Source organism: Anomaloglossus baeobatrachus, chromosome 3 (assembly GCF_048569485.1).
Source record: "Anomaloglossus baeobatrachus isolate aAnoBae1 chromosome 3, aAnoBae1.hap1, whole genome shotgun sequence".
NCBI classification, from domain to species: domain Eukaryota; kingdom Metazoa; phylum Chordata; class Amphibia; order Anura; family Aromobatidae; genus Anomaloglossus; species Anomaloglossus baeobatrachus.
Genome location: NC_134355.1, coordinates 365,140,469 through 365,284,647, shown reverse-complemented (window position 1 = coordinate 365,284,647; position 144,179 = coordinate 365,140,469).

Sequence of the window (144,179 nt, the reverse complement as noted above, 5' to 3'; positions counted from 1 at the left end):
GAGATGGACTTCAAGAAATGGGTGCGGAGATGGAACGTATGCAGATAGGATTCTGTGGCCATTTTCTTGAAGTCCATCGTGTCAACCACGGGCGATTCAATGGAGCCCGCAATAAGATCAATGCACCTGCCATGAAGACACCCCATCCTGTGACTCTCCTGAGCCACTCCACCGCTCCTCCGAGTCCTCAGTATCACCGACCCTTCCTCCTATGACCCCGTCCACTACCTGTGTAAGACACACCCCCATTTTGCCTCCCCCAGTTTTTCCCCCGGGGAAAAAAGTGCATCTTATAATACGGAAAATACGGTATATTTCGTGATTGTATATACTACCTGTTAGGTGGTATTGTGCACCTGGTGATAGCTGTATTTCCAAAACGAATGACCATTATTCTTCTTCACTATTACCATTTTTGCTAAAATGTACTAAAGCAGAGGTCTCAAACATGAGGCCCGCAGGCCATATGCGACCCCTAAGGCTGCTTGTTTCAACCCGCAAACCCCCTGACTATCGCGGCCCTGTGCCGGGAGTTGGTGCCTACAGGACTTTACTACAGTTGAATCATTTGTACAGAGGAGCTGTCTGCATTATGCCAATGGCTGCCGCCCGCCAATCAGATGCAAGGAGATGATGTCGCTGTATGACATCACCTCCTTGCATCTGATTGTCCAGCAGCAGCCATTGGTATGGCGCAGACATCTCCTCTGCGTGTCACCGCAGCTGCCCATGCCCGCAATCAAGGTTCGGAGCACTGTCATCTCCTCACTGTGTTCTCCCTAGGGAGGATACATGTGAATCCACAGCAAACAATTAACATGCTTGCAGCTCTGGAAAGACGCACCACAGATTGGTTTTCACTGCGGGCTGTACACGCACAATGGGCATAGGATTTCTAGAAATCCCATCCACTCTTCTTGTACTGTACAACGCAGCTGAAGCATGCTGCATCTGTCACGCTCCCCGGGTCCTCGGCTCCCCTTCCCGGGTCCTCTGTTCCGCTCCCCGGGTCCTCAGCCCCGCTCCCCGGCTCACCTGCCACGCTCCCCGCTCTCCAGCCTCCGGTGCCCGTACTTCCCAGGCCCCCTGGTCTCCGATCCCGGCGCCCGATGGCTTCCCAGGCCCTGGCCGGCTCCCCTGCGTCCTCCTCTCAGCTTCCTTCCCTGGCTTCTGGCACCCGGGCCGCGCGCATGCGCATTAGGGCGCGCGCGCGGTCACTGACCCTTTCTTAAAGGGCCAGCGTCCATTAACAGGAAATGAGGCTAAACAGGTACAGGGTATAAAGGGGTTTATTGTCCAAGGGGGCGGGGCCTGATCTTCGTGTTTCCTAAGCTAGGAGTCAGGTCTCCTGGTGTCTCTGTGCATATACTCACCTATCTCTCTTGTAGAGCCGTGCCTGCCTCGCCATCCAGTCCTGCCGTATCCTGAACCCCGAACGCTGTCCATCTGCCATCCGGACAGTCCGCACCATCTCGGATCCCTGCGGTGACCCGTCATCTCGCTCCAAAGGTTCCGGACCCCGCCTGACATCATCTCGGCTTCCGAACCTGAGCTGCGTCACCCGGACTACCACCCTTGACTCCGTGGTCCCAGGGACTTCTCCGCTATACTCGTGTGCATGGACTGTTCTGCTGTTTATAGTGTTCCAGCTACCGGACTCTTTACTACCATCTAGGAGTTCGGCCCAGTGGATCCACCTCCTGGGTCTGCCCGTCCACCTGGCCGTGACAGTAAGATCAGGCCATGGATCCCGCTGCAGCACTAGCAGCCGTACAGGAGGAACTCCAACGCCAGCGTGAAGTCCAGACCCGCATGCTGCAATTCATGTCTTCTGTGGACGCCCGCCTGAACACGCTACAAGCGGCAGTTACGACTTCAACATCCCGGGCTTCCACTAGTCAATCCACGGATCCAGCTCCTGTGGCGACTTCTTCAGATACCACCAGACTTCGGTCGGCTTCACCACCCCGGTACGCCGGAGACCCCAAGACCTGCAGGGGATTCTTAAACCAATGCTCCCTCCATTTCACGCAGCTGCCGCATTTGTTTGCCTCCGACCAAGCCAAGGTCGCCTTCATCATGTCCCATCTAGAGGGTGAGGCACTGGCGTGGATGAACCCCTTGTGGGAGAAGGGGGATCCTGTGACCACGAACATCCAGGACTTCCTGCAGGCATTCCGTGGTACCTTTGATGAGCCCGGACGCGCCTCCGCGTCTGCTTCGTCTCTTCTCCGGTTACGTCAGGGGACTCTGACGGTGGGTCAATACGCGATCCGGTTTCGCACCCTGGCCTCAGAACTCGGGTGGAACAACGAGGCCCTAACCGCCGCCTTCTGGGAAGGACTCTCAGGGCGAATTAAAGACGAGCTGGCGGGTCGTGACGTACCGACCACCCTGGATGCCCTGATTGCCCTAGCGACTCGAGTGGACATTCGCTTTCAGGAGCGATCCAAGGAAGTGTCCCGTGAGAGACGTCCGGTACGGCATTCCTCTCCTCCGCAGAAACCCTCCGTACTTCAGTCATCGACAGCTGGGGCTCCCGTCCACGAGCCCATGCAGATCGACCGAGTGCGTCAGTCTGAACAACGTCGAGCAGAGCGGCTCGCCAAGGGTCTCTGCTTTTACTGCGGTGAGAGCACACACCTGCTACGCTCCTGTCCAGAGAGGCCGGGAAACTCCAAAGCCTAGGGTTGGTAGGAGAGGCCACCCTAGGTGCTGGGACTCTCTCTGACCCGGTTACATGGACAGTGCAAGTGACAACGGGAGAGACGCGGTTCACGGCTGATGCCTACCTCGATTCCGGGGCAGCAGGCAATTTCATCCAGCAGGCCACGGTGGACAAGTACCGGGTGCCTGTTATTCCACTCGACAAGCCCCTAGTGATTGCCTCGGTGGATGGGAGACCTCTCTCTGACACCATCTCCTGGATCACCAGGCCGGTCGAACTGCGTATCGGTGCCCTTCACACCGAGAACATCGCTTTCTACGTCCTCCCACACATGTCCCACCAGATCCTGCTGGGACTTCCATGGTTGCGGACACACGAACCATCAGTTAGCTGGGGCACTGGCGAAATCACCCGATGGGGCTCTTCGTGTCATGAGAGGTGCCTAAAGTCCATACAACCCATCCGACGACCTCCGGTTCCAGAGAACCTACCGGGGCTGCCCTCGGCCTATTGGTCCTTTGCAGATGTCTTTGATAAAAAGGAATCCGAGGTACTGCCGCCACATCGTCCATACGATTGTGCCATCGACCTGCTCCCAGGAACAACACCACCACGAGGACGGATATATCCTTTATCTCCAGCCGAAACAAGGGCCATGTCTGCTTACATCTCAGAGAGCCTGGCAAGGGGGTTCATTCGGAGATCCTCCTCTCCTGCTGGAGCAGGTTTCTTCTTTGTCAAGAAGAAAGAGGGCGACTTACGCCCATGCATAGACTACCGGGGTTTGAATCAAATCACCGTAAAAAACAAGTACCCTCTGCCGCTCATTCCCGAATTGTTTGACCGGCTTAGAGGAGCTCGTGTGTTCACCAAGCTGGATCTTCGGGGTGCTTACAATCTGGTACGCATCCGCTCTGGTGACGAATGGAAAACCGCGTTCAATACGCGCGATGGACATTATGAATACTGCGTGATGCCCTTCGGCCTGTGTAACGCTCCTGCCGTCTTTCAAGAACTGGTGAACGACGTGTTCCGGGACCTTCTCTACATCTGTGTGGTAGTGTATCTAGATGACATCCTTGTCTTCTCTCCGGACCTCCAAACCCACAGAGAAAACGTACAGCTGGTTCTACAAAGACTGAGAGAGAATCGTCTGTGCGCAAAGTATGAGAAGTGTGTCTTTGAGCAGTCTTCTCTCCCCTTTCTGGGGTACATCATCTCTGATACTGGACTGCAGATGGATCCCAAGAAGGTCTCCGCCATTCTCAACTGGCCTCCTCCTTCTGGACTGAAGGCAATCCAACGCTTCCTGGGATTCGCCAACTACTACCGCCAGTTTATCCCTCACTTCTCTGCCTTGACTGCTCCTCTCTCCGCTTTGACTAAGAAGGAGGCTAATCCAAAGGACTGGTCACCTGCGGCTGACGCCGCGTTTGGCTCTCTGAAGCGGGCTTTTGCTTCCTCTCCTGTACTCCACCGTCCGGAGTTAAACCGCCAGTTCACCTTGGAGGTGGATGCCTCCTCCTCAGGAGCCGGAGCAGTGCTCATGCAAAAGTCCTCCTCCGGGAAGATGGTGACTTGCGGATTCTTCTCCAAGGGCTTCTCAGCGCCTGAACGCAACTACACCATCGGTGACCGAGAGCTCTTGGCAGTCAAACTGGCTTTGGAGGAATGGCGCTACCTCCTGGAAGGTGCAGTGTACCCCGTGATTATTTATACGGACCACAAGAACTTGGAATACCTACGGTCCGCTCAGCGTCTGAACCCACGGCAAGCCAGGTGGTCCCTATTCTTTGCCAGGTTCGATTTCCAGCTTCACTTCCGACCCGCGGACAAGAATGTACGCGCTGATGCCTTGTCCAGATCTTTCATGCCCATGGAGCAGGAGGAAGAGACTACCCAACCCATCATTTGTCCTAGTAAAATCATTCCGGTGGCCCCTGTCACCCTGGCCCAGATACCGCCCGGGAAGACCTATGTCTCCGAGGTAGACAGGAAAAAAGTGTTACACTGGGGTCATGCCTCGAAAACAACCGGTCATGCTGGTCAGAAAAAGACATGGGGTGCGATTGTACGTCATTATTGGTGGCCATCCCTTCGCACGGACGTCGCTGCTTTTGTATCCGCCTGTTCCTCTTGTGCCAGGAACAAGACGCCCAAACACCTCCCATATGGCCGTCTTCTGCCTCTGCCGATACCCTCAGTTCCGTGGCAACACATAGCAATGGACTTTATTACGGACTTGCCATTGTCCTCCGGACACACAGTCATATGGGTCGTGGTGGACCGGTTCTCTAAAATGGCCCATTTCGTCCCTATGGCTGGACTGCCCTCTGCTCAGGAACTCGCGGACGCCTATATACAACACATCTTCCGCTTGCATGGCTTTCCATTACACATCGTATCCGACAGAGGAACTCAGTTCACCTCCCGCTTCTGGAGGGCTCTCTGTAAACATCTGGGAGTGACTCTGGACTTTTCATCTGCATACCATCCTCAGTCTAATGGCCAGGTAGAGAGGGTCAATCAAATATTGACCTCTTTCTTACGTCACTATGTCAACGCCCATCACGACGACTGGTCCACGCTTCTTCCTTGGGCTGAATTCTCCCACAACCACCACATCAGTGAGTCGTCCTCCAGCTCTCCCTTCCATGTCGTTTACGGACTTCAGCCTTCCATCCCATTGCCTGTATCCCCTTCTTCGGATGTCCCTGCTGCAGATACAGTAGCCCGTGACTTTGCAACCATTTGGGACTCTGTCAATGCGTCCCTTGGGCGTGCTTCCCTGCGGATGAAACGACACGCAGACAAGAGACGTCTGGACCCTCCGTGTTTCTCTCCTGGAGATCTCGTCTGGCTTGCTTCCCAGTACGTCCGCCTGAAGATACCATCATACAAGCTGGGTCCTCGCTACATTGGGCCGTTTAAAGTCCTCAACAAGATCAATGAGGTCTCCTACAAGCTACAGCTCCCGGCCACGATGAGGATACCCAACTCATTCCACGTCTCCCTGCTCAAGCCGGTTGTCCTTGGTCCCTTCTCCGCTGCTACCAGTCCGGCTCCTCCACCTATTGCCGATGACGACATCTATGCGGTAAGGGATATCGTGGCCATGAAGACCGTACAAGGTCGACAGTTCTTCCTGGTGGACTGGGAAGGGTATGGTCCTGAGGATAGGTCCTGGGAGCCCAGGGAGAACGTGTGCACTCCTCTGATCCGTGCCTTCATGTCCCGGTTGCGGGGAGGGGGGCGTGGGGGGGGGTACTGTCACGCTCCCCGGGTCCTCGGCTCCCCTTCCCGGGTCCTCTGTTCCGCTCCCCGGGTCCTCAGCCCCGCTCCCCGGCTCACCTGCCACGCTCCCCGCTCTCCAGCCTCCGGTGCCCGTCCTTCCCAGGCCCCCTGGTCTCCGATCCCGGCGCCCGACGGCTTCCCAGGCCCTGGCCGGCTCCCCTGCGTCCTCCTCTCAGCTTCCTTCCCTGGCTTCTGGCACCCGGGTCGCGCGCATGCGCATTAGGGCGCGCGCGCGGTCACTGACCCTTTCTTAAAGGGCCAGCGTCCATTAACAGGAAATGAGGCTAAACAGGTACAGGGTATAAAGGGGTTTATTGTTCAAGGGGGCGGGGCCTGATCTTCGTGTTTCCTAAGCTAGGAGTCAGGTCTCCTGGTGTCTCTGTGCATATACTCACCTATCTCTCTTGTAGAGCCGTGCCTGCCTCGCCATCCAGTCCTGCCGTATCCTGAACCCCGAACGCTGTCCATCTGCCATCCGGACAGTCCGCACCATCTCGGATCCCTGCGGTGACCCGTCATCTCGCTCCAAAGGTTCCGGACCCCGCCTGACATCATCTCGGCTTCCGAACCTGAGCTGCGTCACCCGGACTACCACCCTTGACTCCGTGGTCCCAGGGACTTCTCCGCTATACTCGTGTGCACGGACTGTTCTGCTGTTTATAGTGTTCCAGCTACCGGACTCTTTACTACCATCTAGGAGTTCGGCCCAGTGGATCCACCTCCTGGGTCTGCCCGTCCACCTGGCCGTGACAGCATCCAAATCTCTGCAAACACAGATCATAGGAACATAGCCTTGGACTGAGGATAGGTGAGTAGAATTATTTTTTTTTGCGTATTACTAAAGGATGGGCACAATACTACAGGGGACAAGGATGAGCACAATGCTACAGGATGGGCACAATACTACTGGGCACAAGGATGGGTACATTACTACTGGGTGCAAGGATGGGCATAATGCTACAAGGCACAAGGATGGGCACAATACTACTGGGCACAATACCACTCAAGGATGGCCACAATATTACTGGGCACAATAGCACTCAATGATGGGCACAAAACTACTGGGCACAATACTACAGGGCACAAGGATGGGCACAATACCAAAAGGATGGACACAATACTACTGGGCAAAATACTACTGAGCACAATACTACAGGGCACAAGGATGGGCACAATACCAAAAGGATGAGCACAATACTACTGGGCACAATAATACAGGGCACAAGGATGAGCACAATACCAAAAGGATGGGCACAATACTACTGGGCACAATACTACAGGGCACAAGGATGAGCACAATACTACAGGGCACAAGAATTGGCACAATACTACAAGTATGAGCACTATACAACAGGACACAAGGATGGGCACAATACCAAATCGATGGACACAATACTACTGGGCACAATACTACATGGCACAAGAATGAGCATAATACTACAGGGCACAAGGATGGGCATAATACTACAGGGCACAAGAATGGGCACAATACCAAAAGGATGGGCACAATACTACAGGGCACAATGATGGGCACAATACCACAAGAATGGGCACAATACTACAGAGCACAAAACTACAAGGATGAACACAATACTACAGGGTACCAAAATGGGAACAATACTATAGGGCATAAGGATGGACACACTACCACAAGGATGGGCACAATACTGGTACAAGAATGAGCACAATACTACAATGATTCACACGGTACTACAGTGCACAAGGATTGGCACAATACTACAGGGCACAAGGATTGGCACAATACTACAGGGCACAAGGATGAGCACAATACTACAGGGCACAAGAATGGGCACAATACCAAAAGGATGGGCACAATACTACAGGGCACAAGAATGGACACAATACTACAGAGCACAAAACTACAAGGATGAACACAATACTAAAGGGCACCAAAATGGGCACAATACTACAGGGCATAAGGATGGGCACAATACCACAAGGATGGGCACAATACTACAGGGTACCAGAATAGGCATAATACATCAGGGCACAATGATGGGCACAATACAACAGGGCACAAGGATGAGCACAATACCACAAGGATGAGCACAATAATACTGGGCACACTACTACAAGGATGAGCACCCTACAACAGGGCACACGGATGGGGGACATTACTGCAGCATGGGGACATTATTACAAGGTGTTGGCTAAGATTACTATATGATGCTGCTAATTGTAAAACAATATTACAAGAAGGGTATAAAATGTAAAAAAGATATCAAAATAAAGCATGACTTTTTTTGCTTGCCATTAAAGATGCTTTTTATATATAAACTTAACATAACAAAAAAGTACAGGATTGTTATTATAATAAACAAGCAATAAATGTTCAAAAAAGTGATCCAAAGATGTATAGAAAAAAAACATGAATTCATTAAAAATGTCACAAAAAATTGTGATTTATTAAGAAAACATTATTATAGTGACCATGTATCTAGTGGTTTTATAATTTTGTCTATAAATGAATTCCTAATGATGTTGACAGAGACGTTCAGGGATAATAGTCAATATCGGATCATTCACACAGTTAATATGTTTTTGCACCCATCTTAAAGTCACAGCACACATCTCCTTCAGCTCACTGCAAGTGGAATGTAGACTTGTATGATAAACTCTGATTCTGATGAACAATGCAAGGTCTAGGTGTTCTGTCTGTATATTCTATACTCTTTATTTAATAGTAAAACTACAGCATGCAGAAAACTCTTAAGCTCCCCAGAGCAACATTGCAGGCAACCTTTAACACTAGAATTACTGGACTCGTGACACCTATATAGAAATACATAGTACAAAGTAGTCAAAATGACTACCTCAGTAGTTCTAGTGTTAATTTATCATTAATGTTAAACTTCCAATAAAAAAAGTGTTTTTAGATCTTTCAGATGTAGAGTAACTTTGTGGAGCCTCTCTCTTAAAACCACAGCAGTTTGTGCGCCAGACTCTCCCACCTAAATCACTTACAGGAAGTTCTCTTCCATGTTACCGATATAGTATAGCTGCCACCCGGTCATGGTTGGTTGAGGTATTTATGGATTGCCCTATAAGAATGGTCACTGTAGTAAACAATAGTAGTTTTTATTTTTTCTTAAGGAGACTCAAAAAACTTGATTGATGCTGAAACATCTCATAATGTCATTGCAATTAAAAGCTGTTAAACTAAAATTTGTAGTTTGGAAGCTGTTTTTCATCAGGGCTAAGGATGACACAATAGTCCACTGGTTTATATTGAATGGGGTTGCATCTGAAATAGCAAATAGCTTTCACTTCTATTCCACTGCTGCTGTGAGTCTCTGGGAGGCTACCCCTACCATCAGCATGTAATGTCTAGGAAGTTTTCAATGGGTGGCTTAAAAAATTTCAATACCTTCAAAATAATCCTGCAAATGCTAGTCTTCTGTTGAGGATCATTATTCTATGTTCTTCCATGTATGCTATACTACAAATAAAACAACCACAATGTATGCGGGACTGCGTGAATAGAGTTTAAAGAAAAAATCAAAATCCCTTAAAATCCCATATTTATTTGTTAATAGGTTAAAAACCACCTAAGTGAACAAAAAACCATAGTAAAGAAAAGGTCAAGGGTAATTATACACAGGGACTACAAACCTATTAGGCAAGAGGTAGCAATAGGAACAGCAAATGAATATAAATGCAGGCACTTATAGTCCTTAATAAGGACTATAGATAATATTAGCCCTATTAATGCCTAGGGTTTGCCCCTACCTTGCAACAGAGGGTATGACACCCTAACTTAGCCTGGCGCCCCCGTTCCTCGGTGGCTTACCCTCAGGGCCGGCCTTAGCCTGAATGGTGCCCTGTGCAAAACTGCCCCCCCCTACTGATTTTTTACCCAGTTTCCCAGGAAACAAACGAGGACAGGAGGCCATTTTCTTTTATATCCTAATAAAATTGATCTCTTCAAATGTACAAAAAACTCCAAATTTGTGCTGGAGAATCTGCACCTCAAATCCACCACATTTGATCTCGTTCTTTTAGAGGTCTTCCAATTTCAATAATTTATGCTGTATCCCTGGATATTACATCATGGATGGTACATACGGATTTCACCTATGGGGTGCACATGTATCTGGATAATGAGGCGCTGTCGTAGAGAGATTATATAAATTCCTATACACTTAGAGCGGCACAGGTCGTGATCCCATTGGTGGGATCAGCATCTACTATACAAATCCTGAGGATAAAAGTACAGGATGATACCAGACAATGCACGATGGAGCCGGCGGCCGATGCTGCGTGTACTCTGGACCAAAAAGTCCAAAATACAAATGTTAAAAGGGAATGTATGAAATTAGAAAAAAATCTCTGCTTTCTATGTAATAAAGCGTCCTCAGGTTATATGTGTCACTGCCTCTCAGCTCCAATGACTTGAACAGACTGAGGTGCAGTACCACATACACACGAGGCAATGAGGACGGGGGGCACTGTGTATGTGTCACTGCATCTCAGCTCCACTGACCTAAACAGACGGAGCTGCAGAACCACATACACACCATGAGGGAGGGGCCCTGTGTATGGAAGAACTATGGCCTATATACTGTAATCACTTTATTAACCAGTTTGGGCTCACACCTGCTGGCAATGTGGCAAATAATTTTGTTAGAAAATTTGTAAGATTTTATATTCTGCAGAATTTCATAATACACACCTCGGCTGCTGCAGAACCTCATCATACACACCTTCTATGCTGCAGAATGTCATTATACACATTTCAGCTGCTGCAGAATCTCATAATACACCTCAGCTGCTACAGAACCCCATAATACACACCTCAGCTTCTCCAGAACCCCATAATACACATCTCAGCTGCTGCAGAACCCCATAATAAACATCTCAGCTGCTGCAGAACCCCATAATAAACATCTCAGCTGCTGCAGATCTTCATAGTACACCTCAGCTGCTGGCGATGCATTACATTGATAGACCTTCATACCTACACTAAACCATTACATGCGATGTGCAGACATCAGTGACACCATGTCACCTATGAGACTCCAATGTTATTTTGCTACAAGATAAGTTCTCTGACAGCCGATTCCTCCTGCACAACCCCCGGGTGGAAGGAATCAGACACTGGCTCCATTATTGCAGTCGTGTATATTTTACTCTGATGCTGCCGCGTTTCAGATAAAACACATTTAATATCTGGCCGGGGACGATGCCACCAGGATGACGAGCCCAGGAGGCCGGTCCGTGGCGGCTTCTCCCTGCTCTGTTTTCCTAGACTGACCAGTGTCTCCCCTGTGTGACATTCTGCACATTAGCCGAATCCCCAAAGTGTGCAATATATAGCTAGGTTTTCACTTGCCAATCTGAGTGGTCTTGTGATCGCTCACCAGCTATTTACAGACTGGGGGTCATCTGCTGAATGATGTCTCCTCCTGCTTTTCTCATTGTTATAACTTTCAATTTGAAGGAAACAGGAGAAGACGTCATTCGGTAGATGACCACATATTGTAAATCGCATGTGAGCGATCAGATGACTACCACTCGAATCAGCAAGTGAAATCCTAACAGAGCACATATTACACACCTTTAGGATATGGCAGGTCAATATTCAAAATTACATTACATTACACGTGACAGGTGCAGGGCATATGTAGGGTGTATAATAATAATATATATATATATATATATATATATATATATATATATATATATATATATATATATATATATAAATATATATATATATACAGTGCTGGCCAAAAGTATTGGCACCCCTGCAATTCTGTCAGATAATACTCAGTTTCTTCATGAAAATGATTGCAATCACAAATTCTTTGGTATTATTAACTTCATTTCATTTGTCTTCAATGAAAAAAAAACAAAAAATTGTCATAAAGCCAAATTGGATATAATTCCACACCGAACATAAAAAAGGGGGTGCACAAAAGTATTGGCACTGTTTGAAAAATCATGTGATGCTTCTCTAATTTGTGTAATTAACAGCACCTGTAACTTACCTGTGGCACCTAACAGGTGTTGGCAATAACTAAGGCCGGTTTCACACATCCGGCTTTTCGCCGGTTTGCCGGATCCGGCGCTCTCCCGTACAGACAATACAGTACAGTGACAGCGCTGTAACTTCCGGGTCACATGCGCTGGTCACATGACAGTATGTGACTGGCGCTTGTTGCGCTGTCACTGTACTGTAGTCACTGTATGGGAGAGCGCCGGATCCGGCAAACCGGCGAAAAGCCAGATGTGTGAAACCGGCCTGAATCACACTTGCAGCCAGTTGACATGGATTAAAGTTGACTCAACCTCTGTCCTCTGTCCTTGTGTGTACCACATTGAGCATGGAGAAAAGAAAGAAGACCAAAGAACTGTCTGAGGACTTGAGAATCAAAATTGTGAGGAAGCATGATCAATCTCAAGGCTACAAGTCCATCTCCAAAGACCTGAAAGTTCCTGTGTTTACGGTGCGCATTGTCATCAAGAAGTTTAAAGCACATGGCACTGTGGCTAACCTCCCTAGATGTGGAAGGAAAAGAAAAATTGACGAGAGATTTCAATGCAAGATTGTGCGGATGGTGGATAAAGAACCTTGACTAACATCCAAACAAGTTCAAGCTGCCTTGCAGTCCGAGGGTACAACAGTGTCAACCCGTACTATCCGTCGGCGTCTGAATGAAACTGTACTGTATGAGAGAATACCCAGGAAGACCCCACTTCTTACTCCGAGACATAAATAAGCCAGGCTGGAGTTTGCCAAAACTTACCTGAGAAAGCCTAAAATGTTTTAGAAGAATGTTCTCTGGTCAGATGAGACAAAAGTAGAGCTTTTTGGGAAAAGCCATCAACATAGAGTTTACAGGAAAAAAAAGAAACATTCAAAGAAAAGAACACGGTCCCTACAGTCAAACATGGTGGAGGTTCCCTGATGTTTTGGGGTTGCTTTGCTGCCTCTGGCACTGGACTGCTTGACCGTGTGCATGGCGTTATGAAGTCTGAAGTCTACCAACAAATTTTGCACCATAATGTAGGGCCCAGTGGGAGAAAGCTGGGTCTCCCTCAGAGCTCATGGGTCTTCCAGCAAGACAATGACCCAAAACACACTTCAAAAAGCACTAGAAAATGGTTTGAGAGAAAGCACTGAAGACTACAAAAGTGGCCAGCAATGAGTCCAGACCTGAATCCCATAGAACACCTGTCGAGAGATCTCAAAATGGCAGTTTAGAGAAGGCACCCTTCAAATCTCAGGGACCTGGAGCAGTTTGCCAAAGAAGAATGGTCTAAAATTCCAGGAGAGCATTGTAAGAAACTCATTGATGGTTAACGGAAGCGGTTGTTCGCAGTTATTTTGGCTAAAGGTTGTGCAACCAAGTATTAGGCTAAGGCTATGTGGCCACGCTGCGGAAAATGCGTGGATTTTGCCGCGGATTTCTCGCGGAAAAGTCGCGGATTTTCCAGAAATCTGCAGCACAGCTACTCCCCAGCCATTTCTATGGCATTTGGGAAATGCTGTGCCCATGCTGCGGATTTTTCCGCAGAGGAAATCGTGTGGATTTTCGTGCGGAAAAATCTGCAACATGTCAATTATTGTTTCGGATTTCTCCGCAGGGTCCCATATACTTACCTGCCTTGATAGAGACCCGAGTCACTTTCTCCGCCCGGTGTAGCGGCAGCGGCAGCAGCGCGGTGGATCCAGCCAGGTACAGGAAGGAAGAGGTGGGGGGGGCCTGCATGAGCTCCGGTCATGTGACAGCCGGAGCTAGTTTAGGCCCGCCCACCTCCAGCACAGTGAACCAGACTCTGCCTGACAGTGACCCGGCCGCCGGAAAGCGAGGTGCTGCATGATGGAGGTAAGTATGAGCACCCCGATCACTGCAGCACTTGTTCTGCATTGAGGATGCAGTGCTGAAGCCATGGTACTGTATCCTCAATGCAGAATGCCTGCACCATATCCGCACGACATTCCGCTGTATATCCGCAGCATTGAAGCAAAGAAAGTTCTGTTGCGGATTTCTGGGAGCACCTGCGGAATGTCTTGCGGATATATCCGCAGGACAATGTCCCCGTGGGCACATAGCCTAAGGGTGCCAATACTTTTGTCTGGCCCATTTTTGGAGTTTTGTGTGACATGATCAATGATTTGATTTTTGTTTCATTCTCTTTTGTATTTTTTCATTGAAGACAAATTAAATGAAGATAATAATACCAATTTGTGATTGCAATCATTTTCAAGAAGAAACTGAGTATTATCTGACAGAAATGCAGGGGTGCCAATATTTTTGGCCAGCACTGTAATATATATATATATATATATATATATATATATATATATATATGTATATGTATATATATATTACCCCCTACATATGCTCTGCACCCACCCACTCACTGCAGGGCCCACTGGCATCACATCATAGGCTCCCCCTGATGTCATTACACCTAACCGGGGCCCACAGCTGCAGAGCAAGGGCGAAACAGGGAGCCAGAAGCCATCTGATCCCCAATGGTGTTCAACCATGCATCCAAGGAAATACCAAATCGCCCCCATCACCCACAGGCCCAGTCATTTTGCCACTGCATAAATTACACCATATACATGACACACATACAGTAGATACCATATAAAAGATAGATGGATGCAGGGTCGGACTGGGGTGTCTGAGGTCCACAGGAGTTATATCTAGAGGCCACACTACAACTATATGCAAATACCTGCAGGAGTCCCCACACAGCCTCCTACGTGCAGCAGGAGCCCCCACAGCCTCCTACATGCAGCAGGAGCCCCCACACAGCCTCCTACATGCAGCAGGAGCCCCCACACAGCCTCCTACATGCAGCAGGAGCCCCCACAGCCTCCTACACGCAGCAGGAGCCCCCACACAGCCTCCTACACGCAGCAGGAGCCCCCACACAGCCTCCTACATGCAGCAGGAGTCCCCACACAGCCTCCTACATGCAGCAGGAGCCCCCACAGCCTCCTACACGTAGCAGGAGCCCCCACACAGCCTCCTACACGCAGCAGGAGCCCCCACACAGCCTCCTACATGCAGCAGGAGCCCCCACACAGCTTCCTACACGCAGCAGGAGCCCCCACACAGCCTCCTACATGCAGCAGGAGCCCCCACACAGCCTCCTACACGCAGCAGGAGCCCCCACACAGCCTCCTACATGCAGCAGGAGCCCCCACACAGCCTCCTACACGCAGCAGGAGCCCCCACACAGCCTCCTACATGCAGCAGGAGCCCCCACACAGCCTCCTACATGCAGCAGGAGCCCCCGCACAGCCTCCTACATGCAGCAGGAGCCCCCACACAGCCTCCTACACACAGCAGGAGCCCCCACACAGCCTCTTACAAGCAGTAGGAGCCCCTACACAACCTCCTACATGCAGCAGGAGCCCCCACACAGCCACCGCAGCCCGCACAGACAGATATCCAGACCGGAGGAGACAGGAAATTTACAACTTCTTACCTCTCTGTGGCGCCCCCCCTGAAGCATGGCCATCGGCGCGCTGTGCGACCGCACAAGTCGCACATGCCTAAAGCCGGCCATGCTACTGTGCCCTGGTGCAGCCCGATATATCTACAGTATAGTGCAGTGCACTGACAACTGTTGTAATAAATACACCAGTCACTACCTTATACACAGAGCCCTTATAGACCAATATTAATAAACAACCATACATAAAAATGGGAACAACGCATGCTGAAGTCCCCAAAGTGCAAGCAGAATTTTAGCAAATTGTGCATATTGATAATACAAACATGCTGCTTTAAGGTACACTTCCCTTATTGTTGGTGCAAATATGCACTGCCTCAACGCCTTTCCCCACCCACAACAGATCATCAGGAGGCTCAGGGGAAAAAAAGATAAGATTCAGGTATTCTCAATGGTCGTTTGTTTATTAATATTGGTCTATAAGGGCTCTGTGTATAAGGTAGTGCACTGGTGTATTTATTACAATAGTTGTCAGTGCACTGCACTATACTGTAGATATATAGGGCTGCACCAGAGCACAGTAGAGTAAGCCAACGAGGAACAGCGGCGCCAGGCTAAGTTAGGGTGTCATACCCTCCGTTGCAAGGTAGGGGCAAACCCTAGGGCATTAATAGGGCTAATATCATCTCTAGTTCTTATTAAGGATTAGTGCCTGCATTTATATTCATTTGCTGTTCCTATTGCTACCTCTTGCCTAAGGCTGGAATCACATTTATGTGTGTAAAATTGGTCCGAGTAGCAGGAAAAAAAGTCGACCGATTTTAGTTCACGTTATGATCAGTGTGCAATGCAACTGCACTGCGATCCTGAGATTTTTCTCATGATTGCAGTGCGTGTGCAATGCGTGTTTGATGCATATGGGATCCGTTTTTACTATGTGATCTGCCATTCAGCTTTGCTACATGGCCGCTGACAGCAGATACAGACAGAGCCATGTAGCAGAGCTGAATGGCCGCTGACAGCAGACACAGACAGAGCCGCACGATCAGAATGAAGTCGGATGAACTTCATCCGACTTCATTGTCAACCTGCGGCTCTGTCTGTGTGGCATGGCCCCTGATTTTCAGTCACTGGTGAAGGTGTCGCCGGTGACCGGAAATCCCCTGAGTGACAGCCGTGAGCCACGCGATCAGCGGTGCCGTCATTGAGGTTACCCGCGGCCACAGCAGAAGTCCTCTCACTGAGATCTGTGGCCGTGGGTAACCTGAGTGACGTCATCGCTGATAGCGCGACTCACTTCAGTCACTGAAGGGATCTCACAGAAAGCAGTCGTGGTCTGTGACTGCTCTCTGTCAGCTTCCGATGTAGCAGAGATGACAGCGTCGAGGGACCTCTGTGGATTACGTCGGATATGGAAGGGTATTTAGGGACTTGAATAAAGTGTTGAAAGAGGGTTGGTTTTTTTTGTTATTTATTTCAAATAAATGAATTTTTGGTGTATGTCTTAATTTTCTTAAACTTACAGGTTAATCATGGAAAGTATCTCGGGGAAACGCCTGCCATGATTAATCTAGGACTTAGTGGCAGCTATGGGCTGCTGCCATTAACTCCTTATTACCTCGATTGCCACCACACCAGGGCAATTCGGGATGGCCGGGTACAGTCCCGGGACTGTCGCATATAATGGATGTTGCTATTCCGGGCGGCTGCTGGCTCATATTGTTAGGCTGGGGGGCTCCCCATATCGTGGAGCTCCCCATCCTGAGAATACTAGCCTTCAGCCATGTGGCTTTACCCTGGTGGTATTAAAATTGGGAGGAACCGCACGCCGTTTTTTTCAATTATTTATTTATTTTACTGCATGATATAGACCCGCCCACCGGCAGCTGTGATTGGTTGCAGTGAGACAGCTGTCACTCATCGGGGGGCGTGTCTGACTGCAACCAATCATAGGCGCCGGTGGGTGGGAAAAGCAGGGAATACGAGATTGAATAATGAGCGGCCAGCTTTTTCAAAAAAGGAGAAGCCGCCGGAGCAGTGTGAACGCCGTGCAGCGCCGCGCTGGTGATCGGGGATCGGTGAGTATGAGAGGGGGGTGGGGAAGGAATAGACCGACATGGACAGAGAGAAAGAGACACCGACAGAGAGAGAGACCGACCGACAGACCGACTGATAGAGAGAGAAAAGAGACTGAAAGGGAGAGACCGACTGACAGAGAATAGAGATTTTCCGACATTGTGAGACCTCACTCATTTCCAATGTTTTGTGAAACATGCGATAAATGTATTTAGAAAAACGAATGTCACTAGGATGGTGTGAGTGCCGGTCCGTGTGACATCCGTTTATTTACCCGCTCCCATAGAGTTGCATTGGAGAGATTCGCGCGAGAAACTCTCCAAAATGCAGCATGCTGCGATTTTTTTCTCAGTCCGATTTGGAGTGAGAAAAAAATAGCAGATGGGAGCTGCCTCATTGATTAACATGTGTCCGAGTGCAATGCGAGAATTTCTCGCATTGCACTACTGCGAGAAAATCGCAAGTGAGAAGCCGGCCTAATAGGTTTGTAATCCCTGTGTATAATTACCCTTGACCTTTTCTTTGCTATGGTTTTTTGTTCACTTGGGTGGTTTTTAACCTATTAACAAATAAATATTGGATTTTAAGAGATTTTGATTTTTTCTGTAAACTCTATACTACAAATACTATATTATACTGTTAATATAAGTTAGGGTGCTTTCACATCAGCATTTTTTTAACTGCTGCACAAATGGATTTTTTGCTGCAAAGCTGGATCCTTTACAAATGTGTTGTCATTTCAATGCATTTGCAATGGAATTGCGGCAATATGCGGTCACGTGCGGTTCTGTGCAGTGCACACTGGATCCGTTGATTTGCGGTATTGTACATTTTTTCAAAAACGCTACTTGCAGCGTTTTTGTGCTCGGGCAAAATAATGCATGTCACTGGATCCAATGCATTACGGCGGTACCTGCAATGTAGTTCAATGGGCGCCGGATCCTGCTGTACTCGAAGTCGCCGGATCCTGATAGATATGATCCTGTTTTCTGTACTGTGTATGCCCAGAAAGCAGCCTGGCATGGTCAGTACAGGAATCTCTCTCTCTCTCTCTCTCTCTCTCAGACAGAAGACCAGGATTGTGGAGGGGTGAGAGGGAGTAATAAAGATGGAGCCTCTAAGTGTGTCTGTGTATTTATTTCTAATACAGTATTTTTCTCTGTGTGATATCTTTGTTATAACCCTTTATTGGAGATTCTTAATGTACGGGTCAAACTTGGCCTGACATTAAGAATCTCGGGCTTTATACCAGCTGGTAAAACAAAGCTGGTATTAACCCCTTATCACCCAGCTTGCCACCCGGCACCAGGGCCACTGGAAGAGTTGGATACAGTGCCATTTTCTGGGGCGACTGCGCACTGCAATTTGCGAAGGATGCAGCGGGACACAGAACAAGTAATTGGCCGACACTGGAGTCAGCTGATCTGAACGCAGCTGAACTCCTGACTACACAGCCCACACACGGTCACATGTGATCGGCAGCAGGCAGTGACTGCTGTTAACCTGCATCCATCGCAGCGTGTGTGGGCTGTGAGATGAGGAGTTCAGCTGACTCCCGATCAGCTGACTCCTGTGCCAACCGATAAATTCTGTGTCTCGCTGCATCCATCGCAGCAGCCATAAAAAGTAGAAGGATCTGGTGAAATAACAATTGCGGTTGCTTGCATTGCACATTTGATCCACAGGATCTGGTCATATGCGGTTTGCATTTGTTTGCCTACAGGCAAAAAAACGCTGATGTGAAAGCATCTTTAGAAAACTTTTATAACGCTCTGGGACGAACAAAATATTTTGAAGATATTATGTGAGGACCATCAAGGTCATCCACTTGCATCTTATTATTACTTAATAAGGAATTTCAACCATATAAATCATGGATACTGTAGATTGATAGGGATGAGGACATTTCTTGAACAAAATGTTTTGGACAGATGCGCTTGATTCAGCCAGTAGATTTGAATCTGACATAATAGAATCGATCTGAATCAAAAGTGCCCAAACTGCCAAGAAAAGACATTTATAATACCCTGATCTCGCTCCAGCACCCAAAGCATAATAAATGAAGAGGAAAGTGGGGATTTAAACAAAATATGTTATACTCACTTGTCGAAGGCTCGCACCTGTCCTTACACCGCCTTTGCAGCTCCTGGTCCTTCACATTGTTATTCAGTTTTCCAGCATTGAAGTCAGTGATTGATTGGTTGACAATGCATGTAATTGATAATCACTGGCCCCATGGCTTCAAGAACCAAAGACCGGAGCACAGGACTGGGAAATTGCAGCAGAGATGGAGGGGACTTAGGACAGGTGAATTTAATGTCGGTTATTCTTATACCCCTTTCCTGTTTCTCAAAAGATGCTAGGAAATTTGCCATTTTGCTGGATTCATGAAAATGTTATGCCTAAAATTTTAGATTTATCAGATTTAAAAATTTGGCTTAAATTTGTGATTTATTACAAATACTTTTGTCTACTGGTAATCCAAATATCTTCAAAGGATCTCAAGACTGCAATGTCACCATTTACTATGAAATTACAATCAATAACTCTTTCAATTAATTAGAAAATATGCACAATGCTAAATCTCGGAACACCTTGTGGTCCTTAGCCCTAATCTGCATTTTTGACAGCCAGGGAATAATTTTTCAGCAGTTCGGGTCTCCACCAACATGCATCCAGCCATACACAGAAAATTCCGGGAGAAAGTGGGCAGGGGTTTTCCATTTTTTTTTATTGGTTCACACTACATTTGATCATGCTGCTGTTACCCCCAGTGTGAACTGTGACACCCTCGACTATCCAGGTTGTCCCAGGTAGTCACCACACCACACCACACCCCCTCGCGGTTAGGTAACACTAGCCAAACTAAAACCCTTGTCACCACCCTCCAGGTTTGATGTCCACACCAGGGGGGTGGAGCCAGGTGGTTTACTCCGCCCACCGAGGAGTTCACAGGCCTGGTGGTGGGAACCTAAGTAGTCAAGTTCAAGTTGAAGTACAGAGTAGTTTCGACAGTGAAGGAGGGAGGTTGAGTCCAGAAGCAGACCTGTGCTCAGGCCTGCCAAAGACTACTCCGGTGGCTGGGTTGGAGCCCAGTCACCATTGGCAAGGAGACAGACAGTGGTGGCCGCCTGCAGGAGACCGGGAAAACGACCAGTGGAACCGTAAGGGACCGGGATAGAGTAGTGGCCCGCCGGAACCGAACCAGGGAGTCAACTGGATACCGAAGCACCAGGCAGGGTACTCAGACCCAGCACAAAGCCCTGAACCGACAGGGCTTTGGACCTACCCCACACAAGTCCCTTTAGAAGACAACAGCCCAACCATACAGGGTAAAGGCACCGCCAAGGCATAGATACCCAAAGGGCCAGCGTCTGCGGGCAAATGGGCTCCTCCGGCGGATATCAGTCGGGGAGCGGACTACCGGTGCCTAGGCACAGGAGTCAGAACATTTACACAGAGGTGCAGGAGAAAGGTGGGGACCACCAGCCAAATCTGGAAGAAGCTGCAGTCGGCTGCGGGCCCCGTTCATCACTCCGTTTGGTTTACCAGCGACTCCAGTGTCTTGTGTCAGAGTGAGTACATCAGTGCCATCAGGCACCGCACCGCACCGCATTACTTCACCCTGCACCCCGGCCTTCTCCTACCGGGCCCCGGGACCAACAACCCCTACCCACGGAGGGGTCAACACCTAGCTGCACCATTACACCGCTCCCGGGATCCCTGCACCTTCAACGCAGTGGTGGTGTCCATAATCACCACAACCCGTGGGTGGCGTCACGAACTGTCATTCCAAATCAAACACTCAAATCCCCGCGTGTAGCGCCAACTCCCTTGCAGAGCGATGTGACCCCCGGGTCCGTGAGAAGCTCGAGCCACCACCCGCAGTACGAGCATGGATCCGAGCGGCTCGGCGGTCGCAGCCTAGCCCGCGGGGCGGTACATGAACCATTCAAACACTGCAAGCGGCTCACATTGGGTTCAGGACTGAGTGCACCCGAGCATAGCAATTCTCGCGCAAGTGTCGTTCATACATACGGACTCTGAATCTGAACTTCGCTCGTCTCTATACCTCATTTCATGAAAAAAAGCAAATGTTTTTGTTTTTTAATATCCTCTTTTTCAATGATAGACAACTGCTGTTGCCTAAAGTGTAATTTTGCTTTTAGTTAGAGTGGCGCCCCTGAGGCGTCAGGTGCCACAGGGTATTGCACCCGGTAACAGGTGCGGTGGTAACCCCGGGATTCCTGGAAGACCAGTTCCGGTAAATACCATTCAAACACACACATCCATGCCTTTTTTCCCCAGACTGGGTAACAGGTTAGAGACGGATCTGATGAATGGCCACCTATTGGTCAGGACGTATCCAATCCGCTAGTCAGAAACCTGGGAGGAGGAGGGGCTAGTCAGTGCAGTGGACATGAGATGGGCATCTTGACAGAAAGTCAGTCAGATAGTCTGTGGACGGTCAGTCAGAAGTCGACGCTCAGACAGAGAGTGTAAAGTGACTTATTGGGCTAAAGGAGTACGGTCGCCCGAGAGAGTACAGTGTGAGTACTCATGGGACCGAGCACCAGAGGGGTGCAGAGCCCTAGTTCAGGATGACGCTTCAAGCTCACCTGATAAATCTGCCCAGTGAGGGAATCATCAGGGTTCCTCACCAACGTTAGTGTCCGGGGCACAGCAGCAAAGAGGGAACCCGGGAACTGGGACAGAGGTCCAACCCAATAGAAGTTCAAGCTGCCTGCCATACGGGCCATCACTGTGACAACAGGAGGGGACCCTAAAATGCTTCAGGCCACGGGGACCCACCAACTGCAGATGGGTGCATGGAAGTAAAGCTCACCAGGTCACCACACCGGCACTGTGATCAAGGGAATACCGTATTACCTGAGGCCCAGATTGGTAGAGACCAGCAGCAGCCGGGTTGCAGCTACTCAGAACCAGTGAGTAAAGAACACGTTTAAACTGCACCCCTGTGTTGGCTGAATTCTTCCTACACCTCGCATCACCAACTTTCATCATACTACAACCACCATCATTCTCCCCTGGGACTTAGCTCTACTTGCAGAGGGCCATAACATCCAAGCTGCTTAATACTACCAGTCCCAGCAGTGAGAGACTTTGCAGCGGCGGCTTTCCCCACATAGCCACATACCACAAGTGGCGTCACGAAAAACATTTTATTTATTCTTATTTCCCTTTTTATTTTTCCCCCTTTTTTAAGCGAGCGCCAGGGTCAGGAAACCGGGCACCAGCCACCCCTGTGACACGTCCCTGTGACTCACGGCCCAGGTCCGAGTACCGCAAGGACCTGGGGTGCGTCAGCTTCCTGGCGCTGTGAACAGGATTGGACTAGACCCAGTAACACCGGGTGACGTGCGCCTTGTGGATTGTGTTTGGAACTTGTGGATTTGCCCGCCATCTTCTGTGACAGAAAATTAACTGCGTAACGCAAAGAGCGGTTGTGAAAAGGGCGTGAAAGGAAACTCCACCAACAACTTTGTCAAGAACAGGCGGAAATGGTAGTGACCTGACTTTGAAGCTCCCGAAGTACTCCAGTCCAGTGAGAGAGAGTGGTAAAAGAAAACCAAGGGGGAAGCAAGATGGAGGCACAATGAGACGGGGATGAAGCGGGGCCTGGTCCGGGCATGGAAGCGGCAGCACCCATAGCGGTGGTAGCGATCATGCCGATCACCCTGCTGTATGTTCTGTGAGTGGTGTGGCTGCCCCAGTATGATGGTAAACCCGATGCCTTAATCGGGTTTAAGAAAAAAATATGTACTGTATTGGACATGTATGCAATGACTGGCAAACAAAGAGTGTCTGTTGTGCTGGGACAGTTAACAGGTGCAGCAGAGCTGGAAATAGAGACCTAGTCAGATGCAGACCGGGAATCAGTAAATTCCATTTTTGAAAAGTTGAAGATTGCTTTTGAAACCCGTACCGAGGCAGAGTTGAGAATGGGATTTTACAATTGCGGACAGAGGCCGCAGGACAGTATAAGAGACTATGCTCTAAGACTTCAAGCAGCACTGCGGACCTTGAAACATGTAGACCCCATCAGTGCCCAGGAAGGGAATAAGATGATGATTGAATAGTTCCTGCAGGGGTTGCAATCATTTGAGGACCGGAAGCAGTTGCGCCTGTGGGCTCTGGAACACCCTGATGTGCACTTTGTTGTCTTAAAGGACCGATCAATAAAAGCACTGCAACCCCCTGCAACCACAGACCCTGCTTCTCAGTCATGGCAAGTCAGTACCTTACCTTTGAGAGTGAAGCCCTCTTCCTTAACCATTATGGAGACTAATGGACAGGCTGCGACACCTGGTGCTTTTGATGATCTATGTTCCCAAGTGCAACAGCTAAGTAAGGATGTAGCCATGATCTTAAAAGTGATGCAACTCAAGCCAGAACCCAAGTCATCAGAGAAGATTCAACTGCCCTGAGGACTAGAGTTGAGCGCGGTTCGTGGTTCGTGGTTCTCCAGTTCTAGGCTCGAGTGATTTTTGGGCTGTTCGAGATCGAACTAGAACTCGAGCTTTTTGCTAAAAGCTCGATAGTTCTAGATATGTTCGAGAACGGTTCTAGCAGCAAAAAGCAGGGCTTTTTACAGCTACAGTGTGCAGGAGCCATCGCTGGCAGCCTGCCACAAGCTGGTAACCAAGATAAACATCGGGTATCCAAGCAAAGCGCTTTGGTTAGTAACCCGATGTTTATCTTAGTTACGTGCAGGAAGCCCACACTTTCCCGCTCAGCTCGCTCCACCCCCTCCTGCCCGCGGCATGTACACATACATACACAAACACACACACACACACACATCCACCCCCCCCCTCCCCTCCCCTCCTCTCCCCCCGCCCGCCCGCCCGCTCGCTCGCTCGGCTTACCTGCGGTGATGAAGTCCCGCCATCCCGACCTCAGCGCTGTCACTGTCCTCCATGGCCGCCGCTTGTCACATCACCTATCGCTTCCGACCCGAGACTGACACTGGCGGTGACGTCACGGACCTCTCGCGATACTTGCTGTGAAGGCGCCGGTCATTGACCTCAGTGACAGAGGGGCTGTCAGTGTGCTGGAGATCAGCGCAGGTAATGTACCTCGCTGACAGCAGCACTTGTCACCCCCCTGCAGTGACCTGGGCTGACCCATTGATGTTAGCTCAGGTCACTGCACTGCTCTCCCAGCCAATGGGGAACATCCTGCTCTTCATTGACTGGGACAGTGTGGATCGTCATGGCAACCCCTTGGATTACACCAGACCTGGATTTGTTTTTCAATCTAATAAATTGGTTAAAGAGGGAATGTTTTGGGGAGTGTTTTTTCAAATAAAAATGTGTTTGTCGTCTATTTTTTTTTTATTACTGACTGGGTTGGTGATGTCGGGTATCTGATAGACGCCTGACCTCACCAACCCCAGGGCTTGATGCCAGGTGACATTACACATCTGGTATTAACCCCAAATATTACCCCGTTTGCCACCGCACCAGGGCGCGGGATGAGCTGGGGCGAAGCACCAGGATTGGCGCATCTAATGGATGCGCCACTTCTGGGGCGGCTGCGGCCTGCTATTTTTAGGCTGGGGAGATTCCAATAACCATGGACCTCCCTAGTCTGAGAATATCAGGCCCCAGCTGTCTGCTTTACCTTGGCTGGTGATCCAATTTTGGGGGACCCCTACGTGGTTTTTTTTTTAATTATTTATTTAATTTAAAATAACAGCGTGGGGTGCCCTCAGTTTTGGATTACCAGCCAAGGTGAGGTTGCCAGCTGTGGTCTGCAGGCTGCAGCCGTCTGCTTTACCCTAGCTGGCTACAAAACTAGGGGGAACCCTATGTCATTTTTTTTTCATTTTTTTGGCTAAATACAAAGCTAAGCACCCCTTAGTGCCACATGAAAGGTACCAAAGGGTGTTCCACTTTTTCTCCATTTTTTTCTCCACTTTCTCTCCACTTTTTCTCCACTTTTTCTCCATTTTTTTCTCCACTTATTCTCCACTTTTTCTCCTCTTATTCTCCACTTTTTCTCCACTTTTTCTCCACTTTTTCTCCTCTTATTCTCCACTTTTTCTCCACTTTTTCTCCACTTTTTCTCCATTTTTTTCTCCACTTTCTCCACTTTTTCTCCACTTTTTTCTCCACTTTTTCTCCTCTTATGCTCCACTTTTTCTCCTCTTAATCTCCACTTTTTCTCCACTTTTTCTCCACTTTTTCTCCACTTTTTTCTCCACTTTTTCTCCTCTTATGCTCCACTTTTTCTCCACTTTTTCTCCACTTTTTCTCCACTTTTTCTCCACTTTTTCTCCACTTTTTCTCCACTTTTTCTCCTCTTAATCTCCACTTTTTCTCCTCTTATGCTCCACTTTTTCTCCACTTTTTCTCCACTTTTTCTCCACGTTTTCTCCACTTTTTTCTCCACTTTTTCTCCTCTTAATCTCCACTTTTTCTCCACTTTTTCTCCACTTTTTCTCCACTTTTTTCTCCACTTTTTCTCCTCTTATGCTCCACTTTTTCTCCACTTTTTCTCCACTTTTTCTCCACTTTTTCTCCACTTTTTCTCCTCTTAATCTCCACTTTTTCTCCTCTTATGCTCCACTTTTTCTCCACTTTTTCTCCACTTTTTCTCCACGTTTTCTCCACTTTTTTCTCCACTTTTTCTCCTCTTATGCTCCACTTTTTCTCCACTTTTTCTCCACTTTTTCTCCACGTTTTCTCCACGTTTTCTCCACTTTTTTCTCCACTTTTTCTCCTCTTATGCTCCACTTTTTCTCCACTTTTTCTCCACTTTTTCTCCACGTTTTCTCCACTTTTTTCTCCACTTTTTCTCCTCTTATGCTCCACTTTTTCTCCACTTTTTCTCCACTTTTTCTCCTCTTAATCTCCACTTTTTCTCCACTTTTTCTCCACTTTTTCTCCTCTTATTCTCCACTTTTTCTCCACTTTTTCTCCACTTTTTCTCCTCTTATTCTCCACTTTTTCTCCACTTTTTCTCCACTTTTTCTCCATTTTTTTCTCCACTTTCTCCACTTTTTCTCCACTTTTTTCTCCACTTTTTCTCCTCTTATGCTCCACTTTTTCTCCTCTTAATCTCCACTTTTTCTCCACTTTTTCTCCACTTTTTCTCCACTTTTTTCTCCACTTTTTCTCCTCTTATGCTCCACTTTTTCTCCACTTTTTCTCCACTTTTTCTCCACTTTTTCTCCTCTTAATCTCCACTTTTTCTCCTCTTATGCTCCACTTTTTCTCCACTTTTTCTCCACGTTTTCTCCACTTTTTTCTCCACTTTTTCTCCTCTTATGCTCCACTTTTTCTCCACTTTTTCTCCACTTTTTCTCCTCTTATGCTCCACTTTTTCTCCACTTTTTCTCCACTTTTTTCTCCACTTTTTCTCCTCTTATGCTCCACTTTTTCTCCACTTTTTCTCCACTTTTTCTCCACTTATGCTCCACTTTTTCTCCACTTTTTCTCCACTTTTTTCTCCACTTTTTCTCCTCTTAATCTCCACTTTTTCTCCACTTTTTCTCCACTTTTTCTCCACTTTTTCTCCACTTTTTCTCCACTTTTTTCTCCACTTTTTCTCCACTTTTTCTCCTCTTATGTTCCACTTATTCTCCACTTTTTCTCCACTTTTTCTCTACTTTTTCTATGGTCGGTCTACCCATTAGCTCTGCCATGCATAGTGTAGCTCTACACCTACTGCACATGTTACTTTATGATTGACATCTCTTTCGTACCAGAGCTGTCTAAGCCTACTCTGACCCCATATTTGTCATTACTATATTGTCCTTGTACTGTATTATGACATTTGTATCATGTGTTTCATTTCTTGCTGTGTTGCAATTTTTTTGCTGCATCCCAATTGTACCTCTACATTGTTCGAGTTTATGTTATTGTTCTCTCACTCTTATGTGATACTGATTATTGTCATTTTTCATGATTACATGCAGATAAGTCCAATCTGACGAAGGCTCAGGCCGAAACGTCATTTGTAACTTGTTTTGGACAAAAACATATATGCTTATGAAAAAAAATTTTTCTTAATACGGACCAATATAGAGTGATTTTGCATTACTATCCGTTGTGACTTACTGACTTAGTCTGGGAGATATAGAGTGCCGAGGTTACTCACTAATTTTATCTATTATTACCTCTGAGCACCTATATACCAGTGAGCAGAGCGTCCTCTACAGTAGTTCTCCTGATTAGGCATGCCCTTACCTCATGAGCAGGGCATTGCAGCTTTGGTAGCAACCATTACGACATGGACTCTGCTGCTGTGGACCCGGGGAGAGTGAGTGCAGATTCATTGCACCCACACTCCTCACATGAAGGGTCCGCACTCCTAGAAAATGGGGGATACGTTCCCTGAGTGTCTCCCCCCCATATTCTAGACGGTCCAGAGTCGTCGTGGGACCCCTTTATTTTTTTTCTTACAATAAATTGGTGAAAGAGGAAATGTTTTGGGGACTGTTTTTTCAAATAAATTTCTTTTGTCGATTTTTTGTTTTTGTTAGTACTGACAGTTTATGATGTTGGGTATCTAATAGACGCCATGACATCACAAACTGCTGGGCTTGATCTCAGGTGACTTTACAGCTAGTATCAACCCGATTTATTACCCCGTTTGCCACTGCACCAGGGCACGGGATGAGCTGGGGTGAAGCGCCAGGATTGGCGCATCTAGTGGATGCGCCACGTCTGGGGTGCCTGCGGCCTGCTATTTTTAGGCTGTGAAGGCCCAATAACTATGGACCTTCCCACCCTGAGAATACCAGACCACAGCTGTCCGCTTTACCTTGGCTGGTGATCCAATTTGGGGGGTCCCCTACTTTTATTGTGTAATTATTAATATTTATAAAATAATTATAAAAAAGAGCCTGAGGGGACCTCCACATTGGATCCCCAACCACGGTAAAGCTTCCAGCTGTGGTTTTCAGGCTACAGCCGTCTGCTTTACCCTAGCTGGCTATCAAAAATGGGGGGACCCAACGTAATTTTTTTTTTTAACTATTTTTTAAATAGAAAAAATTAATGGGCTTCCCTGTATTTTGATTGCCAACCAAGGTAACGGCAGGCAGATGGGGGTGGCAACCCATAGCTGTCTGCTTTATCTGCGCTGAGAATCAAAAATACCGCGGAGCGCTATGTCATTTTTTTAAAGATTTATTTTTACAGCACTGTGATGTCCAGCAATCAAAATACAGGGAAGCCCATTTTATTTTTAGTTATTTAAATAAATAATTAAAAAAAATATATGTTAGCTCCCACTGCATTTTTTGTATTGCTAGCTAAGGGTAATCCAAGCAGCTACTGGCTGCTAACCCCCACTGCTTGGTGTTACCTTCACTGGCAATGGAAAATCCAGGGAAGCATTTTTTTTTTTTTTTGCCAAAAAGCTACAAAAAAAGGACGTGAGCTTCGCCATATTTTTGTATGCTATCCAGGTATAGCAGGCAGGTGCTGGAAGAGTTGGATACAGCGCCAGAAGATGGCGCTTCTATGAAAATGCCATTTTCTGAGGTGGCTGCAGACTGCAATTCGCAGCAGTGGGGCCCAGAAAGCTCAGGCCAACCGGTGGTGCGGATTCCAATCCCAGCTGCCTAGTTGTACCTGGCTGGACACAAAAATGGGGCAAAGCCTACGTCATTTGTTTTCTAATTATTTCATGAAATTCATGAAATAATAAAAAAAGGGCTTCCCTTTATTTTTGGTTCCCAGCCGGGTACAAATAGGCAACTGGGGGTTGGGGGCAGCCGTACCTGCCTGCTGTAACTGGCTAGCATACAAAAATATGGCGAAGCCACATAATTTTTTCAGGGGGCAAAAAACTTCTGCATACAGTCCTGGATGGAGTATGCTGAGCCTTGTAGTTCTGCAGCTGCTGTCTGTCTGTATGGAGAAGAGCAGACAGCAGCTGCAGAACTACAAGGCTCAGCATACTCCATCCAGGACTGTATGCAGAAGTTTTTTGCCCACCAAAAAAATGACGTGGGCTTCGCCATATTTTTGTATGCTAGCCAGGTACAGCTGGCAGCCACGGGCTGCCTCCAACCCCCAGTTGCCTATTTGTACCCGGCTGGGAACCAAAAATATAGGGAAGCCCGTTTTTTTTAATTATTTCACTTATTTCATGAAATAATTAAAAAACAAATGACGTGGGCTTCGCCCTATTTTTGTGTCCAGCCGGGTACAACTAGGCAGCTGGGGATTGGAATCCGCAGCACAGGTTAGCCCGAGGTTTGTGGGCGCCTCTGCTGCGGATTTCAGTCCGCAGCCGTCCCAGAAAATGGCGCTCTCATAGAAGCGCCATCATCTGGCGCTGTATCCAACTCTTCCAACAGCCCTGGAGCCGGGTGGCTTGTTGGGTAATCATGAGTTAATACTGGCTTTGTTTTACCAGCCAGTATTAAGCCAGAGATTCTTAATGTCAGGCACGTTTGACCCGGCCATTAAGAATCTCCAATAAAGGGTTAAAAAAAGACACCACACAGAGAAAAAATACTTTAATAGAAATAAATACACAGACACATTAGAGACTCCATCTTTATTACCCCTGTCAGCCCTCCACGATCCTGCTCTTCTGTCTTCTTTCTTTCTAGTGTAGTAGTAGTGACGATTGTAGTGAGGGGCATCACTTGGGGCTGGGGAACCTCCATCCTAACTACAATGCTCACTACAATCGGGAAGCAGCGTGCAGCCTTCACTCCGTGAGTGATCACTGCTGGCTGCTAGCGGTAACGCTGACAGACGCGTTACCATAGCAACGGTGCTCCCGGAGCCGCGGTTAGCGGTGACGTCACCGCTAACTGCGTTGCTATGGCAACGGTGATCTCCGTTAATGACCGGCTGTGTCAGCCGGTCCCTAACAGAACGGGGAGTCGACCGTGTGCTAGAGCATGTCGCCGGTACACGGCGATACACATATGTGCACCGTGTACCGGAGAGATGCACTCGCAGGTCCTACATGACGTGTCATAGTCATGTGACCAGTCTGTAGCCAATGAGATAATAGCCACGTGACTGGTCACATGGCTATTTTGACGTCACGATAGGTCCTGCTTCTCTGCTGGCAGTGCAGGTCACCGGGAGGATTCAGCGATCATCGGATGGAATAGCGGCAGGAGACAGAGTGCAGAAGGGATCGCGAGGACCGGTAAGTGTTATGGCAATGTTTATTAACTGTTTGTGTACATTTATAATGCATTTTTATGTGTTTGTGATTGCCTCCCATTATAGCCTATACGTTCGAGTTCGGTTCGTCGAACGTTCGACGAACCGAACTCGAACGGGACCCCCGTTCGGCGAACCGGCCTCGAGCCGAACCGGGACCGGTTCGCTCATCTCTACTGAGGACATTTCATAGATGCAAGGAAGGAGGACCCCATCATCTCGAGGAAGAACCAATGATCGCTACGACTCATCTGGGCAACCCATCTGCCATCGTTGCAACAAGGCAGGCCATATTGCAAGAGCGTGCCCTTTAAACCAGCAATCCCTGGGGCCAAGGGCCAACCCCCAGGAATAAAATGACAAGGCTCATCTGATTGGTGTGATAAATATGTGAGAAGACGACCAGTTCTGTCCATCACGCTGGACGGAATTCCCACATCTGCATTGTTGGAAACTGGCTCGCAGGTAACAACCAACTCTTTACAAGAGATTCTGGTCCGATACTGAGCTCACCCGTCCGGACTCAGGCCTTACCATTTATGCTGTTAATGGATTACCAGTGAATCAGATAGGGTTCAGGGAGGTAACCATAAAAGTGGGGAGGGGGGAGCTAAAGGGACAAGAATTGATTGTAGTTGAAACTGATGCTAATGAGAAAAATCCACAGATGATCTTGGGTACCAATGTAACTAAAAATTGTTTAGGAGAAGTGCTGTTCTTACTCCAACAGATTTCCCGTATACTCAGAGAATTAATCTACAGTCCTGACGGCCCAGTGGGTGGTTGATGTACGCAAGGGAATAGTACCAGTATGAGTGTTAAATTGTGGGGAGGAGGAAACTAAATTGCCCAGGTACGCCACCATTGCCAAATTGTTTACTGTCACCAATGACTCCAACCAGGCAGTGGAACCCTTGACCTCATCAGAATCGGCAGAGGGTAACAGTTCTCAGGAACAGTTAGAGGATTGGTGTCAGAAACTGCATGTAGGCACTGATTCCACTCCTCCTCACCAGAAACATGGAGTTTATCGGGTGGCACAGGAGTATGAACAGGTTTTCAGTAAGCATCCATTAGATTTAGGGAGGATAAATGGGGTACATCACCATATACCCACAGGAAATCATCCACCCATTAAAGAGAGGTATAGGCCTATACCACCAGCTCACTATCACTGTGCCAAGGAAATGTTGCAGAAAATGTAAGAGGCAGGGGTTATCAGAGACAGTGTTACGGGGGGCTGTCTGAATATAAAACCTAAAGGAATGTCAGACAGTCAGGGTCCACCGTGCAAAGACTCTGCTGCAGATTATGGCAGAGGATAAGGGGTATATAAGTGTGCCACTGTAAAAAATAATAGCACAAGTGCAGAGTGCAATACCTCTGTTAAACTCACAGAGGAATATAATTAGAAAATAAAGCAATTCCTACCTTACTTGGAGGGTGTGTGGAATGTTCTCTGTTAAAGATCACAGAGACAAAAGCAGTGAGTGTGAAATGGCACCTACCTACGTCCGTTCCTCTAGTGGTGCCAGGAGACGGACAGCAGCGTAAGCCGCACAAAGCTCCTACCTGCGTTCGCTCCACTAGTGTGCGAGGACACGAACCACTAGATATGGCACCTGCCTAGGTCCGCTCTTCTAGTGGTGCAAAAGAGACGGACAGCAGCATAAGCCGCACAAAGCTCCTACCTCTGTTCGCTCCCCTAGTGTGCGAGGATACGAACAACTGCCAGACGCAGTGTAAGGAATGTTACCCTAGCGGCAACGTCCACCTACGAGTAGAATCACAAGGCCCAGCCGGACCATATGCCTCAGGCACCTGCCTATGTCCGCTCCACTAAGAGGTAAAGATACGGACTGCAGCCGAAGCTGTTAGGTATAAGAACGCTACCCTGCCGGTAGCGCTCACCTAACATAGACAGAGAGATGCCTAGAGGGACGTGCACAGGGCGTCTACCCTCATGCATGAACCAAGAGGACTGAGCGCCGTGTGGCGTGCGTCAAGGTCTTATATAGACTCTGTGCCTCATCCAAGATGGAGGACACCAGAGCCAATCCGCTGCCAGAATGATAGCAATGACGTCACGCTGGCCTATCACCGAGCAAAGCATCACAAGCACATGACCAGCGACCAATCAGCATAGAAGGTGTCAGAGACATGTGAGCACGTGTCACAAGCACATGACCAGTGGCCAATCAGCTTAGAAGGTGTCAGAGACATGTGACCTTGTGTCAGCAATGATGTCACCCGCACATGTGCAATGGCTTCAAGATAGGACTTAGTCTCCAGCGCTTGCAAATGTGCAGTAGCAAGAAATCCGTACATAGTCTCCAGAGCCACAGCAACCGTAACAGTACCTCCCCCTCAAGGGCCCCCCTCCCGGCGACGCAGGTAATCGGCAACTAAGTCGGGAACATGGACAGCCTCCTCAGGCTCCCAAGAGCGATGATCTGGGCCATAGCCCTCCCAATCTATCAAGAAGAACCTGCGCCCTCTAACCATCTTAGAACCAACTATGGCTCGTACCTCATAGCTAGAGCGAGAGGAATCAGAGGCAGGAGAGTGCACTTCACGAGCGTGAGGTAAAATAGCCGGCTTCAGCAGTGAAAGATGGAATTTGTCATGGATCCTAAGATGGACGGGTAACTTCAATTGGTAGACTACAGGATTTACCTGTCGAAGAACCTCATAAGGACCCAGGAAGCAAAGAGCAAATTTGACAGAGCTCACTCTAAGTTTCACGTGTTTTGCAGAAAGCCACACAAAATCCCCTGGAGAAAAGACAGGAGCCGGGCGATGAAACCGATCGGACACCGTCTTCATACGGTCCTTAGCTGCTTGGATTGACTCTTGAGTCCAATCCCAAACCTCTCTAGCATTAGTTGCCCAGTCGGCCACAAGAGGAGAAGGTGCAGCAGTGGGAAACGGTACCGGTACCCTAGGGTGTTGCCCATTATTGAGTACGAATGGTGTCTGCCCAGTGGCCTCAGCCAGCGAATTGTTAAGGGCAAATTCTGCCCAGGGTAGGAGGGAGGACCAGTTATCGTGGTTCTCAGCAACAAAGTGTCGAAGGTATATAATTATGGATTGATTGGTACGCTCAACCAAACCATTGGTCTCCGGATGGTATGCCGAAGAGAGATTCAACTCAATTTGCAGAAGGCTACAAAGATCTCGCCAGAAACGGGAAGCAAATTGCGGGCCTCTATCACAAATGATACGATCTGGCATCCCGTGAAGCCTAAAGACATGCTTGAGGAATAGTTTGGCTAGTACCCTGGAAGACGGAATTCTCGATAACAGTACGAGATGAACCATCCGGGAGAAATGGTCCGTAATGACCCACACAAATCTATGTCCCTGTGAACACGGAAGATCCCCCACAAAGTCCATGCCTACCACCTCCCATGGTCTATCTGGCACTGGTAAAGGATGCAAGAGCCCAGCCGGTCTCTGCCGTAATGGACGGTTGCGAGCACACGAGTAGCAGGAACCGACATATCTCTTGACGTGGCTGGCTAAGAGTGGCCACCAATACCACCTCTCCAGTAACTCTCGTGTCCGCCTACTACCAAAATGCCCACCCACCTTTGAGGTGTGGGCCCACGACAGTATATCATTTTGTCGATCAGGCGGCACAAAGGTCTTGCCTGGTGGGATTTGGTCTAACGTCACAGGGGAGAGCGTATGAAAAACCCTGGAGGGAAGGATAAGAGGAGGCTCGTCAATCTCTTCCTGGGTAGAAACCATAGAGCGAGACAGAGCGTCTGCCTTGTTATTCTTACTCCCAGACAGATAGTTGATGGAGAAGTGAAAGTGGGAGAAAAACAAGGACCAGCGGGCTTGGCGAGGATTCAGACGCTGAGCGGTTTGTAAGTACGTCAGATTCTTATGGTCTGTATAGACCTGGAAAGGATGTTTCGCTCCTTCCAGCAAGTGACGCCACTCCTCCAAGGCTAATCTCAGGGCGAGCAGTTCCCTATCCCCAATGGTATAGTTTCTCTCTGCCGGTGAAAAGGTTTTAGCAAAGAAGAAACACGGCCTTTTTCTACCTGCACCGTTCTTTTGATACAAGACCGCACCAGCACCCGCTGAAGAGGCATCAACCTCCAAGAGGAAGGGCTTATTCTCATCGGGCCTTTGAAGAACGGGAGCAGTTGAAAAGTGTCTTTTTACTGCCTCAAAAGCCTGGGATGTCTCAGTAGACCAGACTTTTGGATTAGCACCTTTCTTAGTCAAGGCCACCAAAGGGACCACCAAAGTAGAGAAATGGGGTATGAACTGCCTGTAATAATTTATGAATCCTAACAAGCGTTGCACCGCCTTCAAGGAATGAGGTTCGGACCATTCTAGGACAGCAGAGAGCTTCGCAGGATCCATAGCCAGACCCTCTTGTGAGATAATGTAGCCCAAAAAAGGCAAGGATGACTGCTCGAATACACATTTTTCGAGTTTAGCAAACATAGAGTGCGCCCTTAAACTGGAAAGGACACGAACGACATCCTGATGATGAGTCTCCAGATCAGGAGAAAAAAATCAGGATGTCGTCCAGATACACCACGACGGAGGATAACAGTAAATCCCTGAACACATCGTTTACGAAGTCCTGAAATACTACGGGTGCATTACATAAACCAAAAGGCATGACGAGGTATTCATAGTGACCGTCTCAGGTGTTAAAAGTGGTCTTCCATTCGTCACCCTCTCGAATTCGTACCAAGTTATACGCACCCCGCAGATCCAACTTCGTAAAAACCTGAGCTCCCCTCAGTCTGTCAAAGAGCTCCGAAATTAAAGGTAACGGGTATTTGTTCTTTATTGTGATTGCATTGAGACCCCTGTAATCTATGCAGGGATGCAAATCACCCTCTTTCTTCCGAACAAAGAAAAACCCAGCTCCCGCGGGAGAGACAGACTTACGAATGAACCCCTTCTCTAAACTCTCTCTTATATAGGTCGACATGGCCTCCGACTCAGGTATCGACAGGGGGTAAACCCTGCCCTTAGGTGGAACCGAACCTGGGATAAGGTCTATGGCACAGTCATACGGCCTATGGGGTGGAAGAACCTCAGCACCCTGTTTGGAGAACACGTCAGCGAAATCCAAATAGGGTGTAGGTATGGGAGAGAGATCAGTTGATGCAACCGCAACGACCTTAGGTGGTAAGGGAAGACATCAGGACTGACATTTCGAACCCCAACTAATAATGCTATCGGACTCCCAGTCAATGTGAGGAGCATGAGTCCGAAGCCATGGGAGACCCAGAAGGATGTCGTCTATACCCTCAGGCAAAACAAGAAAAGAAATCTCCTCTATGTGACCCTAAGGAAGGGAAAGGCGCAAGGGAACTGTCCTCAACGTAATGGAGTCAGACAACATAGTCCCATTAACAACACGGACAGGAATAGGCGCCTCTAACATGATAGAGGGAATATTGTGTCCCTTTACAAATCCTGAGGACACAAAAGTCCCGTCAGCTCCGGAATCCACAAAAGCCATAATAGGCCATGTATTCTCAGAGAATGAGAGCTGACCTGGGATACTACACTTAGAGGGTGCAGAAGACATCTCTAGTAACCCCCCTCTAATGGTTTCTAGGCCTGGGAGTTTCCCTGACGACTAGAACACTTGTTGGTATAGAGCCCAGCCTGACGACATACGTAACATATAGGAGGACCAGACTTGCGTAGTCTGGAGGACGTATGACCTAACTCCATAGGAGTGGGAGATGTTTCAGATGCTGAGGAAGATGGTAGTGGACCCTCAACAACTGGAATAGCCCAATGCTTAGGGCGTGAGGAAGAGACCTTGAGTCTACGTTCCCTATGGCGTACGTCGATCCTTGTTGCTATTGTGATCAAGTCCTCCAGAAAAGCAGGGACCTCACGAGTAGCAAGGGCATCCTTGACATAGCCTGCCAACCCTCTCCAGAAGATAGGAATCAACACCTTCTCTGGCCAATCTAGTTCTGCCACCAGAGTTCTAAAAGCAATGGCATAAGAACTAGTGGATAACGAACCCTGAGATAGATCTAAGAGTTTTCAGGGCCGCATCATGGGTAACCTGCGGACCCATGAATATCGCTTTAAGAGCATCAAGAAAGTCTTGATGTCTCAGAGTAACCACATCAGAGCGCTCCCATAAGGGAGTCGCCCATTCTAAGGCTTTGTCCTGAAGAAAGGAGATGATAAAGCCTACTCTGGACCTCTCCGTAGAGAAGCAAGAAGAGTTGACCTCTAGGTGTATCTGATACTGACTAATGAAACCACGACATGATCTGGCATCGCCAGAATTTCTGTTTGGCAGAGCAAGTCGAGGATCATGTGCAGATGTCACCATGGTCTGAGGTTTATCCTCTATACTCTTGAGCCGCGACTCAAGTACTTGTATGTAACGGTGTAACTGCTGATATTCTGCCATAACTGCCAAACCCTTGGCTCAGTCCTAATGTTACGGGGGGCTGTCTGAATATGAAACCTAAAGGAATGTCAGACAGTCAGGGTCCACCGTGCAAAGACTCTGCTGCAGACTATGGCAGAGGATAAGCGGTATATAAGTGTGCCACTGTAAAAAATAATAGCACAAGTGCAGAGTGCAATACCTCTGTTAAACTCACAGAGGAATATAATTAGAAAATAAAGCAATTCCTCCCTTACTTGGAGGGTGTATGGAATGGTCTCTGTTAAAAATCACAGAGACAAAAGCAGTGAGTGTGAAATGGCACCTACCTAGGTCCGTTCCTCTAGTGGTGCCAGGAGACGGACAGCAGCGTAAGCCGCACAAAGCTCCTACCTGCGTTCGCTCCACTAGTGTGCGAGGACACGAACCACTAGGTATGGTACCTGCCTAGGTCCGCTCTTCTAGTGGTGCAAAAGAGATGGACAGCAGCGTAAGCCGCACAAAGCTCCTACCTACGTTTGCTCCACTAGTGTGCTAGGACACGAACCACTAGATATGGCACCTGCCTATGTCCGCTCTCCTAGTGGTGCAAAAGAGACGGACAGCAGCATAAGCCGCACAAAGCTCCTACCTCTGTTCGCTCCCCTAGTGTGCGAGGATACGAACAACTGCCAGACGCAGTATAAGGAACGTTACCCTAGCGGCAATGTCCACCTACGAGTAGAATCACAAGGCCCGGCCGGACCATGTGCCTCAGGCACCTGCCTATGTCCGCTCCACTAAGAGGTAAGGATACGGACTGCAGACGAAGCTTTAAGGTATAAGAACGCTACCCTGCCGGTAGCGCTCACCTAACATAGACAGAGAGATGCCTAGAGGGACGTGCACAGGGCGTCTACCCTCATGCATGAACCAAGAGGACTGAGCGCCGGGCGGCGTGCGTCAGGGTCTTATATAGACTCTGTGCCTCATCCAAGATGGAGGACACCAGAGCCAATCCGCTGCCAGAATGACAGCAATGACGTCACGCTGGCCTATCACCGAGCAAAGCATCACAAGCACATGACCAGCGACCAATCAGCATAGAAGGTGTCAGAGACATGTGACCACGTGTCACAAGCACATGACCAGTGGCCAATCAGCTTAGAATGTGTCAGAGACATGTGACCTCGTGTCAGCGATGATGTCACCCGCACATGTGCAATGGCTCCAAGATAGGACTTAGTCTCCAGCGCTTGCACATGTGCAGTAGCAAGAAATCCGGACATAGTCTCCAGAGCCACAGCAACCGTAACAGACAGTTGTAGCCCCTGGGCAGCTCCACTTGTCCTGGTTAGAAAGAAGGATGGCACAATGAGGATGTGTGTAGATTACAGGCAAATAAATCTTATAGCACTTAAGGGTGCTTACCTGTTACCCCACATAGAGGAGTCACTAGCTGCACTGAAAGCTGCTAACTACTTTTCCACCCTAGATATTACTAGTGGGTATTGGCAGGTCTCCGTAGCAGAAGAAGACCGGGAGAAGACTGCATTCGCAACATCAATGGGCCAGTGTGAGTTCAATAGCATGCCGTTTGGACTCTGCAATGCACCAGTACGTTCCAGAGACTGATGGAGTGTTGCCTGGGGCATCGCAACTTTGGGACCGTTCTACTCTACCTGGATGATGTCATAGTGTATTCAAAAACCTTTGAGGAACTCCTAAAACATCTAGCTGAGGTATTCGAAGCATTGTCAAAATACGGAATGAAGCTGAAGCCGTCAAAATGCCATTTGCTAAAGCCAAAGGTCCAGTATCTCGGACTGTGGTCTGCGCAAAAGGAGTGGCACCAGACCCAGAAAAGATCACCATCATCAAGAACTGGCCCAGACCCACCACCGTCAGAGAGGTACGTCAGTTCCTGGGCCTGGTAGGGTACTATAGGAGATTCATAAAGGGTTATACGAAGATGGCAGCCCCTTTGCAAGAACTCCTGATAGGCCAAGCAAATAAGGGCAAGACTTCTGGTCCTCCATTTGAATGGGCTGAAAAAGAGGAGAACTCCTTCAGGCAGATGAGGTGGGCACTGACTGAAGAGGAGATTCTGGCCTATCCTGATTACAACTTACCATTCATGTTATATACTGATGCCAGCAACGTGGGATTGGCAGCAGTGCTATCTCAGGTGCAGAAGGGCAAAGAACACGTGATTGCTTATGCAAGCAGGAAGAATACCAGATGCGGTAGAAGATGTGGATGAGCTAGAAGAAATAGAGCTACCTGCTGTTCCATAGTGCATCCCAGTATCAACAATCTTGCACCAAATATCAAGAAGCTGTGCTGAACTTGCTACCTCACCATGGGTGGTTCACACTAGGCTGGCACCGAGTGTATCTGATCACAGCAATGCTCGCTAGAGGGGTCAGTTCAGCTCAATGGGTTCAGCCGGTCTTTAAATAAAGTTCAGTTTTGGACCTGGACTTGACCTGAACCCCAATGGAAGTCACTAATTGGGCAGTTGCGGTCTCCACCCACATGCAGCCAGCCATAAACAGAACACTTCCGTGGAAGGGAAGGGTACACACTATACCGGATAATGCTGTTGTTACCCCCATTGAGAGCCATTCAAACACTGCAAGTGGCTTGCACTGGGCTGTGAACCAAGACTATTCAAGCACAGCAATTCTCGCTCGAGGAGTTTGCATACGTAAAGCACCCAAACTCCAAACTCAAACACTGATTTTTTAGTAAAGTCCATATTCGGTACAAACACAATAGTCCTCCTTGACCATTCAGACTCCTGGAAGACACAAATACATATCACATAAAACAAAAACAACAGTCTTTACTTGCACATGATATCCTCCCTTCTCTTGGGTGGGCATGATCCCATCTCATTGGTTTAAAAACTCTAGGACAAAGTCCAAGTTCTTTAACAAGAGGGCACTTAGGCCAATATAACAGACAGCCCTTCCCGTCCCAGAGCACAGTCCAGCAGGGGCAAAGTCCAAGGTTGAATGGGGCAAAGTCCATAATGGGGTTTGGGACAAAGTCCATAATAGGGTTGGGAAAAAGTCCATGGGGTTGTGGCACAGTTTGTGATTGGGACATATGGGCAAAGTCTATTGCCAGCTGGGGAAAATCCAAAGTGAAGGGTGTAGGACCTCTCACGGTTGGAGTTCCATAGTGCAGCAAGGGAATGTGAAATGTGAAATGTGCACAACAAAGCAAAAGGAAGGGTCACACTCCAACTTCGGCCATCTGCGGCCAACAACAAAGAGGGAGTCCCAAATTTGAGGCACTCGGGTACTAAGGTTCATGAATATAGGCAGATTACACCTAGGTATACAGACATCCGCCTCCATTTTCAATCCTCCTTGGCAAATTGGTCCGATAGTTCTATCTACACTGATTCAGGGCATAGCTCCCATAAGTCCTCCAGCTCTATTGCAGGCTAAGGTAGCACTTCCTCCTCTTGCACTAGCTCAGTACACAACACTTTCAGGGTTTCCTTGGGTCTTGGGTTCTTTGGTGGATTCAGGATGTTTAACAGGGTTAATGCTTTCATTGATGGAAACCCCCTCCAGCACCTGGGCTCACAAAGCTTTTTGCTGTTCAGCCCATCTGCAGTCTAGGAGCCAAGCTGGTGTGCAAGTTTCAGATTCTGACCGAGATGCGGGCTTAGGGGACCAGGTGACCTTCTCTGCCAAGCCATCGGGACTTACCTCCTCCAACATCAAAGCCATCAGCCACTGCCATCCGTGTCGTCCTACTCCTCTACTGGCTGGCACACCATACCGCCACTTTATCATTCTCTGTGGCTTCACCCCTCGGCAGCCAGTTGAACTGCTGCTCATAGGACAGGGTGGGATTTTTCCTGGCTGCTAGTCCCATTTCTCCCAAGTCTCCGCCCATTTATTGCTGTTAAGTTGCAATGGTGGACCTTCTCTCCACTTAGATCTTGAGGAACGGACACCTCGCAGAATGGACTGACTCTTCCCAATGTGTCACTCCCTCCAGTAGGCATAGCGTTTCAAGAGCCAGACAGATTATTGCACCTTTTTGCTCCAAGATAGGCGGGATCTTCTTTAAGAGCAACACCACCATCCGCCATCTTAACTTCCAGGCTGAGTACCATTTTTGAACACACAACAGTTGTCCTTTTCACGCGGCCTACTCCTTGCCAGCAATACTCAGATCTTCCAAAAGCAAGACTTGATTATGCCGACAATGCCAAGTTTAGTGTAGTCATGGGCAAAGGATTTACTCTGAACTCACCAGCGTGCTACATGAAACACTTGGTCCTAGCTATGTGTGGGAACTTGGGCTGTGTGAGGTGTGATATTGTGCAGGCAGCATGCTGTAACTGTTCTCAGCTGGACCGGACCATGCGACAACTCTGGAGACCACCATTTCAACTTAAACAACTGTTCTATACTTAACGGTTCTGACAGTTTCTTAGTTACAACTTCACTCATGGAATATTGGGCACATAACTTTCAGTATTTTCTAATTTGTATGTTCTAACACAGCCCAACACAACAGTACAGTTTGTGATGGTCATCTTTCCTTCCAGTGGCCTGTCTAGTCTTTTTAATGGTCCTATTATGACTACAGTAAATCTGTCATGATTATGTTCTGCGGGATCCGCTTTCCTGCAGAAATGGCCCTATGTTTTTTCCTGGGTTCCGGTTGTGTCCTTTTGAGTGGTGGAGGGGACTTTCCTTTTGGTCCTCGTTTTGGGTACTGCTCCACTTTACCTGGGAGCTGTTTCCTCCAGAGCACAGCCAGTGATACCTCCTGCTAGACAGTGCTCATCTCTGGTTTCAGTGAATGTCTTCCCTTATGTTGTCCCTTTACCTTGTTTCTCCGTTCCTCTCCCGACTCCTTCCTACTGACTTCAATCCCTCATACCCTGACCTCAGCTTGCTCTCCGACTCCATCTTTGCCCACCCCTTTGTACTGATGTGACCTCTCCGTGTCTATGGCTAGCTCTCTAACTCCATCTTGGCCCATCCCCTTGTACTTACGTGACCTCTCAGTGTATTGACTCTGGCTTGCCCGCTGACTCCAACTTTGTCAGCTCCCTTGTTCTGACATGACCTCTCTGTGTACTGACTCCTGACTTGTTTGACTGTTCCTCACTAGCTTCTACTTCCCTTAATGTATTAACCCGGCAGCTGCTGTCTATTTGTGTTCTGGCGACATCTAGTGGTTTGGCGGCTAACTGCATCTGGGTTAACATCGTTATAAAAGCCTCGTGCTCCCAGATGCATGGGGACAATCTGCTCAAGCAGTCAACTATGTTCACATGTGAGTGAGGATAACCCGCTAGCTTGACAGGTAAGGGGACTGGCCATTAGTCTGTACTTTGTCTCCTTCAGTCTAGGGCCACTCATTCGAGTATCAGTCTTTAGCCCTCTCATTGTTCTCATCTGATGCTTAAAACCACACTTAAGGATCACTCACGCTATCTCCAGTTCGATCTGCTTCCTTCTTTTACCACAAGTCACCCAATGCATATGCCCTCGACATTCTGCAGAATATAAGTCTGTTCTATTACACACTAGATCTTAACTGAAATTGTAGAACAGGGTTCCCCAACTCCAGTCCTCAAGGGCCACCAACAGTGCTTGTTTTCAGGATTACCTTAGTATTGCACAGGTGATAATTTATTCATTTCCACAGGTGATGATTTCAACAGCTGTGTAATGCTAAGGAAATCCTGAAAACATGCACTGTTGGTGGCCCTTAAGGACTGGAGTTGGGAAACCCTGTTCTAGAAAGAACTGTCTCTGTCCCTATTGTGGTCTAATCCCAACACTAATTTTTTTCTGACCCTGCAGTCTGTTGCTGGGCAGAGATCTCTGACTAAACACTATAAGGCCCTGTGCCCACGGGAGTTTGCTTCTGCGGATTTTGCCGCGGAAAACCTGCGGCTTTATCTGCAGTTTCCAGATAAATCCGCATGTTTTAGCATGTACAGACACTCCCCATGTTATCCTATGGGACATGTGGAGTGTCTGTGTCCACGTTGCGGAATGTGCGACTGCAGAATTTGTTGCGGATATCCCGCAGCCACACATAACTGCATGTCAATTATTCCTGCGGACTTACCTGCGGATGGTCCCATACTTACTTGCTTTGATAGCAGACACCCGGTCACTTTCCCTCGGTGCACAGGAGGCTGGAGCGTGGTGGATCCATGAGCAGGAAGGAGGAGATGGGCGGGACCTGCACGAGCTCCGGTCATGTAACAGCCAGAGCTAGTTCAGGCCCGCCCACCTTCTCCTGTACAGTGTAGAGACGCTGACAGATGCCGGAGAGGTGCTGCGTGATGGAGGTAAGTATAAACACCCCGATCACTCAGCACTTTTTCTGCATTGAGGATGCAGTGCTGAAGCCATGGTACTGTATCCTCAATGCAGAATGCCCGCAGGATATCCGCAGGACATTCCGCAAATAAACCGCAGCATTGAAACAGACAAAGTTTTGCTGTGGTTTTCTGGGAGCACCTGCGGAATGTCCTGCGGATATAACCAGAGGACACTTTTCCCCGTGGGCACATAGCCTAAGGCTATGTACCCACGGGAGTCTGTACCTGCGGATTTTGCAAACACTCCCCATGTTATTGTGGCACCCTGGACAAGCCAGGATGTCACAGGTACTGCAACAACATACCCTACACCCCGGTTAGGAACATCAAGGTCAAACACAAATCCTTGTTGCCTTCCTCCAGGGACTGATGTCCACACCAGGTGGGGCGGAGCCAGGTGGTTGGCTCCACCCACCGAGGAGTTCACAGTCCTGGAGGCGGGGAAAGGAAGACAGAACAGTTTGAGGAGTTGTAGAGTGAGGAAGTAGTAGTGGATTAACTGACTGGCCGTGTCCGGGTACGTGGCCCGGACACCTGACAGCAAGGTTGGCAGACGGTGGTGACCGTCTGCAGGAGAGGCTGATTGACGCACAACCGTGAGGACCGGGGATGGCGGTGGCCCGCCGGTACCGAACCGGGGAGCGAAGAGAAGCCAGCACCATCCGGCAGGGCCTACGGACCCCGACCAGGCTAGGAGTCGCCGTAAAACCGGTCAAATCCGTCAGCGACAGGAACCTCCGTGGTTTCCCAGCAGTAAAGACCCGACTGAAGGCAACCGTCCAAACCGTGAGGGAGATAAAGCTACCGCCAGAGCTAGAGCTCCCAGGGCCAGAGCCTGCGGGAAAAGGAAGGGCTCCCTTAGCCAACATACCGCTAGGGAGCGGGCTATCCGTGGGAAGCCATTGGGGCCGAGAACAGAACACCGGTGCAGGGAGAGACAGTTACCGCCAACCTACCGGGAGTGACCGCTGCAGCCGTCTGTGGGACTCGTCCATCCAGCCGTTTGTTTTACCGGAGACTCCGTGTGCATTACTGGCTGAGTAAGTACCACCGTGCCGTCTGGCACCGCGCTGCCCCACGACCCTGCACCCGGCCAGGCCCCACATTCCACCTTCCTACGTCCATCACCGGGCCCCGGGACCACCCAAAAACCCCCTACCCACGGAGGGGAGAAACATCCCAGCTGCTCCCTGTCAACGCTCCCGGGATCCCCGTACAGAGCAGCGGTGGTGTCCCAACCTCACCACAAACCGTGGGTGGTGTCACGGACAATACCCCTACACCAAACCACCCCTTTCACTCACAGACGAGGAGCGCCGCTCGAGTCCCCGGGATCCGGCCCACCGCTCGAGCCACCGACTGAGCAAGCAGCAGCAGCAGCCGGACCCGAGCAGTGGGTGAGTGCAGCGTCCCCTCCTCCGCCCGCGACATTATCCTATGGGACATGGGGAGTGTCTGTGTCAATGCTGCGGTATGTGCGACTGCGGAACATGCTGCGCACATAACTGCATGTCAATTATTTCTGCGGAATTACCTGCAGAATTCCCGGCCCCAGGTAAGTCGCATGAATGTCTACAGGTTTACCGCAGCTATTTTGCTGGAATCCCGCAGCTATGTATAGCTGCGGATTCCGGGGAGCTGCTGTGGGAAACCTGCGGACGTACCTGCGGATATATCCGCAGGTGCGAGCTCCTGTGGGCACATAGCTTAAGCATCACATTCAGATGCATGAATGTCCACAGGTTTACCGCAGCTATTTTGCTGGAATCCCGCAGCTATGTATAGCTGCGGATTCCGGGGAGCTGCTGTGGGAAACCTGCGGACGTACCTGCGGATATATCCGCAGGTGCGAGCTCCTGTGGGCACATAGCTTAAGCATCACATTAAGGCTATGTGCCTATGGGAGCTCGCACCTGTGGATATATCCGCAGGTACGTCCGCAGGTTTCCCACAGCAGATCCTCGGAATCCTCAGTTATACATAGCTGTGGGATTCCAGCAAAATAGGTGCGGTAAACCTGCGGACATTCATGTGACTTACAATAGTGGAGGGCCGGGAATTCCACAGGAATAATTGACATGCAGTTATATGCGGCTGCGGGACATCCACAGCATGTTCTGCAGCCACACATACTGCAGCATTGACACAGATGTGGCGCCCTGGACAAGCCAGGGACCACAGAGAACAACACCCACACACCCCACACTCCCGGTCAGGCACATCAAAGTCAGACACAAACCCTTGTTGCCTTCCTCCAGGGGCTGATGTTCACACCAGGGGGGTGGGCCAGGCGGTTGGCCCTGCCCACCGAGGAGTTCACAGTCCTGGGGGCAGGAAAAGCAGACAGATTAGAGTTGGAAGTGAAAGTGGTAGGAGGAAAGTTGTAAAGGAGCAGACAGAAGTTGGTCCGGGTGTGTGGCCCGGACGGATCAGCAAGGTTGGCAGACGGTGGTGACCGTCTGCAGGAGTGGCCTATCGGAGTCTACCGTAACGACCGTGGATGGGCGGCGGCCCGGCGGTACCGGACCGGTACACAAAGAGAAGTCAGCACCATCTGGCAGGGGCTTACGGACCCCGGCAAGGCTAGGGGTCTCCGTGAATTTGCCAAATCCGTCAGCGAAGGGAACCTCCTGGGTTTCCCAGCAGCCAAGTCCCGACAGAAGGCAACAGTCCAACCGTGAGAGGGAAACACAGCCACCGCCAAGGCTACCGTTCCCAGGGCCAAAGCCTGCGGGCAAAAGGGGCTCCTCCGGCCCACATCCAAGCCGGGGAGCGGGTTACCGGTGGGAAACCATTGGAACCATTTACCGTACATAGGTGCAGGGAAAGGCAGTCACCATCAACCTGCCGGGAGAAACAACACCGCAGCCGTCTGTGGGACCCGTCCATCCAGCCGTGTGTTTTACCGAGAACTGTGTCCTCATCATTTCCTGAGAGAGTACCACCGTGCCATGCGGCACAGCGCTGCCCCCGCGACCCTGCACCTCACCAGGCCCCGTAACCCGCCTGCCATCCATCCCTACCCCATCACCGGGCCCTGGGACAACCAACCCCCTACCCACGGAGGGGAGAACTAATAACAAAGCTGCTCCCTGTCACCGCTCCCGGGATCACCGTCCAGAGCAGCGGTGGTGTCCCCAAGATCATCACAACCGTGGGTGGCGTCACGGACAATAACCAAATCCCCACAATCAAATCCCCCACCTTTCACTCACGGGCGAGGAGCGCCGCTCGAGTCCCCGGGATCCGGCCCACCGCTAGAGCCACCACCGAGCAGCCGCAGCAGCAGCGGCCGGACCCGAGCAGTGGGAGAGCGCAGCGTCCCCTCCTCCACCCGCGACATCTTGGCGTCACGAACAGGATCTTACTGCTCTGCCGTCTGGTAGAGGTGCGCCTTGTGACCGCCGGAGGTGTCCGGCCGAAAATTTTGAGAAGCCGCCATTTTGGGCGCAAAAAGTCTCCGCTCGAGCGTCTTCCCGAGTAGTGGAGGCGCGAAAGCCGAAACCCCGCCCCTGTAGAGGAGGAGCCGGAAAAATACTAAGGGGGACGGATGGCGTCTGTCCGCATGTAGCTGGCGACTATAAAAACAGGGACGCCAGGACCCTGCGGCCATCTTTTGGTTCCTGGAAAGCACCGCTGCACGAGATGTCCCGTCCGTCCGCCACCGCTGAAACCTCAGTGCCACGCCGCGGCCAACGCCCCGACCGACCCATTACCCCTGTCACCGGTAGCGGAGCTCGCAGCGTCTGTGAGGGAGGGCCCAGACCTGGGGTCCCCAGGCCTTATCTTTGTCACCGCCCTGCCACCGGTCCCGGCTTCAACCCCGGCCGCACCGCTGATGACGACAGCCCCGGCAGTCCGCCCGGCCGCGACGGAGATAACGACGGCTCCGGCAGTCCGCCCGGCCGCAACGGCAGCGAAGCACCCATCCCGTTAACGAATCTGGGCCCGTTCTTGGACTGGGGTCAAGGGGTGCTGCCCACTTCCTAGGGGCAGCATCAGGGCCAGGTTGTTTGGGTGGGTGACTGAAGGACCCGTTCTGTTGTTATTATTAAAAGTGTATTGTTGTTGCAACAGTTGAAGTGATATGCCTCCCGTAAGGGAAGTTGTATGAAAAAAAATTGCATGTGTGAAAATGTTTAAAAACGTTTTATTCTTTTTCAGTTCATGAAAAATAAAACCGGTGATGGACGTGTGGCGCCCCTGACCTGGTCAGGCACCACTGAGTACTGCACCCATGCTGGGGACAGTACAACACAGGTAATCCAGAAGGCTGACCGGGGTGTGGAACACAGGCGCATAGTGACCAGGTCTCACACATGTACCCATGAGAGGACCCCTGGGGATCCCAGGAGGGGGCAAGCCTTCACCTTCACTGGAATAGTGGAGGGGGTAGAGCCTCCATCTCCTCTCAAGGGGTGTGGTGGAGAGTCTGGTTGCTAGGTGGCGTAGGCAAGAACAGGAGAGGAGGAGCAGTGAGCCAGTGCAGTGTAGAGTCCAGGGAGCTCAAGTGAGGAGCAGATCCCTGGAGCTGTGCAATCTGACAGCGTCCGCGCAGTGGCTACAGACGGGGGAGAACGGTCAACTAGGAGTGCTACCTGAAAGCCAGCTTCAGCTAGGGAGTGCACGGAGTGGGAAGTAAGGAGACTGCTAGAGAGCACCAGGCCCAACCGGGCGGCAGATCCCGAAGCGAGGATAGATCCACCTTTCCCTGCTAAACCTGCCGGCGTGGGGCTCTCAAAGCCCACACCACAACACCACAAAAGCCGCAGCCACGTAACCACAGTGAGGGCCCATAGGTCACAGGAGGCAAGCAGCTGGAGTGGCCTGGTCCGGGGAACAAGCACACGGCAAACAACAAGGGGAGAGAGGCTGCAGCATCTTCCCTGGGTGACCCCCATAGGGACTCAAAGTCGGGGTCACCCCAAACCACCAAGGGCTAAGGAAGGCGAGTCAGTAGTCACCCTCATAAAGTCAGCCTGAAGGATACCTGGTTCCCACCTGGTTCACCCCAGCTACGCCCGGGTTACTCACCCTGCCATCGAATGTGAGTAAAAACCCTGAAAGACATCCTGCCTGTGTGGTCATTCTGCGACTTGTGGTACTACAAACCTACACAGGGCCCTGGGGCTTGCCTCACTCTCAGGAGGCTCCTACATCTAACTGCACACACCATCAGCCCCAGGCGACCCTCAACCTGCAGTGGCGGTCCCTACTGGCCGCAATACTGAGAGTGGCGTCACGATCAAAAACAGAAGATTTCCTACCAGTGACGGAGATCCAGCAACGTGGAGTCCCTGAAGGTAACGCACCGACACCGACACAACACCTGTGGGGCTTCACATCTGGCGTCACGAACAGGATAAGGACTAGACCTGTTCAGACAGGTGACCATGTGCCTGGGCGGTCCGCTTGAAAAATTGGAAGCGTCGCCATATTGCCACCATGAAAAGCGCGCTGAAAAACAACAGCAGCCCGCGCTGGAAGAAGTTACCGCCCACGAAGAGGTGTGGCTACCCAGAGATCCCCTGCAGAGTCCTGACCTCGCTGATGAAGAAAGCGGAAGCGTCCAGAGACGGCGGAGCAGAGAAGAAGCCAGTAGCGTGCTAGAGGAAATGGAGTCCAGACGCGGATACCCAGAGCCAGGCTCTGCTGCCTGGTGGTGCCGGGAGCTTGCTATTTTCTGCGACCAGCTGGAGGCCAGGATTGTGCGACAGCTCAGGGAAGAACGCACGGAGCTCCTGGAGATGGCTGCGGCGGTGCGGACCTACGAGGAGGGAGCCGCGCGACGCATGTCAGACCGAGCGGCGACGACGCAGACCCCGATGCTGCCACAGATGGGTGAGTCGAGTGATGCCCCGGCCAGCGCAAGTGCCCCGACCCCTGCTGCCACGCCCGCGGTCCCGGAAGAGGCGCCCGGCGCGGCGCCACCGAACCAGGCCGCAGCCACGCTAGATGCGGCCCGCCAAATCCAGGCCGCCGCAGCCATGCCCCGCCTGGCCCGCAAAGGTCCGACTACCACTGCGATACTGATCCGTGCCGCAGGTGTGACACTGACCCAGGCTGCCACCCTGCTGAGCCCAGTCCGCCAAGACCCCACCGCAGCAGCGACACTCGTCCGCGCCGCAAGTGAGATGCTGAACCAGGCCGCAGCCCCGCCGGGTGCGGCCCGCCAAGCTCCGATCGCTGCAGCGACGTCCAGCCCAGCCTGCACAGAGCCCCCTGCAACAGCGACACAGATCCAGGCCGCCGCCATGCCGGGCGCGGCCCGCCAAGACCAGGCCGCCGCCATGCCGGGCGCGGCCCGCCAAGACCAGGCCGCCGCCATCCAGGGCGCGGCCAGCCAAGACCAGGCCGCCGCCATCCAGGGCGCGGCCCGCCAAGACCAGGACGCCGCCATGCCAGGCGCGGCCCGCCAAGAAGAGATTACCTCACTATTTTCCCCGGCCTGCAAGGCCAGAGCAGACACCGCTCCCCAGTCCAGAGAGGTCCCTGCTAGGAAGACCCTGATAGGAGAGGACCCTGAATACTGGAAGCTGAAGGCTGACCTAGAGGCCCAGTTCCCACAGGAGATGGTGGATCGGTATCTGCTCCCTCCGCATACCCCCAAGGAGATTCCGGCAACCCCTGCAGCCGCGCCAGAGAGTCCACCGCCCAGACCAGCTGAAGAAAGCCCATCCCCAGCACTGCCACCAAAGGAGTGCCAAGAAGAACTAAGGGGGAGAGGAGGCCAGGAAGCTGAGGAGCTGACTCCGGAGCCACCAGCAGTGGATCCATACCCAGAGCCAGAGATGCTGCCCTATTCTCGCTGGGATGAGGAAGACCTGACACCGTCCGCTGACGAAGAACTGCCCAAAAGTCTCACCTGGGAGTTTGCAAGCTGTACCACGCAGAGTTCAGGCCGCAAGACACAGCGCCGCAGTAGAACCCAGTTTTCCCCTGCACCGCCATCCCCAGAGCAGAGAGAGGTCACAGCCAGAGACCTGCGGGAGAAAAGGTTACTGAGAAAGTCCAGAGCCCAGGTCAGAGGACCCCTTTGCAGAGGAGTAGTGGAGGACTTCAATTTGAAAAGCGGATACGGCTTTATTGTAGCAAGAGGAATAAAAGAGGGCATATTTGTGAATCGGAGAGATGTTCAAGCCCACCTGCCCAGAGGACATTCAGGCAGAAATTTGAAAATTGGAGATGCAGTACAGTTCACCTTGCATCAAGGAGAAAGGGGCTACTATGCCTTAGACGTAGCACCATGTCCCAAAGAAGAAAGAAAAGACAGAGATAAAGAAACAGATGCAGAAAAAGAAACAGATGAAGATCAAGAAAGAAAAGACAAAGAGCCTACAGATGAAACTACCTCAGAGGATGACAAGGAGCAAGAAAACAGCAGGTGCCGTAGCCCAATAGGCCAAAGCCCTGGTACCGAGGAGTAAAGTAAAGAAAGAAGTACCGAAAGTTTGACCAGTTTGACAAGTTGAAAGGTTTGCAACGTTATTGTTTAAGCATGTGCCCACAAAAACTATTGTGAGAAATAAACTTTAAGGCTATGAACTTGCTATAGCCACAAACTCTCGCAGTGTAAATAGTTACACCAGTGGCACCGCCACCAGAGCCAGCCTGTTTAGGGGCTTGGCTCGTCTGCAACCAGGAGGAGTCCGTCCGTATATAGGGCCTTGGCTCACTTGCGACCAGAGAGCACGCCTGTTTATGGGGCCTTGGCTCACCACCACAAAGAGGGTACCTGGTCAGCACCAACTGTGGAGGCCGCCTCTACATCCTGCCAGAAGAGGCTGACGGCGCGGATCCACCAGGCCAGGTATACCCTGAAACCACCAGCCCATGAAAGCCGCCTCTACATCCTGCCAGAAGTGGCTGAAGTCGCGGCCAACGGGAGAGGAAGATTGGAGGAAAGGTCTGGGGAAACGGATGGCCCAGACCTGGTTACCAACAGGACCGGTGACCTGCCTCCTGAGAGGGTTTTGGGTGGGTTAACGGACTTGTGGGTGGAGGGTGGTGATGTCTGATACCTGGTGGTTTTAAAAATGTTTTACATGTTTTAATGTTTTATGCATTTTAAAATGTTGTCTTGCAGCCCGAGGACGTGCTGGTGATAACTAAGGGGGAATGTGGCGCCCCTGACCTGGTCAGGCACCACTGAGTACTGCACCCATGCTGGGGACAGTACAACACAGGTAATCCAGAAGGCTGACCGGGGTGTGGAACACAGGCGCATAGTGACCAGGTCTCACACATGTACCCATGAGAGGACCCCTGGGGATCCCAGGAGGGGGCAAGCCTTCACCTTCACTGGAATAGTGGAGGGGGTAGAGCCTCCATCTCCTCTCAAGGGGTGTGGTGGAGAGTCTGGTTGCTAGGTGGCGTAGGCAAGAACAGGAGAGGAGGAGCAGTGAGCCAGTGCAGTGTAGAGTCCAGGGAGCTCAAGTGAGGAGCAGATCCCTGGAGCTGTGCAATCTGACAGCGTCCGCGCAGTGGCTACAGACGGGGGAGAACGGTCAACTAGGAGTGCTACCTGAAAGCCAGCTTCAGCTAGGGAGTGCACGGAGTGGGAAGTAAGGAGACTGCTAGAGAGCACCAGGCCCAACCGGGCGGCAGATCCCGAAGCGAGGATAGATCCACCTTTCCCTGCTAAACCTGCCGGCGTGGGGCTCTCAAAGCCCACACCACAACACCACAAAAGCCGCAGCCACGTAACCACAGTGAGGGCCCATAGGTCACAGGAGGCAAGCAGCTGGAGTGGCCTGGTCCGGGGAACAAGCACACGGCAAACAACAAGGGGAGAGAGGCTGCAGCATCTTCCCTGGGTGACCCCCATAGGGACTCAAAGTCGGGGTCACCCCAAACCACCAAGGGCTAAGGAAGGCGAGTCAGTAGTCACCCTCATAAAGTCAGCCTGAAGGATACCTGGTTCCCACCTGGTTCACCCCAGCTACGCCCGGGTTACTCACCCTGCCATCGAATGTGAGTAAAAACCCTGAAAGACATCCTGCCTGTGTGGTCATTCTGCGACTTGTGGTACTACAAACCTACACAGGGCCCTGGGGCTCGCCTCACTCTCAGGAGGCTCCTACATCTAACTGCACACACCATCAGCCCCAGGCGACCCTCAACCTGCAGTGGCGGTCCCTACTGGCCGCAATACTGAGAGTGGCGTCACGATCAAAAACAGAAGATTTCCTACCAGTGACGGAGATCCAGCAACGTGGAGTCCCTGAAGGTAACGCACCGACACAACACCTGTGGGGCTTCACAGACGGGCAGCCCGCGGACGGTCTGCATTTTACTAGGGGGGAATGTGGCGCCCTGGACAAGCCAGGGGCCACAGGTAACAACACACACACCCCCTCACCCCCAGCAGTTCACAGCAGTCATCCCCAGTGAGACCTGATTTCTTCCCTTGGGTTCAGACAGACACACCAGGTGGGCGGAGTCAGGCAGATGGGCACGCCCACCGTGGAGTCTAGCTGGCCTGAGGCAAAAACCAGCTCAGACAAGTCCAGGCAGAGGAAGAGAGAGGAGGTCTGCAGAGAGGCAGACGCAGACTGGGGCCTAGGTTGGAGCCTAGGTCCCTCGTGTAGCCAGTGAGGCAGATGGTAGTGGCCGTCTGTGGGAGCTGGGAAGACAGTCTTGGTGGAACCGTAGGTAGCCGGGGCTGGGCAGTGGCCCACCGGTACCGAACCGGGGAGCCAGCTGGAAACCGGAGCGCAGGAGGAGCGTACACGAAGGGGCAGGAAAGGACTTACACTACTAAACTGGTTCAGGGGAGAAACACCGCAGCCGCCTGTGGGACCCGTCCATCCAGCCGTTTGTTTGACCAGAGACTCCGTGTAAATTACTGGCTGAGTGAGTACCATCGTGCCATGCGGCCCCACGCTGCCCCCGCGACCCTGCACCTCACCAGGCCCTGTAACCCGCCTGTCATCCCTAACCCTCACCGGGGCCCCGGGACAACCAACCCCCCTACCCACGGAGGGGAGAAACAACATCCAAGCTGCTCCCTGTCATCGCTCCCGGGATCCCCGTCCAGAGCAGCGGTGGTGTCACAACTTCACCACAACTGTGGGTGGCGTCACGGACAATAAATCCCCAAAATCAAACCCCTTTTCACTCACGGGCGAGGAGCGCCGCTCGAGTCCCCGGGATCAGGCCCACCGCTCGAGCCACCACCGAACAGCAGCAGTAGCAGCCGGACCCGAGCAGTGGGTGAGCGCAGCGTCCCCTCCTCCGCCTGTGACACAGACACTCCCCATGTCCCATAGGATAACATGGGGAGTGTCTATACTTGCTTAAACAGGCGGATTTATCGAGAGAATCCAGATAAATCCGCAGGTTTTCCGCTGCAAAATCCGCGGGTACAGACTCCCGTAGGCACATAGCCTTACACTTCTATACATTACACCTTATACTCTGCATATCATTACTAACGCTATCACACTCTACATCATAACACAATACAATTCATATGACACAATATTTACAAAAGACACAGGACATTTTTCACATTACAATGCAACAATGCGGATTTGTTGCCTTCAGGGGTAGGAACATGGCAGCAATTGTCCACCACCCTTATGCTTGAATGAGGAATAACACAATTTTTGATCATTATACAGTATATGATCTCTGCTCTACATTTTTTAGCAGTTTTCTCTCTGCACAGAAAGTCTCAGTAGCTTTATTTTGTGATTTTCAGTTTTCCCTCCAGCTTCTTTCCCCTTTTCTTCTCCATAAACTTTTATAGGTAGAAGATGTAATTTGATAGCTCGCTGAAGACAGATCTGCAGTTTTCAGAAGTTCTTGAAAGTGAATGATCAGTTTAGAAGACGAGAAGTGACTGATAAGTGGAAGTAGGGGCATTTTTTTTTTATTGAGATGAAAAAAATGGAGAGAAAAAAAGCTGTGCAGTTAGTATTTAAATACAGTCTGTAATACATAAAAAATGCTTTTAGAATGATATGTTTTGACATATTTTGCTGTATTACATATTATTTACAGGAACAGGATCTGAACTATTGGATTCTAAACTTTAAAAGTCAGGTTCTATAATATTTAAAGTAAGTAATACTATGTGTTTTCCATTCACATAGCTGTGCAAACAGAGATAAGAATTCTCATGAGCTCTAGCACCATTATTCATCCTAGGTCCTAGCTGGTAGATAATATCAGGCATAGCATATAGCTTCTTCTTCCTTGCAGTAGCAGTCACAAGAGAATTGGCCTCTGTCACAAGGTTAGGTCCCGATAAAGCTTCTTGGCAGAAAATCCATGCACGTACAGTAAGCTTCTGAAAAAGGCTTCTAAGCACTTTACTGATGCATTATTTGACTGGAAGAACATTATTGGTAAGTAAATGTAATGCAAATTATTCATCACAGTTTAATTATACAGTGTTACAGTGCAACACCGAGCATATGAAAAATTAGTCAAACACAATACCTAATGGCCTACTTATAGATACCTACGTTATTATATATGGATTTCTAACACTAAAGCCTTCTAGATTATTTGCAGCATCCAGATAATTATTGGTGGGAGGCAATTTAATCTTGTTCCTGCAGATCGTTAAGGTCTTTAATATGAATTCAGAGACCAACTTAAGGGTGCTTTACACGCTGCGACATCGCTAACGATATATTGTCGGGGTCACGTCGTTAGTGATGCACATCCGGCGCCGTTAGTGACATCGCAGCGTGTGACACCAAGGAGCGATGATCAACGATCGCAAAAACATCAAAAATCGTTGATCGTTGACACGTCGCTCCTTTCCTTAATATCGTTGCTGCTGCAGGTACGATGTCGTTCGTCGTTCCTGCGGTAGCACACATCGCTATGTGTGACACCACAGGAACGACGAACATCTCCTACCTGCGTCCACCGGAAAAGAAGGAGGTGGACGGGATCTTCCGCCCTTTCATCTCCGCCCCTCCTCTTCTATTGGACGGCTGCCGTGTGGCATCGCTGTGACGCCTCATGAACCGCCCCCTTAGAAAGGAGGCGGTTTGCCGGCCAGAGCGACGTCGCAGGGAAGGTAAGTCCGTGTGACGGGTGTAAGCGATGTTGTGCGCCACGGTCAGCGATTTGCCCGTGTTGCACAACCGACGGGGTCGGGTACGCTCGCTAGCGATATCAGTACCGATATTGCAGCGTGTAAAGTACCCTATAGCCGTAAGACATGTATTGAGTCCACTTGTAAGATATCAAGCTGTATTGACTTTGAGAACTTGTACTGTACCTACGTATCATCCAATATATCTAAGGATACAAGCAGGGTTGTTCATGGAAATCTTGGAAGCCCACTTGCTTTCATTACACAATCTATCAGGTTCCCATGATTGCATTGTATGGTCCCAAGAGGTGTGGTAGAAGGTTTCCCATATTTAACCACATAGATGCTATGGTTGCTGTTCACCTCAGAATCTAAGAGGTTTAAACAGCTAAGATTAAAAGGGTATTTCCATCTCCAAAATCCTATCCTAATATATAGTAGGTGTAATAATAATATTAGTAAATTCCTCAAATTAGAAATGTAGTATAGTTCTTCTGATTAGCAATGTTTCTTGCCTCATGAACAGGGCATTGGTACTTAGATATCCATGGTTATCACCACAAGCAACTAATTGTCCCCTGAGTGGCTGTAACCATGGATACCTAAGCTGAAATGCCCTGCACGAGTTAAGTGATATAGCTAATCAGAAGAACTATACTACATTTCTATTTGCTAATATTACTGTATTTTTCTAAAAATAACACCTCCTTCAAAAATAAGCCCTTGCACGGATTTTCAGCATTTTCGGAGCAATGCTTAAATATAAGCCCTACCCCAAAAATAAGCCCTAGTCGTGGTTCAATAATGAAGTGTCCATACAAGTAAAGAAAGTTAAAGTATACTGCAGGACACTTCATTATAGAAATCAGACACCCCGCAATAATTATCACCAGACGCCGAGCAGGAGGCCCTGCAGTAATTGCACATCCACACACATCAGATCACACACCCGCACACATCAGATCACACACACACAATTACCCATCAGATCACACACACACTCACCACATCCAGCGATACCAATTTCTTTTGGCTGGCAGAATCCTGAGACACAGTGCGGTGGAACGCAAGGACCTGCGGCTGCAGATGGAATGCTTACAGGACCTGCAATGCGTAACTTCCTCCCATTTTTCCCTGCAGCCAGAGGCATTCTGTACTGCTGGATGAGGTGAGTGACTAGTGACTGTGTATGTGTGATCTGATTGGTGATTGTGAGTGTGTGTGTGTATGTCTATGAGTGTGTGTGCACAATCTGATTTATGTGTGTCGGCCAGAAGAGGGGGAGGACAACGTGCAGCATTCCTATTGAGAGGGCCCACCGGAAATCACATGGACGACTTGGGAGCCACACAGACGCCCGGGGTCTGGTAAGTATGAGTCTCCTGGTAAGGTGGGTCTGCTTTTTTGGGGGAGTAAACTTACCCCCAGCCATGTTTCTCCAAGAATAAGACCTACTCCAAAAGTAAACCCTAGCACTTTTTTGGGGGCAAGAAAAAGTGTAATGTCTTATTTTTGGAAAAACATGGTATTATTACATCTACTACATATTGAGATAGGATATTGGAGATGGGAATAACTCTTTAAAACTAGCTCAAATCAGGCAGTTACTGGTGGATGTCTGCTATGTTAAACAGCCAACACCTACCAAGCAGAAAGCACAGCTTGTGATCTCACTCCACTCAAATACTTCTTAATTCTGCATTACATATGTGGCAGATGACAGGAAAAATGAGTTTGCGGGTGGCAGGGTGTGTGGCTGTTACCAAGCCCCCTCAGATCACGTCCCCATTGCAGCCTTGTGACCAATGGCATGTCACTGGGTTAGATGCAAGCATAATAGTTTAACTAAAATTCCAGTGTTTAGCTTATTCAGTACAACTCTTAAAGGTGAGCACCATAATTACCGTATACTGTATGTACCAGCCTCCACTGTCTTACAGTACTGTCTCAACAAGATGCAGAGGTTTCTTTAGTATGCTCCACACAAGCCTATCACATTGAAAATACAATTTAATCTCTAGACCACTTAATAAAGAGCAAGTGGTTCAGAGCAAACTTTTTCTTTTAAAATATCCAGTATAACTTGTGTTTTATGTGTATACTAACTGTATTACCCAGCGCTGCTTGGGAGAGTAACTTTTCTTAGCTTTAACAAAATAGAATGGGTCAACAAAAAAAAATTTTGCATACAAAAGTCACAAACTAAATTGACAGAAATTTTATTATTAAAAATCAAAAATTAAAGTAATAGGAGCATTTCAGATCACATATTCAACACCACAGATATGCAACAAAAACTAACTGTATGGTTACCAAAATAATGTGAACTACTTTTTCTGCAACTCCATACTCAAGAACCTTTTGGGAAACGACAGTCTTCATTTTTCATTCTGATGCAAAAACAAACAGATTTTTGGGAGTTCCAACTCATCAACAGGCCATGTAAAGTTGACCTTGAGAAAAGCATGCAGATTGCAAATCGATTCTTGCTACTATCAAGGACTGTCCCAGAGCCTTGTTAATGGACATTGCAAATGCCAGTCGAACTGAAAACTGGAGGCGTTTAAAAACAAAAGGCAAATCAGATGGAATGAGTGGAATTTTTCGACTGAAAACGTCCTCTTCTTTGGCACATACTGTCAAAATCGTTGCTTCAGTTACATGTGGAAACAGTTTCTTACTCTCTTACCGACCTTGCACGTACTGGGTACATCCCAGCTGATGTAGTTATATTCACCATCGACTTCTGCGGTGAGTTGGCAGTGAGTCCAACAAATGCCTGCTGATTTGTACAGCAGACATGTGCGGCTATCAGGCTCGGGTAGATCCACGATCCACCTCGCCTGTTATCTCTTAGATCGCGCTGTCAAAATGTGAAAGCGCAGTGTAAATGGCCGCTGTGGGGCACACGCCTTTCCCCGCCACAATCGGAGGCCTTCTGATGCGATTACAGGGAGCCGATGGTTGCCATGGTAGCACAGGGTTATGTGATGACTCCTGTCACTACCATGACATAGTGCATATTACAGCCGGCAGAGCAACAGCTGTAACAAGAACACAGCATTTCTCCTGATCAGAGTGATGAAATGAAGAGCGTAGAAATGAATCAGCGATAAGACTGCTGATCCTTATAGCCCCCTAGGGGGACTAGTAAAATAAATAAAAAAAGTAAAAAAAGTTTTAAAACATTAAAAAAAAAAAAAACTAAAAGTTCAAATCACCCCTCATTCGCCCCATTGAAAATTAAATGGTTAAAAACATATGCACACATTTGGTATCGCCACATTCTGAAATGTCCGATCTATGAAAATATAAAATCAATTAATCTGATTGATAAACAGCGTAGCGGCAAAAAAAATTCCAAACGACAAAATTACATTTTTTGATTGTCGCAAACTTTGCGCAAAATGCAATAGCAGGCGATCCAAAAGTAGCATCTGTGCAAAAATGATACTATTAAAAATGTCAGCTTGAGATGCAAAAAATAAGCTATCACTGAGATCCATATCCCAAAAAATGAGAGCACTATGGGTCATTGAAAATAGCACAAAAAGTGAACCACTTTTTTTGGACAAACTTCTGAAATTTTTTTAACCCCTTAGATAAACGTAAACCTATATATGTTTGGTGTCTATGAACTCATACCGACCTGAGGTGTCCCACCAACACATCCATTTTACCATATAGTGAACATGGTGAAAAAAATACTCCAAAAACAATCATGCAATTGCATTTTTGTGCAATTAATTTTTATATTTATTAGTTAATGTTTATATATTTTTCACTAAAACCCCAAAAATTCAGTGTATCCAGTTTATAGTGTAAATGTATTTTAATACAGATAAAACTTCCTCCATGAATTATTTTACTTTAAAAGTCAAAACAAGTCAGTGCTTATCTCAGAATTGACTTTGAACGTTCTTCAGTAAGTCTCCGCAGACTCTCAAGTGAGCAAGTGACTTGGGGAATCAAGCAGAGTGCAAGTAGTTCAGACTTAAGGTTTGATAATATGAAAGAGGAGAAGGTCACTAATTGTCAGAGCTGTCAGTGTCACGTCAGTTAAAGGACTACTACAGCCGAGGTTTCAGTGCTGCAAAATCAGGTTTCTAAATGACACTTTCACAACAAAGCATAAGTATAAATTAGAGAAATACTGTCACAGAAATATCTTAAAGACAATGCAAATATACTGTAATAACTGCAGAGGTAGTAGTCAAAGGAATATCCTGGTGGAACTTAAATGATAGGTCTATCTATGCTGGTAAGCTCTAGTCAATCTGAATTGTATATAACACTATGTCATATTGACCTGGCTTGGGCACTTTAAAAGCCACAGAATTCTCAAAGTTTTATAATCAGGTAATCACCGCAATATGTATATTTCTCCAGGCATCGCAGAATTGTTGTTGTTTATTTCTGCCATTACAGATGCCATGTTGATGCTTTGGTCACAAATCCTTCCCTTTGCTTCCTATGCTTATGAGGTCAGCCCATTACTTCTGCAGCCAATCATTGCCTTCAGCTTTGACAGGTGCATTGGGCAGGAGCATTCACAGAAATCAGGTTACCCCATAGCTAAAGTGTTAATTGGGCCCCTCTCTCAAAATAAAAATATTCAGTGGAATTGGCAGGGTCTAGACACATAGGTATAATTATTGCCCCTTAGTGGTCTCACATATTATGACAACCCCTTCATAACCCCTATATAGTATGATGCCAATGAAAATGCCCCCGAACACAGTATAATAATCCTACAGAGAATTCCTACACATGCACAATATGATGACTTAATAATAACTAACAGTATCCAAAAGAATCTTGGGTAAAGCAAATGTGTTATGAAATTTTGAAGAATAAGGACACATACTATGTTGGAAGGAGACCCTAGAAACTGTTTCAGGGAACAAATAACTAAGTTGTTAATGGAGGCACTTTATGTGAGACTTATCTAATAATCAATTTAATTTTATGGTACCAACCAATCCAATGATTCCCACTTTCTATGTGTTAACTAAGATTTATAAGGGACTTAACCCACTGAAGGTTCACCGCATTGTGTACGGTGTGAATTCCATGAGCTAGAAAATTAGCCTTTACTTGGATAATATTCTGAACCCCTTTGTCCTTACACGCCAGTCTTATATTAGGAAAACGTCCAATTTATTGATGAAAGCTGAGGATATTACCCTGGGTAGAAATACCTCTTTAGCTTCTAAACTAAAGATGTAGCATCCCTGTACAGTAGTGTGGCGTCCCTGACCTGGTCAGGCCCCCAACATGGGTGCAGTACAACACAGAAGGCTGACCGAGGTGTGGTTACACAGGCGCATAGTAATCAGGTCTCCCACATTGACCTTTGAAGGGACCCCTGGGGAATCCAGGAGGGGACGTGGCCTCCATCTCCACTCAAGGGGTGTGGTCAAGGGGTGTGGTCAAGAGCCTGGTTGCTAAGTTGCGTAGGCAGGCACAGAGGGGTGGAAGTAGTGAGCCAGCCTGAAGTGAAGCTCAGTCGCAAGGAGGAAACTTGGAGGCTGTCACTAGTCAGACACCGCAGGTGCAGTGGTTACTGACGGAGGAGAACGGTCACCTGGTAGTGCCGCCCGAAATCCACCTAAGACTGGAGTGCAGAGGTGGCTGAGTATGGGGATTGCCAGGAGAGGACCAGGCTACACGGGGTTACAGATCCCCAGTGCACTGTCCCATTCAGTTGGCCTGCCAAACCTGCAGGTGGGGGTACTTCATACCCTCCACCATAATACCACAGACTCTGGAGCCACGTAGCAACGAGAGGGCCCATAGTTCACAAGAGGCAAGCAGCCGGAGTGACCTAGTCCAGGCTACAAGCAGACGGGCCGAAAAAGGGGAGAACAGGCAGAAGCAACTTCCCTGGGTTACCCCATAGGACTACAAGTCTGGGTCACCACAAAAATACAAGGGGTAGGAAGGTGAGTCAGTGGCCACCCTCACAAGTCAGCCTGAAAGAATTCCTGGTTCCACCTGGTTATCACAGCTTCGCCCGGGTTACTCACCCCTGCCATCTGAAATTGAGTAAAAACCCTGAAAGACATTCTTGCTGTGCGTGTGAGTCGTTCTGTGACCTGTGGTTCCACACACCCAAACTGGACCCTGGGGCCAGCCTCACTCTCGGGAGGCTACTACATCTAACTGCATTCAACATCAGCCCCAGGCGTCCCCTAATCTGCAGTGGCGGTCGCCCTGACCGCAATACCGAGAGTGGCGTCATGAATCCTATAGAAGTCAACTTACCTGTGACCAGAAGAATCCAGGATGCGCCGTCCCTGAAGACCCAGAGACGACGTGAAGGTAACGGGGCCACAGGGCGACACAGTAGCATACCACATGACAAGGGGAGTGAAGATGTTAGGGTGAAGACATAGAAATGTTCACTAGTTGCCTGCTCCTTTGATAATGGATATGGATCAAGTGCATGCATGAAAGAATTGGTTCATGAGGTCATCGCTGGGTGAATCCATGAGGTCATCAGTGGGTTGGTCCATAAGGTCACTAGTGGGTTGGTCTATGAGGTCATCAGTGGGTTGGTCCTCTCAGTTAGCTAGTGGGTCTTCTCCATATATGGTGATCTTTCTACATCTGGACATTCCCTGTATTCTTTGATTGTATGCCAATGTGTTCCTGGGCTGGTAGGAGAAAGTAGTGCTATTTGAAGATGACAATCCTTTGTGATCCTCTATGATTTTGTTTGGGGAAAATTTATTGATGAGATCTATATCTTGTGGTCTGGAGCTATAGAGGATATTGTTCCACTGATCTGGGTCTAATATTTACCAGTGAAATACATGGTTCATAATGCCTTTTTGGACATTTTGTTCACAAAAGATGAGAGTAGGACCCTTTCCACTACCCTTTATAGAAAATCTACTTTGGCAAACAGTCTTCTCAGATGAGATTGTGTCACAATGGTTTTCCATCACTAGGAGACTTGACAGATTTGGTACCGGAGTCTCACTTTGCCTTGTGAGGCTCTGGAATTTAAATGTGTTTTCCTTTCTTTTAGTGCACCAAGGGTTAATGTCAGTTTTCTTTGCTAGCAGCTTCTTGTTGCTTCTCATGTGTAGCTGGTTTGTGACCACACTCATCACCTTTAACCCTAGAATGCGCAACCATCGAACTCTACAATAGAAAACAAGTAACCTAACAGACTTGCGAGGCCTCAGGTATGCGTACTAGGGTTAAATAGTCACATGTACAATTACATGACACCATTTATAGAGAACCCACAGTCTTATATCAGCCACGAAGGAGGAAGGTTGCTTTGACAGCCCCGGTAGCCTTGCTGAAGCTGGAACCCTTGCTGTTGGTGTAGACCAGCTAGTGGAAGCACTAAAGGCTGCAGTCTTTGTGTCTCGCTGCAGCTATGAAGTTGGTGTTTATCCTTTTTGGCTATTCTGTTTGTCTTTCTTTCCTGGTGTTTTATTACTGCAGCAGTGGGACCAGTGCTCTCGCTGGCCATTTCACTAGTGAGGGTGAGTTCAGGGCTAGCGATGGACTAGGTACGTGATCAGCAACAGGATGAAAGAACCCATATAGGGACATTTGGTAGCTTAGGGTATAGTCTCAGGTGAGTGCAGTAGGCATCCCTGCTCCCTAACACCAGGACCTAACATTGGTACAGTGTCCCCTGGTGTACTCTATTTGTGGCCGTGCTCGTCGGGGGTTCCCTGGTGTCTGGGGGAACTCCATAGTCACTCTATGACAGATAGCTTCCATCCGGTTAACCTCAAGAGAGGTATCTGGAAAGGGCAGTATTTAATAATGAAGAGAAACTGCTCCAGCAAACATGATTACAGAATACAATTAAAGGACTAAGGGCTAAATTTCTAGCCAGTGGTTATCAACACCATACCCCAAGATGGTTTTCCACAATGCAGAAAAGAACTGAACTCATTGTTTAAACTAAGGGTCAAGACTCGAGCACTAGCAATAAGAGTCCTGTTAGGGTCATATTCACATTTGATGACCAATCCAATACAGTTTTTAGTGTTTTCCTCAGACACTGGGGAATCTTTCTTGCAGATCCTAACCTTAGTTACATATTGCCTCCCCGTCCCCTGATCACCTTTAGAAACTGTGGATCCATTTGGGATCAGTTGGTTCCCACTTTTTATAGAAGACCCTTGAAACCTGGCACTTGTTTAGACAGAAAACCCCTTGGTACTTTCTGCTGTGGGAATTTTCATTTCTGCAGCTATGTAAAACCCTCAAAACTTTTTATCAGTACCAGCACTGGTAAAATTATTATGTGAGGGATTTTGCCAAGTGCAAAAGTACCAACGTTCTATATGTAGCCACCTACACTTGCGCAAACCATTATGTGGGAAAAAGTAAAAGGGAGCTAAGGAGACAGATTGGAGAGCACTTGCTGGAGATAAGACATTAGAGGGACACCCCGATTACACGACATGTATGTCATTTTTATAAGGGAAAAGAGAGATCTATTTCCTTTGTGTCATAGAAGTCATCCAAGGTCTATAAAATTTTTCACCCGTGAATAGTGACCACACAAAAAAACGGACACAAGCAAGTTGAGTATTCAATAGGTATATAGAACCATATTAGAGAAAGATAAGTCAGATATCCAATACCCTCATAATCAAGGGTTAGTGTATTTACATGAATATATCCGATCTTTTTACCTCAATTTGCCTTTTATCATCTGGCAGGAGCAGGGTCTCATATCTCACCCATCTGCTCCGACAGAAGAAAATATTACCTTAATAGGGCATGATATACATTATCTATTCAGCCCAATGGAACAGCCAGAATATGCTCAATAGCCCTCCTTGTTCTCTTCCCAACGCGTTTCCTCTTATCGATTCATCAGGGGAAATTACCATTTGGAGGCATTTGAAGGCTGTAGTATGTAAAAGGTATAATGAGCTAGTGACCAATATAAGCGGTACTCAAGCAAAGAAAAAGACACTACTGTAGGAATCCCCAGATTTAAAAGCGATATTACCTTATCAGAGGAGCATGCAATCAAAATCATCCTAGATGTGTGTTTCCATACACACCAGGTCTAGGGGCCGCGCTTCTTATGGTGTCCACATGGATTACTAGGCCGCCGGCATTTTTATCCGGTCTCAATTGGCCTCATTTTGAAAAATCGCGCCCCATGTGACCCTGGTCACATGGCCATCGGGTCATAGTATCGCGTCATCTTGGCCCGACATGTGACCATCGCGTCATGAAACCCGGTCACATGCCCAGGCCAGTTCCTGGCCAGATGCATGCTGGACCAGGATCATGTGTGTCGCGGTCACGTGATCGCTACTTGGCCCAGCCTCCAAGCCCAGCTTACAGCAAAGGCATACGGACCAATAGCGCTAGGAGAGGGCCGCGGTCATGTGACCTCCGTTCCGACCACGCCCCCAACCTTTCATTCACAGACCATAAGGGATATCTTTTGGAGATATAAAACCCAAAAGATCAAAACAATCAGCGGTTAGGCTTATTTCCTGTGGGGGATATTATATATGGAATATAGATCAATTTTTTACAGCAGTAGTAAAATGTAATGCGATTTTCCCATATGTCAAATCATAGCCATAACTCCCTTATCATGTACATCCCAAATAAGGAATTCAAGTACCAAAGAAGGGGGGATTTTATATTTAAGTATAGTCTTTTTCTTTACTTGGATTAGGTGATATTAATAAAGACGGACCCCGTCCAAAACACAGCTGATCCAAACCAATGGATTCAGAACATGGTATGGTATTTTTTGGCAAGCTCCTGAAACAACAGGACAAGAAATTACAATTAAGGAGAGAGGTTTTTTGTATATATGCATCTTCAAAGATGATACAAAGTACTTTGTTTACTAGAACAGCATTGGTCAACCCCCCAGAAAGACAGAAAAAAGGGGGGTAAAAAATTAATACCAGATGACCCTAGTAAACCGCTGTCATCTGAGATCTACCTAACTGCGGAGGTCGGCGCCCTATCCGTCACGTCATGGCGCCCCCGCTCTACGGTGGCTCACCCTATCTAACCCTACACTGTCCCTTCACAAAAAACAACTAAAGGTGAGGATCTCATTTAATCCCATAGGGACCTGGGTCCTAAGAGTGTAGATCCAAAAGGTCTCACGCTGTAAGAGGCTCTTGTCCCAGTCGCCACCCCGAAGGGGGCGAGCAACTGAGTCAATGCCCATAAACGTGAGACCCCTTGTATCCCCCCCATGTACCTGGTTGATATGCTTAGCCAAAGGGGTATCTCGTTTATTGATTATATCTCGCAAATGTTCTCCGACCCTACGCCGTAATTCTCGTCTCGTCTTTCCTACGTATTCAACCGGGCATGAGCAAGTAGCTTTGTAAATTACCCCAGATGTACGGCAATTGATCAATGATCTTATTGAGTATGTTTTACCAGTATTGTGACTCAGAAAATCCTTTCCAGTTTTTATAACCGGACAAGCAACACAACCACTACATCTGAATGAGCCCACTATTCCACGCTCCAACCATGTAGTTCTTTTTGGTGGGTTAAAATGGCTGTGGACTAGTCTGTCCTGTAGTGATCTATTGCGCCGATATGTACATTGAGGGTGCCCACCCACCAGGTCCCCAATATCTGAATCCATCTGGAGGATCGGCCAATGCTTATTCAAAATGGAAAATAGGGCTTTTGATCCATTACTATATGTAGTAATGAATCTGATTTTGTTTTCTTTAGATCGTCTTGGGGAGGTGACCAGAAGGCTTGTCCTATCCTTCCTACACGCTTCTTGATATGCTGTTTTTAAGATCTTATCTGGATATCCTCTCTCCCTAAAACGTTTTCTTAGATCTGCAGCCTGCTCTCGGAATTCATGGTCCGTAGAGCAATTGCGTCTAAGTCTAAAGTATTGCCCTTTTGGGATACCTCTCCTTTGTGGGAATGGATGACTACTTTCCCAACGCAAAAGTGAGTTGGTAGATGTGGGCTTTCTATATGTTCTTGTAGATAGATTCCCCAAGTCATCCCTCATGATCAAGACGTCCAAAAAGGGGAGCTGGGTGGTGTTGCTCTCACTTGTAAAAAAGAGACCGATGGTATTATCATTCAGGTGTGCGACAAATTTCTTGAAATCTTCAAGAGTCCCCCTCCAAATCACAAAAATATCATCCAGGTATCTTGACCAAAAAACTATTCTCTCAACACCTGGGGGGTCCCCGTCACCAAAGATCAAGGTCTCCTCCCACCAGCCCAGGAGTAAATTTGCATACGAGGGAGCACAAGGGCTCCCCATTGCAGTACCCCTGAGCTGGTGATAGATCCGCCCATCAAATAGAAAATAGTTTTTTGTAAGGCAAAATTCTAAAATTTGGAGGAGGAAGTTGTTATGTCCCTGGAATTGACGCCCACGCATTTTCAGAAAATATTCAATCGCGTGTAGCCCTACTGAGTGTATTATTGAGGAATAGAGGGCCTCGACGTCAATACTACATAGTATATCATCTGGCTCAAGAGCAACACCATCCAATTTCCTCAAGAGATCAGTCGTATCCCGAGTAAAGGACAATAAAGCCATTACAAAGGGGGTAAGGAGTTCATCCAAATAGATACCTACATTTTGACATAAGCCACTTACTCCTGACACAATAGGTCTGCCTTTCAGGGGTATTAAACCCTTATGGATTTTTGGTAGGCAGTAGAAAGTAGCAGTCATTGGATGTGATGGTAACATAAATTCATACTCATTTTTACTGATATAGTTGTTAGTAAGACCATCTGTAAGAATCATCTTTAGTTGTCCCAAAAATGACACTGTAGGGTCAGACTTTAATTTTGTATATCCCGCTGGATCATCTAGAAGTGACTGACACATATCCCTATACCTACACCAATCCATGACCACGACATTGCCTCCCTTGTCAGAGGGTTTTATGACAATGTCGTGGTCATGTTGCAGCTCATTAAGGGCTCTCATTTCTTCCTGCGTGATATTATAGTTAGTGTATTGTTGTTTTTTATCCAAATTTTCTATATCTTCACTCACCAATCGAGAAAAGACATCTATTGCAGAGACATCACTCTGAGGAGGGGGTAAGCGGGTACTCCTCTGTTTTAAATCGGTGAAGGGACCCTCACCAACCAGGTTTGGGTCTTCCTCTGAAATACCCATCAGAAGGCGGATGTCTGGTAGAAGATCTTCTGAGACACCCAATTCCCTACATTGTATCTTTTCATTATGAATGAAGTGCTTCCTCCATTTTAATTTTCTCACAAACAGGTGAAGGTCCTTAATGGTGTCAAATACATTAAGTCCCGATGTAGGCACGAAAGATAGGCCCTTGCTAAGAACACACATAGCTGCTGGGTCTAGGTTTTTTGTGGATAAATTTATTACCTGGGAAAGTCCCCCTGCGGTGGGTTGTAGGGTTGCTGACGGCTCCGAAGGTAATGTTGATGGTCTAAAAAATGGGATGTATATGGTCGGCCTCCCCTACCTCCACGATTATAGTTCTTATTCTTGTTTTTACCTCTCTTAGGTCTGGTATCGTTATCTGACACCTCTGTGTCAGTTGAAGAGGGTTCTGTTTCTGGTGGTGGTATATAAGCCTTATTAGCAGGAAAAAGATACGCCTTATGCTCCTTAAATTCCTGAAGGTCCCTTACGAAGTAGCGGTGTTTTCTCTCCTTAAGATGGTACTGGAACCTTTCAACTGAATTTTGTAGGGTAGACTCCCGGGATTTAAAGTCCACCTCTGATGAGAACTTTTTTGTTGTCTCAATTTGGTCAGTTAGTTTTTTTGAAAGAACTACTAATCTGGTTTTTTCCTCCTCTAAAAGGAGGTGCATTAGTCGCAAGGAGCTGGCTGTAATTTCTTTTTCCCACTTATCAGATAGACCCTGTATCCCTATAAAACCCTCTGACAAGGGAGGCAATGTCGTGGTCATGGATTGGTGTAGGTATAGGGATATGTGTCAGTCACTTCTAGATGATCCAGCGGGATATACAAAATTAAAGTCTGACCCTACAGTGTCATTTTTGGGACAACTAAAGATGATTCTTACAGATGGTCTTACTAACAACTATATCAGTAAAAATGAGTATGAATTTATGTTACCATCACATCCAATGACTGCTACTTTCTACTGCCTACCAAAAATCCATAAGGGTTTAATACCCCTGAAAGGCAGACCTATTGTGTCAGGAGTAAGTGGCTTATGTCAAAATGTAGGTATCTATTTGGATGAACTCCTTACCCCCTTTGTAATGGCTTTATCGTCCTTTACTCGGGATACGACTGATCTCTTGAGGAAATTGGATGGTGTTGCTCTTGAGCCAGATGATATACTATGTAGTATTGACGTCGAGGCCCTCTATTCCTCAATAATACACTCAGTAGGGCTACACGCGATTGAATATTTTCTGAAAATGCGTGGGCGTCAATTCCAGGGACATAACAACTTCCTCCTCCAAATTTTAGAATTTTGCCTTACAAAAAACTATTTTCTATTTGATGGGCGGATCTATCACCAGCTCAGGGGTACTGCAATGGGGAGCCCTTGTGCTCCCTCGTATGCACATTTACTCCTGGGCTGGTGGGAGGAGACCTTGATCTTCGGTGACGGGGACCCCCCAGGTGTTGAGAGAATAGTTTTTTGGTCAAGATACCTGGATGATATTTTTGTGATTTGGAGGGGGACTCTTGAAGATTTCAAGAAATTTGTCGCACACCTGAATGATAATACCATCGGTCTCTTTATTACAAGTGAGAGCAACACCACCCAGCTCCCCTTTTTGGACGTCTTGATCATGAGGGATGACTTGGGGAATCTATCTACAAGAACATATAGAAAGCCCACATCTACTAACTCACTTTTGCGTTGGGAAAGTAGTCATCCATTCCCACAAAGGAGAGGTATCCCAAAAGGGCAATACTTTAGACTTAGACGCAATTGCTCTACGGACCATGAATTCCGAGAGCAGGCTGCAGATCTAAGAAAACGTTTTAGGGAGAGAGGATATCCAGATAAGATCTTAAAAACAGCATATCAAGAAGCGTGTAGGAAGGATAGGACAAGCCTTCTGGTCACCTCCCCAAGACGATCTGAAGAAAACAAAATCAGATTCATTACTACATATAGTAATGGATCAAAAGCCCTATTTTCCATTTTGAATAAGCATTGGCCGATCCTCCAGATGGATTCAGATATTGGGGACCTGGTGGGTGGGCACCCTCAATGTACATATCGGCGCAATAGATCACTACAGGACAGACTAGTCCACAGCCATTTTAACCCACCAAAAAGAACTACATGGTTGGAGCGTGGAATAGTGGGCTCATTCAGATGTAGTGGTTGTGTTGCTTGTCCGGTTATAAAAACTGGAAAGGATTTTCTGAGTCACAATACTGGTAAAACATACTCAATAAGATCATTGATCAATTGCCGTACATCTGGGGTAATTTACAAAGCTACTTGCTCATGCCCGGTTGAATACGTAGGAAAGACGAGACGAGAATTACGGCGTAGGGTCGGAGAACATTTGCGAGATATAATCAATAAACGAGATACCCCTTTGGCTAAGCATATCAACCAGGTACATGGGGGGGATACAAGGGGTCTCACGTTTATGGGCATTGACTCAGTTGCTCGCCCCCTTCGGGGTGGCGACTGGGACAAGAGCCTCTTACAGCGTGAGACCTTTTGGATCTACACTCTTAGGACCCAGGTCCCTATGGGATTAAATGAGATCCTCACCTTTAGTTGTTTTTTGTGAAGGGACAGTGTAGGGTTAGATAGGGTGAGCCACCGTAGAGCGGGGGCGCCATGACGTGACGGATAGGGCGCCGACCTCCGCAGTTAGGTAGATCTCAGATGACAGCGGTTTACTAGGGTCATCTGGTATTAATTTTTTACCCCCCTTTTTTCTGTCTTTCTGGGGGGTTGACCAATGCTGTTCTAGTAAACAAAGTACTTTGTATCATCTTTGAAGATGCATATATACAAAAAACCTCTCTCCTTAATTGTAATTTCTTGTCCTGTTGTTTCAGGAGCTTGCCAAAAAATACCATACCATGTTCTGAATCCATTGGTTTGGATCAGCTGTTTTTTTGGACGGGGTCCGTCTTTATTAATATCACCTAATCCAAGTAAAGAAAAAGACTATACTTAAATATAAAATCCCCCCTTCTTTGGTACTTGAATTCCTTATTTGGGATGTACATGATAAGGGAGTTATGGCTATGATTTGACATATGGGAAAATCGCATTACATTTTACTACTGCTGTAAAAAATTGATCTATATTCCATATATAATATCCCCCTCAGGGAATAAGCCTAACCGCTGATTGTTTTGATCTTTTGGGTTTTATATCTCCAAAAGATATCCCTTATGGTCTGTGAATGAAAGGTTGGGGGCGTGGTCGGAACGGAGGTCACATGACCGCGGCCCTCTCCTAGCGCTATTGGTCCGTATGCCTTTGCTGTAAGCTGGGCTTGGAGGCTGGGCCAAGTAGCGATCACGTGACCGCGACACACATGATCCTGGTCCAGCATGCATCTGGCCAGGAACTGGCCTGGGCATGTGACCGGGTTTCATGACGCGATGGTCACATGTCGGGCCAAGATGACGCGATACTATGACCCGATGGCCATGTGACCAGGGTCACATGGGGCGCGATTTTTCAAAATGAGGCCAATTGAGACCGGATAAAAATGCCGGCGGCCTAGTAATCCATGTGGACACCATAAGAAGCGCGGCCCCTAGACCTGGTGTGTATGGAAACACACATCTAGGATGATTTTGATTGCATGTGTCACGCTCCCCGGGTCCCCTGTGCTGCCCTCCGGCTCACCTGTCACGCTCCCCGCTCTCCAGCACCCCTTGCCAGCACGTCCCCAGCGTCCTGGTCCCCGCACCCGGCGTCCGTCGGCTTCACAGCCCCATCCTGGCCCTGCTGCTTCCTCCTCGCAGCTTCCTGCTCTGGCTTCTGGCACTCGGGCAGCGCGCATGCGCATTAGGGCGCGCGCGCGGTCATTGACCCTTTCTTAAAGGGCCAGCGTCCATTAACAGGAAATGATGCAAAACAGGTACAGGGTATAAAGGGGGTTTATGTCCAAGGGGGCGGGGCCTGATCTTCGTGTTTCTTAAGCTAGGAGTCAGGTCTCCTGGTGTATATGTGTATATACTCACCTATCTCTCTTGTAGAGCCGTGCCTGCCTCGCCATCCGGTCCAGACCGAATCCCGAACCCCGAACGCAGTCCATCTGCCATCCTGACAGTCCGTACCATCTCGGATCCCTGCGGTGACCTGTCATCTCGCTCCAAAGGTTCCGGACCCCGCCTGACATCTTCTCGGCTTCCGAACCTGAGCTGCGTCACCCGGACTACCACCAGTGACTCCGTAGTCCCAGGGACTTCTCCGTTATACTCCTGTGCACGGACTGTTCTGCTGCCTATAGTGCTCCAGCTACCGGACCCCTTACCACCATCTAGGAGTTCGGCCCAGTGGATCCACCTCCTGGGTCTGCCCGTCCACCTGGCCCTGACAGTAAGATCAGGCCATGGATCCCGCTGCAGCACTAGCAGCCGTACAGGAGGAACTCCAACGCCAGCGAGAGACTCAGACCCGCATGCTGCAATTTATGTCTTCTGTGGACGCCCGCCTGAACACGCTACAAGCGGCAGTCACGGCTTCAGCATCCCGGGCCTCCACTAGTCAAGCCACGGCTCCAGCTCCCGTGGCGACTTCGTCAGATACTTCCAGACTTCGTTTGGCCTCACCACCCCGGTACGCCGGAGACCCCAAGACCTGCAGGGGATTCTTAAACCAATGCTCTCTCCATTTCACGCAGCTGCCGCATTTGTTTGCCTCTGATCAAGCCAAGGTCGCCTTCATCATGTCCCATCTAGAGGGTGAGGCACTGGCGTGGATGAACCCCTTGTGGGAGAAGGGGGATCCTGTGACCACGAACATCCAGGACTTCCTGCAGGCATTCCGTGGCACCTTTGATGAGCCCGGACGCGCCTCCGCGTCTGCTTCGTCTCTCCTCCGGTTGCGTCAGGGGACTCTGACGGTGGGCCAATACGCAATCCGGTTTCGCACCTTGGCTTCGGAACTCGGGTGGAACAACGAGGCCTTAACCGCCGCCTTCTGGGAAGGACTCTCGGGGCGAATTAAAGATGAGCTGGCGGGTCGTGACGTACCGACCACCCTGGATGCCCTGATTACCCTAGCGACTCGAGTGGACATCCGCTTTCAGGAGCGATCCAAGGAAGTGTCCCGTGAGAGACGTCCGGTACGGCATTCCTCTCCTCCGCAGAAGCCCTCCGTACTTAAGTCGTCAACAGCTGGGGCCCCCGTCCACGAGCCCATGCAGATCGACAGAGTGCGGCAGTCTGAACAACGTAGAGCTGAGCGGCTCGCCAAGGGCCTCTGCTTTTACTGCGGAGAGGACACACACCTGCTACGCTCCTGTCCTGAGAGGCCGGGAAACTCCAAAGCCTAGGGTTGGTAGGAGAGGCCACCCTAGGTGCTGGGACTCTCTCAGACCCGGTTACATGGACTGTGCAAGTGACAACGGGAGAGACGCGGTTCACGGCTGAGGCATACCTCGATTCCGGGGCAGCAGGCAATTTCATCCAGCAGGCCACGGTGGACAAGTACCAGGTGCCTGTTACTCCACTTGACAAGCCCCTCGTGATTGCCTCTGTGGATGGGAGACCCCTCTCTGACACCATCTCCTGGATCACCAAGCCGGTGGAACTGCGTATCGGTGCCCTGCACACCGAGAACATCGCTCTCTACGTCCTCCCACACATGTCCCATCAAATCCTGCTGGGACTTCCCTGGTTGCGGACACACGAACCATCAGTCAGCTGGGGCACTGGCGAAATCACCCGATGGGGCTCTTCGTGCCATGAGAAGTGCCTGAAGACCATACAACCCATCCGACGACCTCCGCTTCCAGAGAACCTACCGGGGCTGCCCTCGGCCTATTGGTCCTTTGCAGACGTCTTTGATAAAAAGGAATCCGAGGTACTTCCGCCACATCGTCCCTACGATTGTGCCATCGACCTGCTCCCTGGAACTACACCACCTCGAGGACGGATATATCCATTGTCTCCAGCCGAAACAAGGGCCATGTCTACTTACATCACAGAGAGCCTGGCAAGGGGATTCATCCGGAGATCCTCCTCTCCTGCTGGAGCAGGTTTCTTCTTTGTCAAGAAGAAAGAGGGCGACTTACGCCCATGCATAGACTACCGGGGTTTGAATCAAATCACCGTAAAAAACAAGTACCCTCTGCCGCTCATCCCTGAATTGTTTGACCGGCTTAGAGGAGCTCGTGTGTTCACCAAGCTGGATCTTCGGGGTGCTTACAATCTGGTCCGCATCCGCTCTGGGGACGAATGGAAGACCGCGTTCAACACTCGCGATGGGCACTATGAATACTGCGTGATGCCCTTCGGCCTGTGTAACGCCCCAGCCGTCTTTCAAGAACTGGTGAACGACGTCTTCCGGGACCTTCTTTACGTCTGTGTGGTAGTATATCTGGATGACATCCTTGTCTTCTCTCCGGACCTCCAGACCCACAGAGAGAACGTGCAGCTGGTTCTACAAAGACTGAGAGAGAATCGTCTGTACGCGAAGTATGAGAAGTGTGTCTTTGAGCAGTCCTCTCTCCCCTTCCTGGGGTACATCATCTCTGATACCGGACTGCAGATGGATCCAAAGAAGGTCTCCTCCATTCTCAACTGGCCTCCTCCTTCTGGACTAAAGGCAATCCAACGCTTCCTGGGATTCGCCAACTACTACCGCCAGTTCATCCCTCACTTCTCGGCTCTGACTGCTCCTCTCTCCGCTTTGACCAAGAAAGAGGCTAATCCAAAGGACTGGTCACCTGCGGCCGACGCCGCGTTTGGCTCGCTGAAGCGGGCATTTGCCTCCTCTCCTGTACTTCACCGTCCGGAGTTAAACCGCCAGTTCACCTTGGAGGTGGATGCCTCCTCCTCAGGAGCCGGAGCAGTGCTCATGCAGAAATCCTCCTCCGGGAAGATGGTTACTTGCGGATTCTTCTCCAAGAGCTTCTCAGCGCCTGAACGCAACTACACCATCGGTGACCGAGAGCTCTTGGCAGTCAAACTGGCTCTGGAGGAATGGCGCTACCTTCTGGAAGGAGCAGTGTACCCCGTTATCATTTACACGGACCACAAGAACCTGGAATACCTGCGGTCTGCTCAGCGACTGAACCCACGGCAAGCCAGGTGGTCCTTATTCTTTGCCAGGTTTGATTTTCAGCTCCATTTCCGACCCGCGGACAAGAATGTACGCGCTGATGCCTTGTCCAGGTCTTTCATGCCCATAGAGCAGGAGGAGGAGACTACCCAACCCATCATCTGTCCTAGCAAAATCGTTCCAGTGGCTCCTGTCACCCTGGCCCAGATACCGCCCGGGAAGACCTATGTCTCTGAGACAGACAGGCAAAAAGTGTTACACTGGGGTCATGCCTCGAAAACAGCCGGTCATGCTGGTCAGAAGAGAACATGGGGTGCGATTGTACGCCATTACTGGTGGCCATCTCTTCGCACGGACGTCGCTGCTTTTGTCTCTGCCTGCTCCTCTTGTGCCAGGAACAAGACGCCCAAACACCTGCCATATGGCCGTCTTCTGCCCCTGCCGATACCTTCAGTTCCGTGGCAACACATAGCGATGGACTTTATTACAGACTTGCCATTGTCCTCCGGACACACAGTCATATGGGTCGTGGTGGATCGATTCTCTAAAATGGCTCATTTCGTCCCTATGGCTGGATTGCCCTCTGCTCAGGAACTCGCGGACGCCTACATACATCACATCTTCCGCTTGCATGGCTTTCCATCTCACATCGTATCCGATAGAGGAACTCAGTTCACCTCCCGCTTCTGGAGGGCTCTCTGCAACCATCTGGGAGTGACTCTGGACTTTTCATCTGCATACCATCCTCAGTCTAATGGCCAAGTGGAGAGGGTCAATTAAATATTGACCTCTTTCTTACGTCACTATGTCAACGCCCATCATGACGATTGGTCCACGCTTCTTCCTTGGGCTGAATTCTCCCATAACCACCACATCAGTGAGTCGTCATCCAGCTCTCCCTTCCATGTCGTTTACGGACTTCAGCCCTCCGTCCCATTGCCTGTATCCCCTTCTTCGGATGTCCCTGCTGCTGATACTGTAGCCCGTGACTTTGCAACCATTTGGGACTCTGTCAAGGCGTCCCTTGGGCGTGCTTCCCTGCGGATGAAAAGACACGCAGACAAGAGACGTCTGGACCCTCCGTGTTTCTCTCCTGGAGATCTAGTCTGGCTTGCATCCAAGTACGTCCGATTGAAGATACCATCCTACAAGCTGGGTCCTCGCTACATCGGGCCGTTTAAAGTCCTCAACAAGATCAATGAGGTCTCCTACAAGCTACAGCTCCCGGCCACGATGAGGATACCCAACTCATTCCACGTCTCCCTGCTCAAGCCGGTTGTCCTGGGTCCCTTCTCCGCTGCTGCCAGTTCGGCTCCTCCACCTATTGCCGATGACGACATCTATGCGGTAAGGGATATCGTGGCCATGAAGACCGTACGGGGTCGACAGTTCTTCCTGGTGGACTGGGCAGGGTATGGTCCTGAGGATAGGTCCTGGGAGCCCCGGGAGAATGTGGGTACTCCGCTGATCCGTGCCTTCCTGTCCCGGTTGCGGGGAGGGAGGCGTGGGGGGGGGTACTGTCACGCTCCCCGGGTCCCCTGTGCTGCCCTCCGGCGCACCTGTCACGCTCCCCGCTCTCCAGCACCCCTTGCCAGCACGTCCCCAGCGTCCTGGTCCCCGCACCCGGCGTCCGTCGGCTTCACAGCCCCATCCTGGCCCTGCTGCTTCCTCCTCGCAGCTTCCTGCTCTGGCTTCTGGAACTCGGGCAGCGCGCATGCGCATTAGGGCGCGCGCGCGGTCATTGACCCTTTCTTAAAGGGCCAGCGTCCGTTAACAGGAAATGATGCAAAACAGGTACAGGGTATAAAGGGGGTTTATGTCCAAGGGGGCGGGGCCTGATCTTCGTGTTTCTTAAGCTAGGAGTCAGGTCTCCTGGTGTATATGTGTATATACTCACCTATCTCTCTTGTAGAGCCGTGCCTGCCTCGCCATCCGGTCCAGACCGAATCCCGAACCCCGAACGCAGTCCATCTGCCATCCTGACAGTCCGTACCATCTCGGATCCCTGCGGTGACCTGTCATCTCGCTCCAAAGGTTCCGGACCCCGCCTGACATCTTCTCGGCTTCCGAACCTGAGCTGCGTCACCCGGACTACCACCAGTGACTCCGTAGTCCCAGGGACTTCTCCGTTATACTCCTGTGCACGGACTGTTCTGCTGCCTATAGTGCTCCAGCTACCGGACCCCTTACCACCATCTAGGAGTTCGGCCCAGTGGATCCACCTCCTGGGTCTGCCCGTCCACCTGGCCCTGACAGCATGCTCCTCTGATAAGGTAATATCGCTTTTAAATCTGGGGATTCCTACAGTAGTGTCTTTTTCTTTGCTTGAGTACCGCTTATATTGGTCACTAGGTCATTATACCTTTTACATACTACAGCCTTCAAATGCCTCCAAATGGTAATTTCCCCTGATGAATCGATAAGAGGAAACGCGTTGGGAAGAGAACAAGGAGGGCTATTGAGCATATTCTGGCTGTTCCATTGGGCTGAATAGATAATGTATATCATGCCCTATTAAGGTAATATTTTCTTCTGTCGGAGCAGATGGGTGAGATATGAGACCCTGCTCCTGCCAGATGATAAAAGGCAACTTGAGGTAAAAAGATCGGATATATTCATGTAAATACACTAACCCTTGATTATGAGGGTATTGGATATCTGACTTATCTTTCTCTAATATGGTTCTATATACCTATTGAATTGAATACTCAACTTGCTTGTGTCCGTTTTTTTGTGTGGTCACTATTCACGGGTGAAAAATTTTTTATAGACCTTGAGTCTTTTTAAGAAATAGAATAAAAGTTAAATTTTATATATTATTACCAATTGCTGCATATCTACCCATCCCTGGTAATAACCAATTCTAGAAGTCATCCAACCAAACTCAAGAAAAGGGAACTGAAATCAAAGGATTAGAGTTGAGCGCGATTCGTGGTTCGAGATTCTCCAGTTCGCGGCTCGAGTGATTTTGGGGGCTGTTCTAGATCGAACTAGAACTCGAGCTTTTTGCTAAAGCTCGATAGTTCTAGATACGTTCGAGAACAGTTCTAGCAGCAAAAAAAACCAGCTAATTCCTAGCTGGCTTTCAGCTGTAATAGTGTAAAGGCTGCTTTACACCAGACAATCTATCGTGCGATAGATCGTCGGGGTCACGGTTTTTGTGACGCATATCCGGCATCGCTGGCGATGCCGGCCTGTGTGACACCTCCTAGCGACGCAGTATCGCTCACAAATCGTGAGTCGTGTACTGCTCGCTAGGTTCCATAATATCGTTTAATTTAGTTGTTCATCGTTTCCGGGGTAGCACACGCCGCTCCGTGTGACACCCCGGGAACGATGAACAGCAGCTCACCTGCGTCACGCGGCCGCCGCCGGCTATGTGAAGGAAGGAGGTGGGCGGGATGTTTACGTCCCGCTCATCTCCGCCCCTCCGCTTCCATTGGCCGGCGGCCGTGTGACGTCGCTGTGACGCCGTCGCTGTGACGCCGAACGTCCCTCCCACTCCAGGAAGTGGACGTTCGCCGCCCAAAGCGAGGTCGCACGAGAGGTAAGTATGTGTGACGCGGGTTACTAACTTTGTGCGACACGGGCAGCGATTTGCCCGTGACGCAAAAAGGACGGGGGTGGGTACGATCGATTGTGAAATTGCACAATCGGTCGTACCGTGTAAAGCAGCCTTAAGTAACTCTGTGACTCACACTATTATGACATTTCAGTGTATAGTGTGCGGGAACAGCGCATTCAGATCACTGCTGTATGTATAATAATAATATAATTTTTTTTTTCCTTGTCTTCCTTCCCTAAGCGCGCGCGTCTTGTGGGGCGGGCCAGTGTGTCGCCAGGGGTTAAGGGGATACCCAGAACCGGGCCAAGGGGTCGCTTCTGGAAAGGGGATCACGGTGTCGTGACCCGGTCTGTGCTCCCTGGTTCCACAATAAAAAGGGGGGTTATGTTCGTGACGCCACCCGTGGAATGTGATCAGAGATGACCACCGCTGCTGCAGAACCTCCGGGGTGATGGAAGGCAGCTTGAGATGGGACGGCTCCCCACGGGTAGAGCCTTTTCCCCGGGGCAGTATGTTAGTCTATGGGGGGAGTGCAGGACACGAGCACAATAAACAGGCAGACTCACGGTTTTGCAGTTTCTTTGTCCTTTACTGATGATGGTATTCAGCAGAGTACTGTCCACGGAGTCTGTGAGGGGTTCAGGGTTTCTCCCACCCAGCCGGGCCGTTTTGGCTTCCTTGCCTGCACTGTGTGTCTGTGGCCCTGCCGCTGTGTGAACTATGCAGCCGGCCCTGTGCTCCTAGGTACCGACATGACAGGCAACTCGAGTCCTTACTAGTATGTTCCTGAACTCTGCGCTTGTTGCTTGTGTCTGTGGTACAGGTGAAAGATCTGGAATCTTCACTTCTCTGGTGGTAACTGTGCAGTATGTAACTTGCAGTCTCGGATCCAGCATCCGTTCTGTGTGCTCCACTGGGATAATCTCAGCAATGCTCTGTCTCCCAGGAATGTTCCTTTGTGTACTCCTTCTCCTTTCCTCAGACCCTCAGCTTGGCCTGGAATTGGTCAGTGGATCCTGAGGTGAGCTCAAGCCAGCTCCAACCTGCAGAGATCCTGTCTCCTCAGTGCTCTGCACTGAACTTCCAAAATGAAACTACTTCTGACCATTTCCTCCCCCCCAGCAGAATGTACAGGGAAGCAGCTTGGTCTCCCCCTTCTGGCCAGGAGGTCTTGGTGTTGTGTGTGGGGAGTTAACCCTTTGTGTTGTTACTGTGGCAACCCTGGGGTGCCACATTCCCCCTTAGTGAAGAACAGTACTCCGGGACTGTGAAACAAACAAACAAGTTATCACAACAATTGTATATATACAGAGTCTCAAAAGGAAAAAATACAAAAACCTTAAAGTTCAAAAAGAGTCCAAAATGTTCAAGAATATATAAGTGTTCATACAGTATAGTCTCTGTAGGTACTGGGCTTTTGGTCTTAACGTTGCAATTAAATAAACATTTCAATCAACAAACACTTCTTAAAAGGTGTCTCTACTCTGGTCGTAAGTGCAGTAGACCTCACGGCCCTCGGGCCACCAACATGTGATCAAGGTGTAACTCTCCGTGCTGCCACCTTACACCACTCTTCTCTCACCTTTTCTGTACACTAAACTGTTACGGTTTTTCCCATAAACATTATAACATATGTACATTTTATATGCAATTCCACATTAGTCTTTATATCTTGCTGGTATCTGACCCTGAGTACTACGCTGTGACCTGCGTACTGCTGGTGTACTGGGTGTACTTAGCATAATGGTGTGGGTGGAAGTGTACCTATTTGGTGTTTCTGGTACTTGTGAGGATAGTGGACTGACTGTAGGACTGGCAAGCTCACTGGGACCAGGAATCTGTTCTTCCTCTACGGTTTCAACTTCCAGTTCTTCTTGTCTTGAGACTTCTTGTGGTATGGATTCTGATGTTGGTTCCACCACTTGAGGGAAGGCGATCATTGGGACTACTACTGCTCCATAGTAATTTGGCCATGTTTTTGGGAAATCTCCTAAGACTGTATGGAATACATCTTCTTCCTTCTTGACAGGTTGTACCTGTATGGGTAAGGTGACTTCTGGTGTCTTCAGGGTTTCAGGACACGGTTTGAGTTGATCTCTTGACACGACAGCTGATGTCCTTCCTTCATCCTTACTGATGAGACACACTTTGGGATTATCCATACTGGACGGTAAGACTGTATATGGGGTGGTTTCCCACTGATTATCCAATTTGTTTGTGCGCCGTTTCCTCTTGAGAACTTGGTCACCAGGTTGCAATGGGGTTGCTAGAGCATGCTGGTTGAAGGTTCTCTCTTGTCTTCCCCTAGCTTGTTGGAGACTTTTCTCTACGCACTCTTGTACTTGGCGATACTGCTGCTGACGTAGGGTATCCCAATTGGATTCTTGAACTTCCGCATCTGGCTTCAGAATTCCCATATCTAGATCAATTGGCAGTTTACCGGGCCTTGCACGCATAAGGTAAGCGGGGGTGCAGTTTGTAGAACTCACCGGGACATGATTGTACAAGTCCACCAAGTCTGGCAATTTCTCTGGCCATTGATTTCTTTCTGACTCTGGTAAGGTCTTCAACAGGTCAATCACAATATGGTTCATCTTCTCACATAAGCCATTTGTTTGGGGATGGTATGCTTTTGTGCGGATCTTTTTACAGCCATACATGTTGCAGAATTCTTGGAAAATCTGTGATTCAAAAGCTGGACCTTGATCTGCAAGGACTTGTTCTGGGTAACCATGGGGTCTGCAAAAGTACGTCTGGAATGCTTTAGCTGCTGTTCTAGCTGTAAGGTCTTTCACGGGTACCACCACTAAGAAGCGTGAGTAATGGTCCACGATGGTTAAGGCATAGACATAGCCGGACCGGCTTGGTGACAACTTGACGTGGTCTAATGCGACTAGCTCGAGTGGTTGCTTGGTTACTATGGACTGGAGTGGAGCTCTCTGGTTCTGTTGATCCTTTCTTCTGAGGTTGCACGGTCCGCATTTTCTACACCAATCTTCAATTGATTTTCTCATGCCAACCCAGTAGAATCTTTCTCTTAAGAGCACTTCCAACTTTTTCCAACCAAAATGACCAGCACCGTTGTGGTAAGCTTCCAGAACCATCTTGACATCTCTCTTGGGCACGATGATCTGCCAGACCAACTCATGTGTTTTTGGATTGGTGTGCCTTCTACAGAGCTTCCCTTGGTACAGGAACAATTTACCTCTCTCCTTCCAGAGATGTTGCGTCTCAGCTGGGGCATTCTGATTAGGGTAAGCACCTTGTTGTGTAAGCAGTTCTTTCACTAGCTTCACAGCTGGATCGCTGTCTTGTGTGTCAGCCCATCCGTGGTGTGCTAATGGGTTGAGAGTTGCCTGCTGTTGTTTTTGGTAGACACTCGGTTGATACTGTCCCACCTTAGGACGGTGAAAGGCCGGCAGCTCAATTTCTTCCAGACCCTCCGGTTCCTCTTCCACGTTCCCCGAGTGTGGCATCCGGGATAAGGCATCTGCATTCCCATTCTTGTGGCCTGCCCTGTACTTGATGACAAAGTTGTAGTTTGACAGTCGGGCTATCCATCGCTGTTCCAGCGCACCTAGTTTTGCAGAGTCCAGGTGGGTCAACGGATTGTTGTCAGTAAAGATGGTAAATTCTGCAGCTGCCAGGTAGTGTTTGAAACGCTCTGTTACAGCCCAAACTACTGCCAGTAGTTCTAACTTGAAGGAGCTGTAATTCTCTGGGTTTCTTTCTGTAGGCCGGAGCTTCCTGCTTGCACAGGCAATAACTTTCTCCTTGCCTTCCTGCCTTTGAGACAATACTGCTCCCAGTCCCACGTTGCTGGCATCCGTGTACAAAATGAAGGGTTGATGGTAATCTGGATATGCCAGGATCTCTTCTCCTGTCAGTGCCCACTTCAACTTCTTAAAGGACTCTTCTCTCTCATCACTCCACTGGAAAGGAGGATTTCGGGCTGCAGACTTCTTTGACTGTCCTACCAGGATGTCTTGTAGGGGAGCTGCTAGCTTCGTGAACCCTTTTATAAATCTTCTATAGTAGCCTACCAGTCCCAGGAATTGCCTCACCTCTTTCACGCTGGTGGGTCTCGGCCAATCTCTGATCACGGTAACTTTTTCAGGATCTGGTGCTACCCCTTCTGAGCTCACGACATGTCCCAGGTACTGTACCCTTGGCTTTAGAAGGTGACACTTGGATGGCTTGATTTTCATGCCGTATCCGGATAAGGCTTCAAACACTTCTGCCAGGTCTTGTAGATGCTGTTCATAGGTCTTGGAGTAGACTATGACGTCATCCAGGTACAGGAGGACAGTTTCAAAGTTCTTATGTCCTAGGCAGCACTCCATCATTCGTTGGAAGGTTCCAGGTGCGTTGCAGAGTCCAAACGGCATACAATTGAACTCACAGAGGCCCATCGGCGTGGTGAATGCTGTCTTCTCCTTATCAGCCTCTGCCACAGGAACTTGCCAATACCCACTAGTCAGATCTAGGGTGGAAAAGTAAGTAGCGGATTTTAATGCAGCCAATGACTCTTCTATCCTAGGTAATGGGTATGCATCCTTGTGTGTAATGCGGTTGATCTGTCGGTAGTCTACACACATCCTCATGGTCCCATTTTTTTTCTTAACTAGCACTAGTGGGGCTGCCCAGGGGCTACAACTGTCTCTTATTACCCCTGCTTCTTTCATTTCTTTGAGCATGTCTTTGGCGCATTGGTAGTGAGCTGGTGGTACTGGTCTATACCTCTCCTTTATGGGTGGATGGTTACCTGTGGGTATAGTGTGCTCTACCCCTTTGATCTGCCCAAAGTCTAAGGGGTGTTTGCTGAATATTTGTTCATATTCTTTCACTACCCTGTATACTCCATGCTTTTGATGGGAGGGTGTAGAATTGGTACCTACATGTAGCTTTTGGCACCAATCCTCCAGCTTTCCCTCTGAGCCATTGTCCTCCGCCTGATTTGACGGCTTCAAGGGCTCAACGGTGGTGATGGCGTTGTTATCAACCGTATATAGCTTAGCCATGGTAGCATACTTTGGTAGGGTGACCTCATCTTCCCCACAATTCAGAAGGCGTATTGGCACTCTTCCCCTGTGTACCTCAACTATTCCTCTGGCCGTCAATACAGTGGGCCTACTGTCTGAGTACACAGGTTCTACCAGGGCCTGATAGTCTCGCCCTCTGATGCCTATTGCGGCTCTACACCAGACCAGCATTTCTGTTTTGGGAGGAATTACAATAGGTATTGGGTCACTTACCCTTGCACTGCCAATTTCACCTCCTGACATTTCTACCTGCTGCTTCAGCATCAAGGCTTTAATTTCCTTCTGCAGGAGTCTCTGTTGCCCAGGTTTGGCAGTCTCGACGATCTGCTGCAAGACAGTAATTACCTCTGCAAAACAATTTTCAATTACATTCATTCCTAGCAGCATAGTTGGTTCACGTTCTCGTCGGTCAACATCAACAATGATAATACCCTGATTCTGCAATTCTACTCTCCCAATCTTAATGGTCATTTCTCTGAAACCAACCTGTGGTACTAATTCACCATTGCTAGCCCATATATTCAATGCAACATTAGATGGACCACTGCTAACGTCTGAATCAGCCCAGTACCTCTTATAAAGGACATGCGGAATTGATGATATTTGGGAACCAGTGTCCAGCAAGGCGTTGAGCGGAATGCCATCCAGCACGATGGGGATGACTGGACGTCCCCCCACATACTTGTCGTGCCAGGGTGAAGGACCTTGAGAGTTCATTCCTGAGGAGCGGCCCGCCTCCCCAGGGAATCCCCATTTAAAGCACATTCACGGGCAAAGTGACCTGGCTCCTTGCAACGGCGGCAAATGGGCTGTCCATCCGGCTGGTAGCGGTCGCTGGGTCGTCCTCTCGTCGCTTGGTATCTCCTAGGCCTCATCCATGGGACATCCTCCTTGCTGGTCGCCAGCTCAATCTTGGGTGCAGACTTGGATCCACGCAGCTCCTGGACGATTCTAGCCATGGAAGCAACAGTGTCTGTAAGGGCTTCAAGCTTTTGATGTAGAGCCTCATTAGTGATCGGCTCCAGGTGGTTAGCAACAGCCGCTGACATGGCCGATGTCACCGGCACTACTGGCTGCTGGGGTGCCACTGTAAGCTGTTGAACAGAGTCTATATCCTGCGGCTCCTCCACCTGCTGGAGGCGGATGGCTCTATCCTTTAGCTGGGCAAATGTTAGTCCTGGATCCTGGATCACCATCATGCTCAGTTGTCCCCGGTGGGAAGGGGATGAGAGTCCATCCAGGAATTGGTCTATCAGCAGCTTATCTGCTCCAGGGGCTAAGGCAGGTTCTGCTAATTTAAGTGCTCTGAGCGCCTCCTGTAAGTTTAAGGCAAAGTCTCTTGCGCTCTCTCTAGGTTTTTGCTTGCATCCAAAGAACCTCATTTTAGCTCGGCTGCCAGCAGTGGATTCAAAAGCTGCTTTTAGTCCAGCTATTATATGCTCTACAGTGTCCTTTGCATCGTCCGGCCAGGATGTAGCCTCCCGCTGGGCATTGCCAGTTAACTGTCCCATAAGCATACCAACACGCTGAGCTTCTGTCAGGGGGTACATGCTGTAGTAGATTTTTAGCTTTCCGATAAAGTCATTAAGTGTGTTGGGCTCACCTGAGTACTGCGGCAGCCACACTGCACCCGGGGTGTACGGCATCAGGAACGGCATGATAGGTGCCGCTGCACCGCCGGGTACAACAGCATCTCCCTGCTGCGACATCTTTGCGCCCCCTTAGTTAATTTCACCAGTCTTCTTGACAGCAAGCCTGGGACACTTTTCTGCGTTTTCGTTCGGGTCGCAGCACCGAGCGCACCTCCTCTGCAAGCGGTTGGCGGAGTCTTAGTTTAGGCGCGATGTTTTCCCGCGCATAGCAGGTAATGGCGTGATTAAAGATGGCGCCTGGAAAATGTTACCAATGATGTTTTTGGATTTTTCCAGGTATCTGTGCAAAGTTTAAAGTCCGTTCTTTGTTGCAACAATTCACAGTGCAAGTCTTTTATGCGATGCAATAAGTCTTTACAGGCGCACGTCACCCGGGTTGCAGCCGGGTCCAGTCCGCATCCTGTTCGTGACGCCAAAGTTGTGTCGCCAGGGGTTAAGGGGATACCCAGAACCGGGCCAAGGGGTCGCTTCTGGAAAGGGGATCTTGGTGTCGTGACCCGGTCTGTGCTCCCTGGTTCCACAATAAAAAGGGGGGTTATGTTCGTGACGCCACCCGTGGAATGTGATCAGAGATGACCACCGCTGCTGCAGAACCTCCGGGGTGATGGAAGGCAGCTTGAGATGGGACGGCTCCCCACGGGTAGAGCCTTTTCCCCGGGGCAGTATGTTAGTCTATGGGGGGAGTGCAGGACACGAGCACAATAAACAGGCAGACTCACGGTTTTGCAGTTTCTTTGTCCTTTACTGATGATGGTATTCAGCAGAGTACTGTCCACGGAGTCTGTGAGGGGTTCAGGGTTTCTCCCACCCAGCCGGGCCGTTTTGGCTTCCTTGCCTGCACTGTGTGTCTGTGGCCCTGCCGCTGTGTGAACTATGCAGCCGGCCCTGTGCTCCTAGGTACCGACATGACAGGCAACTCGAGTCCTTACTAGTATGTTCCTGAACTCTGCGCTTGTTGCTTGTGTCTGTGGTACAGGTGAAAGATCTGGAATCTTCACTTCTCTGGTGGTAACTGTGCAGTATGTAACTTGCAGTCTCGGATCCAGCATCCGTTCTGTGTGCTCCACTGGGATAATCTCAGCAATGCTCTGTCTCCCAGGAATGTTCCTTTGTGTACTCCTTCTCCTTTCCTCAGACCCTCAGCTTGGCCTGGAATTGGTCAGTGGATCCTGAGGTGAGCTCAAGCCAGCTCCAACCTGCAGAGATCCTGTCTCCTCAGTGCTCTGCACTGAACTTCCAAAATGAAACTACTTCTGACCATTTCCTCCCCCCCAGCAGAATGTACAGGGAAGCAGCTTGGTCTCCCCCTTCTGGCCAGGAGGTCTTGGTGTTGTGTGTGGGGAGTTAACCCTTTGTGTTGTTACTGTGGCAACCCTGGGGTGCCACACCAGCATGTCAGCCAATCCTAGACACACACACAGCTAAGTGGACTTTTAGCCAGAGAAGCAACGGCATGTGTGATAGGATGTCCATGTCACATTTCCCTGCATTATAAAACCGGACATTTTCCTCCAGCACGCCATTATCTGCCTTCTGCGTCCTTGGTGTCAGACATCACTGGCGCAGCTCCTATCGCCGATACTGCTGTATACGCTCCATACACAGCGCTGGACAGCTTAGGGATAGCACTTTCTATCAGTCCTTTTAAGGGCTCATACCGGCAGGGTCAGAGCCATAGGTGACAGGTCCGTGAAAACAGAGTTTAACAGCTACACAAGATGACAGCGTCTGTGTAGCTAAGGTCAGGTATTTCCTCGCTGCATTTCCACATTAGGAGGGATAGAAAGGCAGGCTTCCTTTCCTCTACCCAGAGACCCACAACCCTGCCACTGTACCCTCCTGCCCTTTGCACACTCCAACTCATTGTTACTAAGCCATTATACTAGCAAACACTGAGTGAACATAGTGGCATCCTAAACGTGGCTGTTGGACTGCTGTATTGCCCCAGTAGTGCAAAGATATTTGCAGCACATCTGCCTGCATTGCAAACTCAAACTCATTATAACAAAGCCAATATACAAGCAAACACTGAGTGAACTTAGTGGCATCCTAAACGTGGCTATTGGACTTCTGTATCGTCCCACTAGTGCAAAGATATTTGCAGCACCTCTGCCTGCATTGCACACTCAAACTCATTGTTACTAAGCCATTATACTAGCAAACACTGAGTGAACTTAGTGGCATCCTAAACGTGGCTGTTGGACTGCTGTATTGCCCCAGTAGTGCAAAGATATTTGCAGCACGTCTGCCTGCATTGCACACTCAAACTCATTGTTACTAAGCCATTATACTAGCAAACACTGAGTGAACTTAGTGGCATCCTAAACGTGGCTATTGGACTTCTGTATCGTCCCAGTAGTGCAAAGATATTTGCAGCACGTCTGCCTGCATTGCACACTCAAACTCATTATAACAAAGCCATTATACTAGCAAAGCAAGAAGGCCTGCGGAGACACCATCACATGTTTCTCAACGCTGGCAGGAAACTAGCCAGGTCTTTCACCGGGAAGGAACAACCACGGGAAGGGCAGTCTCCAGTCAAGGAGACTACCTATGCCAAACATGGTATCCATCCACAGACAGCCGTTTCGGGGTATTTGCCCCTCATCAGTGTGGAGTAGGAATCTGGCTAGTGGGACATTGCCTAGTAAAAGACTATGTGAGCAAGGATGGTTGACCTTAGGGAGATCAACATCCACCACTGCGGAGACACCATCACGTGTTTCTCAACGCAGTGATTCTAGAGCAATGCCCCCTGGGAAATATTCAAAGCAAGAAGGCCTGCGGAGACACCATCACATGTTTCTCAACGCTGGCAGGAAACTAGCCAGGTCTTTCACCGGGAAGGAACAACCACGGGAAGGGCAGTCTCCAGTCAAGGAGACCACCTATGCCAAACATGGCATCCATCCACAGACAGCCGTTTCGGGGTATTTGCCCCTCATCAGTGTGGAGTAGGAATCTGGCTAGTGGGACATTGCCTAGTAAAAGACTATGTGAGCAAGGATGGTTGACCTTAGGGAGATCAACATCCACCACTGCGGAGACACCATCACGTGTTTCTCAACGCAGTGATTCTAGAGCAATGCCCCCTGGGAAATATTCAAAGCAAGAAGGCCTGCGGAGACACCATCACATGTTTCTCAACGCTGGCAGGAAACTAGCCAGGTCTTTCACCGGGAAGGAACAACCACGGGAAGGGCAGTCTCCAGTCAAAGAGACCACCTATGCCAAACATGGTATCCATCCACAGACAGCCGTTTCGGGGTATTTGCCCCTCATCAGTGTGGAGTTGGAATCTGGCTAGTGGGACATTGCCTAGTAAAAGACTGTGTGAGCAAGGATGGTTGACCTTAGGGAGATCAACATCCACCACTGCGGAGACACCATCACGTGTTTCTCAACGCAGTGATTCTAGAGCAATGCCCCCTGGGAAATATTCAAAGCAAGAAGGCCTGCGGAGACACCATCACATGTTTCTCAACGCTGGCAGGAAACTAGCCAGGTCTTTCACCGGGAAGGAACAACCACGGGAAGGGCAGTCTCCAGTCAAGGAGACCACCTATGCCAAACATGGTATCCATCCACAGACAGCCGTTTCGGGGTATTTGCCCCTCATCAGTGTGGAGTAGGAATCTGGCTAGTGGGACATTGCCTAGTAAAAGACTATGTGAGCAAGGATGGTTGACCTTAGGGAGATCAACATCCACCACTGCGGAGACACCATCACGTGTTTCTCAACGCAGTGATTCTAGAGCAATGCCCCCTGGGCAATATTCAAAGCAAGAAGGCCTGCGGAGACACCATCACATGTTTCTCAACGCTGGCAGGAAACTAGCCAGGTCTTTCACCGGGAAGGAACAACCACGGGAAGGGCAGTCTCCAGTCAAGCCATTGGCATAGGTGGTCTCCTTGACTGGAGACTGCCCTTCCCGTGGTTGTTCCTTCCCGGTGAAAGACCTGGCTAGTTTCCTGCCAGCGTTGAGAAACATGTGATGGTGTCTCCGCAGGCCTTCTTGCTTTGAATATTTCCCAGGGGGCATTGCTCTAGAATCACTGCGTTGAGAAACACGTGATGGTGTCTCCGCAGTGGTGGATGTTGATCTCCCTAAGGTCAACCATCCTTGCTCACATAGTCTTTTACTAGGCAATGTCCCACTAGCCAGATTCCTACTCCACACTGATGAGGGGCAAATACCCCGAAACGGCTGTCTGTGGATGGATACCATGTTTGGCATAGGTGGTCTCCTTGACTGGAGACTGCCCTTCCCGTGGTTGTTCCTTCCCGGTGAAAGACCTGGCTAGTTTCCTGCCAGCGTTGAGAAACATGTGATGGTGTCTCCGCAGGCCTTCTTGCTTTGAATATTTCCCAGGGGGCATTGCTCTAGAATCACTGCGTTGAGAAACACGTGATGGTGTCTCCGCAGTGGTGGATGTTGATCTCCCTAAGGTCAACCATCCTTGCTCACATAGTCTTTTACTAGGCAATGTCCCACTAGCCAGATTCCTACTCCACACTGATGAGGGGCAAATACCCCGAAACGGCTGTCTGTGGATGGATACCATGTTTGGCATAGGTGGTCTCCTTGACTGGAGACTGCCCTTCCCGTGGTTGTTCCTTCCCGGTGAAAGACCTGGCTAGTTTCCTGCCAGCGTTGAGAAACATGTGATGGTGTCTCCGCAGGCCTTCTTGCTTTGAATATTTCCCAGGGGGCATTGCTCTAGAATCACTGCGTTGAGAAACACGTGATGGTGTCTCCGCAGTGGTGGATGTTGATCTCCCTAAGGTCAACCATCCTTGCTCACATTATACTAGCAAACACTGAGTGAGCTTAGTGGCATCCTAAACGTGGCTGTTCGACTTCTGTATCGTCCCACTAGTGCAAAGATATTTGCAGCACGTCTGCCTGCATTGCACACTGAAACTCATTATAACTAAGCCATTATACTAGCAAACACTGAGTGAACTTAGTGGCATCCTAATCGTGGCTATTGGACTTCTGTATCGTCCCACTAGTGCAAAGATATTTGCAGCACGTCTGCCTGCATTGCACACTCAAACTCATTGTTACTAGGCCATTATACTAGCAAACACTGAGTGAACTTAGTGGCATCCTAAACGTGGCTATTGGACTTCTGTATCGTCCCACTAGTGCAAAGATATTTTCAGCACGTCTGCCTGCATTGCACACTCAAACTCATTATAACTAAGCCATTATACTAGCAAACACTGAGTGAACTTAGTGGCATCCTAAACGCGACTATTGGACTTCTGTATCCTCCCACTAGTGCAAAGATATTTGCAGCACGTCTGCCTGCATTGCACACTCAAACTCATTATAACTAAGCCATTATACTAGCAAACACTGAGTGAACTTAAGGCTGCTTTACATGGTACGACCGATTGTGCGATTTCACAATCGATCGTACCCGCCCCCGTCCTTTTTGCGTCGCGGGCAAATCGCTGTCGCACAAAGTCAGTAACCCCCGTCACACATACTTACCTCTTGTGCGACCTCGCTGTGGGCGGCGAACGTCCACTTCCTGGAGTGGGAGGGGCGTTCGGCGTCACAGCGACGTCACACGGCCGCCGGCCAATGGAAGCGGAGGGGCGGAGATGAGCGGGATGTAAACATCCTGCCCACCTCCTTCCTTCACATAGCCAGCGGCGGCCGCGTGACGCAGGTGAGCTTCTGTTCATCGTTCCCGGGGTGTCACACGGAGCGACGTGTGCTACCCCAGAAACGATGAACAACTAAATTAAACGATATTATGGAACCTAGCGAGCAGTACACGACTCACGATTTGTGAGCGATACTGCGTCGTTAGGAGGTGTCACACAGGCCGGCATCGCCAGCGATGCCGGATGTGCGTCACAAAAACCGTGACCCCAACGATCTATCGCACGATAGATTGTCTGGTGTAAAGCAGCCTTTAGTGGCATCCTAAACGTGGCTATTGAACTTCTGTATCGTCCCATTAGTGCAAAGATATTTGCAGCACGTCTGCCTGCATTGCACACTCAAACTCATTGTTACTTACTAAGACATTATAATACCAAAAATTGAGTAAACTTAGTGGCATACAAGAAGTGGCTGTTTTACTCCATTAGTGCCCCACTGGTGCAAATCTATGTGCAGCACCTGTGCAGGACACCCTTCTGCTCTGTTTTTAATAAGCTATAATGATAGCAAAAAATACTGCCATTTAGTGGCATCATAGAACTGGATGTTGTATTTCATTATTGTCCCACTGGTGCCAAGCTATTTCTAGCACCTCTGCAGGACACCCTCATGCACATTTTGCTACGCTAATGTTATAGCAAACTCAGGGAATTCATTGCTGCATTTGATAATTCGGAGGGATAGAAAGTGAGGCTTCCTTTAGCTTTTCCTTCTGTTCATAGACAGTATCTCCAAGTCCACACCCGAAGAGCAATTTCTCCTCCACGTCTAAGTGTGGAGAGGCAGCTAGTGCGCATGCGTGTGCCGATTTACCCCAGCTCGCCTAACTAGTGTTTCGCCTAGTGAGTATGCTCAGCCTGACTGTGCCATTCCTGACGCTAAGTCTTCATTTCGGGATACAGCACATGCTCCCACACTTAGTGTGAAAAGCCTCTTTGCACAGGTACTTGCATTCCGTGCCGGGTCTAAGTCCTGTTTTGTGCCGAGACACTATGCTAAAGCTGATAGTCTTTTTTCAGAGACTCTATTTCATGCAACTGACCATGCTCAGGCACTTACTGCATCAGAAACTAGGTCCGGTAATGAACTCTTTGGCCCTGCCCCTGATGTGGGGGGGCCATATAGACCACAGGGCATCAGGTGTCCTGACGATGTGTCCAGGCTACTCCCAAATGGCTTGCAGAGGCCCGCCCCTATGACTTGTCACCTCATTATTGATGGTCAGACGATGACTGGTGAGGTGTTTGTGTCGTGGCAGCCATGAGGTCATTATTGAAGTTGCGGTTCCAAATAGGACGCTAGTTATGCCACTCATGACGTGTCACTCTGCTTTTGTCTCCAGGAGGTGCAGTGTGGTCCACCCTGGTTTGGGGCGGACCCAGGTTATAAAACGGGCTGGAGCCAACAAGGAGGTGCGCAGTCTTCTATTATGCTCCGAAAGAGCACACCTCCATGTGTTGAACCCATTGCGGCTTTAGGCCAGAGGTAGGCAGGGATAGGGCGTCGATGCAGGCCGCCACCACAGTTGGTAACGCAGAACGGTTAAGACCAGCTCCTGTCCTACAAGTCCTGCTTGTGCAGCCCAGTGGCATTAACAGGCCTGCTGCTGCTGATGCGCCTGCTGTCCACAGGTGTGGCCCCAATGCACACGGTCAGCGTACTGAATGGCCCCTGTGATGTTAACAGGGAGTTCCTGGGCTGGGTGGGCGTGTGGACCCTGTGATGCTAACAGGGCTCCCAGTCTCAAGATCCGAGTGGCGTCTAACTCGGTTCAGGCAATTATTAGTTTCATAGCCACACAGATCTGTATCCTCCACCTAACCTTCCATTTGCCAACCTCTCCTTTTCCATCTGGGAGCATGGTGGACATTGACTGCTGATGGGGATATATACCTTTCTCTTTCTTTTCTTATTAATTTTCGTTATATACCGCTAACATAGTATATACCACCTTATCCAAATCTGCCAGTCCCACCGTAACAGATGGTGTTTCTTCATCAAATGTTACTTTTGCTTAACCACCAAACCCACGGACAAAAACATTTTTCCCCTTTCCAACACACCTGTTCCCCTTTCCACCAGCATTTGTCCTTTTTCAACTCATTTGGTATATGACCAAAAGTGCAACTCTGCAGGGACACCGTACTCAATGCCATCTCAGCCCAGCAGCCAGCCCTCGGTCCCTCAGATGTGGACAAGTAAAAGCCCATTTCCTCCTATCTATGACAAAGCGTTGAGATTCACTCTGTGCAGCACTGGTGTTTACTGGAAAAACAGATCTAAGAATCCGTACCACCTTCTGCAGATACTCCTGTATACGTGCGTCCCTTTCTATGGCTGGAATTATTTCGTCAAATTTTGTCTTGTACCGGGGATCTAACAGTGTGGCAACCCAGTAGTTAGCATTACTTCGAATTCGTACAATCCGAGGGTCATGTTGTAGGTAGTGCAGCAAGAAGGCGCTCATGTGTCTTGTGCATCCAGGAGGACCAAGTCCTTGGTGTGTTGGTGGCAGAGAGGTGAGAATCGTGCCTCCTTCCTCTGCCCTCTCCCCCCAACCTCGCACAACCGAAATGTGAGCAAGCTCTAACTCATCTGCTGAGTCTTCCATGCCCATCGCCAGTTCGTCCTCCATTTCTTCATGGGCTCCTGCACCTTCCTCAACAATTTTTGCTGATACTATGCGCCCTTGTTAATCCCTCTCCCCCACCGTCCCTTGACTTCCGCCTAGGTGCCGCTCACCGTCTGGACCTTGTAGATCTTATTATCCCTTCTGCATATGACTCCTCCTGTACTTCCTCCCCTTCCTCTTGGACCAACACCTGACTCCGAATAATGCATACAGTGTGCTCCATCTTGTAGATGACCAGAATTGTCACGCTGAGAATGGCATCGCCAGTGCTAAAGATCTTCGTCGATATTTGTAAACTGTGTAGAAGGGTGCATAGGTCCTTGATCTGACACCACTCCAGCAGCGTGATCTGCACCACCTCTGGATCAAGTTAGCCCAGGGTATACGTCATACCGTATTTCAGCAGGGCTCTGCGGTGCTGCCACAGACGCTGAAACATGTGCAGATTCAAATTCCTGCGTGTCGGAACATCGCATTTCAGGCGTTTAACCGCCAGACCCTAAGACTTCAGGAGCGATGAAAGTTGTTGAGCTGCTGGGTGAAAGTGAGCACATAGCAGCGTGCCCGCTGCACAAGGCCATGTAGTCCGGGATGGTATTTTAAAAATTGCTGGAGAATCAGATTCAACACGTGAGTCATACAAGGCACGTGTGTCACATTGCCCAGACGAGGGGCCGCAGACAGGTTTGCATCATTGCCGCACACGGCTGTTAAGTCACCAACGTAGTCCACTCAATCAATTTGTACTCTGGTCGCCAGGTGACAACGTGTTCCTTTCGTGCATAGTGCTGATGATGGGAAAGGAGTCGATGCCTGCGGCGCAGGTGGACGCAGGTTATGGTCACCCACTGGGTTGCGTTACCTTGACAGATACAGAACCACAGGCTGAATGTAGGTGGTGGGTATCTCACAGATGGAGTACCATCATTCAGCTACAACCAATGGGAAGACACCACACCCTTTTTTAGGCCCCTCCTGTCTGCAGACCACTGCCAGACAAAGCTATGAACCTCTTGTTACTGTTACCCCCAGTTCAGTTTTAGGAGTTTGTGTGCTTGTTACCTGACTACTTTTCCTGCTTGCTGTTTATGTACCTCGTTGGCCGATCCGCATTTCGCCTCTGCTTGTTTTCTGATTAAGTCCTGGCCATCCCATTCTGTTCCTCTTCCTCAATTAATGTTTTGACCCTGCATGACTACTATTCTCTGGAACTGCAGCCTTCCATAGGTATTGTTCAACTTGGGCCCTGTGTAATTCCAAATCACTTTATAGGGGTTAAAGGGTTTCAGGGTTCTGGGTGTCCAGCTTGGTGAGTGGCTTGCCTCTAGCCTATCCTTTACAGCCCATCTGAGTGTGTCGATCCAAGCAGGCGTTACACCGTGCCCTCTGCAGAAGGCCTTGTAGGCCGGGATAGTGTTTTAAAAATTGCTGGACAACCAGGTTCAACACGTGAGCCATACAAGGCACGTGTGCCACATTGCCCTGAAGAAGGGTCGCAGACTGGTTTGCATCATTGTCGCACCCGACCTTCCCTGGCTGTTGGTTGAGTGGAGACAACCATTGCTGAAACTCGGTCTCACTCTCCAGAGCTAACCGTCCACAATTCCTCAGCGGTGTCTCACATTTCCCCTACATTTCAAAGTAAACATTTGACCGCCTGATGGCCTTGAGCTCTGCTGCCAGCATAGTAAGGAGGTATGTGGGATTCCTTGGGCACAGTTACAAGGAAGGGTGGCCTGACCACACAGGGTTTGGGCCGAGGTGGAGATCCACACAAGGTTAAGGAGACAGAAGCAGTGGAGGAACTTGTATATACAGAGGAAGGATTGACACACAAGTCGTGGGGATGGCAAGACTTGTACAGCAAACCCTTCTCCATCTCTCACCATAGTTACCCAGTGCCCAGTCAGCAACATGTAACTCTCCTGTCCATGCTTACTGGTCCAAGTATCTGTGGTGAAATGCACCCTGTCATACAGAGTTTCTCAAGGAATCGGTGAGGTTGTGTGCGACCTGCTGAGGTAGCGCGGGCACACCTTTCTTAGAGAAGGAGTGATGACTGGCCATCGGCTCTTGGGGCACTGCAATGGGCATAAGGTCTCGAAAATCCCCGGTCTCAAAAGGGTGTAAAGGCAGCCTTTCTGTTGCCAACAAGTTGCAGATGATGAAACTCAACCTCTTAGGCATGTCATGCCCTTCGAAAATCATGTAAAACACAGCGAGGGGACTCCAACCACAGTCTCCCTCGTTTCCACTTATTAGGCCACACACACCCCACTTGACTGGCATCACTTGATCCCCCTTTTCAAAATGAAACAGATGCTTTGCATGAAGCGCTCTCAAAAATACGCGTGCCTTTCCCGTCCCCTGCATGACCCAGGGGAAGAAAAGTCCTCTGAGAGCCATGACTTGTTCATCTTGTTTCTTTTTTCAAAAGCGAGGGGACTCCAACCACAGTCTCCCTCGTTTCCACTAATTGGGCCACACACACCCCACTTGACTGGCATCACTTGATCCCCCTTTTCAAAATGAAACAGATGCTTTGCATGAAGCACTCTCAAAAATACGCGTGCCTTTCACGTCCCCTGGATGACCCAGGGGAAGAAAAGTCCTCTGAGAGCCATGACTTGTTCATCTTGGTTCTTTTTTCAAAAGCGAGGGGACTCCAACCACAGTCTCCCTCGTTTCCACTAATTGGGCCACACACATCCCACTTGACTGGCATCACTTGATCCCCCTTTTCAAAATGAAACAGATGCTTTGCATGAAGCACTCTCAAAAATACGCGTGCCTTTCCCGTCCCCTGGATGACCCAGGGGAAGAAAAGTCCTCTGAGAGCCATGACTTGTTCATCTTGGTTCTTTTTTCAAAAGCGAGGGGACTCCAACCACAGTCTCCCTCGTTTCCACTAATTGGGCCACACACACCCCACTTGACTGGCATCACTTGATCCCCCTTTTCAAAATGAAACAAATGCTTTGCATGAAGCACTCTCAAAAATACGCGTGCCTTTCACGTCCCCTGGATGACCCAGGGGAAGAAAAGTCCTCTGAGAGCCATGACTTGTTCATCTTGGTTCTTTTTTCAAAAGCGAGGGGACTCCAACCACAGTCTCCCTCATTTCCACTAATTTGGCCACACACACCCTACTTGACTGGCATCACTTGATCCCCCTTTTCAAAATGAAGCAGATGCTTTGCATGAAGCACTCTCAAAAATACGCGTGCCTTTCCCGTCCCCTGGATGACCCAGGGGAAGAAAAGTCCTCTGAGAGCCATGACTTGTTCATCTTGGTTCTTTTTTCAAAAGCGAGGGGACTCCAACCACAGTCTCCCTCGTTTCCACTAATTGGGCCACACACACCCCACTTGACTGGCATCACTTGATCCCCCTTTTCAAAATGAAACAGATGCTTTGCATGAAGCACTCTCAAAAATACGCGTGCCTTTCACGTCCCCTGGCTGACCCAGGGGAAGAAAAGTCCTCTGAGAGCCATGTCCACATTGTCAGTGGACAGACACGTGTGCTTATCTGCCAGCAGACCCCCAGCAGCACTGAAGACAGGTTCCGAGAGAAGGCTGGCTGCAGGACATGACAAGATTCCCAAGGCGTACGTGGCAAGCTCAGGCAATTTATCCAGATTGGAAGCCTAAAATGAGCAGGGCTCAAGTTGCACAGTAATGGCATCGATGTTTCCTTGCATATACTCATATATCTGTGTCTCCTCCTCTTTTTCCTTGTCCAGCTCTTTTGTTTTCGCATGAGTATATGCCCTTGTCACTCTCCCATGTGTTTGTGTTGTGTTGTGAGTTGTTTGTCACCTTTTGGACACCTTTGAGGGTGTTTTCTAGGTGTTTTTATGTGTTTGTGATTTTCTGCCATAGTTTTCTATGCGGTTCGAGTTCGGTTCGTCGAACGTTCGACGAACCGAATTCGAACGGGACCTCCGTTCGGTGAACCGACCTCGAGCCGAACCGCGACCGGTTCGCTCATCTCTACAAAGGATTTTACAAAATTAGTGGACAGTGGATAGTTAGACTGAGATCTCAGATTCCTCATGGCCTTAATGAAAGACTAACCTATTCACCTTTTCTCTGACAACCCCTTGATACACATATGTCAGCTTTAAATAAAAAGTTTTGAGTATAAGTTTAGGTGCACTTCATTTTAAGACTTCGTTTATATATATATATATATATATATATACATTGTAATTGGCCTTATTCTGTCAGTCTGTCTGTCTTGCTCCAAAATGACGTCATTACAGTGACAACCGTCGCATTGGCTGCTCGGCCCGGCCCCGCCCCCGCACGCATTAGCCACTTGGCTTAGCCCAGCCCCGCCCCCGCACACATTGGCCGCTCGGCTTGGCCCGGCCTGGCCCCCCACACATATTCGCTGCTTGGCCCCGCCCCCTCACACATTGGGCACTCGGCCCCACCCCTGCACATGTTGCACGCTCGGCCCCGCCCCCCACACGGTTGCCACTCGGGCCCACCCCCTGCACACGTTCGCTGCTCGGCCCCGCCCCCCGCACACATAGGCCTCTCGGCCCCGCCTCCGCACACATTGGCCACTCAGCCCCGCCCCCGCACACATGGGGCACCTATACTCCTCCCCCCAGGACTATTCCACCTATTAGACACCTTCCCCCCAGGATCACTCAACCTATTCCACCTATTAGCTATTAGACACCTCCCCCCAGGACTACTCCACCTATTAGACACCTCCCCCCAGGACTACTCCACCTATTAGACACCTCCCCCCCAAGACTACTCCACCTATTAGACACCTCCCCCCAAGACTACTCCACTTATTAGACTCCTCTCTCCCCAGGACTACTCCTCCTATTAGACTCCTCTCCCCCCAGGACTACTCCACCTATTAGACTCCTCTCCCCCCAGGACTACTCCTCCTATTAGACTCCTCCCCCCCCAGGACTACTCCTCCTATTAGACTCCTCTCCCCCCAGGACTACTCCTCCTATTATACTCCTCACCCCCCAGGACTACTCCTCCTATTATACTCTTTTCCCCCTAGGACTACTTCTCCTATTATACTCCTCTCCCCCCAGGACTACTCCTATTATCCTCCTCTCCCCCCAGGACTTCTCCTCCTATTATCCTCCTCTTCCCCCAGGACTACTCCTCCTATTATACTCCTCTCCCCCCAGGACTACTAGTTCTATTATACTCCTCTCCCCCCAGGACTACTCGTTCTATCATACTCCTCTCCCCCCAGGACTACTCCTCCTTTTATACTCCTCACCCCGAGGACTACTGCTCCTATTATACTCCTCTCCCCCAGGACTACTCCTATTATACTCCTCTCCCCCCAGGACTACTCCTGCTATTATACTCCTCTCCCCCCAGGGCTACTCCTTCTATTATACTCCTCACCCCCCAGGACTACTCCTCCTATTATACTCCTCACCCCCCAGGACTACTCCTCCTATTATACTTATCACCCCCTAGGACTACTCCTATTATACTCCTCTCTCCCCAGGACTACTACTAGTATTATACTCCTCTCCCCCCCCAGGACTTCTCCTCCTATTATACTCCTCTCTCCCCAGGACTACTCCTTCTATTATACTCCTCTCCCCCCAGGACTACTCCTCCTCTTATACTCCTCTCCACCCAGGACTACTCCTCCTATTATCCTCCTCTCCCCCCAGGACTACTCCTCCTATTATACTCCTCTTTCCCCAAGACTCCTCCTTTTATTATACTCTTCTCTCCCCAGGACTACTCCTCCTATTATACTCCTCTCTCCCCAGGACTACTCCTTCTATTATACTCCTCTCCCCCCAGGACTACTCCTCCTCTTATACTCCTCTCCACCCAGGACTACTCCTCCTATTATCCTCCTCTCCCCCAGGACTACTCCTCCTATTATACTCCTCTTTCCCCAGGACTCCTCCTTTTATTATACTCCTCTCTCCCTAGGACTACTCCTCCTATTATATTCCTCTCCCCCAGGACTACTCCTCCTATTATATTCCTCTTTCCCCAGGACTACTCCTCCTATTATACTCCTCACCTCCAGGACTACTCCTCCTATTATATTCCTCACCTGCAGGACTACTACTCCTATTATACTCCTCTCTCCCCAGGACTACTCCTCCCACACACAATGCTGCAGTCACACAGCGCTCCACAAACAACGCAACACACAAACAACACCACTCTCACACACCCCCACACCCAGACAACACCCAGAACATTTACAGCGCCCTACACAAACACTTGGCAACTACACACAACAACATCTATATATATAATAAAAATCATACATTAACTGCACAATAAATTCTAGAATACCCAATGCGTTAGAATTGGGCCACCTTCTAGTATATAAATAAAATTGCTCCATATATAGACTACGTCCCCCCAAATAGGTTGAATCCAACTGCCGTTATGTTATTGGTGGTTGGATTATGATATATCAGGTTCAGTCTATACATTATTGCTTTATATGGGGGGTTTTGTCACTCCAATAGTCTAAACTCAGGACCCAGTGATTTTCCAGGACAAGCCCCCCACCTTTTTTAGACACCCTGCATTTCTATATCGACTACAAAATGTGGGTCCAACCATACATGCATCTTGTTGTGGAGAATTGTATCCACCGTTATTATTATTTTATGACCATCACTTATCAATAGGACTTCTTACCTCAACCATGATCAGCTTTCAGTTATTCAGTTGTGCATAATTCACACAGGGGTTTAGGGGACATTTTATTGATATATTTACGCAATGCTAAATCCTAATAATAATTCAAAATGTAAGTAAATACTATTTTCATCTATTTTGTACAATCCCCCTGTCCCTCTTTAAAACATGCCCAGTCATCTTTGGAGATATTTTATATACTAAACTCGAACTACTGTATCAAAGCTATCATATTACATTATACAATATTTACAATATCTATTATTCAATTATTATTATTATGTGCTGTTTAATTTATTAGCAAGACTGGGTCGTTGGATCCTTTTGGGAGTATGGTTCTTGTGTGATTTTTAACTGTCTTTGGTGTTTGATGTTTTTTTTCATTGGGGGTGTGCCTACCCAATTCTTTCTCCTTCATATTGTGCCTTTTAGGGAGCAATCGGCCCACCCACATATACTGACTATAAGCACTATATCTCACTATCCACAACAGTATTGGGCGTGTGACTACTTTAATTTTATAGACAATCATCTTTGCCATCTCATACATAAATTTCACTTGCAACTATTTAGCATATGATTAGTTATAAAGATTCTTGTCATGTCACTGCATTGTTACTGTTTTGCTCCTAAAAATCTAAATTGTTTTATTATTTTGTTAGTATTTTGTAAATTCACCTTTAGCTTTCAACATTCAAGCAAGTTTCCATAGAAATCTGATGCTAGGTCTTTTTTTACTTGTTACCAGTGTTGGTGCATACCGGGTAACTCACTTGGGTATGTATACAGTTTTTCTTCAACTCGATATTACCAAGCTGCTGCCTTGTTTCTTCCATACCCATTTGCACCCATCTTAGCCTAGTCTATTGACTTTCATTTCAATGCTCCAAATCATCTGGTTCTAATCTTCTACTGTCTAATTTTTGGACATCTGTGATTTCATTATTATAAAGCATACAAGCCACCTCCATTGCAGTATTTGTTGAACCAGAACTAATAGACCTTGTGATGAGCCAACTTGTTGACTCCAATATTTTGCCTGGACATCCACATTTGGCCTTTTAAATGGATGGAGAGGCTTCATTTCATATTCTTTCTTCTGTCATGGCACTCATATTATGCAGTTTGGCAATTTTCTTAGTGAAGAGACCGCTATTGATGAGCTGGTTGATGTGGTTTCTCTTTTCTTTGGAAATCTTCATCATGGCTGCTCCTCCATATGAACTAGTGACATTTAATTTGGAAATAAACCTAATAACACACTCCACTATTAGCGACTATGAAAACAGGTTGTAATTTGTACTATACAGGAAGAAAAAGATTTTTTTCCACCACAAGAAGAAAAACGGTAACAATGGAATGACATGAATCAGCTTAACTAATCATATGCTAAATATTTGCAAGTTAAATTTCTGAATGAGATAGCCAAGATAATTGTCTATAAAACAGAAGTAGTCTCACATTTAAAGCTGTAGTGGATAGTCAGATATGGAGCCTAAAAGTGAAAAGTTCAAAATATTATTACGCTTTTGCTTGTCATTATATGTAGTAGCAGCTTGATTAAATCCTGGTTCCAACCAGTATTGATTCACCAAATTTACCATAGCATCTGTAGCACAGTAAGTTGGACCATGTGTCAAATGGGTCATCTTAGGGAAAATTGACCTGGGAAGACAACACTTCTCACCTGATCTTCCCACATGACACACACATGTTGCTCCCTTACTCTTCTGTTCTTATATTTCCTAAGGCAAGGACTGATGTATCTCTCCTAACAGCTCAAAGTCCATAGGTGTATCCTGCTGCACTCTACACACAAAGTTCTCTGGTAGTGGTATAATGGTGGCTGCTTTAACGGCAATGTTTGCCAGGGCATTCCCCTGAGCTTCCTTTGTTTTTTCCTTAGGGTGATCCTTTACTTTGTTAGTACCCACCTGCATGGTAGCTCCATAAGCCTAAAACGTTGTCTGATACTTTCTGCATTACATATTGACCTACCTGAGGACTCCATTAAATACCTGCTCTTCCTGATGGGACCATGTTCATGTACCACTCCAAATGAATATTGAGTCAACATAAATGTTCACAGTTCGATTTGACATTGTACACGCTGCAGCAAGTGCCTTCAGCTCCTCCTCCTGTGCACAAAAAGATGGGAGTAGTTGCTGTATTAACACATCTTCCAACAGCATATCCTGTACATGGACTCCCCTCATGGCAATACCTGGAGCCAACTACAAAAAGCTCAAAATCTGCATTAGCTATAGGAGTTTCAACAACATTTTCAAATTCTTTCAACTCAGTTTTCATTAGTTCTAAATAATCATGCTACTCATCAGGATTAAAAAAGGAAAACATTTATGTGGAATAGAATAAACCCATTGTCCATCTTTAATCTTTCTTCATGAATGATATATTGTGCTAAAATGGCTATAGCTGCCTCCTCTGCTTTTTTACATTCCCATTTCTTTACCTGCTCTGGCTCTGCAGATTCGTTTGTGCCTTTTTTGGACTCAGCAGTAATATTGTAGCTGGGTTCAAAAGTGTATACCTTTTAATAGTCACATTTGTTGGAATTAGCAAAGCTACTTTCTTACTCTGGCAGCAGATAGATGCTTTCTTTGAGCCTGCATGAAAATTTCAGTCACTGCATGTAGTACTTGTGTAGTCAGTAGGTAATTTAGTACTGTGTCTGTTACCTGGGTCTCTCAAGACAACAGCAGCACCTACTGCTCTAATATATGGTGGGAATTCTCTGACTATAGAGTCTAAATGAACTGCATAGTATCCTAGTGGTTTCTGTTTATTGCCATGGAGTTGTGTAAGTGCACCTTGTTCATGTCCTTGTGTTTTATGACAAAATAGATTAATGGAATTTTCATAATTTGGTAGTGTCAGGGCTGGAGCTGACAAATTACTGCATTTTGGTTGGTTGAACATTTTTTCTTGTCTCTCTGGAAGGGTAAATGTACCACATTTTGTATTTATTTTCTGAAAATGAGAAATGGTCAAAATAGCAAAAAAATGCATTGCTTTTAGACCTCTAATAATGCAAAAAAAACAAGTTCATAATTGTGACGAGATCCTTCTCCCATATCACACAATCAACAGAGCAAGAGATGCCTGTACAATCCAAAGAGCATTTATTACAAAAAAATCAAACGGTCCATAGCATAATCCACCATACAGGGGATAAAAACACGAACAGAGTCCAGTAAGCGATAAATGTCCAGGTCTCTTTGAGGAGCTGCACCTTCATCTCTGAGGATCAATCTTCATCCTTCTCTCTTCAAATTCTCCAACAGACTGACAAATCCCCCAGGTAAGCAGAGAGTTAACAGTAGGTGGATCCCAGGCCCCCTCCCCCAGACTTAGGGACATGAACACTACAGGGGGTAATTACTTACAGACAATATAATGAACACACAAGCAATACAAATAATGGACAGTGAACCAAGCGTAAAATACGAATATACACAACAGGATACACAGTACACCATATCCCACCATCACAACCTCTCCCTCTTTCTGAATAAGTGAGTATGCCATGAGGTCTACACAGACATCTGGCCATCTCACTTAAGTCCATGTTGCTCAGCTGTGGATAGTCTATGGTTCTTCTTGCTGGACAGTCCATCAGCATTCTGGTGTTGGCTTCCACGCTTGTATTGGATGGAGAAGCTGTAAATAGTCCCTTGTACAGTGGTAGGGTTGGAAGGACAAGCTTCCAGTTTTGTCCTCCTTCACTCAAACTGTGTTTTCTGCACCCAAAAATCGGCATTGTAGCTCTCCCACATGATTTCCTAGGAGAATATCTGCAGGCAGGCTGCTCATCAACCCAACCAAACATTGCTTGACCCCAAAGCCAAAGTCCAGATCTACACTCGCCTTTGGGATATTCCTCCTTTGTCCTCCAGTCAATTCAATAACAATCCCTGGTCTATGATGTATCGCCTCTGGCCGAATCACTCGGGGATCAGCTATTGTGAGAAATGCCTCGGAGTCACAAAGTCCAATAACTCTCTGTCCATCCAGCACGACCTCCTGTAAGTGCTTACTTTAATGGTAAGAGTAACTCAGGGCTGTGGCTTGCACCCCATAAACCCCTAGTGTCGACCACGGGTGTCTGAGTCATTATGCAAGTCAACTTGAAGGGGGTGAGAACTCTTCCCCCATTGTGTTTGGCTGTAGAAAATGAACAGGTCGATTTGGTGCAAGGTAATTCCTCAATTGACCAGCAGGGCAAGTGTTTTGCAAATACTCAGGTTGCCCACATCGATAACATCTGCGCTATGTCGTACTCCTTCCAATGTGCATTCTGGAGAAGGCTGTAGGAGAACCTGGTGACAAAGGCCAGAGGCCATACACTACACTCCAACAGGGGCATCTATGGTGCAGGGGTCAGCGGTAGACTTCAGGGGAGGTGGTGGTAACTCTTCCTCAGGCGGGATGGAGTGCACAAAATGTACCGGACGAGATGGAGGTGCATGGGGGTCCCTCCAAGTTGCGGGTCAACTGGATTGCAAGTGCCCAGGTTGCCTGCATCCATAACATCTCCTCTCTGTGATTCCCACAGGGCGTGGTCGGAGCTGTTGGGGCCCAGAATTGTGATACGTGGATGTCATCGGCTTGCAGCTGCTTGGAGGGGCAGATATAACTGTAGAGGGCCGGGGAACAGGTGCAGGCTGTGGCTTATTGTCCAGAAGCCCCCTCCATTGTGGTCAGATAGTAAGGGCCTCATCAGCCAGGGTTGCAGCTCTATCCAAGGTGTGCGGCGTGCGCTGTCTGACCCATTCCCGAATTTCTGAGGGACATTTGTAAAGAAATTGTTCTATAAGAAATACCTGTATAACGTCTTCCACAGTGAATGCGTCTTCCGCTTCCAGCCATCTCCGACATGCCTGGGACATCTTATTGGCAAACATCCTAAATGATCCATGATGGTGCACGGGAACTCTCGGAATTGTGCCCTTTGTGAGTCTGGGGTGATGGCAAGGTAATCCAGGATAGTCCGCTTTAGAATGTTGTAATCCCAGTTCTGCTGTGAGTCAATGGTGCGATAAGCCTCTGCCAGGCTTCCGTTCAGGAATCCCAGTAACAAACGCATTCTGCCAGAGTGGGGAACCTCTATCACCTCACACTGCTGCTCAAAGTCCTTGAAGAACTTCCACATCTCCAGAAGCCTCATCAAATGGCTTGAAGTCTGCCCAGATGATCTGGACAGGCTCCCGGATCGCTGAGTTTACACTCTAACACATATTACTCTCTCTGCCGGATTGCTTCTTGTCTCCTTTGTGCTCGGCAAGCAGCTTTCTGCTTATACTCCTTAGATACACCTGGGTCCAGAACCACCATCTCTTCTTCATACCACACCAACCACTGGCTTTACAATTCACTTTTGTTAATATTACACAATGGATATTACACAGTATATTAAAGTACATATTACACACTGTTGGTATTCAGTAAGCTGTATTACTGGCTGAAAATTTGCCCTAGGGTGGAAAACATCTTTAAGGCAACACAAAGACCAGACAGAACTAAATGCAGGAACTTGACTCTGAAGTGTACCCTAATACTCAGGATGAACAAAAGGACTAGATTGGTTGAACTCACTGGGACACATAAGATAAACCTGCCATATGAAAAAATGATTGATCTATAATATTGCATATTCAAGTATCATTCATTTTTATTATTTTTAAGATCTCTTATACCACTTTATTATGTGCCTACTTTTTATTTTCTACATTTTATATTTGTATTATTATACAAGCATTAATTCCAAACCAGAAAAATTCTTTAGAAATCAAAGCCTAATTATTATTTTCAAATTTTATGGTGTGAATACTTGATCACATCTGACTCCTTTTATATCTGGCATAATTAAATACATTTGTATATCTTAGAATAAAATTTAAAGGGAATCTGTTAGCAGGTTTTTACTACCTCATCTGAGAGCAGCATGATGTAGGCAAGGAAAAACTGTATCCAATGATGTATTACTTAGATTACAAGTTGCAGCTGTTCTGACACAATCAGAATTTTTAGCTTTAGTCATGTAGCTGAGCCTAGGGAGCTGCCCCCACCCACACCAGGTTCTCTATAGAGATTGTACATTGACAGCGAGGTGCCAATCACAGCAGGGGGTGTGCCGAACTGCTGTGCACGTGCCAGCTAGACCTAGCAATGATAACCACCAAGTGATAAAGCCTTTAGTTCAAGTAAACAACAATATCAAGTCTGATAAGAGAGGTATAGTTGATTTTTATTTTTAAACCCCTACAGCTTGCTTACTTCAGCTTACATAGCAAAAACCTGCTCTCAGATTCCATTTAACACCATGTGAGCACATATTTTTTTTATTGTGAAGCAGTGTCATTAATTATGTACAGGATACCTCATTACATAATTTTGATCTCTGTATTTTTCTTTGCTGATATCAAATCGGAGAATAGTCTGATGTGATGTTATGTTTATATTTTACCAAACCTTGATTACAAGAATAATAAACTGGATAAAGCACATGTTGAAGTTTCGGTTCTAATTTCTTCTTTGCAATTAGATTTTCTGCTTTAGATATTTGTAGTGTGACTGGCTTCACATAACATATTACTATGAAAGACATCAGCCATCTCGACAGCGTCTTTTATAGCCTGAAAAGTTAAGTGAAGCAGGCTAATGATGCATGCTGTGAACACTGCCCTCTCAATAACCTCACACTTATACCAGTAAATGTATACCAGTCTGGAACACTTTTCTACTTTTCATTGTAAACAATTTTCAGCTCTGCTGATAATTTGCTTTTATATATACTCTACAGCATTTATTTTATTTATCTATCGCGTATTAACCACAAGGAAAACATCACAGGGCATATGAAAAACTTGGTCAAGTTGTAAGAAGATTCTCTAGAGCATTCACAGCATTATTTAACAACATTCTATTCATTTATGTTCCTAACAATTGTTCAGATATTACTATAAAGAGGGGCATCAATTTCCAAGGTTGTAACTTTCTGCTAAGAGGCTTCACCCATATTGTGAATAATATTACCTGTGAATAAAAAGAAGAATAGTTAATAGTCTATTAGAAGAATATTCTAATAGTCAATTAGAATTGAGTGATTGGGCAAAATTTGAATTTGCCTGTTCACAAAGATTTTCTCCTTGAAATTCAGCTATTCTTTGCAATTTTAACCTCTCTTATGCTCTAATAATAAGTTAAAAAATAAAAAAAATCTACTTATTGTCTCCTCTCTGGACTCATTACTGTCAATTGTCCCGTTCAGTCCTGACTGAATGTTCAGATCGCTTCTACTCGCGCTGAAATCCTCGTCTTGAATGAGGATTGAGAGGATTTAGCATACGCGAACACAAGTGTATGAATCATGCCGTGACTTCATGATCTCATTACCTTCACCAGCGGCAGAGATTTTGTTCAATCCGTGCAGAAGCGAATTACAAAAAAATCTGCATATTGGCAAATGTGAATTTTTGGAAGGAAAAAGGGGGGCAGGATTAAATTTCACTAGAATTTATTCACTCATCTTGCATCAGATCAAAAATCTGAAAAATGGCGTAGAATTTAGTTTCACTGAAACTTATTTATTCATTTCTAGCTGTCACATACTTACCTAACCTCTGTCTTTCTTCTTCAGCACAGGCAACATCAGACCAACAGTTACTTCCTTGCTACATGCCACAGTAGAGAGAAGGCACCTTTTCCTCTTCACTGATAGGTCACCATTTATTTTACCACAAAGATGCAGCGTTTTTGTCCCAAAAAAGTACCAAAAATCCATAAGAAATGCAATGTGGTTTTTGGCGCGTTTTTATTGCGTTTTGCTTAATGTGTTTTTTAAGTCAAATCTATTGACTGGGGGCTCAAAAACGCTGGAAAAATGCAAAAAAATTGACATGCTGCATCTTCAAAAACACAGCCAATATACAGACAAAAAAAGATGCCCAGTGTGGACAGCAAAATTGAAATCTCATAGACTTTGCTGGGAGAAGAAAATGCATGCATTTTGGTTCATTTTTGTGACCTCAAAAATGCTCCAAAAACGCAGCAAAAGATGCCCTGTGTGAACTTAGCCTAATGCCCTTCTTTTCTGGTCAGAAGTACTCACTACTCTTCATCTATCTGATCCTGACAAGTACTGTGTACTTCCATCCCCTATGAAGCAGAACCCACCACAAACCACAATATGGCACAATGTGTCACGACTTTGCATAGACAAAACCATTTTCACCACAGTCAACTTTGTCACCAATCAGAACTACTCCACATAACCTCAGAAGCAGTCATCCCTAATCTCCATTGATCACCATTCCCATCTTCTCCTAACCCCCCAAAATCAAACTGCATATGATCATAGCTGTGCTATAAAACTCTTTTATGATTAATAACACTGTTAGGGAACACTTTGAATCCATGATATTTAGACTAGAGGTCCTCCATGCCATGTCATAGAAGAGAAACAGCGTGTGATCTTCTATGATTAATAATATCACTCATAGGATATACTTCAAATCATGATATTTAGAATGGAGGCGCTCCATGCCATGTCATATTAGAGATACAGGGTGTAATCTTCCATGATTAATATTACTCATAGGGAATACTTCAAATCCATGATATTTAGACTGTGAGCCCTCCATGCCATGTCATAGAAGAAATACATAGTGTGATCTTCTATGATTAATATCACTGATAGGGAATACTTCAAATCGTGATATTTCGACTACTGGAGGCTGTCCATGTCATGTCATAGAAGAGATACATAGTGTGATATTCTATGACTAATATCACTGATAGGGAATACTTCGAATCCATGATATAAGACTGGATGCCCCCCATGTCATGTCATAGAAGAGATACAGAGTGCAATCTTCCAGGATTAATACCACTGATAGGGAATTCTGTGCATCCATGATATTTAGACTACATACATACCATGTCATAGAAGAGATACAAATGTAGTGGGGGATCTTGGCAATAAGACTTTTACATTAGAATTATTCTAATCTTCCTTAATATACATATGGGATGAAGAGACTGTGGCGAAAAAGTGCAATAGGGTCTTATCTGGTATAACAGTAGATAAGAAAAATGAATGCACTCACCTATAGGGGTTGTGTAAAGCTGGGTTTACACACTGCAACATCGCAATGGACATCGCTGTAACGTCACCGGTTTTGTGACGTAACAGCGACCTCCCTAAGTCTCTGTTGAGTCGCTGGTGAGCTGTCAAACAGGCAAACCTGGCCAACAACGCAACAGCGATCCAGACCTGCAGAGCGACCTAGCTGGTTGTTGGGGACGTTGATAAGCAGCTTTTTGAAAGGGAAGTTGCTAACAAAGTCGCTGCAAAGTCTTTCACACACTGAAACTTTCTAGCGATGCATGCTGCACAGCGGGAAACAAAGGACCTAGGAATGGTCCTGAACGATTTGTAGCGATCAGCAACTTCACAGCAGGGGCCAGGTCGCTGATGTGTTTCACACACTGCAACATTGCAAACGACATCGCTATTGCGTCACAAAACCGGTGACGTTACAGCGATGTCGTTTGAGATGTTGCAGTGTGTAAACCCAGCTTAAAGGTCCAGTCACACTAAACAACTTACCAGCGATCCCAACAACGATAGGGATTGCTGGTAAGTTGCTAGGAGGTTGCTGGTGAGATGTCACACTGCGAAGCTCCAGCGATCCCACCAGCAACCTGACCTGGCAGGGATCGCTGGAGCGTCGCTACACGAGTTGCTGGTGAGCTCACCAGCAACCAGTGACCAGCCCCCAGCGCCGCATGGAAGATGCTGCGCTTGGTAACTAAGGTAAATATCGGGTAACCAACCCGATATTTACCTTGGTTACCAGCGCACGCAGCTACACGTGCAGAGAGCAGGGAGCAGAGCACACTGAGCGCTGGCTCCCTGCTCTCCTAGTTACAGCACACATCGGGTTAATTACCCGATGTGTGCTGCAGCTAAATGTGCAAAGAGCAGGGAGCAGCGCATACCGCTTAGCGCTGGCTCCTTGCTCGCCTAGTTACAGCACACATCGGGTTAATTAACCCGATGTGTCCTGCAGCCACATGTGCACAGAGCAGGGAGCAGCGCACAATGCTTAGCGCTGGCTCCCTGCTCTCCTAGCTACAGCACACATCGGGTTAATTAACCCGATGTGTCCTGCAGCTACATGTGCACAGAGCAGGAGCCGGCACTGACCGTGAGAGCGGCGGAGGCTGGTAACAAAGGTAAATATCGGGTAACCAAGGACAGGGCTTCTTGGTTACCCGATATTTACTGTGATTACCAGCCTCCGCAGAAGCCGGCTCCTGCTCACTGCACATTTAGTTGTTGCTGTCTCGCTGTCACACACAGCGATCTGTGCTTCACAGCGGGACAGCAACAACTAAAAAATGGCCCAGGACATTCAGCAACAACCAACAACCTCACAGCAGGGGCCAGGTTGTTGCTGGATGTCACACACAGCGACATCACTAGCAACATCGCTGCTACGTCACAAAAGTTGTTCGTTAGCAGCGATGTTGCTAGCGACGTTGCTTAGTGTGACGGGGCCTTAAGTCACAACTCCTATAAAGTCGTAGTGGTAGGGTGAATAGCCGCAGCCCCGCAGAATCAGATTCAATGTTAGTGCAGAAAGACGGGTCTCATGCCGCGCTTATCACCATTCAAGAAGCAGATGCTTTTTAATCCATGTCCTTTATTCAAAAAGCATATACAGGTCTATGCGTTTCAAGGGTCTCAGCCCCGTTCCTCAGGACAATTTTGAATGACAGGATAATCATCAGGTTGTATGCAAATAGTATGCAAACACAAAGACACCAAGTATGGAAAAGCTCTATTTCAGAGATTGAAGAGCGTCTGTGAATAGCAATTTTCAGGTCATGCTACAGATTCTCAATTGGATTTTTGTCTGGATTTTGACAGGGACATTCACACACATCAATACGTTTTGATCTAAACAATCCCATGGTGTCTCTGGCAGTATGTTTAGGATAGTTATCTGACCCGCCCCAGGGCCGTGGGGTACTCGGTTCCGGGTGTTGGTTAATGGGATTATGTCACGGGGGCCTGTGCCCGGTTCCGTGGCCCTGGTTGTCGCTGAAAGTCAATAAATAATAAAAATAAAAAAAATATATAATAAAAATAAATAAATAAATAAAAGTATTTCGTGACGCCACCTACGGTTCCAGTATGGTTACTGGGGCTGCAGGTCAGACCTCTGGGGTGATGGTTAGGCAGCCAGTTGTACCTTGTCCCTCTCTCACTGTCTTCACCTGTATGGCAGGCGGCGGGAGCTTCTCTAAGGGGCACTGCTGTACTCACTGCGGTCCCTAAGCTCTGTGTAGCGGCTTTGCCTTCAGGTGCTGCTGCGGCCAGGAGATCTGCAGTCTCCCTGGCCCCCGGTCTTTATTGCTGGGCAGATTAGATCCCTCACAATCTCAGACGCCGGTGTCTGATAATCAGCGCTGTTCCTTGGGGATGAACCGGTCAGGCTCCACCTCCGCGGTCTCTCCTCTTTTGCCTCACTCTTGATCCCTCAGGCGGTCACAGTTACTTGTGCGGGCTAAGCACTGCCCTCTCCATTTTGATGTCTTCCCTCACTCTCTGCTCGCAAAGTCTCCTTTTCTCCAACTGTGAACTGTCTCTCTAACTCCGCCTCCAAACCTGGCTTTAAAGGGGACCTCACCTGAACTCGACTTGTAGAGCTCCCCTCCAGGCTTGGAGTGGAAATGCTGTATGTGGGATTACCTGATGTGGAGATCCTTCCCTGCCCAGGTACAGGTATATTTGTGGCAACTGAACCCTGGGGTGCCACATTCCCCCTTAGTTAAATTCAGTACTCCTGGACTGGAAACACAAACTTATAAAACATTAGCAATAATAAAGAGTATTACAAAGTCTTAAAAAAATAAAAATTACAAAAACCAATAAAACAGAAAAATGCAGTCCTTCCGCTGCAAAATGTGAGTATGGTATCTAAGAAAGTTTTTGACCACTACCAGTTCTGTGGTCCATAAAAGTTCAAGAAGATGCAAAAGTTCATGCAAAAAGTCCTGCAGGCTCAACACGCTTGACGGTTACGGATTTACTTAATTGCAATAAACAAATAAATAAAATATTTTTACATTTTACTAACTACTACACTTTCTATTTAATATTCTTCTATATAACGGGACGGAGGCTGACCAAAGTTGCTACGGCTAGACCTACGTAATGCCTGTGTCACAACTGGTCGGTGCAGTGTACTGGTACCTAGTGCTGGTGCTATGCGTGCACTATCTACTAGTCTGCATGAGGATCTACGCAATATTGGTATGCGTGAATGTTGTCTTAGTCTTACCATAGGACTGGCAGGATCCCCAATAGCAGGGTTCTCTGGTTCTACTGCGTCAGGTAGTTCTTCTGAAACGTTGACCGGTTCTTCCAGTCTTTCATGGACTTCTACTGGTTGAGCGCCAGTCAATAATGGTATAATTATGGCTCCATTGTACTGAGGCCAACTTTCAGGAAAATCACCAAGTACTGTTCTTATCATCTTCTCTTTCTTTTCCTCTTTAGGTTGAGGTATACAGGGGATTACCTCTTTTTGCTTCAACTGTTCAGGACATTTTTTAAGGTGGTCTCTAGAAACTGCCGCTGACGTTTTTCCCTTATCCTTGCTGATTAAGCAGATTTTCTTGTTGTCAAATTTAGAGGGCAATACTGTGTATGGTTCTGCTTCCCACTGGTCATCAATAGTGATGAGCAAGTACTAAAAAGCTCGGGTGCTCGAGGCTCGGGCCGAGCATCCCAAGATACTCGTGTACTCGGCCCGAGCACCGAGCCCAATGTTATCCTATGGGAGACCCGAGTATTTTTGTGAAATGACCCCCGGCAGCATGTAGAAACCCTAAAAATGGCACAAAAGTCTCAGAAGAGTGCTCAAATGACATGGCAACAGCATGGGGAAGACCCCTTGAAGAATTTATCACTCAAAAGTCACAGCTGTGAACAATTTTGTCCGCGTTTTACGCCATTTTTACGGACTCACCAGAAAACCTTCAAAAATGACACCAAAATGAATTTTCATGGCGGAAATGTTAAGGGCACATACCCAATAGTGAGATAGAGCTAATGTATGTTACTTTTTGAGATTAATACATGAAAGATTTTACGTAAAACATTGTGTGGCACTCCGATGTCCCTGAGAAGAGACGTACATAAAGGCCTCTGAGTCTAATGTGCCCATTTTGAGGAAGTGAGTCTTTGTAGTATTTTCCTTTGCCAGGGCAGTCCAAAATTGTGAGGTTCACCAATGCCCCTGCATACAGACGTGCATGAGGGCCTGTAAACCTGAAGTGCCCATTGTAAGGAAGTGGGTCTATTGTAGTATAGCCCTTAGGCAGGGCAGCCAAAAATTGGGAGGCTCCACGTTGTCCCTGGATAGAGACGTGCATGAGGGCCTGTAAACCTGAAGTGCCCATTGGAAGGAAGTGGGTCTATTGTAGTATAGCCCTTTGGCAGGGCAGCCAAAAATTGGGAGGCTCCACGTTGTCCCTGGATAGAGACGTGCATGAGGGCCTGTAAACCTGAAGTGCCTATTGTAAGGAAGTGGGTCTATTGTAGTATAGCCCTTTGGCAGGGCAGCCAAAAATTGGGAGGCTCCACGTTGTCCCTGGATAGAGACGTGCATGAGGGCCTGTAAACCTGAAGTGCCTATTGTAAGGAAGTGGGTCTATTGTAGTATAGCCCTTTGGCAGGGCAGCCAAAAATTGGGAGGCTCCACGTTGTCCCTGGATAGAGACGTGCATGAGGGCCTCAAAACATTAAGTGTCCATTGTCAGGAAGTGGGGGTATTATAGTATAGCCCTTAGGCAGGGCAGCCAAAAATTGGAAGGCTCCACGTTGTCCCTGGATAGAGACGTGCATGAGGGCCTCAAAACATTAAGTGTCCATTGTCAGGAAGTGGGTGTATTATAATATAGCCCTTAGGCAGGGCAGCCAAAAATTGGGAGGCTCCACGTTGTCCCTGGATAGAGACGTGCATGAGGGCCTCAAAACATTAAGTGTCCATTGTCAGGAAGTGGGTGTATTATAGTATAGTTCTTAGGCAGGGCAGCCAAAAATTGGGAGGCTCCACGTTGTCCCTGGATAGAGACGTGCATGAGGGCCTCAAAACATTAAGTGTCCATTGTCAGGAAGTGGGTGTATTATAGTATAGCCCTTAGGAAGGGCAGCCAAAAATTGGGAGGCTCCACATTGTCCCTGGATAGAGACGTGCATGAGGGCCTTAAAACATTGTTCCCATTGCAAAGGAGCGGGTCTCCTGTCGTTGTAATGTCCATTCTGCAACGAATGGGCGAAAAAATTTACCACTGGGGGTATACCTGAAACAAAGGCCTAACTATTGTAACGGTCATCATGGTGGCGCATGAGGAGAAGGAGGAGCAGTCCAGCGATTATCCAAAGTCCAGAAGTGTGTACCCATGGGTGAGTGGAGGTACATGGCAAATTCCCGTTACAAACTTTAAATTCCGCTCTCATTTGCTGGTGGTGTGGTGAAGTCTGGCCCAATCCAACCCTTGTTCATCTTGATCAGAGTCAGCCTGTCAGCATTTTCAGTTGACAGGCGGGTGCGTTTATTTGTAATGATTCCACCTGCGGCACTAAAAACACGCTCTGACAAAACGCTAGCGGCAGGGCAGGCCAGGACTTCCAAGGCGTAGAGAGCCAATTCATGCCATGTGTCCACCTTGGATACCCAATAATTGTAAGGCACAGAGGAATGTCGGAGTACAGTTGTTCGATCTGCAAGGTACTCCTTGAGCATCTGGACAAACTTAGGATTTCTTGTGGCACTACCCCGCACCTCAGGGGCTGTGGTACATGAGGGGCTGAGAAAACTGTCCCACATCTTAAAGACTGTTCCTCTACCTCTGGCGGATTGGACTTGTGCCTCTCTCGGCTGTACGCCTTGGTTGTCCACTGATTCCTGACCTATGCCGCTAGCGTTTTGTGAAGGGAATGCTTTGCCTAATTCCGTGACTATGGCCTTCCGGAACTGCTGCATTTTGGTTGACCTCTCCGCCTCGGGAATAAGAGACATAAAGTTCTCCTTGTAGCGTGGGTCTAACAGTGTTACCAACCAGTAATGATTGTCGGCCAAGATGTTCTTAACGCGAGGGTCACGAGACAGGCAGCTTACCATAAAGTCAGCCATGTGCGCCAGACTCTTAACAGCCAGGACTTCAGTAGCCTGACCAACACGATGACTGAACATGCTGTCCTCCTCCTCCTCCTCCTTCTCCTCATCTACCCTGTCCTCTGGCCAGCCACGCTGAACCGAGGATATGACTGGTGTGCATGTCATATCCTCAATTTGGCCGGAGAGTTTCTCCATGTCTTCATCCTCCTCCTCGTCATAGTCCTCCACTGCACGTTGTGATGAGACGAGGCTGGGCTGTGTGTTATCACCCACACCCACTACTGTTTCTTGCTGCAACTCATCGCGCTCCGCCTGCAATGCATCATGTTTGTTTTTGAGCAGAGACCGTTTTAGAAGGCAGAGTAGCGGTATGGTGACGCTAATAATGGCGTCATCACCACTCACCATCTTGGTGGAGTCCTCAAAGTTTTGGAGGATGGTACATAGGTCGGACATCCATCTCCACTCCTCAGGTGTTATGTGTGGAGTTTGACCCATTTCCCGACGGCTTAGGTGATGCAGGTACTCAACAACTGCCCTCTTCTGCTCACATATCCTGAACAACATGTGCAGAGTTGAATTCCAACGCGTGAGGACATCACACACCAGTCTGTGAGCCGGAAGATGCAAACGGCGCTGAAAGCCGGCAAGGCCGGCTGAAGCAGTAGGTGACTTTCGAAAATGTGCAGACAGGCGGCGAACTTTTACCAGCAGATCAGACAGCTCTGGGTATAACTTTAGAAACCGCTGAACCACGAGGTTGAGCACATGGGCCACGCATGGAACATGTGTCAGCTGGCCTCGCCTCAAAGCCGCCACCAGGTTCCGGCCATTGTCACACACGACCTTTCCTGGCTTTAGGTTCAGAGGTGTGAGCCAGTGATCTGCCTGCTGTTTCAGAGCTGTCCACACCTCTTCTGCATTGTTGGGTTTGTCACCTATGCAGATTAGCTTCAGCACAGCCTGTTGCCGCTTCGCCGAGGCAGTGCTGCAGTGCTTCCAGCTTGGGACTGGTGTGGAGGGTAAAGTGGATGAGGATGCGCAGGAGGAGGAGGAGGCTGAAGAGCATGACATTCCGGAGCTGTAGAGTGTGGGTGAAACCCTGACTGAGGTAGGGCCTGCAAACCTTGGTGTGGGAAGGACGTGTTCCGTCCCTCGCTCAGACTGGGTCCCAGCTTCCACAATATTAACCCAGTGTGCCGTCAATGAGATGTAGCGGCCTTGCCCACAAGCACTTGTCCACGTGTCTGTGGTTAGGTGGACTTTGGGTGAAACAGCGTTGTTCAGGGCACGTGTGATGTTTTGTGACACGTGGTTATGCAACGCGGGGACGGCACACCGGGAGAAATAGTGGCGGCTGGGGACCGAGTAACGTGGGACAGCTGCCACCATCAGGTCGCGGAATACTTCTGTCTCCACCAGCCTAAAAGGCAACATTTCCAGCGCAAGCAGTCGCGAAATGTTAGCATTTAGAACTGTGGCATGTGGGGCGTTGGCAGTGTATTTGCGCCGGCGTTCAAAGGTTTGCTGAATGGATAACTGAACGCTGCGCTGGGACAAGGACGTGCTTGATGATGGTGTTATTTCTGCGTAGGCAACTGCAGGTGCAGGACCGGAGGAGGCTTGTTCGCAGGCAGCATGGACAGGGGATTGGCTCGCATGCACAACCAGCGAAGACGTAGCAGTGACATCAGCAAGCACTGCTCCTCGACTCTGTTGTACTTCCCACAAAGTCGGGTGCTTGGCTGACATGTGCCTGATCATGCTGGTGGTGGTCAGGCTGCTAGTTTTGGTACCCCTGCTGATGCTGGCACGGCAGGTGTTGCAAATGGCCTTTTTAGAATCATCTGGAGCCAACTTAAAAAACTGCCAGACTCGGGAAGACCTAATATTTGTACAGGCACCTTGTGTCGTGTTGTTGTTCCGGGGAACGGTTGCCTGACTTCTGCCTGGAGCCACCACCCTGCTTCTTACTGCCTGTTGGGATGCTTCGCCTCCCTCCCCCTGTGCACTGCTGTCCTCGCTCTGCATATCCTCCTGCCAGGTTGGGTCAGTTACTGGATCATCCACCACGTCGTCTTCCTCTTCCGCACCCTGCTCCTCCTCCTGACTTCCTGACAATTGTGTCTCATCATCATCCACCCCTTGTTGAGACACGTTGCCAACTTCGTGAGAACGTGGCTGCTCAAATATTTGGGCATCTGTACATACGATCTCCTCATGACCCACTTCAACATGAGCTGGCGAGAGGCCAGAATGTGTGAATGGAAACGTGAACAGCTCTTCCGAGTGTCCAAGTGTGGGATCAGTAATGTCCGAGGACGTGTACTCAGCCTTGTGGTAGGAAGGAGGATCAGGTTCTGAAATGTGCGGTGCAGTATCACGGCTACTGACACTTGACCGTGTGGAAGACAGAGTGTGTTACGGGGGGCTGTCTGATAATAACCGAAAGGAGTATCAGACAGTCAGGGTCCACCGTGCAAAGACTTTGCTGCAGACTATGGCAGAGTGCAATACCTCTGTTAACTCACAGAAGGATATAATAAGTAAGTAAAGCAATTCCTCCCTTACTTGGAGGGTGTGTGGAATGATCTCTGTTAATAATCACAGAGACAAAGGCAATGTGTGCGAAATGGCACCTACCTAGGTCCGCTCTTCTAGTGGTGCAAAAGAGACGAACAGCAGCGTAAGCCGCACAAAGCTCCTACCTGCGTTCGCTCCACTAGTGTGCGAGGACACGAACCACTAGATATGGCACCTGCCTAGGTCCGCTCTTCTAGTGGTGCAAAAGAGACGAACAGCAGCGTAAGCCGCACAAAGCTCCTACCTCTGTTCGCTCCCCTAGTGTGCGAGGATACGAACAACTGCCAGACGCAGTATAAGGAACGTTACCCTAGCGGCAACGTCCACCTACGAGTAGAATCACAAGGCCCAGCCAGACCATGTGCCTCAGGCACCTGCCTATGTCCGCTCCCCTAAGAGGTAAGGATACGGACAGCAGCCGAAGCTGTAAGGTATAAGAACGCTACCCTGCCGGTAGCGCTCACCTAGCATAGACAGAGGAATGCCTAGAGGAACGTGCACAGAGCGTCTACTCATATGCATGAACCAAGAGGACTGAGCACCATGCGGCGTGTGTCAGGGTCTTATATAGACTTTGTGCCTCATCCAAGATGGAGGACACCAGAGCCAATCCGCTGCCAGAACGACAGGAGTGACGTCATGCTGGCCTATCACCGAGCAAGACGTCACAAGCACATGACCAGCGACCAATCGGCATAGAAGGTGTCATAGACATGTGACCTCGTGTCAGCGATGATGTCACCCGCACATGTGCAATGGCTCCAAGATTGGACTTAGTCTCCGGCGCTCGCACATGTGCAGTAGCAAGAAATCTGGACTTAGTCTCCAGCGCTCGCACATGTGCAGTAGCAAGAAATCTGGACATAGTCTCCAGTGCTTGCAGCAACCGTAACAGTACCTCCCCCTCAAGGGCCCCCCTCCCGGCGATGCAGGTAATCGGCAACTAAGTCGGGAGCATGGACAGCCTCCTCAGGCTCCCAAGAGCGATGTTCCGGGCCATAGCCCTCCCAATCTATCAAGAAGAACCTGCGCCCTCTAACCATCTTAGAACCAACTATGGCTCGTACCTCATAGCTAGAGCGAGAGGAATCAGAGGCAGGAGAGTGCACTTCACGAGCGTGAGGTAAAATAGCCGGCTTTAGCAGTGAGACATGGAATTTGTCATGAATCCTAAGATGGACAGGTAACTTCAATTGATAGACTACAGGATTTACCTGTCGAAGAACCTCATAAGGACCCAGGAAGCGAGGAGCAAATTTGACAGAGCTCACTCTAAGTCTCACGTGTTTTGCAGAGAGCCACACAAAGTCCCCTGGAGAAAAGACAGGAGCCGGGCGACGAAACCGATCGGACACCGTCTTCATACGGTCCTTAGCTGCTTGGATCGACTCTTGAGTCCGATCCCAAACCTCTCTGGCATTAGTTGCCCAGTCGGCCACAAGAGGAGGAGGTGCAGCAGCGGGAAACGGTACCGGTACCCTAGGGTGTTGCCCATTATTGAGTACGAACGGTGTCTGCCCAGTGGCCTCAGCCAGCGAATTGTTAAGGGCAAATTCTGCCCAGGGTAGGAGGGAGGACCAGTTATCGTGGTTCTCAGCAACAAAGTGTCGAAGGTATATAATCATAGATTGATTGGTACGTTCAACCAAACCATTAGTCTCCGGATGGTATGCCGAAGAGAGATTCAACTCAATTTGCAGAAGGCTACAAAGATCTCGCCAGAAACGGGAAGTAAATTGCGGGCCTCTATCACAAATGATACGATCTGGCATCCCGTGAAGCCTAAAGACATGCTTGAGGAATAGTTTGGCTAGTACCCTGGAAGATGGGATTCTCGATAACGGTACGAGATGAACCATCCGGGAGAAATGGTCCGTAATGACCCACACAAATCTATGTCCCTGTGAACATGGAAGATCACCCACAAAGTCCATGCCTACCACCTCCCATGGTCTATCTGGCACTGGTAAAGGATGCAAGAGCCCAGCCGGTCTCTGCCGTAATGGACGGTTGCGAGCACACGAGTAGCAGGAACCGACATATCTCTTGACGTGGCTGGCTAAGTGTGGCCACCAATACCACCTCTCCAGTAACTCTCGTGTCCGCCTAATACCAAAATGCCCACCCACCTTTGAGGTGTGGGCCCATGACAGTATATCATTCTGTCGATCAGGCGGAACAAAGGTCTTGCCCGGTGGGATTTGGTCTAACGTCACAGGGGAGAGCGTATGAAAAACCCTGGAGGGAAGGATAAGACGAGGTTCGTCAATCTCTTCCTGGGTAGAAAGCATAGAGCGAGACAGGGCGTCTGCCTTGTTATTCTTACTCCCAGACAGATAGTTGATGGAGAAGTGAAAGCGGGAGAAAAACAAGGACCAGCGGGCTTGGCGAGGATTCAGACGCTGAGCGGTTTGTAAGTACGTCAGATTCTTATGGTCTGTATAGACCTGGAAAGGATGTTTCGCTCCTTCCAGCAAGTGACGCCACTCCTCCAAGGCTAATCTCAAGGCGAGCAGTTCCCTATCCCCAATGGTATAGTTTCTCTCTGCCGGTGAAAAGGTTTTAGCAAAGAAGAAACACGGCCTTTTTCTACCTGCACCGTTCTTTTGATACAAGACCGCACCAGCACCCACTGAAGAGGCATCAACCTCTAAGAGGAAGGGCTTATTCTCATCGGGTCTTTGAAGAACGGGAGCAGTTGAAAAGTGTCTTTTTACTGCCTCAAAAGCCTGAGATGTCTCAGTAGACCAGGCTTTGGGATTAGCACCTTTCTTAGTCAAGGCCACCAAAGGGGCCACCAAAGTAGAAAAATGGGGTATGAACTGCCTGTAATAATTTATGAATCCTAAGAAGCGTTGCACCGCCTTCAAGGAATGAGGTTCGGACCATTGCAGGACAGCAGAGAGCTTCGCAGGATCCATAGCCAGACCCTCTTGTGAGATAATGTAACCCAAAAAAGGCAATGAGGACTGCTCGAATACACATTTCTCGAGTTTAGCAAACAATGAGTGCTCCCTTAAACGGGAAAGGACACGAACGACATCCTGACGATGAGTCTCCAGATCAGGAGAAAAAATCAGGATGTCGTCCAGATACACCACTACTGAGGATAACAGTAAATCCCTGAACACATCGTTTACGAAGTCCTGAAATACTGCGGGTGCATTACATAACCCAAAAGGCATGACGAGGTATTCATAGTGACCGTCTCGGGTGTTAAAAGCGGTCTTCCATTCGTCACCCTTTCGAATTCGTACCAAGTTATACGCACCCCGCACATCCAACTTTGTAAAAACTTGAGCTCCTCTCAGTCTGTCAAAGAGCTCCGAAATTAAAGGTAATGGGTATTTGTTCTTTATTGTGATTGCGTTGAGACCCCTGTAATCTATGCAGGGATGCAAATCACCCTCTTTCTTCCGAACAAAGAAAAACCCAGCTCCCGCGGGAGAGACAGACTTACGAATGAACCCCTTCTCTAAACTCTCTCTTATATAGGTCGACATGGCCTCCGACTCAGGTATCGACAGGGGGTAAACCCTGCCTTTAGGTGGAACCGAACCTGGGATAAGGTCTATGTCACAGTCATACGGCCTATGGGGTGGAAGAACCTCAGCACCCTGTTTGGAGAACACGTCAGCGAAATCCAAATAGGGTGTAGGTATGGGAGAGAGATCAGTTGATGCAACCGCAACGACCTTAGGTGGTAAGGGAAGACATCGGGACTGACATTTCGAACCCCAACTAATAATGCTGTCAGACTCCCAGTCAATGTGAGGAGCATGAGTCCGAAGCCATGGAAGACCCAGAAGGACGTCGTCTATACCCTCAGGCAAAACAAGAAAAGAAATCTCCTCTATGTGACCCTGAGACAGGGAAAGGCGCAAGGGAACTGTCCTCAATGTAATGGAATCAGACAACATAGTTCCATTAACAACACGGACAGGAATAGGCGCCTCTAACATGATAGAGGGAATATTGTGTCCCTTTACAAATTCTGAGGACACAAAAATCCCGTCAGCTCCGGAATCCACAAAAGCCATAATAGGCCATGTATTCTCAGATAATGAGAGCTGACCTGGGATACAACACTTAGAGGGTGCAGAAGACGTCTCTAGTAACCCCCCTCTAATGGTTACTAGGCCAGGGAGTTTCCCTGACGACTAGGACACTTGTTGGCATAGTGCCCAGCCTGACGACATACGTAACATATAGGAGGACCAGACTTGCGTAGTTTGGAGAACGTATGACCTAACTCCATAGGAGTGGGAGATGTTTCAGATGCTGAGGAAGATGGTAGTGGACCCTCAACAACTGGAATAGCCCGATGCTTAGGGCGTGAGGAAGAGACCTCGAGTCTACGTTCCTTATGGCGTACATCGATCCTCGTTGCTACTGTGATCAAGTCCTCCAGAGAAGCAGGGACCTCACGAGTAGCAAGGGCATCCTTGACATAGCCTGCCAACCCTCTCCAGAAGATAGGAATCAACACCTTCTCTGGCCAATCTAGTTCTGCCACCAGAGTTCTAAAAGCAATGGCATAAGAACTAGTGGATAACGAACCCTGAGATAGATCTAACAGTCTCAGGGACGCATCATGGGTAACCTGCGGACCCATGAATACCGCCTTAAGAGCATCAAGAAAGTCTTGATGTCTCAGAGTAACCACATCAGAGCGCTCCCATAGGGGAGTCGCCCATTCTAAGGCTTTGTCCTGAAGTAAGGAGATGATAAAGCCTACTCTGGACCTCTCCGTAGAGAAGCGAGAAAAGTTGACCTCTAGGTGTATCTGACACTGACTAATGAAACCACGACATGATCTGGCATCGCCAGAATATCTGTTTGGCAGAGCAAGTCGAGGATCATGTGCAGATGTCACCATGGTCTGAGGTTTATCCTCTATACTCTTGAGCCGTGACTCAAGTACTTGTATGTAACGGTGTAACTGCTGATATTCTGCCATAACTGCCAGACCCTTGGCTCAGTCCTAATGTTACGGGGGGCTGTCTGATAATAACCGAAAGGAGTATCAGACAGTCAGGGTCCACCGTGCAAAGACTTTGCTGCAGACTATGGCAGAGTGCAATACCTCTGTTAACTCACAGAAGGATATAATAAGTAAGTAAAGCAATTCCTCCCTTACTTGGAGGGTGTGTGGAATGATCTCTGTTAATAATCACAGAGACAAAGGCAATGTGTGCGAAATGGCACCTACCTAGGTCCGCTCTTCTAGTGGTGCAAAAGAGACGAACAGCAGCGTAAGCCGCACAAAGCTCCTACCTGCGTTCGCTCCACTAGTGTGCGAGGACACGAACCACTAGATATGGCACCTGCCTAGGTCCGCTCTTCTAGTGGTGCAAAAGAGACGAACAGCAGCGTAAGCCGCACAAAGCTCCTACCTCTGTTCGCTCCCCTAGTGTGCGAGGATACGAACAACTGCCAGACGCAGTATAAGGAACGTTACCCTAGCGGCAACGTCCACCTACGAGTAGAATCACAAGGCCCAGCCAGACCATGTGCCTCAGGCACCTGCCTATGTCCGCTCCCCTAAGAGGTAAGGATACAGACAGCAGCCGAAGCTGTAAGGTATAAGAACGCTACCCTGCCGGTAGCGCTCACCTAGCATAGACAGAGGAATGCCTAGAGGAACGTGCACAGAGCGTCTACTCATATGCATGAACCAAGAGGACTGAGCACCATGCGGCGTGTGTCAGGGTCTTATATAGACTTTGTGCCTCATCCAAGATGGAGGACACCAGAGCCAATCCGCTGCCAGAACGACAGGAGTGACGTCATGCTGGCCTATCACCGAGCAAGACGTCACAAGCACATGACCAGCGACCAATCGGCATAGAAGGTGTCAGAGACATGTGACCTCGTGTCAGCGATGATGTCACCCGCACATGTGCAATGGCTCCAAGATTGGACTTAGTCTCCGGCGCTCGCACATGTGCAGTAGCAAGAAATCTGGACTTAGTCTCCAGCGCTCGCACATGTGCAGTAGCAAGAAATCTGGACATAGTCTCCAGTGCTCGCAGCAACCGTAACAGAGTGTTTGTGGTGGTGCCAATCTGACTGGAAGCATTATCCGCTATCCAACTAACAACCTGTTGACACTGGTCTTGGTTCAAGAGCGGTGTACTGCTGCGGTCCCCAAGAATTTGGGAAAGGACGTGCGAGCGACTAGATGTGGCCCTTTGTTGTGGCGAAATTAGAGCTTGCCCACGACCTCGGCCTCTGCCTGCACCACCATCACGTCCACTTCCTTGTTCCTTGCCAACGCCCTTGCGCATTTTGCAATGCTGTGCTGACGTGTATTCACTAGACTTGTGCGTTATATCCAAGTTTGTGCAAATCGTGCACCTGTACGCTGCCACCGACAGGCACACACGTGCGGTTTTTAAATGCAAGCACGGACGCACTAAGAACCTAACAGGTTTTTAGGAGCGATAATTACTGAGAAGTCTGACACTATTAGCCACTGCTGACTGACGTGTATTATACACTACACTTGTGCGTTATATAATAGTTTGTGAAAAATGCACACAAGTGCACCTGTACGCTGCCACCGACAGGCACACACGTGCGGTTTTTAAATGCAAGCACGGACGCACTAAGAACCTAACAGGTTTTTAGGAGCGACAATTACTGAGAAGTCTGACACTATCAGCCACTGCTGACTGACGTGTATTATACACTACACTTGTGCGTTATATAATAGTTTGTGAAAAACGCACACAAGTGCACCTGTACGCTGCCACCGACAGGCACACACGTGCGGTTTTTAAATGCAAGCACGGACGCACTAAGAACCTAACAGGTTTTTAGGAGCGACAATTACTGAGAAGTCTGACACTATCAGCCACTGCTGACTGACGTGTATTATACACTACACTGGTGCGTTATATAATAGTTTGTGAAAAACGCACACAAGTGCACCTGTACGCTGCCACCGACAGGCACACACGTGCGGTTTTTAAATGCAAGCACGGACGCACTAAGAACCTAACAGGTTTTTAGGAGCGACAATTACTGAGAAGTCTGACACTATCAGCCACTGCTGACTGACGTGTATTATACACTACACTTGTGCGTTATATAATAGTTTGTGAAAAACGCACACAAGTGCACCTGTACGTTGCCACCGACAGGCACACACGTGCGGCTTTTAAATGCAAGCACGGACGCACTAAGAACCTAACAGGTTTTTAGGAGCGACAATTACTGAGAAGTCTGACACTATCAGCCACTGCTGACTGACGTGTATTATACACTACACTTGTGCGTTATATAATAGTTTGTGAAAAACGCACACAAGTGCACCTGTACGCTGCCACCGACAGGCACACATGTGCGGTTTTTAAATGCAAGCACGGACGCACTAAGAACCTAACAGGTTTTTAGGAGCGACAATTACTGAGAAGTCTGACACTATCAGCCACTGCTGACTGACGTGTATTATACACTACACTTGTGCGTTATATAATAGTTTGTGAAAAACGCACACAAGTGCACCTGTACGCTGCCACCGACAGGCACACATGTGCGGTTTTGAAATGCAAGCACGGACGCACTAAGAACCTAACAGGTTTTTAGGAGCGACAATTACTGAGAAGTCTGACACTATCAGCCACTGCTGACTGACGTGTATTATACACTACACTTGTGCGTTATATAATAGTTTGTGAAAAACGCACACAAGTGCACCTGTACGCTGCCACCGACAGGCACACACGTGCGGTTTTTAAATGCAAGCACGGACGCACTAAGAACCTAACAGGTTTTTAGGAGCGACAATTACTGAGAAGTCTGACACTATCAGCCACTGCTGACTGACATGTATTACACACTACACTTGTGCGTTATATAATAGTTTGTGAAAAACGCACACAAGTGCACCTGTACGCTGCCACCGACAGGCACACACGTGCGGTTTTTAAATGCAAGCACGGACGCACTAAGAACCTAACAGGTTTTTAGGAGCGACAATTACTGAGAAGTTTGACACTATCAGCCACTGCTGACTGACGTGTATTATACACTAGACTTGAGCGTTATATAATAGTTTGTGAAAAACGCACACAAGTGCACCTGTACACTGCAACCGACAGGCACACACGTGCGGTTTTTAAATGCAAGCACGGACGCACTAAGAACCTAACAGGTTTTTAGGAGCGACAATTACTGAGAAGTCTGACACTATCAGCCACTGCTGACTGATATGTATTATACACTACACTTGTGCGTTATATAATAGTTTGTGAAAAACGCACACAAGTGCACCTGTATGCTGCCACCGACAGGCACACACGTGCGGTTTTTAAATGCAAGCACGGACGCACTAAGAACCTAACAGGTTTTTAGGAGCGACAATTACTGAGAAGTCTGACACTATCAGCCACTGCTGACTGACGTGTATTATACACTACACTTGTGCGTTATATAATAGTTTGTGAAAAACGCACACAAGTGCACCTGTACGCTGCCACCGACAAGCACACACGTGCGGTTGTTAAATGCAAGCACGGACGCACTAAGAACCTAACAGGTTTTTAGGAGCGACAATTACTGAGAAGTCTGACACTATCAGCCACTGCTGACTGACGTGTATTATACACTACACTTGTGCGTTATATAATAGTTTGTGAAAAACGCACACAAGTGCACCTGTACGCTGCCACCGACAGGCACACACGTGCGGTTTTTAAATGCAAGCACGGACGCACTAAGAACCTAACAGGTTTTTAGGAGCGACAATTACTGAGAAGTCTGACACTATCAGCCACTGCTGACTGACGTGTATTATACACTACACTTGTGAGTTATATAATAGTTTGTGAAAAACGCACACAAGTGCACCTGTACGCTGCCACCGACAGGCACACACGTGCGGTTTTTAAATGCAAGCACGGACGCACTAAGAACCTAACAGGTTTTTAGGAGCGATAATTACTGAGAAGTCTGACACTATCAGACACTGCTGACTGACGTGTATTATACACTACACTTGTGCAATATATAATAGTTTGTGAAAAACGCACACAAGTGCACCTGTACGCTGCCACCGACTGGCACACACGTGCGGTTTTTAAATGCAAGCACGGACGCACTAAGAACCTAACAGGTTTTTAGGAGCGATAATTACTGAGAAGTCTGACACTATCAGCCACTGCTGACTGACGTGTATTATACACTACACTTGTGCGTTATATAATAGTTTGTGAAAAACGCACACAAGTGCACCTGTACGCTGCCACCGACAGGCACACACGTGCGGTTTTTAAATGCAAGCACGGACGCACTAAGAACCTAACAGGTTTTTAGGAGCGACAATTACTGAGAAGTCTGACACTATCAGCCACTGCTGACTGACGTGTATTATACACTACACTTGTGAGTTATATAATAGTTTGTGAAAAACGCACACAAGTGCACCTGTACGCTGCCACCGACAGGCACACACGTGCGGTTTTTAAATGCAAGCACGGACGCACTAAGAACCTAACAGGTTTTTAGGAGCGATAATTACTGAGAAGTCTGACACTATCAGACACTGCTGACTGACGTGTATTATACACTACACTTGTGCGTTATATAATAGTTTGTGAAAAACGCACACAAGTGCACCTGTACGCTGCCACCGACAGGCACACACGTGCGGTTTTTAAATGCAAGCACGGACGCACTAAGAACCTAACAGGTTTTTAGGAGCGATAATTACTGAGAAGTCTGACACTATCAGCCACTGCTGACTGACGTGTATTATACACTAGACTTGTGCGTTATATAATAGTTTGTGAAAAACGCACACAAGTGCACCTGTACGCTGCCACCGACAGGCACACACGTGCGGTTTTTAAATGCAAGCACGGACGCACTAAGAACCCAACAGGTTTTTAGGAGTGACAATTACTGAGAAGTCTGACACTATCAGCCACTGCTGACTGACGTGTATTATACACTACACTTGTGCGTTATATAATAGTTTGTGAAAAACGCACACAAGTGCACCTGTACGCTGCCACCGACAGGCACACACGTGCGGTTTTTAAATGCAAGCACGGACGCACTAAGAACCTAACAGGTTTTTAGGGGCGATAATTACTGAGAAGTCTGACACTATCAGCCACTGCTGACTGCCGTGTATTATACACTACACTTGTGCGTTATATAATAGTTTGTGAAAAACGCACACAAGTGCACCTGTACGCTGCCACCGACAGGCACACACGTGCGGTTTTTAAATGCAAGCCCGGACGCACTAAGAACCTAACAGGTTTTTAGGAGCGACAATTACTGAGAAGTCTGACACTATCAGCCACTGCTGACTGCCGTGTATTATACACTACACTTGTGCGTTATATAATAGTTTGTGAAAAACGCACACAAGTGCACCTGTACGCTGCCACCGACAGGCACACACGTGCGGTTTTTAAATGCAAGCACGGACGCACTAAGAACCTAACAGGTTTTTAGGAGCGACAATTACTGAGAAGTCTGACACTATTAGCCACTGCTGACTGACATGTATTACACACTACACTTGTGCGTTATATAATAGTTTGTGAAAAACGCACACAAGTGCACCTGTACGCTGCCACCGACAGGCACACACGTGCGGTTTTTAAATGCAAGCACGGACGCACTAAGAACCTAACAGGTTTTTAGGAGCGACAATTACTGAGAAGTCTGACACTATCAGCCACTGCTGACTGACGTGTATTATACACTAGACTTGAGCGTTATATAATAGTTTGTGAAAAACGCACACAAGTGCACCTGTACACTGCAACCGACAGGCACACACGTGCGGTTTTTAAATGCAAGCACGGACGCACTAAGAACCTAACAGGTTTTTAGGAGCGACAATTACTGAGAAGTCTGACACTATCAGCCACTGCTGACTGACGTGTATTATACACTACACTTGTGCGTTATATAATAGTTTGTGAAAAACGCACACAAGTGCACCTGTACGCTGCCACCGACAGGCACACACGTGCGGTTTTTAAATGCAAGCACGGACGCACTAAGAACCTAACAGGTTTTTAGGAGCGACAATTACTGAGAAGTCTGACACTATCAGCCACTGCTGACTGATGTGTATTATACACTACACTTGTGCGTTATATAATAGTTTGTGAAAAACGCACACAAGTGCACCTGTACGCTGCCACCGACAGGCACACACGTGCGGTTTTTAAATGCAAGCACGGACGCACTAAGAACCTAACAGGTTTTTAGGAGCGACAATTACTGAGAAGTCTGACACTATCAGCCACTGCTGACTGACGTGTATTATACACTACACTTGTGCGTTATATAATAGTTTGTGAAAAACGCACACAAGTGCACCTGTACGCTGCCACCAACAGGCACACACGTGCGGTTTTTAAATGCAAGCACGGACGCACTAAGAACCTAACAGGTTTTTAGGAGCGACAATTACTGAGAAGTCTGACACTATCAGCCACTGCTGACTGACGTGTATTATACACTACACTTGTGCGTTATATAATAGTTTGTGAAAAACGCACACAAGTGCACCTGTACGCTGCCACCGACAGGCACACACGTGCGGTTTTTAAATGCAAGCACGGACGCACTAAGAACCTAACAGGTTTTTAGGAGCGATAATTACTGAGAAGTCTGACACTATCAGACACTGCTGACTGACGTGTATTATACACTACACTTGTGCAATATATAATAGTTTGTGAAAAACGCACACAAGTGCACCTGTACGCTGCCACCGACTGGCACACACGTGCGGTTTTTAAATGCAAGCACGGACGCACTAAGAACCTAACAGGTTTTTAGGAGCGACAATTATTGAGAAGTCTGACACTATCAGCCACTGCTGACTGACGTGTATTATACACTACACTTGTGCGTTATATAATAGTTTGTGAAAAACGCACACAAGTGCACCTGTACGCTGCCACCGACAGGCACACACGTGCGGTTTTTAAATGCAAGCACGGACGCGCTAAGAACCTAACAGGTTTTTAGGAGCGACAATTACTGAGAAGTCTGACACTATCAGCCACTGCTGACTGACGTGTATTATACACTAGACTTGTGAGTTATATAATAGTTTGTGAAAAACGCACACAAGTGCACCTGTACGCTGCCACCGACAGGCACACACGTGCGGTTTTTAAATGCAAGCACGGACGCACTAAGAACCTAACAGGTTTTTAGGAGCGATAATTACTGAGAAGTCTGACACTATCAGCCACTGCTGACTGACGTGTATTATACACTACACTTGTGCGTTATATAATAGTTTGTGAAAAACGCACACAAGTGCACCTGTACGCTGCCACCGACAGGCACACACGTGCGGTTTTTAAATGCAAGCACGGACGCACTAAGAACCTAACAGGTTTTTAGGAGCGACAATTACTGAGAAGTCTGACACTATCAGCCACTGCTGACTGACGTGTATTATACACTACACTTGTGAGTTATATAATAGTTTGTGAAAAACGCACACAAGTGCACCTGTACGCTGCCAACGACAGGCACACACGTGCGGTTTTTAAATGCAAGCACGGACGCACTAAGAACCTAACAGGTTTTTAGGAGCGATAATTACTGAGAAGTCTGACACTATCAGACACTGCTGACTGACGTGTATTATACACTACACTTGTGCGTTATATAATAGTTTGTGAAAAACGCACACAAGTGCACCTGTACGCTGCCACCGACAGGCACACACGTGCGGTTTTTAAATGCAAGCACGGACGCACTAAGAACCTAACAGGTTTTTAGGAGCGATAATTACTGAGAAGTCTGACACTATCAGCCACTGCTGACTGACGTGTATTATACACTAGACTTGTGCGTTATATAATAGTTTGTGAAAAACGCACACAAGTGCACCTGTACGCTGCCACCGACAGGCACACACGTGCGGTTTTTAAATGCAAGCACGGACGCACTAAGAACCCAACAGGTTTTTAGGAGCGACAATTACTGAGAAGTCTGACACTATCAGCCACTGCTGACTGACGTGTATTATACACTACACTTGTGCGTTATATAATAGTTTGTGAAAAACGCACACAAGTGCACCTGTACGCTGCCACCGACAGGCACACACGTGCGGTTTTTAAATGCAAGCACGGACGCACTAAGAACCTAACAGGTTTTTAGGAGCGACAATTACTGAGAAGTCTGACACTATCAGCCACTGCTGACTGACGTGTATTATACACTAGACTTGTGCGTTATATAATAGTTTGTGAAAAACGCACAAAAGTGCACCTGTACGCTGCCACCGACAGGCACACACGTGCGGTTTTTAAATGCAAGCACGGACGCACTAAGAACCTAACAGGTTTTTAGGAGCGACAATTACTGAGAAGTCTGACACTATCAGCCACTGCTGACTGCCGTGTGTTATACACTACACTTGTGCGTTATATAATAGTTTGTGAAAAACGCACACAAGTGCACCTGTACGCTGCCACCGACAGGCACACACGTGCGGTTTTTAAATGCAAGCACGGACGCACTAAGAACCTAACAGGTTTTTAGGAGCGACAATTACTGAGAAGTCTGACACTATCAGCCACTGCTGACTGACGTGTATTATACACTACACTTGTGCGTTATATAATAGTTTGTGAAAAACGCACACAAGTGCACCTGTACGCTGCCACCGACAGGCACACACGTGCGGTTTTTAAATGCAAGCACGGACGCACTAAGAACCTAACAGGTTTTTAGGGGCGATAATTACTGAGAAGTCTGACACTATCAGCCACTGCTGACTGCCGTGTATTATACACTACACTTGTGCGTTATATAATAGTTTGTGAAAAACGCACACAAGTGCACCTGTACGCTGCCACCGACAGGCACACACGTGCGGTTTTTAAATGCAAGCACGGACGCACTAAGAACCTAACAGGTTTTTAGGAGCGACAATTACTGAGAAGTCTGACACTATCAGCCACTGCTGACTGCCGTGTATTATACACTACACTTGTGCGTTATATAATAGTTTGTGAAAAACGCACACAAGTGCACCTGTACGCTGCCACCGACAGGCACACACGTGCGGTTTTTAAATGCAAGCACGGACGCACTAAGAACCTAACAGGTTTTTAGGAGCGACAATTACTGAGAAGTCTGACACTATCAGCCACTGCTGACTGACGTGTATTATACACTACACTTGTGCGTTATATAATAGTTTGTGAAAAACGCACACAAGTGCACCTGTACGCTGCCACCGACAGGCACACACGTGCGGTTTTTAAATGCAAGCACGGACGCACTAAGAACCTAACAGGTTTTTAGGAGCGATAATTACTGAGAAGTCTGACACTATTAGCCACTGCTGACTGACGTGTATTATACACTACACTTGTGCGTTATATAATAGTTTGTGAAAAACGCACACAAGTGCACCTGTACGCTGCCACCGACAGGCACACACGTGCGGTTTTTAAATGCAAGCACGGACGCACTAAGAACCTAACAGGTTTTTAGGAGCGACAATTACTGAGAAGTCTGACACTATCAGCCACTGCTGACTGACGTGTATTATACACTACACTTGTGCGTTATATAATAGTTTGTGAAAAACGCACACAAGTGCACCTGTACGCTGCCACCGACAAGCACACATGTGCGGTTGTTAAATGCAAGCACGGACGCACTAAGAACCTAACAGGTTTTTAGGAGCGACAATTACTGAGAAGTCTGACACTATCAGCCACTGCTGACTGACGTGTATTATACACTACACTTGTGCGTTATATAATAGTTTGTGAAAAACGCACACAAGTGAACCTGTACGCTGCCACCGACAGGCACACACGTGCGGTTTTTAAATGCAAGCACGGACGCACTAAGAACCTAACAGGTTTTTAGGAGCGACAATTACTGAGAAGTCTGACACTATCAGCCACTGCTGACTGACGTGTATTATACACTACACTTGTGCGTTATATAATAGTTTGTGAAAAACGCACACAAGTGCACCTGTACGCTGCCACCGACAGGCACACACGTGCGGTTTTTAAATGCAAGCACGGACGCACTAAGAACCTAACAGGTTTTTAGGAGCGACAATTACTGAGAAGTCTGACACTATCTGGACTGTTTTAGACTGTGTACACCAGCCCCAGATATGATGAAGGCTGGTATTATTATTATTATTATTATTATTTATTTATAGAGCACCATTAATTCCATGGTGCTGTACATGAGAAGGGGGTTACATACAAAATACGTATACAAGTTACAGTAGACAGACTAGTACAGAGGGAAGAGGGCCCTACCCTTGCGGGCTTATATTCTATAGGATTATGGGGAGGAGACAATAGGTGGGGTGTAGGTCAGGCGGCGGCTCCGCACGGTGGTCGGGCGGCAGCTCCGCACGGTGGTCGGGCGGCAGCTCCGCACGGTGGTCGGGCGGCAGCTCCGCACGGTGGTCGGGCGGCAGCGAGTTCATTGTAGATTGTAGGCATTTCTGAACAGATGAGTTTTCAGGTTCCGTTTGAAGTTTGCAAGGGTAGGGGATAGTCTGACGTGTTGAGGCAGCGAGTTCCAGGAGACTGGGGATGCTCGGGAGAAGTCTTGGAGTCGGTTGCGTGAGGAGCGAATGAGAGAGGAGGAGAGGAGGAGATCTTGGGAGGACCGGAGGTGACGTGTTGGAGTGTAGTGGGAGAGTAGTTCGGAGATGTACGGAGGGGAAAGATTATGCACAGCTTTGTAGGTCAGTGTTAGAAGTTTGAATTGGATACGGTGGAAGATTGGAAGCCAGTGGAGGGACATGCAGAGGGGAGAAGCGGGGTGGTATTGAGGAGAGAGGTGGATAAGTCGGGCAGCAGAGTTAAGGATGGACTGGAGAGGGGCGAGCGTGTTGGCAGGGAGGCCACAGAGGAGGATGTTACAGTAGTCGAGGCGGGAGATTATGAGAGCATGCACTAGCATTTTAGTAGATTGCAAATTGAGGAAAGGGCGGATTCTGGAAATATTTTTGAGTTGAAGACGGCAGGAGGTGGTGAGGGACTGGATGTGTGGTATGAAGGATAAGGCAGAGTCAAAGGTCACTCCGAGGCAGCGAACTTTGGGTACTGGCGAGAGCGTGGTGTTATTTATTGTAATAGATAGATCAGGTGGAGAGTGTAGGTGAGACGGAGGAAAGATGATTAGTTCAGTTTTGGCCACATTGAGCTTTAGGAAACGAGAGGAGAAGAAGGAGGATATAGCAGATAGACATTTCGGGATTTTGGACAGCAGAGATGTGGCATCTGGGCCAGAGAGGTAGATCTGGGTGTCGTCGGCATATAGGTGGTATTGGAAGCCATGGGACTTTATGAGTTGTCCTAGGCCAAATGTGTAGATAGAGAAAAGTAGGGGTCCTAGGACAGAGCCTTGAGGGACGCCAACAGAGAGATGGTGGGATGAAGAGGTTGTGTGAGAGTGGGAGACACTGAAAGTGCGATTTGAGAGGTATGAAGAGATCCAAGAGAGGGCAAGATCTCTGACACCAAGGGAAGAGAGGGTCTGTAATAGGAGGGAGTGGTCAACGGTATCGAAGGCTGAGGACAGGTCTAGGAGTAGGAGTATAGAGAAGTGTTTGTTCGCTTTGGCAGTAAGCAAGTCATTTGTGATTTTAGTCAGGGCAGTTTCGGTAGAGTGATGTGGACGGAAGCCGGACTGTAGGTTGTCAAAGAGAGCGTTAGAGGAGAGGTGGGAGGAAAGTTCAGCATGGACATGCTGTTCCAGGAGTTTTGAGGCAAGTGGGAGTAGTGATATGGGGCGATAGCTGGTAGTAGAGGTTGGATCGAGGGAAGGTTTCTTTAGGATAGGTGTGACTGTTGCATGTTTAAAGGCAGAGGGGAAGGTTCCAGTCGTTAAAGATAGGTTGAAGAGGTGGGTTAAGGCTGGAGTAAGGATGGTGGTGAGGTTGGGAAGGAGGTGGGATGGCATGGGGTCAAGTGCGCAGGTGGTGAGGTGCGCTTTTGAGAGAAGACGTGCAAGCTCTCCTTCGGTGATGGTGGGGAGGAAGTTTATGGGAGAGGGGCAGTGGTCAGCTACATGAAGGGGTTGTGGTGGCTGAGCAGAGAAGACTTGCCTTATTAGGTCGATTTTTTCTTGGAAATAGGTGGCAAAGTCTTCTGCAGAAATGAGGGAGGTTGGAGGGGGCAGTGGTGGGCGAAGGAGGGAGTTGAAAGTGTTGAATAACTGTTTGGGGTTGTGTGTTAGAGAGGATATGAGGTTTCTGAAGTGTTTAGCGGAGGTGAGGACTGAGCGAAATGTGTGAATTGCATTTTTGAATGTGGTGAAGTCTTCCTGGGAGTGCGTTTTCTTCCACCGCCGCTCTGCAGCCCTAGACCTTTGCCGAAGTTTTTTAGTGAGGCTGTTGTGCCAGGGCTGTCTATTGATTCGTCTCACTCTGCCATGCACAAGGGGAGCGACTGAATCAATAGCTGATGTGAGGGTGGTGTTGTAGAAAGTGGTGGCGCTGTCTGTGTCGTGGAGGGACGATATGGAGGACAGTGGGAGGATAGAGTCGGCGAGGGTGTGCATGTTGAGGTGTGCAAGGTTTCTGCGGGGATGTGCTAGGTGCTGGACAGGGGGGGTAGGTGAGGAGGACAGGGCTGAAAAGGTCAGAAGATGGTGGTCAGATAGGGGGAGGGGGGAAGTTGTGAAGTCAGAAAGGGGACAGAGGCGAGTGAAGATAAGGTCTAGTGTGTGTCCATCTTTGTGGGTGGCAGAGGTGGACCACTGAGTTAAGCCAAACGACGAAGCAAGGGAGAGGAGTTTGGAAGCAGCTTGTTGGCGAGTGTCAGTGGGGATGTTGAAGTCACCCATGATGATGGTGGGAATGTCAGCAGAGAGAAAGTGTATAAGCCAGGCAGAGAAGTGGTCGAGGAAGGCAGTGGTGGCGCCCGGGGGTCTGTATATGACAGCCACTTGGAGGTTGGAGGGAGAATAGATTCGGACAGAGTGCACTTCAAAGGAAGGCAGGTCGAGGGAGGGTAGAGGTGGGATTGGATTAAAGCTGCAGTTGTTAGAAAGAAGGAGGCCCACTCCTCCACCTTGTCTATTGCCAGGGCGAGGAGTGTGGGAGAAGTGCAGGCCACCGTAGCATAGTGCAGCTGGGGAGGCAGAGTTGGATGGTGTCAGCCATGTTTCGGTGATGCCCAGAAAGGATAGATTGCTGGAGGTAAAGAGATCATGAATGATGTGCAGTTTATTACACACTGAACGGGCATTCCAGAGCGCTCCTGAGAGAGGGGGCGGCGGAGTCGGTGAGAGGGGAATAGTTTTTATGTTGGATAGATTGCGGTAGTTATTATTATGTGGAGAGTGGTGGGTGGGTGATAAAGAGGGGTGTACCATCCATGGGGGGCCAGGATTGGGGGCTATGTCACCAGCAGTGAGAAGGAGTAGAGAAAGGGAGAGCAGGTGGGAGAAGGAGAGTGGATGGCATGGTCTGCGCGATATTAGGAGCGATCTGAGGTTCAGGAATAGGTCAGCAGATGAGGACAGATGAGAAGGCAGGAGGGAAGGGGAGATGAATATTTGCTTAGAGGGTGCTGGGGTGTGGGGATAGCGAAGGAGAGTGAGGAGGAGAGGGGCAAAGACTGTGAGGGCATAGGTGAACATGGTGGGAGTAGTGTGGTAAGTATATGATTTAACAAGTAAGTTGTGTCAGTGGGAAGCTTGGTTAGAAAGAGCTGAAGTTTACCTTCTGGTCATGTCTGGTTCATTTCTGGTATATTTCTGACACTTATGAGGCACTTATCCAGAGGCACGCACACAGACCACGGTCATAGACCTAGTGCAGTACTTATATACATGTCTCATTGACCCAGATGAACATCAGCTGACCAGCAGGGGTGAGGCACATGAAAGAATTACAAACAGGTAGGAAGCACTCAAAGAAGAGAAAAAACAAAAAAAAAAAATACAGACAGGATTTAACTAATTATACAACATGAAAACAGCAGGTTAGCATACCAAAAGCAAAGGGACTTTAAATGTATATGCAGGTGAGGAGATTAAGGTCAAAGCAGGAAATTCAGATGCATAGAACAACTGGACGGTCATACCAAAAGCAAAGGGACTTTAAATGTATATGCAGGTGAGGAGATTAAGGTCAAAGCAGGAAATTCAGATGCATAGAACAACTGGACGGTCATACCAAAAGCAAAGGGACTTTAAATGTATATGCAGGTGAGGAGATTAAGGTCAAAGCAGGAAATTCAGATGCATAGAACAACTGGACGGTCATACCAAAAGCAAAGGGACTTTAAATGTATATGCAGGTGAGGAGATTAAGGTCAAAGCAGGAAATTCAGATGCATAGAACAACTGGACGGTCATACCTGTGAATGAGACAGATGGATTGTCAGAATCAGAGATGAATGGGGACCATGGAGAGTTAGGCCATAGAATTACATTTCATTTCTGGTATATTTCTGACACTTATGAGGCACTTATCCAGAGGCACGCACACAGACCGGTATACGGTCACCACTAGGAATGGCTATATACCCTGCCTGCCTGCCTGCCTGCCTGTATACTGCTACAATAGTCCTGACAAGGACTCTTCTGGTCACTAGCCTGTATTCCGACCTGGCTATACCCTGCCTGTATATAGCAACAATAGTCCTGAGAAGGACTCTGCTCCTGTACTCCGACCTGGCTTTACCCTGCCTGCCTGTATAGAACTAGAATAGTCCTGAGAAGGACTTCTGGTCACACTGTTTGCAGCCCTGCTACGGAAATAACTATAAAGGGCCGCAAACCTTTCCCTGAAGCAGCAACCCTCTCCCTGCACTGACTGTCTGGATGGCTGTGAGCAGAGCACAGCGCGCCCGCCGGTATAAAGGCTCAGTCACGCTGTGCGGGCCAGCCAATCACTGCAATTCCACAACTAACAGGGCTGTGGCATTGCAGTGGTCTGCCAGCCAATCCCTGCATGAGGGCTGGCTCTCAAAAGAGCGCCAACATGCAGGGTTGAGACCACGAGTACAGCACGAGTATCGCGAGATTACTCGGTCCCCGCCAAGTAGCCCGAGTACAGTGATACTCGTGCGAGTACCGAGTAGTAACAAGCATACTCGCTCATCACTAGTCATCAAGCTTATGGGTCTTTCTTTTTAGAACCCTCTCTCCAGGTATTAAAGGAGCAGCTGGTGCATTCTTGTTATAATCTTTCTCTTGCCTTTCTCTAATTTGGTCTAGGCTTCTTTCTACACACTCCTGTACCTTTTTGTACTGCTCTTGGCGCTTAATGTCCCAATCAGCTTCAGGTAAACTGGTTTCAGGAACAACAATTCCCATTTCTAAGTCAACTGGTAACTTCCCGGGTCTTGCTCTCATCAAGTATGCTGGCGTGCAATTGGTGGAACTCACAGGGATGTTGTTGTACATGTCCACTAAATCAGGCAACTTCTCTGGCCACATGCTTCTTTCTTCCAAGGGCAAGGTTTTCAACAGGTCTATAACCACCTGGTTCATTTTCTCACACATGCCGTTTGTCTGTGGGTGATTCGGTGTGGTTCGGATTTTCTTACATCCATACAGGTTGCAAAACTCCTGGAACACTTCAGCTTCGAACGCAGAACCTTGATCCGTCAACACCTGTTCCGGGTAGCTATGTGGTCTGCAGAAGTAGGCTTGAAAGGTTCTTGCTGCGGTTCTTGCTGTCAAGTCCTTTACAGGTACTACCACCAGAAACCGGGAACAGTGGTCCACCATAGTGAGGGCATACGTATAACCGGATCTACTGGGTGTCAATTTCACATGGTCCAAGGCTACAAGTTCCAGCGGCTGCTTGGTGACAATTGGTTGTAGTGGAGCTCTTTGACTGTCACGATCCTTTCTTCTCAGGTTGCATGGGCCACAGTTTCGGCACCAGTTCTCAATGGTAGTTCTCATGCCAACCCAATAGAATCTGTGGCGTAACAGTACCTCAAGCTTCTTCCACCCGAAGTGTCCTGCTCCGTCATGGTACGCCTCCAGCACCATCTGAACATCTCTCTTCGGTACCACTATTTGCCACACCCTCTCATAGGTTCGGGGGTTGATGTAATGTCTGCATAGCCTACCCCTGTAGATGAACAATCTTCTCTTTTCCTTCCACAGGTGCTGCGCTTCCGGTGGGGCATCGGGACTAAGACTTGAGTCTGGTTGGATTATTATCTCTTTAACTAGGCGAACAGCCGGATCGCTGTCTTGCGTTTCCTCCCACCCGTGGTAAGGTAACGGGTTCAGCGTGGCCTCTTGGCGTTTGCCTTTAACACCTTGGTTACACTGGGATGCACTGTTGCGGTGAAAAGCTGGCAGCTCTATCTCTTCTAGCTCATCCGAGTCTTCTCCTGCATTTGGTAAATGGGGCATTCTCGACAATGCATCAGCGTTGGCGTTTTTGCGGCCTGCCCGATATTTGATGGTGAAGTCATAGTTTGACAAACGGGCCATCCATCGCTGCTCTAGTGCACCTAGCTTTGCGGAGTCCAAGTGAGTAAGCGGGTTGTTATCCGTAAATATGGTAAACTTCGCAGCCGCCAGGTAGTGCTTGAACCGTTCAGTGATGGCCCAGACTAAGGCCAGGAATTCCAGCTTGAACGAACTGTAGTTTTCAGGGTTTCTCTCAGTAGGACGGAGCTTCCTGCTTGCAAAGGCAATTACACGTTCTTTGCCATTCTGCATCTGCAACAGCACAGCTCCCAATCCCACGTTACTGGCATCTGTGTACAGCACGAATGGCAGATTATAATCAGGGTAGGCCAGGATTTCCTCACCGGTCAGGGCCCACTTCATGTGCTTGAAGGAGTCTTCTTCTTTTTCACCCCATTCAAACGGAGGGCCGGAAGTCTTGCCCTTTTTGGTCTGGCCTACCAGGAGATCTTGCAAAGGCGCCGCTATGTTCGTGAAGTCCTTTATGAACCTCCTGTAGTATCCTACCAGCCCCAAGAACTGACGCACCTCTTTGACGGTTGTTGGCTTTGGCCAGTCTCTGATAGCAATGACCTTTTCAGGGTCTGGTGCCACACCATCCGCACTGACCACATGCCCAAGATACTGAACCTTCGGCTTCAGCAAATGGCATTTTGAAGGCTTTAGTTTCATACCAAACTTTGACAATGCTTCAAACACCTCGGCCAGGTGCTCCAGATGTTCCTCATACGTCTTGGAATACACGATGACGTCATCAAGATATATCAGTACAGTCTCGAAGTTTCGGTGCCCCAGGCAACACTCCATCAGCCTTTGGAATGTGCCGGGTGCATTGCAGAGTCCAAACGGCATGCTGTTGAACTCACACAGACCCATCGGCGTCGTGAATGCGGTCTTCTCTCGATCTTCTTCTGCCATGGAAACCTGCCAATACCCACTGGTAAGATCTAAGGTGGAAAAGAAATTAGCAGCTTTCTGTGCAGCAAGTGATTCCTCAATGCGGGGCAACGGGTAAGCATCCTTGTGTGTTATGCGGTTTATCCGCCTATAGTCAACGCACATCCTCATTGTGCCATCTTTCTTTCTTACCAGGACAAGTGGGGCTGACCAGGGGCTACAACTATCTCTAATAAGTAACCCCAGCTTCCTTCATTTCCCGTAACATATCTTTAGCACACTGATAGTGAGCTGGTGGTATAGGCCTGTATCTCTCTTTTATAGGTGGATGGTCTCCCGTGGGTATGCGATGGTGTACCCCTTTTATCCGCCCAAAGTCTAATGGATGCTTACTAAAGACCCGTTCATATTCCTTCACCACCCGATAAACTCCGTGCCTTTGGTAAGAAGGGGTGGAATCAGTGCCGACATGCAGCTTCTGACACCAGTCCTCCAGCTGTCCCTTGGAGCTGTTGTCCTCCGCCTGGTCGGTTGGGGTCAAGGGTTCCACTGCCTGAATTGAGTTGTTGTTGACAGTGAACAACTTGGCAACAGTAGCATATCTGGGTAGCTTGACCTCTTCCTCTCTACAGTTTAAAACTCGTACAGGTACCCTCCCTTTGCGTACATCAACTATCCCCCTGGCTGTCAGGACTGTGGGCCTATTATCTGAGTACATGGGCTCTACCATTTCTGGTAATCCCGCCCTCTGAGGCCTATAGCTGCCCGACACCAAATCATCACTTCACTTCTTGGGGGTAACACAATGGGGAATGGGTCGCTTACCCATACACTGCCGATTTCTCCACCAGACAACTCTACCTGTTGTCTCTGCAGAAGGGCTTTGATTTCTTTCTGTAGGACCCTCTGCTGCCCGATGCTGGCAGTTTCTGCAACCTGCTGGAGCAAGAAAAGAACTTCTCCTAGACAATTTTCAACAACATTAGTACCTAATATCATTGTTGGATTTCTTTCACGACAATCAGTATCCACCACAATAAGTCCTTGGCCCTTTAGCTCCTTCCTCCCCACCTTTATCGTCACCTCCTTGTACCCTACTTGTGATACTGGCTGTCCATTAGCAGCATATATAGTAAGGTCTGGGTCTGGGCGAGTGATCTCAGAATCGGCCTAAAATCTTTTGTAAAGGATATGCGGGATCATCGTCACCTGTAAGCCAGTGTCCAATAGAGCAAGTGTGGGAATGCCATCTAGCACGATAGATAGGAATGGTCGTCCTCCCACATATCTATCGCGCCAGTTCGATGGGCCTGGTTGTTTTATTCCTGGTGGTCGGCCCGCTGCCCCAGGAGTCGCTGGTTTAAAGGACATGACCTGGCAAAGTGGCCTGCCTCGTTACAACGGCAGCAGATAGGTTGTCCTGACGAGTCGTAACGGTCGTTGGGTCTTCCTCTGGGCGGTGGGTTCCTCCTTCCTCGCATCCACGGGATGTCCTCAGGGCTGTCAGCCAACTGGATCCTCTCCGACGACTGTGGTTTCTGCTGGAGTTGCATGGCCTTTAGGAGCATGGCCACATCTTTTGTCAGCTGCTGTACCTGGGAACGCAAGTCATCAGAGGTACCAGGTATTACAGTCTGTCCATTGATTTCTGCTGGAGTTAAGGAAAGGGACGCCACCTCTGAGGGAGAGGTGATGGGTTGCCGCTGCTGAGGTGCGGGGTCTGTAGTCACAGGGACTCTCAGTGCTCTAATGGCCCGGTTCTTCAGAGTTACAAAGTTTAGACTCGGATGCTCCATGACCCATAGACGCAGCTGTGTTTGATGAATTGGTGAATGTAGCCCCTCAAGAAACTGTTCAATTAACATTTTATCTTCCTCTCGTGCACTTTCAGGGTCTACCTGCTTTACAGCCTTGAGCGCCTCTTGAAAGTTCAATGCATAATCCCGTATGCTATCCTGCGGTCTTTGTTTGCAGTTGTAAAACCTCATTCTTAGCTCAGCTACAGTGCGAGTTTCAAAAGCAGCTTTTAAATTAGCAAATATCTGGGTTATTGTCCTTTTATCTGTATTCAGCCAGGATTTAACCTCTCGCTCTGCTGCACCCGTCAGTTGCCCCAGCAAAACAGACACTTTTTGCTTGTCAGTCATAGAGTATATATCCAGGAAATTGCACATCTTTTCTCTAAATTCAGCTAGGGTATTGGGTTCCCCAGTATATTGCGGTAACCATGCCGCCCCTGGGACATACGGCAGAGCAAGCGGCATGATCGGGGCTACAGCTTCAGGTGCTGCAGCTGCTCCAGCGTGATCAGCATCGCCTTGCATCTCCATCCTCACTGTGGCGCAGTTAGTTTTTCAAATGCTCAAAATGGCGGCAAAGTTCAGCTATTAAACAGTTTTCAAGGCACACGTTACCCAGGGTTACTGGGCCTTGTCCAGATCCTGTTCGTGACGCCAAAAGCTGACCCGCCCCAGGGCCGTGGGTGTACTCGGTTCCGGGTGTTGGTTAATGGGATTATGTCACAGGGGCCTGTGCCCGGTTCCGTGGCCCTGGTGGTCGCTGAAAGTCAATAAATAATAAAAATAAAAAAAAATAATAAAAAAAATAAATAAATAAATAAATAAAAGTATTTTGTGACGCCACCTACGGTTCCAGTATGGTTACTGGGGCTGCAGGTCAGACCTCTGGGGTGATGGTTAGGCAGCCAGTTGTTTACGCTTCCCGTAGGTGAAGCGGGGTCCCCAGGGCAGTTTTAGTAGTACACAGATATGGCGGTTTTTCTTCACAGCCTTTTCAACTGTCACTTTAGTGCAGCAGCCTATGGCTCCTCAGATGAAAGAAATAAAGTGCGTCACACCAATTCATTAACTCTGACCAGATTTTACTTGCAGGTGTTATTAAAAAGGGGTTCAGTTCTGATGATACAGTTTTTGGTTAATCTGGGAACAGTTCAGGATCTCTGCACCAGGTCAGTTGTGTGGCCTCCCTGCTGCGCTGTTTCTCCTTGGTACTAGGCTGCCTGTAGCTATACCTTGTCCCTCTCTCACTGTCTTCACCTGTATGGCAGGCGGAGGGAGCTTCTATAAGGTGCACTGCTGTACTCACTGCGGTCCCTAAGCTCTGTGTAGCGGCTTTGCCTTCAGGTGCTGCTGCGGCCAGGAGATCTGCAGTCCTCACAATCTCAGACGCCGGTGTCTGATAATCAGCGCTGTTCCTTGGGGATGAACCGGTCAGGCTCCACCTCCCCGGTCTCTCCTCTTTTGCCTCACTCTTGATCCCTCAGGCGGTCACACAGTTACTTGTGCAGGCTAAGCACTGCCCTCTCCATTTTGATGTCTTCCCTCACTCTCTGCTGTCACAGTCTCCTTTTCTCCAACTGTGAACTGTCTCTCTAACTCTGCCTCCAAACCTGGCTTTAAAGGGGACCTCACCTGAACTCGACTTGTAGAGCTCCCCCTCCAAGCTTGGAGTGGAAATCTTGTATGTGGGATTACCTGATGTGGAGATCCTTCCCTGCCCAGGTACAGGTATATTTGTGGCAACTGAACCCTGGGGTGCCACATATCCTGCTGTAACGTAAAGCTATGCTCCAGTTTCAAGCATTTTGCAGTCTCCAACAGGTTTTTCTCAAGGATTGCCCTGTATTTAGCTCCAGCTGTGTTCCCATCAACTCTGAAAAGGTTCAATGTCCCAGCTGAAGAAAATAATCCCCCCAATATGATGCTACCACCTCCATGTTTGACGGTGGGGAAGGTGTTTTAAGGGTGATGTGCAGTATTAGGTTTCTGCCTCACATATTATTTTGCAATATAAAGTTTTATATTGTTCATATTGGTCTCTTAACTTGGCTGGTTATCAAAAATAGGGAGGATCCCACACCATTTTTTTAAATTATTTATTTAAATAATTTCAAAAAATGTCATGGGATCCTCCCTATTTTTGATAACCAGCCAAGGTAAAGCTGACAGCTGAGGGTTGCAGTTCACAGTTGTCTGTTTTACCTTTACTAGTTATCAAATATAGGAGGAAGCCCACGTTACTTTTTTATCATTCATATTCACAGAAACAGACTGACAACTTCTGCATGCAATAAAGCTTGTTGA